At 42.1% G+C, this 144,179-nt stretch overlaps 2 protein-coding genes and 1 long non-coding RNA gene across 17 annotated transcripts; 1 reads left to right on the forward strand and 2 right to left on the reverse strand.

Annotated features, from left to right (window-relative positions):
- Positions 1-669: 669 nt before the first annotated feature.
- On the reverse strand, positions 670-20,989 carry RPP21 (ribonuclease P/MRP subunit p21). 6 transcript variants are annotated; one of them, XM_059179076.1, is made up of 6 exons: positions 20,853-20,989; positions 20,676-20,776; positions 20,499-20,581; positions 19,625-19,750; positions 17,013-17,090; positions 670-5,155 (listed from the first exon to the last, which is right to left on the reverse strand). In XM_059179076.1, the coding sequence occupies exons 1-6, from the start codon at positions 20,907-20,909 to the stop codon at positions 5,013-5,015; spliced, it is 588 nt and encodes a 195-aa protein (XP_059035059.1). In that variant the 5' UTR covers positions 20,910-20,989; the 3' UTR covers positions 670-5,012. The 6 variants fall into 6 exon arrangements, with proteins under 6 accessions (XP_059035059.1, XP_059035060.1, XP_059035061.1 ...); XM_059179078.1 differs by lacking the exon at positions 670-5,155 and adding an exon at positions 14,970-15,242; XM_059179075.1 differs by lacking the exon at positions 670-5,155 and adding an exon at positions 16,400-16,587.
- On the reverse strand, positions 20,859-36,298 carry TRIM39 (tripartite motif containing 39). 7 transcript variants are annotated; one of them, XM_059179071.1, is made up of 9 exons: positions 36,056-36,145; positions 33,421-33,880; positions 32,280-32,375; positions 26,722-26,952; positions 25,524-25,546; positions 24,831-24,946; positions 23,951-24,135; positions 23,585-23,652; positions 20,859-20,994 (listed from the first exon to the last, which is right to left on the reverse strand). In XM_059179071.1, the coding sequence occupies exons 2-9, from the start codon at positions 33,871-33,873 to the stop codon at positions 20,973-20,975; spliced, it is 1,194 nt and encodes a 397-aa protein (XP_059035054.1). In that variant the 5' UTR covers positions 33,874-33,880; positions 36,056-36,145; the 3' UTR covers positions 20,859-20,972. The 7 variants fall into 7 exon arrangements, with proteins under 7 accessions (XP_059035054.1, XP_059035051.1, XP_059035052.1 ...); XM_059179068.1 differs by adding an exon at positions 35,358-35,407 and having other exon boundaries at positions 23,585-24,135; positions 36,056-36,131; XM_059179069.1 differs by adding an exon at positions 35,599-35,667 and having other exon boundaries at positions 23,585-24,135; positions 36,056-36,125.
- On the forward strand, positions 36,140-53,012 carry LOC131834430 (uncharacterized). 4 transcript variants are annotated; one of them, XR_009354868.1, is made up of 4 exons: positions 36,140-36,277; positions 36,574-36,688; positions 37,898-37,999; positions 50,517-53,012. It is a non-coding gene; the product is annotated as an uncharacterized LOC131834430 (long non-coding RNA). The 4 variants fall into 4 exon arrangements; XR_009354865.1 differs by lacking the exon at positions 50,517-53,012 and adding an exon at positions 47,166-48,632; XR_009354869.1 differs by lacking the exon at positions 50,517-53,012 and adding an exon at positions 40,613-46,400.
- Positions 53,013-144,179: the final 91,167 nt, after the last annotated feature.

Genomic DNA, 144,179 nt, shown 5'->3' on the forward strand with positions numbered 1-144,179 from the left:
CTGCTTAGATGATCTGTCCATTGCTGTGAGGGAGGTGTTAAAGTCCCCTACTATTATTGTATTATTGTTGATGTGTTTCTTTGTTATTAATTGGTCAATATAATTGGCTGCTTCTATGTTGAGGGCACAAGTATTTACAATTGTTAGATCTTGTTAGATAGATCCTTTAATTATGATATAATGTCGTTTCTCATTTCCTCTTACAGTCTTTGGTTTAAAATCTAGATAGTCCAATATACGGATTTCTACCCCAGCTTTCTTTTGATGTCCATTAGCATGATAAATAGTTTTCCATCCCCTCTTTATTTTGTTTTTAATTTTTTAATTTAAATTCAGTTAGCCAGGGACACCTGGGTGGCTCACTTGGTTGGACGACTGCCTTTGGCTCAGGTCATGATCCCGGAGTCCTGGGATCGAGTCCCGCATTGGGCTCCCAGCTCCACGGGGAGTCTGCTTCTCTCTCTGACCTCCTCCTTGCTCATGTTCTCTCTCACTGTCTCTCTCTCAAATAAATAAATAAAATCTTAAAAAAAAAGTTAAATTCAGTTAGCCAACATATGCTACATCATTAGTTTTTAAGGTAGTGTTCAGTGATTCATTAGTTGCGTATAACACCCAGGGCTTGTGTGGTGCATAAACAATGAATCTCGGAACACTGAAAAAATAAAATTTTTAAAAAAGATTTTTATTTATTTATTTGACAGACAAAAGTCACAAGTAGGCAGAGAGGCAGGCAGAGAGAGAGAGAGGAGGAAGCAGGCTCCCTGCTGAGCAGAGATCCCAGTGTGGGGCTCTGTCCCAGGCCCCTGGGATCATGACCCAAGCTGAAAGCATAGGCTTTAACCCACTGAACCACCCAGGTTCCCCTGAAAAAATAAAATTAAATGAAAAACAAATAAACACGCAGGGCTCATGAGATCATGTGCCCTCCTTAATGCCCATTACCCAGTTATACCATCCCTACCCCCTTCCCTTCTGCAATCCATAGATTGTTTCTCAGAGTCCAGAGTCTCTCATGATGTGTCTCCCTCTCTGATTTCTTCCCATTCAGTTTTCCCTCCCTTCCCCTGTGGTCCTCTGTGCTATTCCTTATATTCTACATATGAGTGAAACTGTATGATAATTGTCTTTCTCTGCTTATTTCCCTTAGTGTAATTCCCTCCACTTCCATCCATGTCAGTGCAAATAAACAGTAGATGGTCATCCTTTCTGATGGCTGAGTAATATTCCATCGTATATATGAACCACATCTTTATCCATTCATCTGTTGAAAGATATCTTGGACCTACCACAGCTTGGCTATTGTGGACACTGCTGCTATGAACATTGGTCTACCCCCTCACTTTAAATCTGGAGGTGTCTTTGGGTCTAAAATGAGTCTCTTGCAGACAACATATGGATGGGTCTTGCTTTTTTATCCAATCTGATACCCTGTGTCTTTTGATTCGGGTATTTATCCCATACATCTGAATAGCTGTTGAAAGATATGAATTCAGTGCCATCATATTGCCTGTAAATTACAGTGACTTTCTGTATATTGTCTCTGTTCCTTTCTGGTCTGTGTTATTTTGGCTCTCTCTTTGCTTAGAGGACCCTTTTTAATATTTATTGTAGGGCTTATTTGGTAATCACAAATTCTTTTATTTTTTGTTTGTCCTGGCCACTTTTTATCACCCCTTCTATTTTGAATGACATCCTAGCTGGATAAAATATTCTTGGCTGCATATTTTTCTTGTTTAGCACCCTGAATATATCCTACCAGTCCTTTCTGGTCTGCTGGGTCTCTGTCGATAGATCTCTTGCTAATCTAATGTTCCTAGCCTTGTATTGTAGGTTACAGACCTCTTGTCCTGAGCTGCTTTCAGGATTTTCTCTGTGCCTCTAAGATTCTTAAGTTTCAGTATTATGTGTCAGGGTGTTGACCTATTTTTATTGATTTTAAGGGGGGGGTTCTCTGTGCCTCCTAGATTTTGATGCCTGCTTCCTTTCCCAGATTATGGAAGTTCTCTGCTATAATTTGCTCCAATATACCTTACCGCCCTTCTTTTCTTCTGGGATCCAGTTATTCTAATATTGTTTCCTTTTATTGTATCACTTATCTCTGGAATTCTCCCCTTGTGATCCAGTAGTTGTTTATCTTTTTCTAAGCTGCTTTATTTTCTATCATTTGATCTTCTATATCACTAATTTTCTTCTGCCTCATTTATCCTAGCAGTTAGAGCCTCCATTTTTTATTGCCTCTCTTTAATAGCCTTTTTTTATTTCGACTTGGTTACATTTTAGTTCTTTTATTTCTCTGGAAAGGGACTTTCGGGCATCTTTGCTTTTTCAAGCCCAGCTAATATATTTATAATCATTATTTTGAAGTCTAGTTCTGATGTCTTACTTATGCCCATACTGATTAGGTCCCTAGCAGTCAGTACTTCCTCTTGTTCTCTTTTTCAAGGTGAGTATTCTATCTTGTCATTCTGTCCAGGGAAGAATGGATGAATGAAAGAACAAAATACTAAAATGGCAACAATGACTCCAGATTAATATACACTAAACAAATCAGTAGAGACCTGACACCAGGGTGAAAAAAGAGAGAGAGAAAGAAAAAGAGAATATAATCAGACAGGTGAGCAGAATAGAGCAAAATACTGGATTCTGTTTGTATTTTGGTCTGTTTTTTAGAAAATTAGATTCCAAATTATAAAGAAAGAAAAACTTATATATGTACAAAAATAAAATTAAATACAATGAAAGGATAGAATGTAACTATAAAAATGTAAATTAAAAGAAAGAAAAAATGAATGAGAGAAAAGCCACAACAACAGAAAAGGAAGGGATACAAACAGGTGAAAAAAACTAAGCAATACACTATTTCCCAAGTGTATTTTGGTCAGTTTGTTAGAAGAAACTACATCTCAAAATTGTAAAGAAAGAAAAGTTAAAAAATAAAAAACAAGAAAGAAAAAGTTACAAATACAAAAATAAAATTAAATACAATGAAAGGATGGAATGTAATCGTAAAGATGAAAATTTTAAAAGACTTTAACAAAATAAAGCAAGAAGAAAAACAAAAAGAAGAAATAAAAGATTGAATATGATCAGACAGGTTGATAGAACAGAACCATACACTAGATTTTGGAGGTATTTTGGTCTGTTAGAAGAAACTGCATCCCAAAATTATAAAGAAAGAAAAAAAAATATATATATATTTATAATAAGATTATATACAATGAAGGGATAGAACATAACGTAAAAATGAAAATTAAAGAGGATTTAAAAAAGGAGTTGATAAGGTGCATCTGGGTGGCTCAGTCGGTTGAGTGTCTGCCTTTGGCTCAGGTCATGATCTCAGAGTCCTGGGATCAAGCCCTGCATCAGGCTCCCTGCTGTGGGGGAACCAGCTTCTCCCTCTTTCTCTGCCATTCCCCTTGCTTGTTCTCTCTCTCACTCATTCTCTCGCTCTCAAATAAATAAATAAAATCTTAAAAAAATTTAAAAAGAGTTAAAAAAATAAATTGTTTGAAAAAGGAAATAAAAAAAGTAAAGTTGAAAGACTAAAGAATCATGGGGGAAAAAGCCATGAATTCTATGTGCTGTATTCCCCCTAGAGCAGGAGTTTTGTTTTGTTTTTAAAAGATTTTATTTATTTATTTGACAGAAAGAGATTACAAGTAGGTAGAGAAGCAGGCAGAGAGAGAGGGAAGCAGGCTCCCCTCTCAGCAGAGAGCCTGATGCGGGGCTCGATTCAAGGACCCTGAGATAATGACCTAAGCTAAAGGCAGAGGCTCAATCCACCGAGCCACCCAGGAGCTCTAAGCTGGAAGGTTGTTTTGTTTTGTTTTAGTGCTGGAGTTTCGCAGTTCTAACCTTGGTCTAGGCTGGATATTATTCTGGGTCTTATCTTTTTGGGAGGGAACTGTTGCACTGATTCTCAAGTGTCTATGCCCTAGGCAGAATTGTACTGCCCTTGCCAGGGGACTGGGCTAGGTAATCTGCTCTGGTTTGCTCTGTTTGTTTTTGTTTGTTTGTTTATTGTTGTTGTTTGTTTTTAAAGATTTTACTTATTTATTTGACACAGAGAGAGAGCACAAGCTGGGGCAGCGGCAGGCAGAGACAGGGGGAGGAAGAAGCAGGCTTCCCACTGAGCAGGGAACCCAGTGCAGGATTCGATCCCTATACCATGGGATTGATGAAGTTCTAGAACCTTGGTGAGGTTCTGTGGGCAGAGGTCCGGAGCCGATGATCAAGAAAGAATTCTTGAGACATCTTTGGTGCAAAATGGTGGTTTATTAAAGCATAGGGGCAGGACCCTTGGGCAGGAAGAGATGCTGCCACAGGTTGTGAGGGATAGCAGGTTATATACCTTGTGGTTGGGGGAAGGTGAGGGGAAGGGAGGTTTCAACGGAGTTTTCATATGTTAAAGAGGGCCTACAAGGTGCTGGGAGGAGGTCTTGCCCTTGTGGCTTGATCCATGCCATCTTTAGGCCAGCCATTAACATAAAGATAGTTGGGAGATTCTTGGTGGGGTGTTATGATCCTGCTATCATTTACATTCCCTTCTACCTCAGCTTCCTCCAGTTCCATTTATGGTGGGGAGGGAGACATTAGGGCTTCGGGAACTGAGAATTATTTGCCTCTGGAAATTTGTGCTATTGATAAGGTAACCTCCCTGTTTGTAGATCTCTAGGACATCTGTAGAGCAAGGGAGATTCCTGTCCTGCAGGATTGTGATCTCTGCAAGTGAACTATTTATTGTTTTATGGCAGTCAGGGGTGCCTGAGGAATGCTACACATATTATGCAGGGGAGCAGGTGGAGAGGGGGGGTGTGAGGCGCCAGCTTCTGCTCTGTCCTCAGCCAGCCTCCTGCTCCCTCATCAGGATCATGACTTGAACTGAAGACAGATGCTTAACTGACTGAACCATTCGGCACCTTCTATGTGGCTTTTGTTCCCCAAAGTCTTTCCTCACATCTTTAGAGGATGAAAATGAAAATAGTAGCCTCCAGGAGCTCCTGGGGGGCTCAGTGGTTTAAATCCTCTGCCTTGGGCTCCAGTCGTGATCCCACGGTCCTGGGATCCAGCCGCACATCCAGCTCTCTGCTCCACGGGGAGCCTGCTTCCTCCTCTCTCTCTCTCTGCCTTCCTCTCTTCCTACTTGTGATCTCTGTCAAATAAATAAGTAAATTCTTTAAAAAAAAATGAAAATAGTGTTAGGCCCCCCAAAAATGGATGCCCCAATAATGGGTCCATGATTAAAGGAGTGAGACTGATACAAAGCGAAGGTCAAGCAAAGCTTTATTTTGCGCCAAGCATCCAGAATCAAACTGATCGTCAAACAGACTGGTCAGAGCCACCTCTCTGCTTTCCAGGCTACCTTTTATAGAGCAAAGGCCATGTGGTTGGGCCTGGCCATACACAGGCAGCTAATTGAATTACAATTCACCCCACAGTAGCCATGGAAACTAGCCCATCACCTTGGTAGCTAGGAGACAGTATGCGCCTGGCCTGACCTACCCTTGTATTTGAGCTTTGTTACCTGAGGCTGGTTTCCAGGACTTGTTTTTAAGTCCCCTGGGGGACTGCTTAAGGGTTAAACAACAAAGTTATTGTTTAACCTCAATGGAAGCCTCTGGCTAAAATAAAAATATAAAATAGGTCCTTACAATAGTAGCTCCAAATCTCTGGCCTGGAAGACAAAAAGTTGGAGCCCCACTTCTCCGTGTGATTAAGTTTTAGAATATAGGTGAGGTTAAGTGGGGTGGAGTCCGGAGGCAAGATAGAATTCTTGAGACATCTTTGGTGGAAAATTGTGTGGTTTATTAGAGCATGGGGACAGGACCGATGGGCAGGAAGAGCTGCTGCCCCACTATCCTGAGGAGTGGCTGCTTATAGACACAGGAGTTGGGTAGGTGAGGACAAAGGGGGTGTTCAGAAGGGCTGTCATGGTAAAGAAGACGGTCAGGATACTGGAGGCCTGGTTATTGTCAAGCCAAGGCTGTTTTTCCCTCTAATGAGGCACTAACATGAAGACAGCTGGGAGTTTCCTGGTGGAAAGTCACATTCCTCCTATTGATGAGGGAGCAGGAGGCTGGCTGAGGACAAAGCAAAAGCTGGCACCTTGCACCCCCCTCTCCAGCCGCTCCCCTAGGTAATGTGTGTGACATTCCTCAGGCACCCCTGACTGCCATAAGCGGAAAAACAAATAGTTAACTTGCAGAAATCACAATCTTGGTTTACAAATGTCCTAGAGATCTACAAACAAAGAAGTTGCCTTATCAATTAGCACAATTTCCAGAGGCAAATAACTCAGTTCCTCAAGCCCTAAATAAAGTTAAATTTCTTCTAAACCCAAATCTCACTAACAAAGACACTTGATAGCAAAAATGTGAATCGCTTGCCAAAAGACAACACTGATCAAGCTGCAAGACCTCTGTTATCCCGGTACCTTGTAGGCCCTCTTTAGCATATGAAAGCTCCGTTGAAACCTCCCTTCCCCTCACCTTCCCCCAACTGCAAGGTACATAACCTTGCCATCTCTCACAACCCCCGGCAGCAGCATCTCTTCCTGCCCAAGGGTCCTGTCCCTATGCTTTAATAAACCACCATTTTGCACCAAAGATGTCTCAAGAATTCTTTCTTGGTCATCGGCTCCAGACCTCAGCCCACCGAACCTCCCCTAGGTTCTAGAACTTCATCACTATCACACATCCTTGTCAATGAGCTTTAGGTTTAAAAGAAATTTAACTTTATTTACATTTCCTTCTGCCTCAGCCTCCTTCAGTTTTATGGAGGGGAGGGCAATGTTAGGGCTTTAGGAACTGAGTTACTTGTCTCTGGAAGTTAGGCTATTGATAAGGTAGCTTCTTGGTTGTAAATCACTAGGACATTTGTAAACTGAGGGACTCCTGTCTTGCAGGATTGTGGTCTCTACAAGTTAACTATTTTTTTTTCCCCCGGGCAGCCAGGAGTGCCTGATGAATGTCACACAGGTCACTGAGGTGGGGGGGAAGGGGGCATGTAAGGTGCCAGCTTTTGCTTTGTCCTCAGTCAGCCTCCTGCTCCCCCATCATTACTATCTAATAAAACCTTAGTCATGAGAACTTTCAGATAAATATTGGTGAGCTACATGCTTGGGGATGATTGCCAACCCGTATCTTGGAGGGTTTAGAGATAAAAGAAGTTTCCAAAGGAATTTTTATATGTTAAAGTAGACCCACAGGATCCTGGTTGGGGCGGGTTGGTCAGGCTAGGATTGCCTTTTGTCCCTTAGCAAAGTATTAAGGTGGAGGCAGTTGAGTCCCTAGAGGAATGTCACTCTGCCTGTTTCAGGGGTTTGTCAGTGGGTAAGGAAACTTAGTAACTTTTCTTCCGCCTCTGTTTCCCACATCAAGTGCACCCTTGGAGAAAAGCAGTCAGTCACTCCTGTCTCCCTGATCTGGCCACACTCTGTGCTCACCTGGCCTGTGACAGAGCATTTCTTTCTCCAGCACATGGTCCTGTTATGAGTCTTCAAACCCAGCAGATTCCTGTGGCATGCTCCTGTGCTGCTTCTCCCAGGGAAGGAAGGGGAGTCTCTCCCAGTTCTGCTGCTTATTGGGCCCCTGCAGTGAGGGGCCCGACTGTGCTATGGAGCACAGTTTATGGCAACACCGAGCTGAGAGCCCACTCCTGGGCTCCATCTTTGTAGCTTTGTGGCTTCCCCACTCTGATATCTGGGAGCTCTGCCATGCTCAGTCACCCCCTCCTTTCTGTGACCCTGAGGGTTCTGTGGCCACACTGTCCCAGGGAGGGTTCCACTCCAGCAGGGCAGACTTATAAAAGTTCTGATTTTATTCTCCACTGCTCTATCACTTGCTGATAGCCGGTTGATGGAGCCCCACCGTCCCTCCCCCCACTCATATATTGCTGATGAGGGAGCAGAAGCCTAGCTAAAGACAAAATACAAGCTGATTTTCTGTGACACCACCCACCCATAAGTGGGACTTTCTTCCAGGAAGCTCCCAACTATCTTACTATTTTTTAAAGATTTTACTTATTTGAGAGAGAGAGAGAGAGAGACAGAGAGAGTGGAAACATAAGCAGGGGGAGTGGGAGAGGGAGAAGCAGGCTTCTAGCCTAGAAGGGAGCCTGATGTGGGGCTCAATCCCAGGACCTGAGCTGAAGGCAGATACTTAACAACTGAACCTCTTAGTGCCCCTCCCAACTATCTAATGTTAATGTTTTACCAGAGGGAAAAACAACCTTAGGTTGATAATGGGCTAGACTTCCAGTTTCCTGGGGGTCGTCTTCAACATGTGAAAATCCTTTTGAAACCTCCCTTTTTCCTTACTTCCTCCAACCCCATTGTATATGATCAATTTCTGCTCACAACCCTAGTGCAGCTCTTTCAGCCCACCAGTCCTGTGCTTTAATAAAACCATCTTTTTGCACCAAAGATATCTCAAGAGTTCTTTCTTGGTTGTCAGCTCTGGATCCCATCTGAATCTCACCTATATTCCAAAACCACAGCATTGCCTCTGATTCTCTTCTACAAACCTCCTACCTTGCAGGAAGTGGTGGCTTTTCTATTTGTAGAGTTGCAGCTGTTCTTTTATTAGATCTCAGGTTGTTTGCTGGTGTTCAGTCTGGTTTCATAGCTATCTAGCTGAATTCCTGGGACCAGACGAAATTAAGGTCTCCTCCTCTTTCACCATCTTGGACTTGATTCTGTATTCTATATCTTTTACCAGGGAAATTGGAAATCTTGGCTCCTAGTAACCTGGACATACTTGCCTATTTGCTTTATACTAAAATATACATAAAACATATATACATAAAATAGCTTTAAAACTGCAACAATTAGGGACGCCTGGGTGGTTCAGTTGGTTGGACGACTGCCTTTGGCTCAGGTCATGATCCCGGAGTCCTGGGATCGAGTCCTGTATCGGGCTCCCAGCTCCATGGGGAGTCTGCTTCTCCCTCTGACCTTCTTGTTCATGCTCTCTCTCATTCTCTCTCTCTCTCAAATAAATAAAATAAAATATTAAAAAAAACCCTGCAACAATTACTACTCCTAACAATAAAATTACTAAATAAAATTTTATATAAATTTGTTGTTCTCTTACTCCTTAGAATATTTACCATAAAGGATGTACAGAGTTCTATATTCAAAAGTCACCAGAAATAATTATTTTCTTTAATAGGTACCTTAAAATTTGCTAAATAAATAGGTTTTATTTGCTTTAATTTCTAATATTAGACTTTGATTTTTCTTTCAAAATTAATTTCAAAAAAATTAATTTCAATTTTGAGGTGCTTGTGATGAAGTTCTAGAACCTAGGTGAGGTTCAGTGGAGTGAGGACCATTGCTGTGAGGGAGGTGTTAAAGTCCCCTACTATTATTGTATTATTGTTGATGTGTTTGTTATTAATTGGTCAATATAATTGGCTGCTTCCATGTTAAGGGCATTGAAGGACGCCAGGTCAGAACTATACTATAGCCTATAAGTTTTAACATTCTTTTTATAACCAGCTTATGCTAACTAAGAAACTGTGGCCAGCTGACCATAGATAAGGGAGTCAGCAAGCAGCATAACAGGATAACGAATAGCAAAAATCTGTGTTTAACCCAGCTGTTTCTGGCTTCTGTATAATAATGCTTCTAATGCTCTGCTAAGAAATGAAAAATTGCTTAAACCCTCAACTCTAAGGAGCAAGAGGCTGGCTGAGGACAAAGCAAAAGCTGGCGCCTTGCACCCCCCCCCTTCACCCGCTCCCCTCCATATGTGTAGCATTATAAATAGTTAACTTGCAGAAATCACAGTCCTGCAGGGTAGGAGTCTCCCTTGGTTTGCAAATGTCCTTGAGATTTACAACAAAGAAGTTACCTTACGTTTGATAGCAGGAATGTAACATTTCACCAGGAGACTCCCAATTGTCTTTATGTTAGTGCCTCATTAGAGGGAAAATAGCCTTGGCTTGATAGTAACCAGGCCTTCAATATCCTGATAGTGCTTTCATTCGCATGCGTGGGCTAACTACCGGCCAGTTCTGCTTCTGTAAGATTGCTTTGTCTGCTTTCGCACATGGGTCCTCTGATCCACTCCACTGACGCCAAGTATGCCTGTTCAAACTATCAATCAGTCAGGTCAGCCCCTCCCGAAACTTGTTTGTCCATAAAAATCCTGCACTACCCCAGCCTGGTGTGCTCAGCTAGCAGGAGCTGCTGACCACCCGCAGGCGCCTGCGAAACAATAAAGAACGTCTTGCTGTTTGCATCCTGTGGCAGTGTTGAATTCTTGGGTAAGGGGATCCGCAGGTCTTTCAGCATAAGTATTTACAATTGTTAGATCTTCTTGTTGGATAGATCCTTTAATTATGATATAGTGTCTTTTCTCATCTCCTATTACAGTTTGGTTTAAAATCTAGTTTGTCTGATATACGGATTTCTACCCCAGCTTTCTTTTTATGTCCATTAGCATGATAAATGGTTCTTTCCCCCCTCCCTTTTTTTTTTTTTTTTTTTTAGATTTTATTTATTTATTTGACAGAGAGAGATCGCAAGTAGGCAGAGAGGCAGGCAGAGAGAGAGGAAGGGAAGCAGGCTCCCTGCTGAGCAGAGAGCCCAATGCAGGACTCGATCCCAGGACCCTGAGATCATGACCTGAGCCAAAAGCAGCAGCTTAACCCACTGAGCCACCCAGGCGCCCAATCTGGTGGTGTCTTTGTATCCAAAATGAGTCTCTAATAGACATCATATTGATGGATCTTGGTTATTTCTTTTTAAAAATTTTTTACTTATTTGTCAGAGAGAGAGAGAGAGAGAGAGAGAAACAGAGAGTGAGCACAGGCAGGTGAGTGGCAGGTAGAGGGAGAAGCAGGCTCCCACTGAGAGGGAGTCCAATGTAGGACTCAATCCCCAGACCCTGGGATTATGACCTAAGCAGAAGACAGATGCTTAACTGGCTTAGTCACCCAGGCATCCCTGGTCTTGTCTTTTTTTTTTAAAGATTTTATTTATTTATTTGACAGAGAGAGATGACAAGCAGGCAGAGAGGCAGGCAGAGAGAGGAGGAAGCAGGCTCCCTGCCGAGCAGAGAGCCCAATGTGGGGCTCGATCCCAGGACCCTGAGATCATGACCTGAGCTGAAGGCAGCGGCTTAACCCACTGAGCCACCCAGGCGCCCCTGGTCTTGTCTTTTTAAATCCATTGTGATACCCTATGTCTTTTTTTTTTTTTTAAAGATTTTATTTATTTATTTGACAGACAGAGATCACAAGTAGGCAGAGAAGCAGGCAGAGAGAGAGGAAGGGAAGCAGGCTCCCTGCTGAGCGGAGAGCCTGATGCGGGGCTCGATCTCAGGACCCTGAGATCATGACCTGAGCTGAAGGCAGAGGCCTTAACCCTCTGAGCCACCCAGGCGCCCCGACCCTATGTCTTTTGATTGTAGCATTAGGCCATTTACATTCAGGAGTAATTATTGAAAGATATGAATTTAGTGCCATCTATTATCTGTAAAGTCCCTGTTATTGTAGATTGTCTGTTTCTTTCTGATTTTTATTTTTATTTTTATTTTTTTATTTTTTTTTTTTTTTAAAGATTTTATTTATTTATTTGACAGAGAGAAATCACAAGTGGGCAGAGAGGCAGAGAGAGAGAGGAGGAAGCAGGCTTCCCTGCTGAGCAGAGAGAGCCCGATGCGGGACTCGATCCCAGGACCCCGAGATCATGACCTGAGCCGAAGGCAGCGGCTTAACCCACTGAGCCACCCAGGCGCCCCTCTTTCTGATTTTTATTAGTTTTGGCTTTTCTCTCTGCTCAAAGGATCCCTTTACTGTTTCTTTCAGAGCTGTTTTAGTGTTCACAAATTTGTTTTGTTTGTCCTGGAAGCTCTTTATTTCTCCTTCCATTCTGAATAACAGCTTTGCTGGATGAAGTATTTTTGGCTGCTTATCTCTCACATTTAGCACAGTGAGTATATCATGCCAGTCCTTTCTGGCCTGCCAGGTCTCTGCAAATGGGTGTGCTGCCATCCTTATGTTTCTACCCTTGTAGCTTAAGGACATCTTGTCCCAGGGCTTCTTTCAGGAATTTCTCCTTATCTCTGAAATTTGCAAGCTTCACTACTATGTGTGGAGGTATTGACCTATTTTTATTGATTTTGAGGGGCATTCTTTGTGCCTCCTGTACTTGAATACCCATTGCCTTCCCCAGATTAGGAATGTTCACAGGTATAATTTGTTCAAATAAACCTTCAGCCCCCCTCTCTCTTTTCATCTTCTGGGGCCCCTATCATCTGGATATTATTTTGCTTTATGGTATCTCTGATTTCCCAGTGTCTCCCTTGGTGATCCAGTAGTTGTTTTCCCAGGTTCCCTATTTCCCATCATTTTGTCTTCTATATGCTGACTCTCTCCTGCCTCATTTATCCTAGCGGTGAGAGCCTCCATTTTTTACTCCATCTCAGTAATAGTTTTTTTGTTTTGTTTTGTTTTAGTATTAGCATTTTTAAACCTACCTAGTATCTTTATAATCATTGTTTTGAAAACTAGTTCCAACATCTTACTTATCCCTATTGATTAAGTCCCTGTCAGTGAGTACTACCTCCTGTTCTTTTTTTGGGGGTGAGTTCCTCTGTCTCATCAATATATTGAGAACAGAATAGATTAAAGAGAAAAGATGAAAATAATAACAACAGAAAAAAACAAACCAGAACAAAACAAAAACAAAACAAAATAAGAAAAAAATCCAAGAAGAAGTAAACCAGAACAAAACAATAAACTAGATCCTGGGTGTATTTTGGTCTGTGAAAAGAAACTAGATCCCAAAACTGGAAAGAGAAAAATTTATATATATACAAAAATAAAATAAAATAAAATACAATGACAGGAAATGTACAATGAAAAAATATATAATGTATATATGAAAATAAAGATAAAAATGAGTAAAGAAAATAATTGAAAAAATAAGAAAATAGGGGTGCCTGGGTGGCTCGGTGGGTTAAGGCTCTGCCTTCGGCTCAGGTCATAATCTCAGGGTCCTGGGATCAAGTCCCGCAGCAGGCTCTCTGCTTGGCGGGGAGCCTGCTTCTTCCTCTCTCTCTCTGCCTGCCTCTCTGCCTACTTGTGATCTCTGTCTGTCAAATAAATAAATAAATTCTTTAAAAAAAAAATAAGAGGGGCACCTGGGTGGCTCAGTGGGTTAAAGCCTCTGCCTTCCGCTCAGGTCATGATCCCACAGTCCTGGGATCAAGCCCCACATCAGGCTCTCTGCTCAGCAGGGAGCCTACTTCCTCCTCTCTGCCTGCCTCTCTGCCTACTTGTGCTGTCAAATAAATAAATAAAATCTTAAAAAAAATAGCTGGAAAAAATAAAATTGAAAGACTAAGGAATAATTTTAAAAAATCCCACAAATGGTATATACTGTTTTCCCCAAGAGCTGAAGTTGTGCAGTTTTCTATGATCAGTAAACTTCGCTAGTGAATTGTTCCTGCTCATCTTCTGGAGGAGGAGCCGGTTGTGCCGATTTTCAGGTGTCTTTGCCCTGGTGGAAATGTCTCCCTTGCAAAGTGGCCAGGCTTAATGTCAGAAGCTCTGGATTCCACTATGGGGTGATATTTTGCTCCTTGAAGGCTTTCAGCACTGATGGTGAAGCTTCAGAGCTGGGTTCTTGTCTCAAGGAGTCAAAGAATGAATCTCCCAGATAAAGGAGAGTGAGTAAAGTGATAAGAGTTTTAAGCAAGGATACAGGAAAAGCTCCCAGGAGTGAGAGGAGTCCAGACAGGGTTGCAACCGAGGTCTTTTAAGCAGTCCTTTATTGAAAGCTAACCAGGGAACTTAAAATCTTTTTCCATTGATTAAGGACTAGTGATAACATCTTTCATGGCTTACTTCCTTTTAGGGTTTGATTATTTTCTGTTGACCACAGGAAACTGTCATAAATAAGACTCTGCACTTGAACACTAGGGCAGGGTGGTCTGGAGTTTTCCCTTATCTCTGGTTTCCTTCCACTTCTGCATTTTGGGGATTTCTGTGAGCCTGATTGCATAGCCCTCTATCTCTCCCTACCTAGCCCTTCCTGTCCCTTTACGCAGTGGGGAGATGAAAACGGTGGCACCATGATCTCTAGCACTGGAACTGAAAGTTCATGCCCCCTACTCTTTAGTGATCCCTCACAGAAAAGCAGTCAGTCACCCTTGTCTCCCTGGTTTCCATCTGAACTCTGTGTTCACTCCACCTGTGACTGACCATTTTTAGCTCAGGAAAGTGACCCAGTTTCAAGTCTCCAAACTTTATGGGCTCCTGTGACGTGGACTTGAGTCATTCCTGGTGGGGGATTGGTGGAAAGGGAGGGAAGTCTCTCCAGGCTTCTGCCTTGTAATAGGCCCCTACCTGGAGTGCAATTGTGCAAGTGTAAAGCCTTTTGTGGTTTATGGCAAAATTGAGCAGAAAGTTGGCACCTGGACTCCCTGTGTTCAGCCTGCTTCCTTGCTCTGATGTCTGGGAATCCTGTAGCATTCAGGCACCCCTGTTCTTCTTGTGACCCCAGGGATCCTGAGATAATGCTGTCCCATCTGAAATCTTTGCTACCTAAGCACCTTTGAGCCAGGGACATCCTCCACAGCAGCAGACTTTAAGAAGTTCTGATTTTGCATGCCACTGCTTATAAAAATCTGTGGTAGACTCTTTAGGCAGGCCCCCTTCCCTCTGCAGTATCCTCTGACATATATATTGTCCCTGATTCACATCTCCCATCACCTACCTTCCAAAAAGTGGTTTCGTTTCTTTTCTGAAAAGATTTTTATTTCTGAAAGAGCAAGAGAGAGAGAGAGAGAAAGAACACAAGCAGGGGGAGCAGCAGGCAGAGGGAGAACTAGGATCCCTGCTGAGCAAGGAGTCCGACGCTGGACTCAATCTCAGGACCCTGGGATCATGACCTTGATGTGGTTTTGGAATATAGGTGAGGTTTGGTGGGGTGGGGTCCAGAGCCAATAACCAAGAAAGAATTCTTGAGATGTCTTTGGTGCAAAAGGGTGGTTCTTTTATTTTTATTTTTTTTTAAAGATTTTATTTATTTATTTGACAGACAGAGATCACAAGTAGGCAGAGAGGCAGGCAGAGAGAGAGGAGGAAGCACGCTCCCTGCTGAGCAGAGAGCCCGACGTGGGGCTCCGTCCCAGGACCCTGGGATCATGACCGGAGCCGAAGGCAGAGACTTTAACCCACTGAGCCACCCAGGTGCCCCAAGGGTGGTTCTTTTAAAGCACAGGGACCTGTGGGCAGAAAGAGCAGCGATCGGGTCATGAGGAGTGACCCATTATATACTTTCAAGTTGGGAGGGGGTTAGGGATAGTAAATCTCTAAGGAATTTTGGAAGCAAGGTTTCCAGGATTCTGAAGGGGCTAGCTATTACTGGGAAAAGGTCATTTATTATTGTTTAATAAAACCTTAGACATGAAACCCTTCAGATGTATATCGGTGGGCCATATACTTGGGGAATGATTGCCAATATGTATCTTGGGGAGGAGAAATAAAGGAAATTTCCAAAGGAATTTTTATGTTAAAGTAGACTTACAGGATTCTTGGGGGAGCAGGGCTATGATTGTTTTTTGCCCTTAGGAAAGTTTTAACATCCAGGCAGTTGAGTCCCAAGAGGAATGTCACTGCCTATTTTCAAGGACTTGTCAATGGGCTGCAGATAGTAAGGAAATTCAATAATTCTTCTTCCACCTTTGTTTCCCACATCAATTTCTATCATTTAATAATATGTCCTGAGGATTGCTCCATATTACTACATGCAGGTCTTTTTCATTCTTTTTATAGCTGCACAGTGTTGTTGTCTGGATGTACCAGTTTATTTGGTCTCGTACTGATGGACATTGTGTCATTTCCAGTGTTACAACAACTAATGCCAAAATGAATGCACTCATGCATGTTCACTGTGGAAATATATACTGAGTAGATTATTAGAAATGAAGTTTCTGAGTCTAAGGGTGATTAATAGATGTAATTTTCTTAGATGGTACTAAATTCTATTCCACAGGGATTCTATTAAACATTTTGCCCTCCAATCAGCAATGCTATGGTGGGACCATTTCTCTACAACATTACTAACAGCTGCTTTGACAAACTTTGGCACTTTTGTCACTGTGATCAATGTTATGCCAGTAAAATGACATCTCAAATCTCTGGGGGAAAGACAGGCTTTTAATGGTATTAGAACAACTGGATAGCCTCTGGGAAAAGATAAAATTAGAGCCACACTTCACATTACACGCTACACTAAGCCCCAATAAATCAGAAATTTAAACATAATGATACCATATAAGTACTAAAAGAACACATTGATAACATCTACAACTTGTGGGTTGGGAAGACCTTTCTAATTATGATTCATTCAGAACAGAGAATAAAATACTAACAAATGTGATTATAAGATATTAAAAATACATGTGTTTATTTACTTATGAGAGGGAGATAGCACAAGCAGGTGGAGTAGCAGGCAGTGGGGAGGGAGAAGCAGGCTCCCTGCTCGGTTGATCCCAGGAGCCCAGGATCCTGACCTGACCAGAAGGCAGATGTGCAACTGAGTCACCAGGCACCCCAGGAGACTCTTAACTATAGGAAAGAAATTGAGAATTGCTGGGGTGGGAGGAGGTTGGCAGGATATGGGATAACTGGATGATGGGCATTAAGGGGGGCACTTGATATAATGAGCAGTAGGTCTTACATGCAACTGATGAATCACTAAACTCTACCTCTGAAACTAATGATTTGCTATATACTTTGTATTGGTTTGGCTTTTTAAGAACATTTTTATTTAAATTCTAGTTTACGGGCACAATATTGGTTTCAGGAGTAGAATTCAGTTATTTATCACTTATATACAACACCCAGCACAAAGGGTACACATTTTGAATTACTAAATTGTTTAGAAACATTAGGAAAGCCGTTGCATACTAGGATTTGATTTCCTGCTTGTTATGCGGAGTCCATATATTTTGCATATATTAGCAATTTTTATAAGTAAAAATGAGAAGTACCTGGCCTGCTCAACCTGAGCAGCATGTGACTCTTGATCTTGGGGTTGTAAGTTCGAGTCCCATGTTCTGTGTAGATTACTTGAAAATAAAAAAAAAAAATTTTTTTTAAGATTTTGAGAGAGAGCAGAGTCTGAGGAAGAGCATGGGTGTGTGGGTGGGTAGGGAGACGGAGAGGCAGACTCCTCACTGAGCAGGGAATCCAACCCAGGGCTCAAGCCCAGCACCCTGGGATCATGACCTGAGTGAGTCGAAGGCAGATACTTAACCGTTTAACCAACTGTGCTGCCCAGGCAACCCCAAAATAAAAAAATCTAAAAAAAAAAAAAAAAAAAAAAGTAAACATGAAGGACAGAGGTTAAGAAGGAGGAATAGGAATATTCTCTCTAGTTAGAGGAACCTATACTGATAAAAACATAACAGATGAATGAACCCGAAACTCCTAAGTGAACTGTATTCCACATTATTTCATCTATTTTCCGAATTGGGACATTATTCTCATTCTCCCACATGAGAGGTATCACTCTGTGATTCAGCCACAAAACAAAAACTCCCAAGTTCCCCTATTATCATCCCACTGTGGGCATGTTCAATCATGAGCAACCACAGCACACTTAAACTTAGCCAAAAATCAGACCTAGTGTTCAAGAGCCAATGAACTCAGAAATGAGATTCATGGGCGCAGCCAAGGAATATGAGCTGAAAACAAAAAGGGTCCAGGTCTACCCTAAACCAGGTAGACGTTATCTCCAGAAATAAGTGATAAAGTACTCAGAAACATTTAGTTACTTGAGCACTAATTACTATTTTCCCTGCACATAATTTATTAACATATGAAGCAATCAGTGGAGACACTGAATCAGGGATGAAGGCAAAATAAAGATGTAAATTTCCACATTAGTGGACCCCAGGGAATGAATGAAATCTCCCAGTATTCATGTCCCATTGCAGCCCCTTCCCTGTAGAATCTGGGCTTGGGTTACATGGCTTGCTTTGTCAAGGGGACATTAGCAAATGTGAAGAATACAGAGTCTTGATAAGTACTTGTAACTTGGAGCTTGTCCTCTTGAAATGCTCTCTTGTGAAGCCAGAGCATGTAAGAGGTTCAACCACCCTGAGACAGCCATGCTGTGAGGACCTGAAAACCAGCTATGTAGTGAGGCCACACTGAAAAGCAATGAGGTGCCAGACATGCAAAAGAAACTTCTTGGGTCTTCCAGATCAGGTGCCACAACCACTTGCTGAATGCAGCTGAGTGATTCCAGCTGATGCCATATGGAACAGAGTAAACTACCCAGCAAAGCTCTCAGATAGCTTAGTCCACAGAATCATTGTTTTTTGAAGCCACATTATGCAATGACCTTTGTGCAGCAGTAAATTAAGTACAACACAGGATTTATAAGAGAAAGGAAGGGAAAAACCTGCATTCTGGGAAGAGTGAATTTTATTTTTATGTTTGAGGTAAATTGATTAGCTGGAACCTAGCAAATAAGTCAGTCTGAAACTATCTTTGAGTAAGTTCCCTAGGGATAATAAAACAATTTTCTTGTTTACTCATTGTTAAGAAAACCCTGAGGGTTTACCTATGGGGCATACTTGTGTAGTGTCCACCAGTGTCCTTTCATTAGCACCTTTGACCTTGTTAGTTCAAATTTGTACAATTTCTCTTAGTAGGATTTTATAGAAGACGACTGACTGAGATTGGGAAAGGCTGAGTGAGCTGGGAGGATATGAAGCCACTCTGACCCTCTAAATTTTTTTCCTTGTTTAAAAACAACAGCAGGGGCACCTGGGTGGTGCAGTTAAGCATCTGCCCTTAGCTCAAGTCATGATCCCAGAGTCCTGGGATTGAGCCCCAAGTTGGGCTCCCCAGCTCAGCAGGGAGTCTGCTTGTCCCTCTCCCTCTTGCTCCTGTCCCCCACTCCCACTTGTGCTCTCTTGCTAATAAAGAACTTAAAAAAAATAAAAATATCGCCAGTGGCATCAGTAGTCGGTCTAGCCCTTTAGTCAACAGTGAAGGCTACCTCAATAAAAAATGCTCCATGAAGTCTCAAACTCTTACAGACAACCCTGAATCGTGAGTTACAAATGTGGCACTGTACTGAGGAAGCAGGGATGAAGGAGCACTGGAGTCAGGGCCCTGGAAATGGAAGCTGCTTGGTGGGGTCAAGTGGTCTATGGAAATCAGGATCTCCCTGAATGGTAGGAACATGAGCATGAGCATGGTAGGAATATGAGAATAAAGACAGAGACCAGTGACAGAAAAATACAAACTGAAGTAAGAGAAATAGAATGAAGAGCTGAAATACTCACAGAAGCACACAAAGTGAAACAGAACTATTTTTATTTATTTGAAAGATAGGGTGAATCCATTACTGGTGACCAGAGCTCTGAGGCTACACTTTCTCCTCAGGGAGGTGGGCTGGAATGGGGTGGGCTGCGTTTGGCAGGGACTGTGGTGGTTTGAGATCTGGGTAGATGAGAATTTGAATTTTTTCAGATTGTAGCACCTCTCACAGCAATCCAGAATCCACCTGTGTGTCCTTTTAGCTCTATGTCTCCCATCACCCCTATCTTCCTGGGGCATCCCCAATTTTTCTCTACAAACCTCTCACCTGCCTGGCTCCCCAGCTGGGCCTCAGGCCGGTCTCCCCAGAGTAGATGATCAGGATCATTGAGGAAACGCTGGCTGCGTTGGCATGTTAGGCAAGTCTGTACTGTCCAGCGCTGTCCCCTGCAGCCTGGAAGAAAGGGGTGTGTGTGTGTGGCAGGAGTGCCCAGGTTTAGTAGGAGAAGAAAAGATCTCCTGGATCCAGTTTTGCCTCCACTGTTTCTCAGTAGGAATCCGAACACTCCCCAACTTTGAATACAAATTTGAGGTGTGTTAGCCCTGCTTAAAGTCTGTCAGTTTCTTGGTATCCCTTAAGATAAAGTCCAGACTCCTTAATTTGGAAGAGGATCTGCCCTGTTTCCTTCTCCAGCCTTATACGTTGGCCTTGTCTACCTCAAACTCCAGGCTCCTGGACTCTAGTCTCCTTGACAGCACCACAAGCTCTCTTGTCTCAGAGTCCTCAAACTTGCCTGAATTTCCATTTCTCACTTCTTTTGCCTATCAGGAAGGTAATTTAGCATTTTAGTTCCTCAAGCAAAGCATTTTACTACACTATCTTGTTTCTTAGTCCGTCCTATCAGACTGTAACTTCAGTGAGAATAATGGATCAATACTTGACACATCTTAGAAAAATATTTGTTAAATAAATCAGTGAATGGTGATGTGAATCCTGTCCTCCACCATGCAAAAATGGGGAGGGGGGTTACCTCTTACAGCAACATCATTTCCCTACTGCCCAGCCTTTCCTTAGTTGGTCCAAGTGAATTCAGCAATTCAACCCAGAGCTTGAAAAATCCGGCAGCTCTAAATTTCACGCCAGACGCCATCTAAAGCGAGCCCACTGGTGCTCCTCATTCATCCCCATTAGGGGCACTCACGTCTCTGGCGCTGGGTGCAGGTGAGGCCCGGGATGAGGAGGGAAGAGCAGCCACGACAGAGGGTCCTCTTCACCGAGGGGTCCCTGCGGAGGGAGTGGGATGGTGGTCCGAAGGCCCGCGCTCCCTCTCCCATTTTTCCCGCGTCCCGCCCGCAGCTAGATTCCCTGAGCGTCTCACCGCCGCAAGACCAGCCGCTTTGCAATGGTCCTCTCCGTGTAACAATAAAACCTCGCCAGCGCCTGGTTCATGGGGTCCTGTGCAAGGACACAGTGGGCGGCCTGGAGGAAGGAAACCATTACTTCGTGGCCAGCTACACCCGACCGCCTCCCCGTAAGTCACCAGACGCGGACTCACCTGGTACAAGAAGCTGAGCCTTTGGAAGGCCTCGCGGTCCTTAACCGGCCCAGCCATCTGCGCCGCGCGAGGGCCTCACGCACGACTGTCCGCAGGTCCCGCCCTTCCGATAGCCCCGCTTCAGGCGCCCGCGCACGGCCTCCTGGGAAGTGTAGTTCCTGGGCCGGTGAGCCTCTCTCCGCGATCCTTACTTTGGCGCCACCCTGCGGCCTCACCGACCCCAGTTGTTCGTAAAGCCATACCCACCCCTGCAACCCAAGTCCGGGGTCCCTTTCTGAGTTTTGGCTTCCTTCTAGTCTTCCTCAAGCCCATGATCAGTTATCCTAGGTAGGAAAGTCACTGCTCACTAGAACAGGAGAGGACCTTAAACTTCAAAACATTTTTAGGACAGAAGACTGGTTTCTTTATGCAGATAGGTTGGGGAGATGGTTATGTGCAATTTATACCCAGCTAGAACTTCTGCCCTACTCTCCTGAAGCCAAAGGCAGATGCCTTAAAGATCTACAGATTGAAGGAACAGAAGTTAAACATTCAAAGAAAGCACTGGTACCACTGGGAGTGAAATTGGAAAGGATCACCAGGGTGATCAAGAGAGAGAAGCAGAGCTTATTACCATTCTTTTCCACTGAACAACAACAACAACAACTACAACAACAACAACAAAACAAAAAAACTTCCTATTATGCAGTGCTGGAGACACAGTAGGTGATCCTAGTTAACTTCTCATCTTAGGTACTGGAGCACAGAAACTTTTGACATCTCCTGCCCCTGAAACTCTCCCCTCTCCCACCTCCCCTATCCCAATCATATACTTCACATCCCTTATTCTGACCTCTGTCTCCTGTTTGTTCTGTTTGACATCCTGTGTTTACTTCTGCCTCATAATGACCACCAGCTCCTGAAGTCAGAAGTAGAGGGATGTGAGCTGGAGTGGCAGAACATGAATGAACCTTGGGATAGGGAGAGGGCAGCATTAGGCCAGGAGAGTAAGGCCTCTCTCCCTTCTCAAACCCTGTCAGACCACGCAGGAAACCAGGCCTCCAGCTCAGAAAAAATGGCCAAAACCTCCTCTGGGATTAATTTCACAAGGATCCCTAAATTCAAAGGAGGAGTATGTTTAAAATGTAGACATCCAGGCCCACCCCAGACCTTGATCAATCACTGAGGGCAAACCCCAGGATCATGCATTCTTAACACCAGTGATTCTTAAGCATCAACACAAGGCCATTGTCAAATTACCACACAACACAGAGATCACTTCAGTGGATCCTTTGTTCCATATTCTGTTTTACCAACCAAAGCATCTTGCCACAAAGAACCACAGTCAAGGCACAAAGGTAAGAGGAGAGTTTGGACAAAGTCCTGTTGAGGTGGTAGGAGGAACTGAAACACCCTCAATAAACTGCAGTTTCTTGTCCCAATCTTCTGTGAACCCTTCATCACCCAAATAGCAGATATTCCAAATCATTTTAGTTTGGTTTGGCATGCATTGCTTTAACCTTTTTTGACAACATATGTACCCTAGAAGTTGTTTATTTTGGCCTAATGTTAAAATGATTTACATTCTCTGATAGGGGAAATGGCAAAAGGTGAAGGATGGCAACAAATAAGCAAAAGACTGGCTCCTGTGAACACTAGTTCCAGGCCATATGCACACAGACTAAAGGAAGTTGCCTATCTGACCCTTCCCTCTACATACCCTCTCTTCTACCCTTTCCTCAGAGTGAGAAAGACTCCATTTCCTTTCTCCCTTTTTGGCTTGGACACCTTAGCCAAGGAGTAATGTTGACAACTAGGGATCAGCTATACTTAGTAACATTCTTTAAGGCCAGGGCTTTAGATAGAAAAACCTTTCTCTTTCCTCTAATACCTGACTGTTCTTTCCAGGTTCCCTTGGGAAAGCAGTGAAGGGTAGATACGTCTTGAGGGAGATTCCTCATCTCTGCAGGAGAAAGGTGACTGACTGACATTTTGGAGACAACCAACTCTAAGGAGGCAGGCACTAAGCCAGCTTTGCTGAAGGCTGAGGCATGGACCCAAGTTCTCCTCTCCTTTCTTCTCACACTCTCCTCCCCACAGTCCTACCTCTGGCCAATCCTAATGGCAACTTACTCTGGGAATGGAAGACCAAGGAAACCCCTTTCCCCTTCATTAGTTGCTAGGAATCTGTTCCTTTAGCCCCTTTCCCGACTTTCTTTCTAATCTTGATGCTCAATCTCTGCCCTCAAAAAAAACAAAACTCCTTAACTTCTAGACCCATAAGAGCAACTATTATTCATCTTTATTTTAGTCTAGGGGTACACAGACCCCTCTGATCTTCCTCAAGAAAAAGGACCATTCTGGGTCAAACAACCCCCTAAAAGGATGTACAGGGGTTTCTGTTTCCTCTTCTGGTTTTGAGCAAGTCAGACCCTCCCATAGCCTTTCTGTTTCCGGAAACGCCTCTCCTTCCTTCCCAACCTATACATGTGCAATAGAAAACCTGATGGACTTCAGGGAAGTCAACCCCTGGGAACTAGCTCCCCACCCTGCGAGAAGGGAGACGCAACTGTGCTCTCATCCTAGACCAGTCCTATCTACTCCTCCATATAAACCATTCTAGAAACCAAGGTGCTTCTCCTAGACAGTGCAGGACTGGAACCAGGCAGACACAAAGACGTTCCAGCAGGTCACAGGAAGGAAGGCCCATAGCTCTTGACCCTGACTCACCCCAATTATTACCACATCCCTACCTGTCACTCCCAATCTGTTGGGGGCCTGATGGTAAGTGGTGCAGCATTCTTCCGACCAGCCCGGATGCCTGGATAGAAGAGGGGCCAAAGTTTCTCAGTAAAAGTATCAGTAAAAGTGTAGATATGAGAGCGGTCTGTGACATTGTAAAAAGACAGTGTGCCAGCCTCATAGTCTAGGAATATGCCCACCCGCTTGGGTTTCACCTTGATGTGCAAAGGGGTAAAAGGCGTGGTGGTGGCTGCATATTTGTCCCCATTCCACAGCCGCACCCGCCAGTAGCCAGTCTCAGGGAGTGGAGTCAGCTCGCCCTTTCGGCTCACGGAGTCCCGGCACACGCCCACTGCCCAGTGGGTCTTATCACCCACCTCCACCTCCCAGTAGTGTCGGCCTGAGGTGAAGCCCTCAGTAGCCAGGACACAAGGGTAGAAGGTGAACCGCCGTGGTGTGTCAGGGAGATCCCGGAGTCTTGTCTCCACAAACTTGACGCTCTTACGATCTTCTGACAGGACTAGGTTAGGGTGAGCAGTCTCTGGGTCCAGGGTCACATCCGCTGGCGGGAGAAGCCAGAGTGGGGAGCTAGATGAGATGGGAATAGCTAAATGCCCCTGCCTCACTCTTCCAGCCTGCCTTTACAGAGCCTGCTTCCTTAAAGATCCCCAGAACACCTTAGTTTGGTTAACTTTCTCAATCCATGGTGTCACCTAAGGGAGAGGAAGGAACAATGGCTTCCCTTCTCACCCTGGCCCTAAAGTAAACAGTTAATGATCTCTTGATTCTGCAAGGGCTGATTTTAGGTTCCTGCCTGATCCCTTCTCCATCATCCTATGACATCATCTCACTATGTGAAGAAGCACAAATCACAGTCTAAGGGCCAGAAAGAACAGAAAATGTTAAGAAGGATAACAGCAAGACAGCATTATGGTCTAGGGATAGGGTGACCATTTATCTGGAATAGTCCTGGTTCATGACTATTTTCTCTGAGTAAGTATTAATGATACTCCCTTTCACTCTCAAGGGGGGACAAGTTTAGCATATTATTTAACCTCTCTGGGTGCCTATTTAGAAAAGTGTGGGCCTAAGAATAGATGACACCTAACCCTGTTACTCACAGTGAAATTGAAAGCCAGGTGAAGGGATGGGCACAAAAAGTGACAGATGGGATAAGTGAAGCCCAGATAAAGTGGGATCTAAAGACTTTCTTCTCTGCTGATTCACTCTGCTAGTTTACTTTTGGGAACAACTCACCAATTAGCTGTTTAAGGATTTTCCTTAGGGCAAAGTACTGTCGGGGGAAATTGCTGAAGTTCTTTTCCAGCTCTATAGACACTGAAGTCACCTCCATGGTCTTCACCTTCTCACATCTAGGAGGGATAGGGAGATAGGGGAAGAAAGGGCAGGATCAGGGGAAGCTCAATCTGAGTGAGTATGAAGATATTCTCTTTAGGGAGAAACTAAAGTTCTCCATCCTCCCACTTTCTCCCTCCTATCTGAAGACAAGTACTCACTTACTGCTTTCTTTTGCCAATCTATGGAGAACCATATGGCCCCTGGACAAAGCCTTATTTTAAGAATGAGTCTCAGAACTTTCTGGAGGTATGGCTATATTTCATGCAAGTAGTAATCACTCTCTCCACTCTCTCAGCCCCTTCCTTTGTCTGTCCTGTTTGGACACATTTCCACCCACAGGCACAGGGAGAATCTGGTTCTACATTCCCTTGGAATTTTCCTTACCAGGTTAGTCCTGATGTTCAAAAGGGAAAAGGTAATGGACTATTACTCCCAATGATTTCCTCTCTAACTGGCTTCATGGATGCAATGAACCTTCTCCCACATCCTACCCGGACTCTGCGTGACTTTCCTTCTCCCCTAACTTCTTACTGTACTCCTGGTCTCTAAGCCAAGACCTAACTCACTCAAAGAGATGCAAGAATCACTTACTTTTCCAGGGTACTTTTGACATCCTAGAGGGAAGGAGAAAAGAAAGCAATATTGGTCCTGGTAGTCAAGGGTCCTATAGGCAAAAGGTTCCCCCCACTTCCCCAAAGTCCTAGATCTGTACCATAAGAATAGGGCAAACTGAGCATCACAATGCAAGGGGAAGAGCTCCAGAGGGATCTGAGTATATCTCTTGCAACCTGATCCCCATTTTCAACTTTTGGTTAGCATTAAGCTTGGTAATTTATATCACTTCCAAATGGTTTCTTATGTCTTTGTCTTGCTCCTTAAGGACACTGGGAGCTCAATGCAAAGGACAGGGATTGTGTCTGCTCTTTACTCTGTCCCCCAAGTACCAACCACACACCTGTCTCCTTGAGGATCAGTACAGACTGGTGGCATAGGAATGAATCACACTTTCCTGTTGTTGTTTGTTATCCCCATCTGGTACTGATTAATAAACATTAATAACTGTGTGCCAATCCTGATTTGTGAATACTTGGGGTCCAGAAGACAAAGAAGAGAAATCTCTGCCCCCCCGAGGATTTCCCAGTTTAATGTGGAAGGCAGAACACACATACATGAAAGGACACAAGAGTAAGTACCAAGCAATACATAACATGCAGATAAATGTACAACGAGGCCTCACTGATCCAAATGCTGGTAATCTGATCTCTAAAATAAGAGACATTTCCTACAGGCTTGCTAACACCATTCATCTGCTTAAAAGAACAAATTATTTCAAACATTTAGAGGCATTATTTACATTTCAAAAGTAATATATTATTCATACATAATTTCAAGTGTCCTTCAAACTAGGTTTGAAATTTTTTTTTAGTAGTAGGTAAATCAATTTCCAGGACCTTAAAGCAATGGCAGCTACTACATTTACATAATTTTTAATGTGTAGTTTTTTTCACTAATTCAGAACTGATTTCCCTTCTTTCAAAGGGAATTTTTTTCTTTGGTACAAATTAAGCACATAATTGTTCACAAGACATAAGAACACAGAAATGATTAGAAGGGGATGGGAGAAATCAGAGAAGCCTTTCTATAGAAAAAGATCCTTTGAGTATGTCTGGAATAAAGAACTGGATTAGAGAAGCAGAGCAGAAGAGTGAGCATCCCAGGTTGACAGAATGGCCTGTGCAAAGCTATACTGCACTTGACCTGAGGGGCTATGCAGGGGCAAAGGTCGAACCTTAAGCATCTCGAAGCCCGACTGTAAGCACTTGCCCTCCACCTCAGCAGCCAAGTGGGCCAGGTCCCGGCGCTTGTCTCCAAGGTGAGCAGCATTTTCTCTGAGACGCTGTAGAATGTCCTGTTCTTCCTCCTCTAGTCGTGAAAGCAACATCTGTTGCTCTTCATCCAGCCGCCTATGAAGCTCTTCAAATTCCTTTAAGATCTGTTGCCGGCGACACTCCACGAGTCTCTGAGAAAAGAGGGAAGGTGTTATATTTAGCAGGACCAGTGGGGCCTTTCCCTACCCACCATGTGTATGAATTAACACAGACTTCCAGTGTCATTGGAAATAGCTTAACAGGATACACATGTTTCTCTCCATTGAAATCTCCTTCTGGAAGTAATGGCTCCATCCCCATTGTCACCCTTACTGATTATTCGGGAATGAAGACCACTGGGGAAATTTAAAAAAATCAGTGTTTAGGGGCGCCTGGATGGCTCAGTGGGTTAAAGCCTCTGCCCTCGGCTCGGGTCATGATCTCAGGGTTCTGGGATCGAGCCCTGCGTTGGGCTCTCTGCTTGGCGGGGAGCCTGCTTCCCCCGTCTCTCTGCCTGCCTCTGCCTACTTGTGATCTCGCTTGCTATGTCAAATAAATAAATAAAATCTTTTAAAAAAAAAATCAGTGTTTAAAAAATTTTTAATTTTCTTGGGCCACCTGGGCGGCTCAGTGGATTAAGCCTCTGCCTTCAGATCAGGTCATGATCTCAGTGTCTTGGGATCGAGCCCCGAATTGGGCTCTCTGCTGGGTGGGATGCCTGCTTCCCCCTCTTTCTCTGCCTGCCTCTCTGCCTACTTGTGATCTCTCTGTGTGTCAAATAAATAAATAAAATCTTTTTAAAAAATTTAGTTTTTTTTATTAACTTCTAAAAAAGCTGTACTTCTATGGTTTAGTGAAAAGAAAAAGCAAGATGTAAGAACTCAATAATATAATGGCATCTACTATTATGGATACAAGCTATATCTGTTAGTCCCAACTCTAAAGTTCTAGCTAATACAAATTATCAAGAAAAGGGAAGAAATAAGTATTGGAAAGTTAGAGATAAGATGGTCATCATTTGTATATTGCTAGACATCTACCCTCTAAAAACCAGAGAACCAACTGGAAAAGTATCAGAATCAGTAAGATTTTAGTAATGGGTTGTTACAAAATATATACAGTTGATTGTTAAACAAAACAGTCTGTGAAGGTCCATTATATATATACCCGGATTTTTTTTTCCATAAATAGGTTGTATAAAGGTGTTTTTTTCCCTTATGATTTTCTTAATAACATTTCCTTTTTCTAGCTCACTTGATTGTGAGAATACAGTATATAATACAAATAACATATAAAATAGGTGTTAATCACTGTTTATGTCATCTCTAATGCTTCTGGTCAACAGTAAGGTATTAAGAGTTAAGTTTTTCAATGACATGGATGGAACTACAGGGTATTATGCTAAGTGAAATAAGTCAGTCAGAGAAAGACAAATATCATATCATTTCATTCATATGTGGAATTTAAGAAACAAAACAGGAGCATAGGAGAAGGGAAGGAAAAATAAAACAAGATGAAACCAGAGAGGAAGACAAACCATAAGAGACTATTAATCATAGGAAATAAACTGAGGGTTGCTGGAAGGGAGGTGGGTGGGGGGATGGGGTAACTGCGTGATGGGCATTAAGGAGGGCATGTGATGTGAAGAGCACTGGGTGTTATATGCAACTGATGAGTCACTAAATTCTACTTCTGAAACTAAAAAAAAGAGTTAAGTTTTTGGGGAGTTGAAAGTTATATGCAGATTTTCCTCTGCAATGCTAATCTTGTTCAAGGGTCAACTGTATATTGATTTCAGCAACAAACCCTTTTAATAGTTTCAAGTCACTTCAGAGAACTGACAGTTCCCATCCCAGGATTAGGTTCCAGAGTTTGTGAATTAGTTGTTGAAATTTGAAACATGTTTTCTCTCAGCTACCATACAAAATTAAATTTCTAATCTTCCTGAAATTTGATAATATAGGCCTAAAACACCAGCCATAATACTTTCTGAAAGTTATCACTTAGCATGTCCTTCCTTCTGTACTTCCACTGCAACTAATGATCTGCCCAGATGGTAGTCTCCAAGTGTCATATGATTGATGAAGAAAAGTAAACCCAAGAGTGAAGTAAAAGAGGAGCAGAGACAGGGACTCTGGAAATAAAAAGTAGATAGGGACTGAAAGGCAGGGCTGAGGGTGAATAGAGAGGGGCTGCAAAGCCAGTGTGGGTCTTAGAAGCACAGTATTTCTGGATTTCAAGCTAGTTCTCAGCAGAAGTTGGCTAGCTCCAGTTCTGGAGCTGCTGCTGCTTCCCATTTCACTGGCGGCTCCTCAGGTGCACAGTGGAACAAAATATACTCTTAAAACATTTACCCTGTGAAAATTATAAAAGGAAAACTCACTAAAATGTAGGTAGGATGCCAGCAGCGGGAGCTCAACCGCTGGTCAGTTGTAGACCCAACCAGAAGAGATGTACCTTGTAAGTCCATAATATCTTACTACCCCAAGAGGAGGAAGAAAGGTTTGTTTTTTGCAGGGCAACAAGCCCAACCAGTGACAAACTGTCACAACCTAGTCAATGAAAAGTCCCTATACTCTGAACTCCCAGTTTACTTCAAGGACTCTTCATTTATGAGTCCCTCCTAAATACCCCCTTTCCTCTTTAGAAGAGTGGTCCTCTCCTTTGTTCTCTAGACTTGCCTATGGTTTTGCCTTAGCTTGCTTGTCCTGAATTGCAATTCTCTGCTATTACTAAATAATCTCATTGATGCAGGTAAAATAACTGAATTTTATTTCTTAACCCCTAAGTAAAACACAACTTTTTTCTTGGTGTGTATGCACACATGTGTGTGTTAGTATATGTTGAGAGGTGATGTATGGGTAGAATTTAGGATTCATACCTGTGGTAAATAGGAAGCAAAGGGCTGTCTTCTATATAATTCCATAATCCCTTCTCTTTTTTCCCACTCTATATATGTAGGGCACTGGTTCTTAATGAGGATGTTACTTCCCACTAGAGATATTTTGGAAACAAGGGGCATTTTTTTGTTTTCCATAACTGGGGGTACTCTATTAAGGCTGCTAACATGCCAGTATGTGAGATAACTCTGCAACATGCACTGTCCTGCACTATTTTCTATGTTCTGCTATATATTTAAAAACATAAGCCTGGACTTGAATGTCATTTTATACATAAACAGAGTATGTATAATATACCTGAATTTTTTAGAAATGGCTGAATAAAACTAAGACTGTATTTTTTTTTAGAACTTAACCAAAAGTTACTTATTTTGAAAAATTATGTCACGAAGAGCTAAGCTGCTTGTGATGCTTGACAACATTACTATGCAATTATTTCAGTCTGAATTTGTATTTGTGGCATTGTTGATGATGTCACATATAGGTACAAGGATAAAACTACATTGTGGTGTCTTTCAGGGTAGCTGTGCCCAAATACTTATATATCAGATTTTATTCAAATCACTTTCCTTTATGTTGTATGTGTGTGTATGTATTTGGGCATAAGTCTCTTTTAAAAATTACACAGATAAGTTATTTTATCTTTAACTTTCACTTCAGCATCATTAATTACTAATTATTTATGTTTAAAAGGGGCACTGGGCCTGAATCTGGAAGCAGGGATGAGGGAGAGGTAGGAAGGAGAATTCAAATGGTCACAAAAGGAATGTTGGTGGTAGTTTCAGAGACCACTGAATTTTCAAAAACATCACAGTTCCGTTCAAAAAAAATTTTTATTCCCCTCTTTATCCTTTACCTTTAAGAAGGTGATCAACAGGAACAGGAAAGTTAATGACTGGGAATAAGCTTCGTTTTCACATATTTTAAGTTTCTCAGGAGCCCTCCAAAAGAACAAAGAACTTTTTTTTAAAGTTCACCTTTGCAATCAAAATTAGTTAAAATTAAAAAAAATTCAAATGCTTGCTTTATTCAAATATATAAAGGACTAAGGTAATACTTAGTAATACTTAATAATACTTGCTTTCTGTCAAAATGTTGTCATTGTTAAAAAATTAGTGTCTCTACTATTTTCAAACTTGCGTTTAATTTCTGGTGATACCAGAATCTCAATTCCAAAAACTCATTATTTTTTCTGGAAGCTTTTAATGAGGTCAAATTTCTATGTTGTCTTCTTATGAATTTGCAACTGTGCTTTTTGTGCCATGTCATTATATATTTTCTCCACTTGACTATAAGCTTAAGCAGGACAGGGACTGTTTTTGATCATCATTGTTCCCCAGTGTCAGAATTTGGCCTATACTGGAAGCTTAGTACATACTTATTGATTCATGCAGAGCTAGTATCCCTGATTTTGCCACATATTGGCTGTGTGATTTGGACTAAATAGTTATTCAAGTTTTGTTTCCTCCTGTGATAACTGAGGGTAATAATACCTACTTTACTAAGTTCATTTTTGCTAACGATGACCTTCAGGACTCCCTTTCCTTTGTGTTATAGCTCCTCTAAGTCCCACATGTTCATTGGCCTGAACTCTTAAAACTTTAACCTGGGCAGAACCTTAAAATCAAATGCAACCCTGTAAGTTTGGAATGTCATGGCATCCAATGAATTCATATATGGGACTCAATAAATAGTTATTACTGCCATTATTAAGAATTGTTCACTGTCCAATAAAATAAGACAGATAGCAAAATATCATGCTACAAATGTGGTAATGCTATGAAGAAGAAGCAAAATTATATGCAAATTAAGAGAGTTAATTTCTGGGCGCCTGGGTGGCTCAGTGGGTTAAGCCGCTGCCTTCGGCTCAGGTCATGATCTCAGGGTCCTGGGATCAAGTCCCGAATCGGGCTCTCTGCTCAGCAGGGAGTCTGCTTCCTCCTCTCTCTCTTTCTGCCTGCTTCTCTGCCTACTTGTGATCTCTCTCTGTCAAATAAATAAATAAAATCTTAAAAAAAAAAAAAAAGAAAGTTAATTTCTGAAGGGTCAAGGAAGGTTGCATAGGAAGTGGCTTTTATCTTACCTGAAGGATAGATAGGATCCTATAGATGTAGGATGGAGAGAGCAACAGTCTAGGAATGAACTAACATCATCTAACATACCTGAACTTACTTAAGAGAATGTGGTCCTAAAGTCACTGGGTAGTTCTGGGAGCTCTTTGTCTGCTTCTTCCTTCTTTCTCCCCAGAGAACCTTCCAAATTCTTCTCTCCTCAATCCCTCTAAGAAACTCCTATACCCTGTTCTCTCCTTGATTTACAAGAAAAACGGAGACCAATGGGCATGAACTCCCTCAACTTGCCACATGTAAGATGTTCTGTCTGTCCTTCCTTCACTACCTACATCTTTCTCTTCAATACTTAATTCATGAAAAATAATTTCAGTACAATGTATAATGACAAAGAAGCCTAATAAAATACCATTATTTTTGAGAGAACATTGAATGAATCAGACCTGGTGGATTAAATAATGCATGGTTAACTGCCTGCAGAGCAGCCCAAATGGAATCACCTGCCTTTACCTTGAGCTCTCCAGGCTTCTTCTCCTCAGAGGACTTGCAGCGGGTGATCTCCTGCAGCTTCTGCTCTAGGGGCTCCAGGCACTTCTGTAATTTTTCCTGAGGGTGGAAGTGGGAAAGAGGGGACATTTGGGGTTGGCTGGCACATCCTACATTCAGAGGTTAACTCACTTATTTTAAACCCATTTATTTGCTTCCTATCCATCTCATCACCTCTTGATCCCACTTCCTTCCTTGCCTGTCATTTGGGGTGTCGATTTCTGGTCCCTCCTCCTGCCACCAGCTTGTCCCCATCATATTCCTTGCTCACCAAACTTTCCTCTCACTGAATCTCACAGTTGTCCAGCTGTCACCAACTCCGTGTCTTTCCCCAATCCTATCATTTTCTTACTCAAGTGGTTGCCTTTTATGGTCAAAGTGACTTTCTGTATTCTAGCATCCTTCTTTACACTTGTCCTGCTATCCAACTCAAACCACCTACAAATATAATAAAGTCTTTATTACTTATACTGTAAACTACTTTAAATCTTGTGTCCAAGATTTTATTAACATAATTAAAAAAATACTTGGTCAGTGCTAAGATATTAAAATCTTTCGTTCTTATTACATGAACATTTACCCTGTGTCCCAACAGTAATTAAATCAGATACCACATTACCTATTATCTAGGCAGATACAAATGGCAGACAAGTTCAGCTTAGTTTGGTGGGGGATCAGCCTAACGAATGTTATCTATTCCCACTACCAATGGGAATATAAGGAACATTCTGAGTAGGGGGACAGAATGAAGAAATCAAACCACTTTTTATTTCTTCCTAAATTTCATCATCTCCAAGTGGTTTCATTCATTTATAAAAAATGATACATTGTAAGACCACACAAAGCAATATTCCACACAAGACTCAAATGATGTTAGGAAAAGTCAGAAAGCAATTTTGAGGCACTGCTCAAAACTTGTCATGCTTGAGGATAACTGATCAGATGTACTGTGTGCCCTCTGTGTATGTAGCTCTGAGGGGACTAGAGAGTAAGGACCAGATACAGTCTTGCCCTCAGGAGCTTAGGATCCTCTACCCAGGGAGTCTCCCATCCTCTGCACTCCTCCCTCTTGGCCCACATTGGTGTCATGTGTCTGGTTCCCCACCTTGTACTCCTGTGTGGCATCATCCAGTGGCACGACGGTATGGGCCCGGTGGGTGTGGGAAATTGCACATATCAAACATACAGCCTCCTGGTCCTCATAGCAAAAGAGGCTGAGGGCCTCATGGTGCTGGGGGCAGAGGCTTTCATCTCGGATCTTCCGCTTGACAGCCTGGAGCTGCTTGGCTATTTCCACCATACTGCCTAGTTGTCGATTAGGCCGGAGACTGCGGTAGCGGGATGTCTTTCGACAGACAGGACAAGGGAAGTCCCTCTCTAGGTCCTCCCACCAGCGGGTGATGCAAGCTTTGCAGAAGTTGTGCCCACACTCAATGATGACAGGCTCCTTCAGATACTCCAGGCACACAGAGCAACTTGCTTCCACCTGTAAGTTCTCCAGCGCTGCAGCTGTGGAGGCTGCAGAGGCCCCAGCATCTAATAGACTTGTCTCTGCCATTATTTAACTTAGGGATGGAAAGGGGGCAGAGAAAGATAAATATTAGTTGGAAGTTTAGTTTTCTGGTATCCCTGGCCTGACATTTACTCCCATGATAAATCCTAAATCTGGTTAGTCCTATTTTGGTATTTTACTCTTCCCTTCCACTAGATTCAACATTTTTTTTTTTTTTTTAAAGTAGGCTCCATGCTCAGTGTGGAGTCCAACACAGGGCCTGAATGCAGGACCCTGAAACCTGAACCAAGGTCAGGAGTTGGACACCTACCTGACTGAGCTATCCAGGCACCCCTCACCCTCTTTTTTGTTTGTTTCCAAAACCTGTGACTCCCAGCCACCAATCTATTTTTTTTTTTCCTCCTCAATACAGACACCCAACACCCATCTCTTTTGTCTTTACCTCTGCTTTTTCGTTAGAGGCTTCCTTCAACCCTACCCCAGCATACTTCTCCTGATCCAGACTTATCCCACATGTGTCTTAAAACCAGACCAATGTATCCCTGGTTTGACATGTTTTTCTAATAGACGAGAAAGGGGCTTGGGAAACTGAAAGGTGCTATAAAAGTCAAAGTATTACTTAAGATTTCTTAAGTATATTTTAAGGCTTAATATGACAGAAGAATTTTATTACAATAGATCCTTGAAGCATAAGCCACTGTTCTCTCCCTCTTTCAAAGGGTGAAAAAAGGAGTAAGTTAGGCAAGAGTAACAAGCTCTTCTTTTCAGGAAATTTGAAATTATTCTTTATTAGACTAGTCTAGAGAAGGTGTGCCTCTTGGAGTGAAATGATTCACACAACATCCCATATCTTTGTGTGCACTTGGATATTTGGAACTGCTGAAGAGTGATAAATAGGTGGCAACTACACTAAAGAGTATATTAGTACATACTTCTTGAAAAAATATACTTCTTGGAAAGAGGCTGAGGAAGTCTTTTCTAAAATTCAGCAGTGATTGGAGTCTTTTGAAACAGCCACTGAAAACTAATTCCTTGGAGGTACTGTACCTCCAACTAATAGGTTCTAGAGTGGTTGGGAATTAGAGAAAGAAAAGTAAAGAGTCAATCAAAGTCTCCCTCAAGTGAAGGCTCAAAATATTGGAAATGCATCAAAGGGATTTATAAAGCAGAAGGCTGGTCCCCCACTCCTTCCTTGAAAATCACCGCTTTTATCCATGAAATAGTTGATTTCTCTATCTACCACCTCTTCCCCACCAAGAGACCCAACAGAAGAAAGGAAATTTAGTAGGTCTAAGAGCTAAGAGAAAAGTGGTCATGTAATGAGTTGGGTTAACAATGATTATTGTATATACTGATGGCACACATGAAAAGTGTTTTAATTTGGAATAGGAACTGATAACTTATTTGGATCTGAACTCTTCCCTCAACCAGGAGAGAAGTTCAGTCAAATGGTTCTTCTTTACCAAAGGGTAACCAACTTCAACTAGTGAACCTGCCCCCTTCTTCTAGAAATTAGGCGGCCTCCTCACCTGGGGTGAGTTGAACTGTACGCAGAGTTAGGGACCAGGATGGATCTAGACTGGCAAATAAGTGGTGTCAAAGAGAAATGGGGAAAAGGTTAGGAAAGCAGAGAGAGGACTTGGAGTTACAACCCAGAGTGAGGTGTCTCTGGGTTGGTCATTTCTTTCCCTCTCTATTCCTAGAGTCTCAGTAGAAGGGCAAACTTCAGGGACATCCTTATTTTGTTTCTACCACTGTCTGGGGTCCCACCTTGCGACCCTTTTCTGAGCGTCGTCCACAACTCAGTCCCACCCTCGTCTCCATCTTCTCTCGCCAGATCTAGCATAAGGGGATTGGAGAGGGGGAAAGGAAACGTAGTGGTTGACAGGGAAGGAGGAATGCGTGTCCAGGTAAGGAGGAGGTGTGACGTGAAGGTGGGATGCCTGCCGCTATGACGCAGCCGAGGCCCGCGGTGACGGCGTCAGAGTTTCACCCGGGGAAGTGAGCGGCAGCGGGACCGGGGAACGGCGGGGTAGCCAAGCAACGCCGGACGCGCTGACGTCGCCGGGGCGGCAAAACGTCCGCCCGGGCCCGAGGCGGGCGGAGGCAGCTGTGGTTACGTGCGGGGGGCCGGTGACGCAGTCGCGGGGCGCTGGGACGCGGCGTGCGGAGTCGGCCGGCAGGGGCAGGCCCCAAGGCCCGGGCGCGGCGGCGGGACAGCACCTACCTTCCCGGCTTCAGGTCCGGGAGTGCGGGGCGCGGAGCCGCCGGAGCGCAGCCTCCCTCCTTCCTCCTCCCCCCGCCCCCGCCCCACAGCGCGACACACAATACTCGCCGGAAGCGGAAGCCGCGCCGAGAGGCTCGTGTCAGTGGAAGTCGGGGTGTCGGCTGGCCGCGGTGCGAAGGCCTAGCGGTGCCTGCGGGAGGTGGAAAAGGAGGGGGGCCAGAGGTGAGAACCAGCTGGAGGAGTCAGGAACGAGAAGGGACCCGGAGGGGCAGGTATCTGAAATGTGGTCGTCCAGGTGACCGGAGGACTCCTCTGGAGAAAGAGGGCCGCGCATGCGCCTGGTGGAGCGCTGAAGCCCCATTGCCCGCAGGGCGCCGGCGGATCCCGGGACGGTGGCTGTTCGCCAGGCTCCGGGGCCAGGCTCTGGCCACGCTTGCTGGTCCTGGGTAGGGCTGGGAGCCCCTGAGGGCAGGGCAAGGGCGGCTGCGGACTTTGAGCTACACTTATCCTCTTTTCAGGTCAGTCCACAGAGAAGGTGGCGAGCTGAAGCGGCGGCCAGTTACGTGGCGGACCTGCGGGTCTCAGCTGGCACGTCACTTCCGACTGGTTGAGTTTTAGCCTTTCCAGGATTAGGTAAGTTGTCCCTGCCTTGGGCTTCAAATGCTCTTCGCTCTACCCTCTGCAGGCGGGCTTAAAGACATTGTTTAACACCCCCCCGCCCCCCCAGTGGAGTGAAAGTCTTGCCTTTCTGCTGCTCGGGTTTTTATCTTCAACTCGCTCGGCGGCTGACCACAAGCAAGCTTGCAATAAACCGCGGTTAAAGTGGTTGCTGCCTAACGGTCATTCTTTCCACTTTGGAGACTATGACTCCAGATTGTCCCAAAGAGCAGATGATGCTTTGCATTATAGCCTCCCTGCTTTCCTCTTCTACTGGAAGCTTTGCAGGCCTGTGACTTTGGAGGAAGAGCCTGCTGAAAGAAGTATGTTGAAACTAGGGATGAGATGCTGAAAAGAGGTGATGGAGCTGGGGAGGACCTAGTGCAGGGTGGAATAGTGATGAGACTGGAGAGGAGTTGGTGCTAGGAGTGTCTGATATTGTTCATCAGAAAGTCAGCTTGTCCCACCTTCTCTCCCCCAATACGTGGCATGCAGAATAAAAGACATGGGCAAATTTTGGTGTACCCATTTCTAGGAGGAAATGGCTGAAGGGCCCCTCTTGTTCCTGTGTAAGTTGTGATGTTTACAAACACAGTGTAGTATTTAACCTTACATCCTGGGAGCCAGAAACTGTTTACTTGCAGAAAACATCAAATGTGCGAGGTATAGGGGTTTAGGATCAGGCATATAATTGGTCTCCTTGAGCTTTTTTTTCTGGTAGCCAATGATTTGAAGAGGATTAGACTTGGGAAGATTATTTTTCTCATTGTTATTTGACTGTTAGGAATTTTAGCTGTGGTAAAATTCAGTTTATAAAACGCCTCAATCTTTTTTTGGAAATTTTATATAATTATTTGAGAGAATGTGCGAGAGAGAGAGAGAGATCAGGAGCCTGTCAGAGGGAAAGGGAGAAGTGGAGGCCCAGCTGAGCAGGGAGCCTGCTGAGGGACTCATCCCAGGACTCCCAGGTATCATGATCCTGGGGGAAGGCTAACTGACAGCCACCTGGGTGCCCAAAACACCTCAGTTTTAAGATAGGGTAGTTTGAAAGCCACTAACTGAGGGGTCAGCCACTTTAGCTTTGCTTTGGAGGGAGGGTGGTGACGGTGAGGTTCTGGTTTTGATTTGTTCATTTGTAACTTTTTAAAGTGTTGCTAGCATTCCATACTGGCTTTCCGTTTGTAGGTAACCATTCCGAGGAGGAAGAGTATTTCAAAAGTCTGTGAAGAATGTGTTTGCCTGGAGACTGATTATTAACAAGATTTTATGCTGAGTATGGAAGGAAAGGTGAGAGAATGTTTAGATAAAAATATAAAATTACGGCGCGCCTGGGTGGCTCAATGGGTTAAGCCTCTGCCTTTGGGCCAGATCATGATCTCAGGGTCCTGGGATCGAGCCCTGCATCAAGCCCTGCATCTCTGCTCAGCAGGGAGCCTGATTCCCCCTCTCTCTGCCTGCCTTTCTGCCTACTTGTGATCTCTCTCTCTATCACATAAATAAATAAAATCTTAAAAAAAATTATATAGGGCATGTACTAGGATATAGAATAGGGGTTGGCAAATCTTGCCTGTAAAGAACCAAATAAGCTGTATTTTCTGCTTTGAGTCTCATACTTCCTCTGTATTTGTAGTGTGAAAACAGTGTTAGTACTAAATGAATGAGAATTGCTTTGTTCCAATAAAACTTATTGTATGGACACTGAAATTTGAGTTTCATATGTCATAAAATACTTATTTTTCTTTTGATTTAACCCCTAATCATTTAAAAATGTAAAAACCATTTTTTAAAAAAGATTTTATTTATTTATTTGTCAGAGAGAGTGAGCACAGGTAGACAGAGTGGCAGGCAGAGGCAGAGGGAGAAGCAGGCTCCCTGCCGAGCAGGGAGCCCGATGGGGGACTTGATCCCAGGATGCTGGGAGCTGCTTAACCAACTGAGCCACCCAGGTGTCCCTGTAAAAAGCATTTTTAGTTTGTAGGTCGTATAAACACAGGTACCCCTGATATAGAACAATAATGAAGTACCCAGGATGTTTCAAGAGAGAGTAATTGTGAACAAGTAATTGTCACACAATGCTGTGACATCTTATTTCTATCTGTGTGAAATATTACATAAAATAATAATAAAGGAAACCTTAAATCTTTTTTTTTTTTTAAAGATTTTATTTATTTATTTGACAGAGAGAAATCACAAGTAAATGGAGAGGCAGGCAGAGAGAGAGAGAGAGGAGGAAGCAGGCTCCCTGCCAAGCAGAGAGCCCGATGCGGGGCTCCATCCCAGGACCCTGAGATCATGACCTGAGCCGAAGGCAGAGGCTTAACCCACTGAGCCACCCAAGTGCCCCTACAAGAACATTCTTTAAACAAACTGTTTTCCTTGTTCAGAATTGAAAGGAATTGTAGTTCAGGGGACGGAATAATGCTGAGTTATAATGTTGATTTATTTATATCAAGGCATTTCCACCAAAGGAGTATGCAAAAATGCATTGCAGTAATGACATGGAGAATTAAAATAAAAAAATATATACATTGTAATGTATTTTTTTTTTTAAAGATTTTATTTATTTATTTGAGAGAGAGAGACAGTGAGAGAGAGCATGAGCGAGGAGAAGGTCAGAGGGAGAAGCAGACTCCCCATGGAGCTGGGAGCCCGATGTGGGATTCGATCCTGCGATTCCGGGATCATGACCTGAGCCGAAGGCAGTCGTCCAACCAACTGAGCCACCCAGGCATCCCACATTGTAATGTATTTTTAAAAAATTTATACCTAAATTCAATTTAGTTAACATACAGTGTATTGTTAGTTTCAGGGATAGAATTTAGTGATTCATCAGTTGCATGTAAGACCCAGTGCTCATTATATCAAGTGTCCTCAGTTAGCCCATTCTGCACTAATTCCCCTCCAGCAACCCTGAGTTTGTTCCCTGTAGTTTAGAGTCTCTTATGGTTTGTCTTCTCTGTATCTTACTTGTTTTCCTTTCCCTTCCTCTGTGTTCATCTGTTTTGTTTAGAAAATTCCAGATAGGAATGAAATCATAATGGTATTTGTCTTTCTCTGATTGACTTGTTTTGCATAGCCTAATATCCTCTAGTTTCATTCATTTTGTTGCAAATGGCAAGATTTCACTCTTTTTGATGGCAGAGTAATATTCCATATTGTATATAACACACATCTTTTTTTTTCCCTCTATAAGTGAAAAGCCAAATTGGGCTTTTTTTTTTTTTTTTTTAAGATTTTGTTTATTTTTTTGAGAGTGTACACATGAGTGGGTTGAGGGGTGCAGAGGGAGAAGCAGATTCCTACAGAGCCAGGAGCCCAATGTGAACTTGATCCCAGGACCCTGGAATCATGATCTGAATTGAAGGCAGACCCTTAACCAACTGAGCCACCCAGGTACCCTGGGCTTTTTTTTTTTTTAAAGATTTTATTTATTTATTAGACAGAGATCACAAGTAGGCAGAGAGGCAGGCAGAGAGAGAGAGAGAGAGGGAAGCAGGCTCCCTGCTGAGCAGAGAGCCTGATGTGGGAGATCATGACCTGAGCTGAAAGCAGAGGCTTTAACCCACTGAGCCACCCAGGCGCGCCCCCCCCCTTTTTTTTTAACTTAAAACCAATTTAATTAACATATGGTATATTATTATTTCTAGGGGTAGAATTTAGTGATTCATCAGTTGCATATAACGTGCAGGGCTCATTATATCAAATGCCCTCCTAATGCCCATCACCCAGTTACTCTCTGCCCTCATCTACTTCCCCTCCAGCAACTGTGTTTGTTTCCTAGAGTTAAGAGTCTTTAAGGTTTGTCTCCCTCTCTGATTCCATCTTACTTTTTTTTCCTTTCCTTCCCCTATGTTTGCTTTATTTCATAAATTTAAATATTTCCACTAATGTCGGGGGCAGCTATGTACATAGCAGACAACATGGCGCTTGCGCCTGTGGCTAAACAGAGGACCTGCGCACCACCTGAAAGATGATTGGCTGTGCCCAGAACAGGTAGCCCGAGGACACTGCGCGCTTTTTATCATGCTATCAGGCTTCCTTTCACATGTCCAGTCTGCTGATGGGAGGAGAGGGGATACAAATAGGGGTAAAAATCCGGGTAAGGAGAGAACAATAAAGATTCACAAGCTTGTCACTCCGTGTCTCCGGGTCGTTCTTGCTGGCGAGAGCGACACACTAACATGGGTATGAATGAAATCATATATTTGTCTTTTTAATGTCATTCTATTTTATTTTATTTATTTTATTAGTTTAGTTTAGTTTCAGTATTCCAAGATTCATTGTTTATGCACCACACCCAGTGCTCCATGCAATATGTGCCCTCCTTACTACCCAGAACCAGGCTCACCCAATCCCCCCCATCCTCCTCCTCTCCAAAACCCTCAGTTTGTTTCTCAGAATCCACAGTCTCTCATGGTTCATTAACACCTCCGATTTCCCCCAATTCACTTCTCTCCAGCTCCCAGTGTCCTCCATGTTTTTCCTTATGCTCCAGAAGTAAGTGAAACCATATGATAATTGACTCTCTCTGCTTGACTTATTTCACTCAGCATAATCTCCAGTCCCGTCCATGTTGATACAAAAGTTGGGTATTCATCCTTTCTGATGGAAGCGTAATACTCCATTGTATATATGGACCACATCTTTATCTACTCATCTGTTGAAGCGCATCTTGGCTCTTTCCATAGTTTGGCAACTCGCCATTCCTGCTATGAACATTGGGGTACAGGTGGCTCTTCTTTTAACTACATCTATATCTTTGGGGTGAATATCCAGTAGTGTAATTGCAGGGTCATAGGGTAGCTTTTTTTGTTGTTGTTGTTGTTTTAAAAGATTTTATTTATTTATTTGACTGAAATCATGAGCAGGCAGAGAGGCAGGCAGAGAGAGAGAGGGGGAAGCAGGCTCCCCGCTGAGCAGAGAGCCTGACTCGGGGCTTGATCCCAGGACCCTGGGACCATGACCTAAGCCAAAGGCAGAAGCTTTAACCCACTGAGCTACCCTGCCGCCCCAGTAGCTCTATGTTTAATTTCTTTTTAAAAAATTTTTATTTATTTTTTAAATTTCAGTGTTCCAGAATTCATTGTTTACGCACCATACCCAGTGTTCCATGCAATACATGCCCTCCATAATACCGACCACCAGGCTCACCCAACCTTCCACCCCCCACTCCTCCAAAACCCTCAGTTTGTTTTTCAGAGTCCACAGTTTCTCATGGTTCGTCTCCCCCTCCAATTTCCCCCAACTCCCTTCTCTTCTCCATCTCCCCATGTCCTCCATGTTATTTCTTAGGCTCCACAAATAAGTGAAACCATATGATAATTGACTCTCTCTGCTTGACTTATTTCACTCAGCATAATCTCTTCCAGTCCTGTCCATGTTGATACAAACGTGGGGTATTCATCCTTTCTGATGGAGGCGTAATACTCCGTAGTATATATGGACAACATCTTCCTTATCCATTTGTCCGTTGCAGGACATCTTGGTTCTTTCCACAGTTTGGCGACTGTCACCATTGCTGCTATGAACATTGGGGTACAGATGGCCCTTCTTTTCACTACATCTGTATCTTTGGGATAAATACCCAGTAGTGCAATTGCAGGGTCATAGGGAAGCTCTATTTTTAATTTCTTAAGGAATCTCCACACTGTTTTTCAAAGTGGCTGTACTAACTTGCATTCCCACCAACAGTGTAAGAGGGTTCCCCTTTCTCCACATTCTCTCCAACACACGTTGTTTATTGTCTTGTTCATTTTGGCCATTCTAACTGGTGTAAGGTGGTATTTCAGTGTGGTTTTGATTTGAATCTCCGTGATGGCTAATGATGATGAACATTTTTTCACGTGTCTGTTAGCCATTTGTATGTCTTCATTGGAGAAGTGTCTGTTCATGTCTTCTGCCCATTTTTTGATGTGATTATCTGTTTTGTGTGTGTTGAGTTTGGGGAGTTCTTTATTAGATCTTGGATATCAGCCCTTTGTCTGTAGTGTCATTTGCAGATATCTTCTCCCATTCTGTGGGTTGCCTCTTTGTTTTGTTGACTCTTTCCTTAGTTGTGCAGAAGCTTTTGATCTTGATGAAGTCCCAAAGGTTCATTTTCCCTTTGTTTCCTTTGCCTTTGGAGACATATCTTGAAAGAAGTTGCTGTGGTTGATGTCAAAGAGGTTACTGCCTATGTTCTCTAGGATTTTGATAGATTCCTGCTTCACATTGAGGTCTTTTATCCATTTCGAGTTTATCTTTGTGTGTGGTGTAAGAGAATGGTTGAGTTTCATTCTTCTATGCATAGCCGTCCAATTTTCTCAGCACAATTTATTGAGAGACTGTCTTTTTTCCACGGATAGTTTTTCCTGCTTTGCGGAGGATTAGTTGACTCTAGAGTTGCAGGTTCATATCTGGGCTCTCTACTCTCTTCCACTGGTCTATGTGTCTGTTTTTGTGCCAGTACCATGCTGTCTTGGTGATCACAGCTTTGTAGTAAAGCTTGAAATCAGGCAACGTGATGCTCCCAGTTTTGTTTTTCTTTTTCAACATTTCCTTAGCAATTCGGGGTTTCTTCTGATTCCTTACAAATTTTAGGATTGTTTGTTCCAGTTCTTTGAAAAATGCCAGTGGAATTTTGATTGGAATGGCATTGAAATTATAAATTGCTCTAGGCAGTATAGACATTTTAACAATGTTTATTCTTCCAATCCGTGAGCATGGCCTACTTTTCCATCTTTTTGTGTCTTCAGTTTCTTTTTTGAGTGTTCTGTAGTTCCTCGAGTACAGATCCTTTATCTCTTTGGTTAGGTTTATTCCCAGGTATCTTATGGTTTTTGGTGCTACAGTAAATGGAATCGATTCTCTAATTTCCCTTTCTGTATTTTCATTGTTAGTGTATAGGAAAGCACTGATTTCTGTACATTGATTTTGTATACTGCTTCATTACTGAATTGCTGTATGAGTTCTAGTAGTTGGGGGTGGAGTCTTTTGGGTTTTGCATAGAAAGTATCATGTCATTTGCAAAGTGAGAGAGTTTGACTTCTTCATTGCCAATTCAAATACCTTTTATTTCTTTTTGTTGTCTGATTGCTGTTGCTAGGACTTCTAATACTATGTTGAATGAGAGTGATGAAATTGGGCATCCTTGTCGTGTTCCTGATCTCAAAGGGAAGGCTGTCAGCTTTTCTCCATTAAGGATGATACTCGTGGGTTTTTCATAGATTTTATAAAGTTGAGGAATGTTCCCTTGATCCTTATACTTTGAAGTGTTTTAATTAGATAAAGATGCTGTATCTTGTCAAATGCTTTTTCTGCATCAATTGAGAGGACCCGGTGGTTCTACTTTATTCTCTTACTGGTTTATTCTATCACATTGATTGATCTGTGAATGTTGAAGCACCCTTGCATCCCATGGATAAATCCCACCTGGTCATGGTGGATAATCTTTTTAATATACTGTTGGATCCTCTTAGCTAGGATCTTGTTGTGAATCTTGGCTTCTGTATTCATGAGGGATGTTGATCTGAAATTCTCCTTTTTGATGGGGTCTTTGCCTTATTTCCTCTTAGGACCTCTTTTGCTGTATCCCACAGGTTTTGAACTGTCATGTTTTCATTTTCATTTATTTCTGTTCGCTTTTTAAATTCTTCTTTAATTTCCTGGTTGACTCATTTATTTGTTAGTAGGATGCTTCTTAACCTCCATGTATTTGTTCCTTCCAGAATTTCTCTTGTGATTGAATTTTTAAGTGGGTAGTCTGAAAATATGCATGGTATAACCTCATTCTTTTGGTATTGGTTGAGAACAGATTTGTGACCCAGTGTATGATGTATTTTGAAGAAAGTTTCATGTGCACTTGAGAGGAACGTGTAGTCTGTTGCTTTAGGATGAAATACTCTGAATATATCTTTGAAGTCTATCTGGTCTAGTGTGTCATACAAAGCCCTTATTTCTCTTCTGCTTAGATGATCTGTCCATTGCTGTGAGTGGGGTGTTAAAGTCCCCTACTATTACTGTATTAGTATTAATGTGTTTTGTTAAGCTTGTTATTAATTGGTTTATATATTTGGCTGCTCCAAGTTAGGGGCATAAAGATTTATAATTGTTAGATCTTCTTGGTGGATAGACCCTTTTATTTTGATACTGTGTCCTCCTTCATCTCTTTACACTCTTTGTTTTAAAGTCTGATTTCTCCAATGTGAGGATTGCTACCACTGCTTTCTTTTGATGTCCGTTAGCATGAGAAATTGTTCTCCAACCCTCACTTTCAATCTGGAGGTGTCTTTGGGTCTAAAATGAGTCTCTTGTAAACAGCATATTGATGGTATCCAGTCTGATATCCTATGTCTTTTGATTGGAGCATTTAGTCCATTTACATTGAGTAATTATTGAAAGATACCAGTTTAGTGGCATTGTATTACCTGTAAAGTCACTGTTAACTGTAGATTGTCTCTGTTCTTTTTTGAGCTTTGTTTCTTTTGGATGCTCTCTTTCTCAGGAAATCCCCTTTAATATTTCTTACAGGGCTGATTTAGTGTTTACAAATTCCTTTAGTTTTTGTTTATCCTAGAAACTATCCCTCCTTCTGTTCTGAATGACGGCCTTGTTAGATAAAGTATTCTTGGCTGCATATTTTCCGTACTTTGCACAGTGAGTATATGAGGCCAGTCCTTTCTGGCCTGCCAGGTCTCTGTGGATGGGTCTCCTGTTGGTCTGATGTTTCTACCCTTGTAGGTTATGGACCTCTTGTCCCTAGCAGCTTTCAGGATTTTCTCTGAATTTGCAAGCTTCACTATAATATGTGGAGGTGTTGACCTATTTTTATTGATTTTGAGGAGGGTTCTCTGTGCCTCCCAGACTTGATTCGCTGTTTCCCACCCCAGGTTAGGGAATTTCTCAGCCACTATCTGTTCGGATAAACCTCTTGTCCCTCTCCTTTTTTTCCTGAGACGCCTATTATTTTAATACTATTTTGCTTCATGGTATCGCTGATTTCTTGAATCTTTCCTTCATGAGCCAGTATGTTTCTCTCTCTTTTCCTCAGCCTCCTTAATCTCCATCATTTTGCCTTCTATAATTATCTCTTCTGCCTTGTTTAATCCTAGCTGTTAGGGCCTCCCTTTTTTTACTGTATCTCAGTAATAGAATTTTTAATTTCAGCCTGATTAGATTTTAGGTCTTTTTTTTTTTTTCCTCCAGTAAGGGATTCTCTAGTGTCTTATATGCTTTTTAAAACCCAGCTAATATCTTTTATAATTGTTTTGAAAACTAGTTCTGACATCTTACTCAGATCCATATTGATTAAATCTCTGGCAGTGAGTACTACCTCCTGTTCTTTCTTTTGGGGTGTGTTTTTCTGTCTCATGTCCAGAAAAGAATAAATGAAAGAGAGAAAAAATAGAAAAATAACAACAACACCAGAAAAATACAAACTAAACAAACTAGAAGAAAAGCAGAAAGAAAACAAAGTAAGAAAAAAATCAAACAAGAAATAAAATGGAACAGAACAATAAACTAGATCCTGGGTGTATTTTGGTCTTTGTGTTAAGGCAATCTAGATCCCAAAAGAGGAAAGAAAGAAAAACTTTTATATATACTAAAATAAAATGAAAAGAAACTAAAAGTAGGAAACATACATTTTATATATATTATATATATTTATAAACATAAATGTTACATATGTATATAAAATAAGAAATATTTTATATATATATATAAATTGAATAAACATAAAATATATGTTTCTCTCTTTCTTTCTTTATACATATATATGCATATATATATATATATATATATATATATATATATATATATATAGAATTAGGGGTGCCTGGGTGGCTCAGTCGGTTAGACAACTGTCTTTGTCTCAGGTCATGATCCCTGGGATAGAGTACTGGGATGGAGCCCTACATTGGGTTCCCTGTTCAGCAGAGACCCTGCATCCCCCCTCCCTCTGCCTGCTGTCATACCTACTTGTGTCCTCTCTTTGTGCCAAATAAATAAAATCTAAAAAAAGAATAAAAAAATTAATAAATAAAGAAAATTACTTAAGAAAAAACTAAGAGATTACAGAGTAATAAAAAAGCCACTAATGCTACATACTGTTTTTCCCGCTAGCTGAATTTTTGCAGTTCTCTGTGATCTGTAAATTTGGTGTTAGCCAGATGTTCCTGCTTGTCTTCTGGGGGTGGGGCCTGTGTTGTTGCCCTAGTGAAGTGTCGGCCCCTTTGTCAGGGGTTCCCAGCTCAGTGTAAGCAGCTCCAGATTGCACTGTATGGCACTGTTTTGCTCCCTGAAGGCTTTCAGGACCATTTCGGATGAAAATGGAAGCACCCCAATCTCTAGCCCAAGCTGAAAGTTCACATCCCCACTCTCAGTGAGCCCTCACAGAAAAGCACTCAATCACTCTTATCTCCCTGGTTTCTGTGTTGTGTTCACCCAGCCTCTGACTGAACGTTTTTTATCTCAGGCACACGACCAAGTTTCCAATCTCCTAACCTCACGGACTCCTGTGGTGTGTACTTGTGCCATTCCTCCCGGCTGAGGGAGGAGGGACTTGCCAGGCTACTGCGTTTTACAAGGCCCTTGCTTGGAGAGTGGTTGTACCATTGTGCAGCAGTTCATGGTTTATGGCAACATGGAACAAAAAACATTCCTAGACTGGTGTTTCGGCCAGCTTCCCTGAAACGACTGCATTCAGACATCCTGGCTTTTTCTGACCCCTGGTATCTTTTTTTTTTTTTTTTTCAAAGATTTTATTTATTAATTTGACAGAGAGAAATCACAAGTAGATGGAGAGGCAGGCAGAGAGAGAGGGAAGCAGGCTCCCTGCTGAGCAGAGAGCCCGATATGGGACTCGATCCCAGGACCCTGAGATCATGACCCGAGCCGAAGGCAGCGGCTTAACCCACTGAGCCACCCAGGCGCCCCGACCCCTGGTATCTTGTAACAACGTTGTCCCACCTGGAATCCACCCCACTTTGCTACCAGAGCAACTTAAAGCCAGGGATGTCTCCAAGTGTAGCAGACTTCTAAAACTTGGGATTTTGTACTCCACTGCCTGTAATACTTTCTGGTAGACCCCTTAAGCTCCCTCCTTTCCCTGGTTTATCTCTCCCTGGATGCACATCTCTGCACTTTCTACCTTGTAAAAAGTGGTTGCTTTTTCTATTTGTAGAATTGCAGTAATTCTTTTCTCAGATCTCCAAGTGATTTCATAGGTGTTCAGAATGATTTGCAACGATCTAGCTGAAATCCAGGGACCAGACAAAATTAGGATCCCATACTCCTCTGCCATCTTAAATCCTCCTGACCCATTTATTCTTTTTTTTTTTTTTTTAAGATTTTTTATTTATTTGACAGGTCACAAGTAGGCAGAGAGGCAGGCAGAGAGAGAGAGGAAGTGAAGCAGGCTCCCTGCCAAGCAGAGAGCCCCATGCGGGGCTCGATCCCAGGATCCCGGGATCATGACCTAAGTTGAAGGCAGAGGCCTTAACCCACTGAGCCACCCAGGCGCCCCCCATTTATTCTTTAGTAGGGTACTCTTTATCATCCATGTATTTGTGGTCCTTCCAAATTTTTTCTTGTGATTGAATTGGAGTTTTAAAGCATTGTGGTCTGAAAATATGCATGGTATAGCCTTTTTAAAATTCAAATTCAATTTGCTACATTATAGTAGTTGTTTTTTTTTAAGATTTTATTTATTTATTTGACAGAGAGAGATCACAAGTAGATGGAGAGGCAGGCAGAGAGTAGTTTTTGATATAATGTTCAATGAATCATTAGTTGCCATAATCTTAATCTTTTTGTACTGGTTGAAGACCTGATTTGTGACCCAGTGTGTAATCTGTTCTGGGGAATGTTCCATGTGCGCTTGAGAGGAATGTGTATTCTGTTGCTTTAAGATGAAATACTCTGAATATATATTTGAAGTCCATCTGGTCCAGTGTGTCATTCAAAGCCTTTATTTCCTTGTTAATCTGCTTAGATGATCTGTCCTTTGCTGTGAGTGGGGTGTTAAAGTCCCCTACTATGACTGTATTAGAATCAATGTATTTCTTTTCTTTTTTCTTAAGATTTTATTTATTTACTTGACACAGAGATCACAAGTAGGCAGAGAGGCAGGCAGAGAGAGAGGGGGAAGCAGGCTCCCCACCGGGCAGAGAGCCCAGTGCGGGGCTGGATCCCAGGACCCTGAGATCATGACCTGAGCTGAAGGCTTAACCCACTTAACACATAGCCCCATCAATGTGTTTCTTTAAGTTTGTTATTAATTGGTTTCTATATTTGGGTGCCCCATGTTAGGGACATAAATATTTACAGTTGTTAGATCTTTTTGTTGGATAGACCCCTTTAATATGATGGTGTCCTTCTTTGTCTCTTCTTATAGTCTTTGGTTTAAAACCTTGTTTGTGGGGCATCTGGGTGGCTCAGTCGTTGGGCATCTGCCTTCAGCTCCGGTTGTGATCCGGGGGTCCTGGGATCGAGGCTGCTTGGCGGGAGGCCTGCTTCTCCCTCTCCCACTTCCCCTGCTCGTGTTCCTTCTCTTGCTGTGTCTCTCTGTCAAATAAATAAATAAAATCTTCAAAAAAAAAATGCTGCCCCTCCTCCACACCTCATCTTCTGGGACCCCATTTACATGGATATTATTTCACTTTATGGAATTGCTGAGTTTTCTGAATCTCCTTTTGTGATCTAATAGTTTCCTTTCTCTCTTTTCAGCTTTCTTATTTTTCATCATTTGATCTTATAACTGATTTGCTCTTCTGCTTCATTCATCCTTTTTTAAATTTTTTTATTTTTATTTTTTATTTTTTTATTTTTTTAAAGATTTTATTTATTAATTTGACAGAGAGAAATCACAAGTAGATGGAGAGGCAGCCAGAGAGAGAGAGAGAGGGAAGCAGGCTCTCTGCTGAGCAGAGAGCCCGATGCGGGACTCGATCCCAGAACTCTGAGATCATGACCTGAGCCGAAGGCAGTGGCTTAACCCACTGAGCCACCCAGGCGCCCTCATCCTTTTTTTTATAGTTTCCACTTGAGACTGCATCTTGGTAATAGCATTTTAAATTTAAATCTGGCTAGATTTTAGTTCTTTTATTTCTGCAGTAGGAGATTCTCTAGTGTATTCTATGCTTTTTTCAAACCCAGCTAGTATCTTTATACTCATTGTTTTAAATTCTAGTTCAGTTATCTTAGTTACTTACATCTGTATTGATTATATGTGCTGCCGAAGCAAGCACTCCTCTGTATTGATTAAATCCCTGACAGCAAGTACTACCTCCTGTTCTTTCTCTGGGGGTGAGTTTTTCCACCTTGCCATTTGGAAAAGAAAAGAAGAAAGAAAGAAAAAACAATAAGAACAACAATGACAATGAAAAAAAAAAAACAACAAAATCCAAACCAAACTGAAACAAAAGAAAAACCAACAAAAAACAAAACAAAACAAAAAATTAGATCCCGGGTTGTTTTGTTTTACTCATTAAAATAAACGAGATTCCAAGATAGGAAAGTAGAAACACCTCTATATACATAAAAATGAAGTAAAATAAAATTCAATAAAAGGAAATAAAAACTGAATATATATATATATCATGTGATATAAAAATTTAAAAAGAACAAAAAATTGGAAAAAATAGTAACATAACTGAAAAAATAATACTGAAAGCCTAAAGGCTAGAAAAACAATGCTATACAACTGTTTTCCCCAAGAGTTGAATCTTTGTAGCCTTCTACGATCCGTAAACATGGTGCAAGCCAGTTGTGTGGCGCTGATTCTTAGATGTACTTGCCCTATTGCAAATGTGCTTCTTTTTGCCAGGAGGCTGGGCTCAGTCTGAGTGGCTCCGGATTCCACTAGGTGGCACTGTTTTGCTCCCTGAAGGCTTTTGGCCCCCATGTGCAGGATGAAACTGGCGGGAGGCCTGCTTCTCCCTCTCCCACTCCCCCTGCTTGTGTTCCCTCTCTCACTGTGTCTCTCTCTGTCAAATAAGTAAATAAATAAAATCTTAAAAACAAACAAACCCAAAACCTTGTTTGATACAAGTGTTGCTATTTCAGCTGCCCCTTCCTCCCACACCTCATCTTCTGGGACCCAATTTGCATGGATATTATTTTGCTTTATGGAATTTCCCTAGCCCTTGAGCTGAGTTGTGTCCCCCACTCTTCAGTGAGCCTTAACAGAAAAGCAAGCAATCACTCCTGTCTCCCTGGTTTCTGTCAGAACTCTGTATTCACCCAGCATGTGACAGAGTGTTTTTATCTCAGGCATGCTGTTTCAAGTCACTAAATTTACAGACTCCTGCTACATGGACTTGCACTGTTCCTTCCTGCGGGGGACGGGAGGGGATCTCGCCATGTTTCTGCCTTTTGCTGGGCCCCTGCCCAGAGAGTGGATGCATGATGGTGTTGCAGTTCACAGTTTACGGCAACACAGAGCAGAAAACTGGCACCTAGACTTGTTTTCGGCCGGCTTCCCCATTCTTATTCCTGGGAACCTGCCACACTCAGGCACCTCCATTCTTCTTGTGACCTCAGGGATCCTGAGACACCCTGTCACACCTGGGATTCTGTCCCTCCCACCTTGCCACCTGAGCAGCTTTAAGTCAGGGACTTAGACCACTGTAGCAGACTTCTAAAAGTTACAGTTTTGCACCCTGCAAAGTCATGCACATTCTTTGCACCCTGCAATTCTTCCAACTGACTTCCTGATTGTACCTGTTCTCCAAGGTGAGAAGTGAGGCAAAGCTTAGCCTCTTTCTTGCTCATGGCACATCCTCTCACCCTGCCTTTGCTCCCTCCTGGAGTCTCCCTGATGGAGTGAGAGGAAAGCAAGTAGGATGGTAGGAACTTGACTTTCATGTTGTAAAGAGAAAATAAAACAGACAGACAAAGGAAAGGGAAGGAAAAATAAGATAAAAATGCAGAGGGAGCAAACCATAAGAGATTCTTAACTATAGGAAACAAACTGAGGGTAGCTGGAGGGAAGGTGGATGGGGGGATGGGATAACTGGTTAATGGGCTTTAAGGAGGGCACTTGAAGTAATGAGCACTGCGTTTTATATGCCACTAATGAATCACTAAGTTCTACCCCTGAGACTAATAATACACTGTATGTTAACTAAATGGAATTTGTATGGATAAAAAGAAAAAAAAAAAAGGATGTCTGTCCTCAAAAAAGAGAAGGACTGCCTTATGGGGAGGACTGAGTACCTTGTGAGTTGGCAGACTGGAGGCTCGGTGTCTTGCTAGATGTAGGCAGGAGGCTGGCTTAGTTTCTGGTCTTTCCAACACAGCTACTTGCTTTAGCAAAGCCTGCAAGTAGAGAAGATAGTAGAAAGTCAGCTGGCAAAATGGAAGTCATGATTATATATATTCCAAGATCACCACTGCCACATTTTATTGGTTGGAATATATTCCGGGTCCTGCCCACACTCAGTAGGAGGAGATTCCACAAGGCCATGTGGATCAGGAATTGGGGACCATTGGCCTTACTATAGAATCTGTCTGCGCAGGGATGTTCCAGGTGACAGATGACAGGAATGGAGGGTAGCAAGGTCTCTGCACTGCACATGCTCATACACAGGGTGCACAATCACCGAACAAGATAATTATCAACTCTCGGTTTGATTTTGGACCAGATGATTTGCAGAACTAAGCTGTGTTATCCAAGCAGGGTCCTAGATACAAGAATCATGGCTGTTACTTGGAAAGGTCTGTCTCAGCTTTATGGAGAGATCGCCCTCCCTGAGTATTTCCACCTTCCCTTGTCAGACCTTCTAAATCTCTAGGAAAGCACCATAACTAGTTCAGTGTGGAACCATTTTTTTTTTTTTTTTTTTTTGCTTTTCTGTGTCCTGTTGCCAGGGAAATCCTGATCTCCCATTATTTCTACCAGTTCCTCAATATCCTGCAGTCCCTTCTTGTGATTCTACTTTGTTGGTTTCTTTCCTTTCATCCAGATTCTTTCTTTCTTTCTTTTTTTTTTTTTAAAGATTTTATTTATTTATTTGACAGAGAGAGATCACAAGTAGGCAGAGAGGCAGGCAGAGAGAGAGAGGAGGAAGCAGGCTCCCTGCTGAGCAGAGAGCCCAATGCGGGACTCGATCCCAGGACCCTGAGATCATGACCTGAGCCGAAGGCAGCGGCTTAACCCACTGAGCCACCCAGGCACCCTCAGCCAGGTTATTTCTTAGTGATTTTTCTTTTATATTGATGAGTCAGTTACATTAAAAAGTCACTGTCCTCTAACTTAACCTTTCCACTAATTTTTGGACCAAATGGGCAAAGGTTCTCTTTCCAATCTCAGCTTCTTCCCACACAGGGACAAGACAGTAGTAGGATTCCTGTAGAGTCAGGAGTTGGTATAGAACCTCATCGCATGAGACAGGTAGGTCACATAGGTGTATACTTGTATCTTCTTATGTCCCTAGCATTTGTTAAAGCACCTGGCCCACAGTAGGCACTCAGTTAGCTTCTGTGTGGAGGCTGTTTCCCCAAAACTCATTATAATAGTTGCATTTACCAGGTTATATACCTGACTCTGAATCCCTTCATGTTTCTCTCACTGAGCCTAGCAGGGAGCTAACATCTATTACTGCCCAATATGTGTCTGCTAAATGGAAGTGGCAATTCAAAGTTTTTTAAAAATTTAAGTTTTTTTAAAGTTAAGTTAAGTGACAATTTCTTTGGCAATTCAAAGTTTTTTTCAACTAATTATGCACAATGTTTGAAAAATTCACATAACATGAAAGTATAGAGTGAAAAGTAAATTTCATCCTCTGTCCCATCCATAATTCTTCCAAACTTCCTGGACATAACAGCTGTTAACCAGTTTCAACAGTATTAAAGGGAGAGATTTCCATTTTAGCAGGTTTTTCTTTTTTAAAAAATATTTTATTTATTGAGAGAGAGCTAGAGCATGATTGGGGCAGGGGAAAGGGAGAAGTAAGCTCCCTGGAGCAGGGAGCCAGATGTGGGGCTTGATCCCAGGACCCTAGGATCATGACCTCAGCTGAAGGCCGATGCCCAACCAACTGCAGCAGGTGGTATTTTACCAAGTATTCTATCTGTATTTTTGTTCTCAATTAATATTATATTGTGAGACTATCTCACTATTTACATGAAATCTGGCTCAAGATTTGATAATGACTGTTCTGTTGCTGGTAATTTTTAAAACTTTAAGTGAAGCAAAAATCATAGTCATTCCATAGTGACAGAGTTTCATGGAGCATATTGTCACTCAGATTAAAAATAGCCTGATTCATTCACCAGCCTCCCCTGAGGCTACTTTTGTTTGTGTGACTACATTCCAGCTATGGTGACGCAGAATGAGGTAGTAGGTGTTGTCATAAAAGGATGGAAACTTCCTGTTCTTCTGCTCTCCCTGCCCTGCTCACAGACCACGGACTATGGTCCTAGGTGTCCTAGTTCTAATAAGGAAACTTCCCAGGTTCATTGTCACCAGCGTGTCTGGACAGCCCCGTGGTGCAGAGTGACCCTATAGCCCCGGACGTCTCACCTCACTCATGGGACACACGCAAGCTGCTGTCTGGTCAACACCACTGTTAGCTGGGTTTCTATTGTGCACGACTGAACTAATGTATATGGAGAGGGGAGGGCTTCCTGGAGGGGGTGGCAGTGGTGGTCTCTTCTGGAGATGAGCAGAGACGGATACACGGGGGGCAGCACTGGGGGCTCCCTGGGACACTGTCCGTGTTGAAGGGAGAACTAGGCCCCAGGGGCAGCACAGGGAGACTGAAAACTGTTTTCTTCTCATCTTTGTAGCCATAGGGCTGCCCTGGAGGCATGTGTGGACTCATCAGCTGTTACATTTGGAGGGCTGTGTTTCTTCTCTTCTCTTCCTGTACTTTTTACAGAATTCCTTTGTTGACTGCAGCCAGGATGAGAATCCCTGGTGGTGACCTTTACTCCTCCCCCTCCTGTCTGAGGGCAGTGGCTGTGGGGGCTGAGATCTAGGGAAGAAACCCCCTCAGAGGGAAAAGGAACACAGGGTCATTTGTCATTGGATTCTGTCATTGGATTCTGCACTTATTCAGGCTGGCTTTGGTGGCCCACCTTGAGCCTGTGGACCCCAGGCCCCTCATATCTTGTGTCCTGGTGATTCCAGATACTCACTGAATGACTTCACTCTATTCTGTGTGTCACCAGCAGGTCACTATGTCCAACTTCTGTTCCCAGAGTGGGTATTATTACACAAGGGCATGATACGGGAGGATGGGAACACTGGGGCCATCTTGGGATCTGCCTACAGCAGGGGTGACTTTGGGAACCACCTGAATGTGTGGCCTTTCACAGGCCCGTGGCTAGGAATGCAGAGACTAGACCAAAAGAAGAGCTCAAGTCCGAGGATGTTGGTGATCACTCCCCAGGAATCCAGATCAGAGTCGGGTTGTCACACATAGTTGCAGGGGGCCAGGGCCTGAGGCTCCACCAGTTAGCAGACCACGTGTCAGACTCTGACTCAGGATGGAGATGGAGAAGACGGGACAGTGCTGCAGGCATTTGGCACAGGTGGTGTGAGTGGCCGTCGTGTCATCCTGCTGCCAGGAGCAGCAGTGACAGCAGTCCTAGCCTCAAGGTGCGGTGGTGTGAACCGTGGGACCTGTGCCCAGCAGTGAGGCAGTGGTTCCTCTTTGGGCCTTGACCTGGGGTGCGATGGTGGATTCTGTTCCTGCCTGTGCAGCCTTGGGCCTCTTCTGTGGCTTTCCCTGAAATAAAATGAGGCCCAGTACTCTCTATCTATAGTACATATTTTCCTATTTATATAATTTATATATTTCATGTATTTTAAGTTATGCTTTAATATATTATGCATACTTTATATTTTTGTATTATGTATTTATAATATATAAGATATATGTTTCTCTATAAATATATGTAGTTTCAGTTAAAGCAACTTGGAATCTGTTCAAAACAAGGAACAAGAAATCCATGAAGGAATATTTTCAGGAGAGCAGGGATTCAGTTTTTTTTTTCCAGTTTTATTGAGAAATAATTGACATGTAACATAGGTTTAAGTGTACAACCTGTTGATTCATTTATGTACTGCAAATGATAGCCTTGGCTAACACCTGCATTATGATACCCAGTAACTTTTATATCTTCTTCTTTTTGGGGGGGGTGGGTGGGAACATTTAAGGTCTACTCTTAGGGATGAATGAGTTTTTCTTTATGTTGAGCTGATAACTGCTTCCTAAATCTTTCATCTGGTTTTGCTCCATGGGAGAGAAAACATGTTTCTCACAACATATCTTGCATTTTTCTTCCTATGAAAAAACTGTTTAAATGTGTATGTAAGGGGTGCCTGGGTGGCTCAGTCGGTTAAGCGTCTGCCTTCGGCTCAGGTCATGATCTCATGGTCCTGGAATCAAGCCCCGCATCCGGCTCTCTGCTCAGCAGGGAGCCTGCTCCCCCCGCACTCTCTGTCTGCCTCTCTGTCCACTTGTGATCTCCCTCTCTGTCAAATAAATAGATAAATAAAATCTTTTAAAAAAATGCATATGTAATACCCTTCCCCACACTGAGTGCTCCATCAAGGACTTCAGTGCTTCTTCCCTCTCTGGCAAAGCCCCAGAATTGCTTGTGTTTTTGTTACAAAATACTCAGGCCTCTCCCCAGACCTACCGTCTTGGAATGTTGGGTATGGGCTCAGGAATCACTTACTTAAGCAGCCTTACAGGGGAGGCTGATACACAGCCATGTAGGAATCCTGCTTCATGTGATCACTACTCAATGTGGGATCTGAAGAATAGCAGGAGCAGCACCAGCCTTGTTATAAATTTTAGAATCTCATACTCTACCCCAGCCTGTCTAGCTCTTCATAGTCCAGGAAATTCTTGTGTGCACTAAAGGTTGGGCCTCCTTGGTCTTTTCTAGGTGCAGAACCAAACTATGCAGTACAACTCTGGGTGTGCACTCTCATCAGCTTGTTTAACCCTGAGGAGTTTAGGGTTCTGTACTGTTCCTCTTTTTTCCTGTGGCCATCACCCCTTTAAGGATGTCATCTCTGGTAAAGGCTTTAAATGTGGTTTATATGGCATGACCTCTCACATCTATTTCTCCAACCCAGATACTTCTCCTACCCTGAACTCTATATCCACCTGTCAATCTCACTTGCATTTTTTTTTTAAAGATTTATTTATTTTAGAGACAGAGGGGAGGGGCAGATGGAAAGGGAGAGAGAATCCCAAGTGACTCCCTACTGAGCCGGGAGAGGGTGTCTGATGCAGGCCTTAATGGCATGACCTCAAGATCATGACTTGAGTCAAAATCAAGAGTCGGATGCTTAACCAACTGAGCCACCCAGGTGCTCCATGCTTGCATTTCTAGTAGACATCTCAGATTAATCATTTCATAAATTGGATGCTTGTGATGCTGCTTACTCAAATGTGCTACTTCCAGAAACTTCCCCCTTTCCACTGAAGGCACTGCAGTGTGAAATATTGGATGCTGTCCTTAATTCCTCATTCTCTTTCTCCCTAGAATTAATCCATGAGGAAATGTTGCAAAGTCCATCTTTAAATATATCCAGAGCCCAGTCATTTCTACTATCTTCCCTCCTAACACCCCAGATATACAGCTAACATCCCCCTCCTGGGACACTGCACCAGTTTCCTACAGATTATATACTGGTTGCTTGCCCTTGTACCTCTCAATTCTACACAGCAGCAAGCAGAGGCTTCTAAGGAGAGGTGGTACTAGGTGGGTCGTCTTTTTAAAACCATCTTGTAACTGCACGTTATGCAGAGAAAACTGAAACCCTTCTAATACACTAAGGCCTGGACATCTGATGTTATTTCAGCTGCTCTCTGTTCCAGCCACAGTGGCCTCCTTGCCCTTCCTTAACACAGGACATGCTCCTGCCCTAGTGCCTGTGCACTGGCGGTTCCCTGCCTGAAAAGAACTCCCCCCAGATACCCTCTTACACAGTTCCTTCATGTCCTTCAGATCTCTCAAAGGCACCTTGGTGAGGCTCATTCTGATCACTGTAGTAAAGTAGCCATCTTCCCATTCCCATCATAGGTGTCTCTCTGGATCGCCTTCTACACTTACTTCCCAATACCTAACATACACATTTCCCTTGTTTACTAGCATATAGTCTGCCCCTTACTCCAGAACATATGCCCCACAAGGTGGGCAAATTTTTTCTGTTTTTCACTGAGGTGTCCTAGATGTTAAAATGTTCCTGTATCTGACAGTTATCAGTTGAATGAATGATCTGCATGGAGTACCTCTCTCTTCTAGATGAGCCTCAGGCCACAGCTATTCATGGCAGCTACCACTTTTCTCCCCATTGTTGGTCTCCCTGCTCCACCAGCATTGCCTCTATTCCACACCATCCCTCCTGTACAGCACAGGAAACAATTACAGTTCTCCATTCAGAAAAGTTGTACTTAGAGGCACCTGGGTGGCTCAGTAGGTTAAAGTCTCTGCCTTCGGCTCAAGTCATGGTCCCAGGGTCCTGGGATCGAGCCCCACATTGGGTTCTCTGCTTGGCAGGGAGCCTGCTTCCCTCACCCCCACTGCCTGCCTCTCTGACTACTTGTGATCTCTGTCAAATAAATAAAATCTTCAAAAAAAATTGTACTTAGGCTTATGGGTTATATATTCCAGAGAAATGTGAATTCAAATCAGACACTGCTTTATAACTTTATAAATAGGATTGGAAACAGAATGAAGATCACTAGATCTAAGGGGCAGGGGGTTAGGTAGCTGAGCAGAGAAGACAAACTGAAATTTAATAAGGATGCGAAATGATCAGATCCTATCTCTAACTCCAGAATCTGCTTTTTTAAAAAAGATGGTGGAAGATGCAGAATGATCCAGAATAGCTGTAGAAGAAGAAGAGATGGATGGGTCTGAAAATTCATCTTGCAATACCACAGAGACTCCTGTGTGTAAGGGCTCACTGGGCCTTGTGGAAACAATGAGAGGCCATAGGACCCCTGTGATGGTCACAGACTGGGGATACCAGAGGAATATGAGACCAGAACTTGTACACAAGAATAAGAAGAGGCTCAATTCTTTATATAAACAAATAAAAAAAAACAACACCCAAAAACTGGGGGGTGAGGATCTAATCCAAGCTGGAGCCTAGCCTGACCTGGTCAAGGCAGCTTTTGATGCCCGTAGTCCTAGAGACAGGTGATGTCTGAGTCCCTGTGATCATAGGTCCTGGTGGAATAAGTTTCCACTGAAGGGACCAGGGAATAGCAAAGATGACTTAGCTAAGGAGTGACCATGTTAAAGCCCGCAATGCACTGAGTACTAACCAGGCACGGTTCTGTCCACAGTTGGCTACTCAGCCTCTCCTGTCCCACCTACAACAGACAGCACAGCAATCAGGCATCTGGAAGTTTCTCTGCTTCCATATATTTCTTGTCTCAACTTTAGGAGTCTTCTTTATTACCATATCAGTTCTATATGACAAGAATAGAAAACAAATTCATATCCAGATTTTCTTTTTCTTAATCTTTAAAAAAAAGATTTTATTTATTTATTTGACAGACAGCAAGAGCAGGAACACAAGCAAGGGGAGTGGGAGAGGGAGAAGCAGGCTTCCTGCCAAGCAAAGATCCTGATGAGAGGCTCAATCCTAGGATCCTGGGATCATGACGTGAGCCAAAGGCAGATGCCTAATGACTGAGCCACCCAGGTGCCCCTGTATCTAGATTTTCAATAGAGAAGTAAAATATTACTTCTCAGCCAAACATGAAGTAAAGACAGGGATGGAGATGACCCAGTCCCATCTCTGCTAGAGCAGGAAAGCAGATCAGGGAAGAGAGCACAGGTCAATTTGTCATTGGGACAGAACAAACAGGATGTGGTCAGAGCCCACAGAAGATGAGACTAAAGGAGGAGCTATGGGGTAGGTGAGCTCCCTGTGGGGTCCTGTCTACACTATCCCAGGGTCTCAAGAATCACTCCTTCCATACTTCCAGTCAGCTGTGAGTAGCTCCCTTCTTTTCCACATCAGGTCAGAGGCCAGGAAGAAGACTGGTTATGGTATCCAGAGAAATATCCTAGTACTGTACCAAAATGAACTGTTAACTGAAGAACTGTTAACTGAAGACATGGCTGTATTGGAAAACAAAGAAAGGATATGTAGGGGCAGTGGACCAAACTTCTGGAGGTCTATCTACATCAGGGAATTGCCCCTGACTTTCAACTGCTGGGGATCAGGTCCCCAATGGAGGAATGTAAAGGTGAAATAATTTATATCATTTAATATAATATTATTTAATATAAAGGTGAAAAATTTGTCCTTCATTTGCACAGGTCTTTACTAAAGAGTTAATGTTAGCAATTGGCTCCAGAGTGGGCAAGTACAGGTACGTGGATGGTACCTCTCATTAACAAGGCAGGACAAATTTCTACCTGGGGCTTGAAACCTCTCAGTGGGACAAGAAAACTCAAATTCCCCTCCCACTCCCTTCCCTACTTGAGTGCTTCCTCCTCCACATCACAGTTCCCACCACTACAGCTCCAGTGACCACAAGAACCAGGGCAGCAATGGTGCCCATGATGGGGATGGTAGGCTCAGTTGGCGGCTCTGGGAAGGGAAAGTGAGGGACCCAGACCTCAGGTTTGAGTCATGACCTCGAAGATGTTTTGCAGAAGAGCTACTTTCTTGGAGAAGATGTTCCAACCCCAAATCCCTCCTCACCCCATCTCAAGGTGATGGGCTGGGGCAGCCCCTTGTGCTGCACATGGCAGATGTATCTCTGCTCCTCTCCAGAAGGCACCACTACAGCCGCCTGTAAGGGCCTACTTAATCAGAGGGAGCCATTTTGTTGTTTATGCAGTAAACTTAAATTGACCCTATGCAGTAAACTTAGATTGACCCTGCCCCTCCCATAGGAACTTACTTGCAAAGCCCAGATACAAGGGCGGGTCAGGCCAGATAGAGACAGCCAATCAGTGGGGCGTGCATACTGTCTCCCTAGCTACCAGCCCCAGGTAGCTAAGCCTAGATATAAGGGCAGGTCAGGCCAGGTAGAGGCATCCAATCAGTGGGGCACGCATATATCTAGGGTGAATTGTAATTCAATTGGCCGCCTGTGTGTGACCTAACATGACCATGCAGTTTTCTCTGTGCATTGCAGTCTCATTGGCCACCTATGTATAGCCTGGCTAAACTACTTCTATAGTTTAGAAGGGAGGGGTCGCCTCTTTGCAAGAGATGGCCCTGACAGGTCAGTTTGATTCTCGATGCTTGGCGCAAAATAAAGCTTTGCTTGACCTTCGTTTTGTATCAGTCTCGCTCCTTTGATTACGGACCCTAACACCGCCCACTTCTGGAAGGTTCCATCCCCTGCAGGCCTGGTCTCTACAAGCTCTGTGTCCTGGGTCAGATCCTCCTCAGCATGCTGCCAGGTCAGAGTGATCTCCACAGGGTAGAAGCCCAGGGCTCAGCACCTCAGGGCGACATCATGGTCCGAGATGGGGTGGCGGGTCACATGTGTGTTGGGGGGTTCTGGGGAAGAAGAATCAGAAAATCTACACTTTGGGTTACCTTCATGGGTCACAAAACAGCACTTGTCACCAATCTGAGGATGGAAAAGACAATTGGTTTAGGGATCTGAAATAATGTTTTAGAAGCAAGGAGAGATTCCAGGACAGGAGAGTGGAGGTCTAAAGTGGGGAATACTAATGGTCCTGACTGTGGGGGACCATCAGTGACTCAGAAAACCTGGAGTCAGACCTCCAAGGATGTTCTCAGATGGAGTACAAGTCTTGAGAGGGAAAGTCATGGATTACAAGGTGATTGCCAGGATGGAGGGGACCATTTCAGGGATGTTCTCCAATTGCCCCCCAGGAGAGACTGGATTCCTCAATTGTCCTTTAGAGAAAAGTGGTCCTCTGGGTGAGTCACTCTTTAGTAGGAAAATGAACACACAAGTGGATCTCGCTCTCCTCACCTGTGGGAGGGCAGTGTTCTGATATTGAGTCCATTTCCCTTCCTGGTGGAAAGCCAGCCCCAGAGGAGGGGAGATCAGGGAGGCCCTAGTACCTGTGCGCAGCAGCATCTCCTTCCCCTTCTCCAGGTGCCTGTGGAGCCACTCCACGCATCTGTGCTCCACGTAGTTCCTGTACTGCTCTGTCACACCAGTCGCCTCCCACTTCTGACCAGTGATCTGTGCGGTGGAGTCTGCCTTGGTCCAGGAGCACAGGTCCTTATTCAGGGCGATGTGATCCATGCCATCATAGGCATCATGAAGGTACCCGCGCAGAAAGCGCCCATCAGGCCCCACGTCGCAGCCTATCACTCTCTGGAAGGTGTGAAACCCTGACCCCGGCCCATTGTCATTAAATCCAATTGTCATTAAATCCAAAACCAGTAGAGTACCCAGGGTTCTTCCCAGCTGGGGGGATGGCGGTGCCCCGCAGCATCGGGGTGTCGCTCCAACACGGAGACTTGGAGCTACCCCGGCCGGCCATCCGGCGGTGTCGCTCCAACACGGAGACTTGGAGCTACCCCGGCCGGCCATCCGGCGGTCCCTGGGAATGGAGGTCATGGTCTGTCTCCTGCCCGTGTCGCTCACCGGCCTCGCTCGGGTTGCAGTAGCTGCCCACTTCTCGCAGCCTCCCTCAGAGTGTCTGTGTGCACGTCCTGGAGTCCCGGGTCTGCTGGGCCCAATACTCCAGCCCCTCCTGCTCCACCCAGGGCGCCCCCGGCTCCATCCTCAGACTGGCAGAGTCGCTGTCAAACAGCGGGAACTGCATGTCGTCCACATAGCCCCACCGGGGCTCCCTGCGGCCAGGCTGGGACACCACAGTGAACAAATACCTCAGGGAGTGGGAGCCTGCCGGTGCGGGGAGGCTGAGACCTCGCCCGACCCCTCCCCCTGTCGGGGTCGCGCCCCTAAGATGGCCCCGACTACATAGCCCGAGCAGCACCGACAGCCTGAAAAACATTCACCCTGGCCACACGTGATCTCGAGCTCCTCACATGAACACCGCATGCCACCACTGCCTACGATCCCCAGATACCTCCTGTTCACGTGAACACCTCTGTGATTGGCTGTTATGCCCTATATAAGGCAAGGGAACTTCCCCGCAGGGGAGGGAGAAAGATGACCAGGGAATAAACAAGAGCTTGTGCATTGACCTGTGTGTGTGTTGGTGTTGTCATCTCTGCAGGCAGGGAGAGCACGACACTTGGTGCCGAAACCCGGGAATTGTGAGTATATTTAAAAATAGCAAAGATACAGTGAAGGTAGAAATTCTGATACTGGTTGAGATATGTTCTGATTTACTGATAATATTGAGGTATATTTAACTTTTTAATTTTATGTGCATTGATCTCACATTTAACAGTTTTGTCAGAGTGAAATACAATGTTTCCATTTTGTTTACTTGATTTTTAGAAGTGGTAGTTCTAACAGGAAGATTTGCAGCTTTTTAAACTTAGCATTTTAGGGAGAAGGTGAGAGAAGGCAATACATGAGTACCTTTTCCCCCTCATCATATTGCACGTTCATCACTAGGACGACCACAAAGGAAAGGTTAGAAGTTTGCTGAAGAGTAACCACAAAGGGACAGCAGCTGTATGTTCACGGATCGCGACTGTAAAGGTAAAGCTAATGGGGTCGGAAATTTTTAGACTCCGAATGGAGAGCCCCTTGCGGGCACTTTTGAAAGCTAACGGAACCCCTCTTGAGAGTTATTTAAGAAGTTGTTTTTCAGGAGGCGGGAATTTGAATAGTAAACCTGCGTCATCTCTGTGAAACCTTAAGATGATGAAATAGAACCTTTCTTTGTTCCTATTTCTTTAGTTATCACTGTCTTATCTAACACTTTGAACCAGTTAACTCAGTTGGAGCATGGTGCTAATGTGGCTAAGGATGGGAGTTCAATCCTTTTATAGGTCCCTTAACTTTACACACTTACACAGAACTCTTCATAGCTACAGATTGCCACTTCTTGTAGGTATATATCTTGCAATTCAGCTCTTAGTCAAAGGGAAGGTGAGGAGTATAGCTTAGCATAAGCCTTTCATCTCAAATGGAAAGACAGCTTAAATAATTGGTATATGTGATACTATAGACTTTTAATCTAATATTTAAATTAAACATAATAATGTAATATCTAAAATATGTGTCACTATAATTTTCTCTGGGTAAGACTATTTTCTAAATAGTATCTTTTAAAAATTAAATTTCAATAAATTAAGTTTCAGTAAAAATTAGGTACAAATACAAATAAAACATAGTAAGAAAAGGTGAAATCCTGTTAACACTGAGTTCTTGTGCCTAAGTTTGGGTTTATTAAAGGAAAGTATACTTGGTGCTATACAAGGCAGCAGAGTCTTCAGTTCACATATACTATTCAGTATCACACAACTCCTAATTTCTGTTCTTGGCCTTTGCAGTTTATGTTAGTACCAGTTCATGTTAGTACTTTTCTCAGTTATGAGTTATGATTAGTATTATTTTTAGTACAATTTTTTGGTAAAAGATGTTAGATAAGTAAATATTGTTAAACACTTCAGTTGCTCTTAAGCTCCTCACATGCTGTTTAATCAGAAGAGTGTTGATTTGATCTCCAGAAAGAACCAAAGAAAGAGTTTACAAAGTATTTTGGCTGTTGTACTGACCTAGATTAGGATAGTTGCTGTCTGTCATTGCTCATTTGATATTGCTCTGCTAAACAGTATCCAGAACTGAGGGACTACCCAACATCTCTATGCCTTTTTACCTCTTCTACCGTCTTAGGTATTCTGTACTTGACTTTGCTAACTTTGCAGGTCTAGGGATGAGAAGTTTATTGAGGTAATGGAGGGTTATAATCAAGTAATTTGCTTCTGCTAGAGATAAAGTGAATGGATTTTGTAATGAGTGGTCATGATCAGAATAAAGGTTAAAAGGAAGCAAGCATTATCATATGGTTTTTAAAACTAATCTTTTGGCAGTAATTTCAAAAGTAATTGACACAGATTATTTACTTGAATCCTGAGATGTGAGGATTTGGATCTAAATCCTGTATCCACTTTGGGGAATCATTAATATCAGGACTAAACTCTAAGGACTACTGAGGAATTAAATCTAAATGACCTTGAACATTCTTGATACATGTTATGTCCTAATCTTAAAAATGGTCATTTAGATTCAGAGCTACATTTGTGGCCTTTGAAATAGGCCAACTTAGAACATTTCTGTATTTGGCAAGTTGTGCCCCTCTTATCCCAGCACCCTCCTTTGGAGTAAACCCACGTGGAATACTACCCAATCATGTGTGGCAAATGGATATTACACACATCCCTGAATTCTGCAACTTAAAATATGTACATGTCTCAGTAGACACATACTCGGGGGTCATTATGGCCTCCTTACATACAGGAGAAAAGGTCAGAGATGTCATTCAACATTGTTTGACAAACTTTGCCTCTTGGGGCATCCCAAAACAAATCAAAACTGACAACGGGCCTGCTTACACATCACACAGCTTTAAAAATTTTGCTGATACATTTCACATACATCTAGTCACAGGCATACCCTACAACCCTCAAGGGCAAGGAATCGTCGAACGTGCACACTTGACCCTGAAAAATCAATTAATAAAACAAAAAGGGGGGGCGCCTGGGTGGCTCAGTGGGTTAAGCCGCTGCCTTCGGCTCAGGTCATGATCTCAGGGTCCTGGGATCAAGTCCCGCATAGGGCTCTCTGCTCAGCGGGGAGCCTGCTTCCTCCTCTCTCTCTCTGCCTGCCTCTCTGCCTACTTGTGATCTCTCTCTGTCAAATAAATAAATAAATAAAATAAAATCTTAAAAAAAAATAAAACAAAAAGGGGGAATAGGGGCCACCTACAAGTCCCCTAAGGACAAACTCAATACCGCTCTCTTTACTTTACATTTTTTGGTCATGGATGCAATAGGACGATCGGCAGCAGATCGCCACTCAGGAGGTCAATCTCAATGATTGGGTAAAATGGAAAGACATTCTGACAGGTCTATGGAAGGGTCCGGACCCGGTCCTACGATGGGTCCGTGGTTCCGTTTGTGTTTTCCCTCAGGACCAGCTGACTCCTGTTTGGGTTCCAGAACACCTGCAGTACATCCAAATTCTCTCCACCAGTTGTATCCAGCCCTTATCAGGCATATGCATCACATCTAACTTGTATTCTAATCTCTCCCGAGCAGCGAACCTCTCCCGAGAATGATCTCAGATGCTCAACGGCACCTGGTCAGCCAAATTCCACAATCTGACAGCCTCCCTCCAGATGGAGATTCTGCAGATCAATGCCATGAGAGTCAACCCTCTCACGGCCTCCCAATTCCTACAAACTATGCAGGCAGTGGTGGCTTTTGGGAAATCCTGGTTTGGGACTATTGCACTCGGCTGTATTGTGCTCTTCGTCCTCCTCCTGGCGCTGCGTTGGATAAGGGCCCTCCAACACACATTAGCCAGAGACCGGCAGGCTGTACATCAAGCCTTGGTAGCCATAGAGCATGAGCTCACCCCAAGTATGGCTTAGCATGCTGGACCGGTAGTCAATGATGGGTAATGAGGACCATAACGGTGTACCAACCTAAGACAGAAGCTGCAGCATGCTCTGCAGTATTTGATGATGGGTAAGGGCGCAAGTTGATCATCCCAACCTAAGACAGGCACGGTCCCTTATCCATACAAATAAATAAAGAAGGGGGAGCTGTCGGGGTCGTGCCCCTAATATGGCCCCGGCTACATAGCCCGAGCAGCACGGACAGCCTGAAAAACATTTGCCCTGGCCACACGTGACCTCGTGCTCGTCACATGAACACCGCATGCCACCACTGCCTGCGATCCCCAGATACCTCCTGTTCACATGAACACCTCTGTGATTGGCTGTTATGCCCTATATAAGGAAAGGGAACTTCCCCGCGGGGTGGGGGAGAAAGATCTACCAGAGAATAAACAAGAGCTTGTGCATCGACCTGTGTGTGTGTTGGTGTTGCATCATCTGCAGGCAGGGGGAGCGCGACATCCCCCCAACCCGGGTCCGATCCAGGTGGATGCGGCAGGAGGGGCAGAGGGCGAGGGGTTCACGTGTCGGAAAGGGGGCGGTGGGTAGGGCAAAACATCTGTGAGGTCATGTGGTAAGGTCTCCGAGTGCCAGGCGGCGGAGCAGTGCTTGGGTCTGGCAGCCGCCTCCCTCCTCCCACGCTGAGGCGGTTTCTCCCTCACTCACCCGTCCTGGTCTTGGTCAGGGCCAGGGGCACCCCCGACAGCAGCAGCAGGAGGAGAGCTGGGGGACGCATCACTGGCAACCACCTGTTCTGGGGAGAAGCCGAGTTGCCTGGCCGGCAATGAAAATACCAGGAACACTGATTGCCTTCTCTAGAAACCCAATAGGCAATGAGAGTGCGAACTGGGGTCGTCTCATGAGTATCCAGGCAGGAGGACCTGACACAGGTTTGGAGAGGAAGTGAAACCAGGGGAGATGCAGACTCCGTTAATAAGGGGCTTTCTGGCCCAAGACACCGCCCTCCTGCCGGACCCTCAGAGACAGGCCTAGGGATTTGTGACTTTGTCCTGATCCCTCTTCTCCTGCAGTGAGTGGTCTTGTCATACTGTCTCACTGAATCAGTGACTCAAGCATTTTGTTTTCAGGATATCTATACGATTTTACAATTTAGTGAGTACTAATATCCAAGGATAATTTTGTTTATGTGGGTTATACCTATCAATACATAACTGGGGCGCCTGGATGGTGCAGTGGGTTAAGCCTCTGTCTTTGGCTCAGGTCATGATCTCGTGGTCCTGGGATGAATCCCGCATCAGGCTCTCTGTTCAGCAGGGAGCCTGCTTCCCCCTCTCTCTCTGCCTGCCTCTCTGCCTATTTGTGATCTCTGTCACATAAGTAAATAAAATTTTTATAAATTTTTTAAAAAATTTTATTTATTTATTTGACAGAGAGAGATGACAAGCAGGCAGAGAGAGAGGAGGAAGCAGGCTCCCCGCTGAGCAGAGAGCCCGATGCGGGACCCGATCCCAGGACCCTGAGATCATGACCTGAGCCGAAGGCAGTGGCTCAACCCACTGAGCCACCCAGGCGCCCCAGTAAATAAAATTTTTAAAAGAAATACATAACAGTACTAAGAATAAAAGAGGTTTAAAAATTTTTTCAAGAGATCATTTTGAATGATGTTAATAAGCCATTGCATGTTAACAAAAATTTGGTGAAAAATAACTATTTCCCGAAATACACAGGGAAGTGAGAATATTGATCTTTGTACAATTGCATTGTTGCAAGTCTATCACATAAGAAGCCTGCTGGATGTTCACATTTGCAATCTTTTTTATTTAAATTCAATTAGCCAACGTATAGTACATCATTAGATTTTGATAGAATGCTCAGTGATTCAGTAATTGTGAATAACATCCAGTGCTCACCACATCACCCATTTCCCCTATTCCCCCACTCCCCCACTTTTTGCAATCCTCAGGTTTTTTCCCCTGGTGTCCAGAATCTCTCATGGTTTGTTTCCCTCTCTGATTTCTTCCCAATTTTCCTTCCCTTCCTCTATGGTCTTCTTCTTCTTTTTTTTAATTTAATTTTTTTTCAGTGTTCCAAGATTCATTGTTTATGCATCACACCCAGTGCTCCATGCAATACATGCCCTCCTTAATACCCACCACCAGGCTCACCCAACCCTCCACCCGCCTCCCCTCCCAAACCCTCAGTTTGTTTCTCAGAGTCCACAGTCTCTCATGGTTCGTCTCCCCCTCTGATTTCCCCCAACTCACTTTTCCTCCCCTTCACCCAATGTGCTCCATGTTATTTCCTATTCCTTTCCCACAAATAAGTGAAACTATATGATAATTGACTCTCTGATTGACTTATTACACTCAGTATAATCTCTTCAGTCCCATTCATGTTGATACAAACATTGGGTATTCATCCTTTCTGATGGAGACGTCATACTCCATAGTATATATGGACAACATCTTCCCCTTATCCATTCGTCCAGTGAAGGGCATCTTGGTTCTTTCCACAGTTTGGCTACCGTGGCCATTGCTTCTATGAACATTGGGGTACAGATGGCCCTTCTTTTCACTACATCTGTATCTTTGGGATAAATACCCAGTAGTGCAATCGCAGGGACATAGGGAAGCTCTATTTTTAATTTCTTTTTAAAAAATATTTTAATTTTTTATTTGACAGACAGAGATCACAAGTAGGCAGAGAGGCAGGCAGAGAGAGAGAGGAGGAAGCAGGCTCCCTGGTAAGCAGAGAGCCCGATGCGGGGCTTGATCCCAGGACCCTGGGATCATGACCTGAGCCGAAGGCAGAGGCTTTAACCCACTGAGCCACCCAGGCGCCCCTATTTTTAATTTCTTTAGGAATCTCCACACTGTTTTCCAAGTGGCTGCACCAACTTGCACTCCCACCAACAGTGTAAGAGGCTTCCCCTTTCTCCACATCCTCTCCAACACACGTTGTTTATTGTCTTGTTCATTTTGGTCATTCTAACTGGTTTAAGGTGGTATCTCAATGTGGTTTTGATTTGAATCTCCATGATGGCTAATGATGATGAACATTTTTTTCATGTGTATGATAGCCACTTGTATATATTCATTGGAGAAGTGTCTGTTCATGTCTTCTGCCCATTTTTTGATGTGATTATCTGTTTTGTGTGTGTTGAGTTTGAGAAGTGTTTTATATATCCTGGATAAGAGCGTTTTGTCTGTACTGTCATTTGCAAATATCTTCTCCCATTCTGTGGGTTGCCTCTTTGTTTTGTTGACTGTTTCCTTTGCTGTGCAGAAGCTTTTGATCTTGATGAAGTCCCAAAAGTTCATTTTTGCTTTTGTTTCCTTTGCCTTTGGAGACATATCTTGAAAGAAGTTGCTGTGGCTGATATCAAAGAGGTTACTGCCTATGTTCTCCTCTATGATTCTGATGGATTCCTGTCGCACATTGAGGTCTTTTATTCATTTGGAGTTTATCTTTGTGTATGGTGTAAGAAAATGGTGGAGTTTCATTCTATGCATAGCTTCCCAATTTTCCCAGCATAGTTTATTGAAGACACTGTCTTTTTTCCACTGTATATTCTTTCCTGCTTTGTTGAAGATTATTTGACCATAGAGTTGAGAATCCATATCTGGGTTCTCTACTCTGTTCCACTGGTCTATGTGTCTGTTTTTGTGCCAGTACCATGCTGTCTTGGTGATCACAGCTTTGTAGTAAAGCTTGAAATCAGGCAACGTGATGCTCCCAGTTTTGTTTTTCTTTTTCAACATTTCCTTAGCAATTTGGGGTCCCTTCTGATTCCATACAAATTTTAGGATTGTTTCAGCTCTTTGAAAAATGCCAGTGGAATTTTGATTGGAATGGCATTGAAAGTATAGATTGCTCTAGGCAGTATAGACATTTTAACAATGTTTATTCTTCTAATCCATGAGCATGGAATGGTCTTCCATCTTTTTGTGTCTTCTTCAATTTCTTTCATGAGTGTTCTGTAGTTCCTTGAGTACAGATCCTTTACCTCTTTGGTTAGGTTTATTCCCAGGTATCTTATGGTTTTTGGTGCTACAGTAAATGGAATCGGTTCTCTCATTTCCCTTTCTGTATTTTCATTGTTAATGTATAGGAAAGCAACTGATTTCTGTACATTGATTTTGTATACTACTTCATTACTGAATTGCTGTATGAGTTCTAGTAGTTGGGGGTGGAGTCTTTTGGGTTTTGCATAGAAAGTATCATGTCATTTGCAAAGCGAGAGAGTTTGAGTTTGACTTCTTCATTGCCAATTTGGATACCTTTTATTTCTCTTTGCTGTCCGATTACTGTTGCTAGGACTTCTAATACTATGTTGAATGAGAGTGATGAAATTGGGCATCCTTGTTGTATTCCTGATCTCAAAGGGAAGGCAGTCAGCTTTTCCCCCTTGAGGATGATACTTGTTGTGGGTTTTTCATAGATAGATTTTATGAAGTTAAGGAATGTTATCTATCCTTATACTTCGAAGTATAAGGATATACTATCCTTATACTTTGAAGGTTTTAATTAGATAAGGATGCTGTATCTTGTCATATGCTTCTTCTGCATCAATTTGTGAGGACCAGGTGGTTCTTCTCTCTTCTCTTATTGATTTGTTTTATCATGTTGATTGATTTGCAAATGTTGAACCACACTTGCAACCCAGGGATGAATCCCACCTGGTCGAGGTGGATAATCTTTTTAATGTGTTGTTAGATCCTATTTTCTAGGATCTTGTTGAGAATTTTAGCATCCGTATTCATCAGGGATATTGGTCTGAAATTCTCCTTTTTGGTGGGGTCTTTGCCTGGTTTGGGGATCAGGGTAATGCTGGCTTCATAAAAAGAATCTGGAAGTTTTCCTTTTGCTTCAATTTTTTGAAACAGCTTCAGGAGAATAGGTATTATTTCTTCTTTGAAAGTTTGGTAGAATTATCCAGGGAATCTGTCAGGTCCTGGGCTCTTGTGTTTTGGGAGGTTTTTGATCACTTCTTCAGTCTCGTTACTAGATATCAGTCTATTCAGGTTGTCAATTTCTTCCTGGTTCAATTTTAGAAGTTTATAGTTTTCCAGGAATGTATCCATTTTTCTGCTGCCCCTCGGAACAATTTGTTACTTAAACTGTAACCCCTGGAGGATTTTACTAGTTGCCAAGCACATTTAGACATGGCCTTAAAAAATACTGATACTGACAACAGGTCTTTGGGGAGAAGGACGATGTACGACCATGAAGCTGGGCAGCTGGGGATGCCCAGCTCGCTCAGGGTGGAACACCGCCCCTTCACTGAAGCCGGGCAGCCAGAAATGCCTTGCCCGCCCAGGGCGGAACGCCGCCTGCTTCAGGGAAGCCAAGCACCCGGGAATGCCCGGTCAGCTCAGGGTGGAACGAAAACCGCCTGCTTCCCTTTTTCGTTGTCACTCCTTTCTCTTCCCAGAAGTGCTCGTTGTTAGTTAGATGAGTCCTTTGGATGTGCTTGGTTAACTATAAACCTTACCCTCCTCCTAGCTTGCCTGCAAGACGTGACTAACGTTTGACCTTCATCAATCCTTCTGTTGGCTATTGTTTTCTATCTAATAAAAGTGAGACTGTGGAGTTGCTCGTGGCAGCAGTCCTTTTCGACTGTTGTCCCCTGCTCCCAGTCTTTTGCAGCTGACTTGTTTGTGCCTAATTGTTCTCTCGTCGCCGACTGGAAGCGGCATCCATTTCATCTAGGTTGCTTAACTTCTTGGCATATAAGTGTTGATAATAATTTCTGATGATTGTTTCTATTTCCTTGGTGTTAGTTGTGATCTTTCCCTTTTCATTCATAATTTTATTAATTTGCACCTTCTCTTCTTTCTTTTGGATTAGTTTGGCCAATTGAGCTTACTAATTCTTTCAAAAAAACAGATTCTAGTTTCATTGATGTGTTCTACTGTATCTATAGTTTCTATCTCATTGATCTCTGCTCTAACCTTGATCATTTCCCTTGATGTGTGTGGAGTTGGCTTAATTTGCTGTTGATTCTCCAGTTCTTTAAGGTGTAGAGACAGCTGGTATATTCTGGATTTTTCCATTTTTTTGAGGGAGGCTTGAATGGCTATGTATTTCCCCCTTAGGACAGCCTTTGCTGTATCCCATAGGTTTTGGACTGAAGTGTCCTCATTCTCATTGATTTCCATGAATTGTTTAAGTTCTTCTTTGATCGCCTGGTTGATCCAAGCATTCTTAAGCAAGGTGGTCTTTAGCTTCCAGGTGTTTGAATTCCTTCCAAACTTTTCCTTGTGGTTGAGCTCCAGCTTCAAAGCATTGTGATCTGAGAATATGCAGAGAATAATATCAGTCTTTTGGTATTGGTTGAGCCCTGATTTGTGACCCAGTATGTGGCCTATTCTGGAGAAGGTTCCATGTGCACTCGAGAAGAACGAGTATTCTGTTGTTTTAGGGTGGAATGTTCTGTATATCTCTGGTTCAATATGTCATTCAATGCTCTTGTTTCTTTATTGATTTTCTGCTTGGATGATCTGTCTATTACTGAGAGTGGCGTGTTAAGATCTCCTACTATTAATGTATTCATATCGATGACTCTTTATCTTGATTAACAGTTTTCTTATGTAATTGGCTTCTCCCAGATTGAGGGCATAAATATTTATAATTGTTAGATCTTCTTGGTGGATATTCCTTTTAAGAATTATGTAGTGTCCTTCTGTACCTCTGACAACAGTCTTTAGCTTAAAATCTAATTGATCTGATAAGAGAATCACTACCGCAGCCTTCTTTTGAGGCCCACTGGCATGAAAGATGGTTCTATATCCCTTCACTTTCAGTCTGGGTGTATCCTTAGGTTGGAAATGGGTCTCTTGTAGACCACATATGGATGGGTCCTGTCGTTTTATCCAGTCTGCAACCCTGTGTCATTTAATGGGTGCATTTAGGCCATTCATGGTGAGAGTGATTATTGAGAGATACGTTTTTTTTTTTTAAAGATTTTATTTATTTGACAGACAGAGATCTCAAGTAGGCAGAGAGGCAGGCAGAGAGAGAGGGGGGAAGCAGGCTCCCTGCTGAGCAAAGAGCCCGATGCAGGGTTTGATCCCAGGACCCTGGGATCATGACCCGAGCCAAAGGCAGAGGCTTAACCCACTGAGCCACCCAGGTGCCCTGAGAGATACGTTTTTATTGACATCGTGTTACCTGTGAAGTCTTTGCTTCTATAGATTGTCTCCATATATTTCTGTTCAATGATATTCCTAGGATTTTTCCTTTTTAGAACTCCCCATAATATTTCCTGCAGTGTCAGTTTGGTGGTCGCATACTCTTTGAAACCTTGCTGGTCTTGGGAGCTCTTTATCTCTCCATCCATTTTGAATGTCAGTCTTGCTGGATAAAGTATTCTTGGTTGCATGTTCTTCTCATTTAGTGCCCTGAATACATCTTGCCAGCCCTTTCTGGTTACCAGGTTTCTGTGGACTGGTCTGACATTATTCTGATGAGGGTTCCTCTGTATATAAGGAATCTCTTCCCCCTAGCTGCTTCAAGAGCTCCTGTCTAAAATTACGAATCATTATTTTCACAATCAGCTATCTCGAGGTCTTTCTAGATTCTATGACCTTAGGGGCAGACCTTTCTGCTTCTAGGACACAAATTCTGATTCCATTAGACAGATTGGGATAATTTTCATGGAGAATTTGCTCAGCTATATCTTCTGGTCTTCATTCTTTCTCCTCCCCCTCAGGGATTCCAATAATTCTGATGTTGGAACATTTCATGGCATCATTTATTTCCCTAATTCTGTTTTCATAGCTTCTAAGTTGTTTGTTCCAGGATTCCTTCTGATCCTTTTTCTCTATCAGTTTGTCCTCTAGATCACTAATTCTATCTTCTGCCTCAGTGACCCTAGTTGTTAGAGAATTTAGATTAGATTGAAACTCATTGAGAGCATTGTTAATATCATCCCTGGTGGCTTTCTCTTCTGCCCTAATAAATTCCATTTTGTCATTAAAGGCTTTCTCCAACCTACCCATTGCCTGGATAATTATTAGCCTGAATTCATTCCCTTTCAGATGTACTGTTTATGTCCATATTCAGTAGCTCTGATGGAGAGGGCACAGTCTCTGAATTTTTCCACTGTTGGGAATTCCTCCTTCTAGTCATTTTGGTGAGAGACGGCTGAAGGGATTTGTAGCTGAATGTATCAACTGTGATGCAGGCAAGGTGCACTCTGTAATGCTTCTCAGCAATTGGAGGTCCCCACCAAAAAGGAAAAAAAAAAAGAAAGAAAAATAGAGAGAGAGAGAGAGAGACAATAGGGGGAAAAAAAAAGAAAAAATAAAAGAGAAGACCCAGCGTGAATGGGCCCCAAAGGTAAGATTTATAAAGTATACAAACAAAAACAAACAAAAAGACCAAAGACTAAAAAAAGTAAATAACAAGAAGAAAAAAAAAAAGAACCCAGCCAAAATGAACCCCAAGTATAAGGTTTAGATACTACCAGAACAAAAACAAATACACAGAAACACTGACAGGAGAAAAAGATGGCAGGGGGGGTTATAAATTCTTAGTGTGGGTGAAGAAGGTTATTTTGATTCTTCCTGGATGTATCTTGATATCTTTGTTAAAGGACTCAACTTTTGTGAGATAAAGGGAGATTAAAACTAGGTTATATATAGGCATAGCATTGATTGGGGAAAGGGGATTACCTTGAAGCTTATCTCTATATGAATATTTAGAAAAAATAAAAAAATTAAAAAGTAGAAAAGCAAAAGGAAAACACAGGATACATATCAAAAAAGTTCAAGTTAAAAGGTTATTATGGAATTTGTTGTACTGAACTTCTCATTGTGATGGTAAATTAAAAAATTATAAAACAAATTGTAAAGAACAAGAATAGTGGGAAGGAATTAAAAATAAAACTTATATCTATGAAGTAGTGGTGGTTGTCCTCTTGTTTTTGTTTTTGTTTTCTGGGCTGTCTTTCTCGTGGAGGGGCCTGCCACATAGTTTTTCAGGCAGTCTTGCTGGAGTTGAGTCTTCCTGCCCCCTGTCAAGGGGCTGGGCTCTGAAGAAACAGGTTTTTGAGGTTTTTGTTCTCTGGAGGTGGTTTTTTTAAAATTTTTAATTTCTTTTCAGCATAACAGTATTCATTGTTTCTGCACCACACCCCGTGCTCCATGCAATCCATGCCCTCCCTAACACACACCATCTGGTTTCCCCCAACCTCCCACCCCCTGCCCCTTCAAAACCCTCAGGTTGTTTTTCAGAGCCCATAGTCTCTCATGGTTCACCTTCCCTTCCAATTTCCCTCAACTCTCTTCTCCTCTCCATCTCCCCTTGTCCTCCATGTTATTTGTTATGTTCGGCCATGGTTGCCAAACTGGGGAAAGAACTAAGATGCCCTTCAATGGACGAATGGATAAGGAAGATGTGGTCCATATACATTATGGAGTATTATGCCTCCATCAGAAAGGATGAATACCCAACTTTTGTAGCAACATGGACGGGACTGGAAGAGATTATGGAGGTGTTTTTTTTTTTTTCCCCTCCCCTTAACGGTGTTTGGCAGTTCTTTGGAGGTTTAGAGGAAAGCAAACTACACCTAGTCCTTCGTCTCAGAGAGAAACCTCAGTCTGTTCCCCTCTGTTTTCTCTGGAGTCCATAAATTCCCCCTCTGCTGCAGGCAGAGTACGCCCCCAGTCACGATCTCAGGGGTTGCAGGGGCTCCTGCTTGATCCCCAGTGTTACCAAAACCATGAGAAATCCAGTGAGCTGGCTTCCAGCAGCTGCCTCCACTGCAGTTGTCTGGGCACATCCAGACTGCCAGAGAGGTCCCAACTAGAGATAGCATACTGAGTTTTTCACACTGGCCTGGGCTGTGAGTGTTCACTCTCCCTGTCCTAGAGAGCACTGGCTAGCACTGCATGGACCTCTTTCAGGGGAGGGTGTGGAGCCAGACTCAGACTGCGGTCATGCAGCGCACGTGTAGAGTGCAAAAGCTTGTGGTTCTAGAGAGCACCAGCTGGCTTCCACACCAGACTCTCATGCACGCTGCCACCCAGACAGACACTCTCACATGAACCGGCAGCTCAGGGACCAAGGCCTGGCTTCTTCACTGCACTCTGTCTGGCTCATTGCCAGTGGTGGCTGTCCTAGGTCTGTGGGCTTAAGTCACTGTCCCTAACCACCCAATTCCACCAATTTCCCTTAAGATTTTTTGCTCTTTTTGAGTGCTTTCAACCAGACTCCAAATTAATGCTGGTCCCCAATCATAGGGAACTCTCCTATTGGGGTATTACTTTCCAATGCGTCGCTTCTGGTGGCTCCCTCCCCCTTTGTTTATCTTCCGATATCAGTCTGATGTTCCCACTCCACTTTACTTGTCCACTGGCATCTTCTACCACTGTAGAGATCCAGAGGTGTATAATTCTAATCTCAGGCTGATTTTATGGGTGCTTGGAGTTCTTTGAAGTTCTTTTGATAATCAACTCACTTTAGGGGACCGGTTGAAAAAATGCCAACTACTTCTCCACCATTTGTCACCCACTTTCCCCTGCCCACATCCATCCCTGTACCCTGCCCTCCCCTGCCAGAACTAACATTTGATTCAAAGACACAGGCCTTTTGTCAATTATGTATGCAGAACCTGAAGGCAATTGCCATGGAGTGGTCTCAAGGAAACAACCCTGGGGAGAAATCGTCCTTCAGCATCTCTTCCTCAGACACACGGAAGTGTGTGTCTGAGGTTTAGCTGGAGGGACCCAGTGCCTAGGGAGGGTTGTACTTGAATGACTATGTGGTCTCACCAGGATAGAGGCGTTGTCAAGGCTTCAATGTGGAAGTGTAAGAAAAGCACCCTAGCAGGGTCTCTGAGTGAGAAACAATACAGAAGAAAGTGGAATTTCAGTGCACCTCTTCCCTCCTGGACTTGGATGCATGTCCACACGTCTGGGTTGTGCAAGTGTAAAGATCTGTGAGGTGGACTTACCACAACAAGTCGGAGTAGAGTGCGCCTTCCACTAACAGGTTGTTTACTGAAGCTCAAAGGGACTCCATACATAGGTGTCGAAGCCCAAGCCACGCAGTGTATATTTCACTCTAAGAAACAGCTCTGGAGGAAAAGAAAATAAAAACAAAATGATTCCATGCACCTCTTCTTTCCTGAGGATGGACGCCCATGGCAGAGCTTGTGTGATAGCAGAGGGAAAGCACAGTGTCCCTCCACTTGGTGAGGCACCCTTGTCGTGAAACCATCTTTCCACTAACATTGTTCAGGAACATGGGAGTGTTCCCCAATTTTGTGTGTGACAGCCCAAGGAATGTGTCCTAGCCTTGACTCTGAGAAACATGTTCATGTAGAATAGAGCTTTCCACAGCATCGTGTAACATCAAGAAAGAGGCGTTTTCCAACATAGGTGAGGAAGTGTAACTATGGGACATTCACTTAACTCTAAGGAGCAAGACAGTAGTGGAAACCGGGTTTCCCCTATCATCATTGTTGCTGAGGACAGAAGCATTCTCCAATGTCTGTGTGAAGAAAGTAATGTACACCCAAGTCTGAGGGAGAATGATGTCTGTTTGGCATGTATCATTCTGCACCCATCCCAGTTCATGAAGAAAGATAGGTTAGAAGTTGTGTGTGTGTGTGTGTGTGTGTGTGTGTGTGTGTATGTCTGTAGAAAGTCCGAGTGTTCTCCACTTAGCTCTAAGAACACTGTAGGGAAACGGTCGTCCAACCATCATCTCCTCTCCAGAAGCTAGAAGATGGCTAGAAGGTTCAAAATGGTTGTGGGTGCTTTAGGGAACTGGCCCTACACCTAAGCCCGAGGCAGGTGCCTGTACAGTAGAAGGCATCTATCTTCTCAGAGAAGGCATGGAGCAAGGTAGGGCCACAGGACACTGATAATCCTCCAGACGTACATGTGCACTCACTCCCAGGGTGGGGTTTGTTGTGAAATTTGGAGGCAACCCTAACCCTGCTCCCCCACAGTGGGCCTAGCCTACACCAGAGCTCAAAACCTCATCCTGGCCTCACGCCAAAGCTACCCTGTGCTCTGGCCTCAGGGATGGTCTGCACTCTGCCCTCAGACAGAATCCTACTGTCCCCTGGCTTGTAACCCTCACCCTAGCCCTGACTATGGGACAAACTGTGCCCGAACCCTTGTTCCGAGGGTGGAACGGATTTGGCTCAAAGGCTGACAATTGATGACTCAGTAATGAGCCCAGAAGGTACCCATGCCAATGGCGATCCCCGGGTGTTCCTGGAGAGAGAGGGGTGAGCCACAAACCTGAAAGTCAGGACACTCTGAGCATTCCCCTGAGGCCCAAGCCAAAGGCTGAGCCTCATGCAAATGCTGGCTGGCCACTCAGCCCTCAAGATAGGGTTCCATGCTGCCATCGGCTTGGCCCTGAACGTCCTCAGAACTGTAAGCTAAACCCCAGCCCTCGAGATGGGTCTCACCAATAGCACCCATTCCTTGTTGGGCTACAATAGGTTTTAGACACCAGGGCCATACCATGCTCAAAGAAAGAAGCAAGAGCAAGGCAGGTGGCCACGCAACTTGCAACCACTGGGGATGCTGCTGGAGATGAAGATTCCAGGGAGAACCCAGAAGCGCAGGAACACCAGGGACATCTCCCTGAGGCCAAATGTTTTTCTAGGTGCTCTCCCTTGGCCACTGGGGTACATCTTTGCACCGCCCTACAAAGGCATGTTTCAGGGAGAGAGAGTCGTTTCACCCAGGGGCCTGGAAGCCAAACGAGCCAGTGGGGCGCTGACCTCAACGAAACTCCATTCTCGGGGAAAGGCCTCATCCCCAGAACAACGTCCATGAGGAGAGAAGCGTGGGGGAGCGCCCGGGCTGAGGGGCCTGCCTGTCCCACGCCACCGCCTTGTGCCTTCATGGGGGAAGCAGTTGTCTGAGGGGATGTGTGAGGACGCCTGAGGTGAAGTCCCTCTGTCTCCCTGTGAAGAAGAAGTCCGTGGGCGAAGCAAGCACCGTCCTCCGCACAACCTCGCTCCACCGGGAAGGGTGCCTTCTCAAACCTTAGCCTGGAGAACTCAAGAGAGAGGCACGGCCTTACCTCGCAGAAGCAGGCCTGAAGTCGAGCTGCCTTTAGCCAGCAGGGATCCTTCGCAAGGAGGGAAGGCTTTGCCGGGGCGAGTCAGTGCGGACGCCTCAGGAAGGTTCCCGCCCCCGGCGTCAGAGGTCATTGGAGAAGGCGCCTGTCACTTGGCCTCACAGAAGCCCCACCCAGGGTGTCGAACCCGGCTCCTGCTGCCACCACTACCGCCCGAGTCACACCGCAACACAAAGTCCAGTTCTGAGGGCGCGGGAGGGCTTCTGAATGTAGCCCCGCTTCTCTCAGCGTGACGCTCTCAGTCGGTGGGTCCCCACCGGAGCAAGCGTTTGGAAAGTTCCCGTGCCACACACCTGCCTCATGGAGAGGAGGCGATTGTGAGCCCCTCCATCAGGCCAATATCTTGGAGGTGCCCTGAGCAGAGCAGCCTACCTGGAAAGTTCGGTCGCAGCAGGACCATAGTGCCAAAGGACGACAGAGCAGGGCCTTTGCACCACAAGCCACACTCAGGCCCGTGAAGAGAGAAGCAGTTCTGACACCTAGAAGCATTGATCGAGGAAGAACCACTCAGCTCCACGAACGAGCTTAACGGAGGGGACCCTTTTGGTTCCCGTTTCCCCCAAAGCCAAAAGCCCTCTCTCAGACCCCAGCCCAAGGACACACATCCTCAGGGCTTTGGACTACACACCAGGACCCACTGGGGTGCTGACAGCACCCCTGGTATGACGGTGTGTTTCAGGGAGACAGTCATTTCACCCAGGGGTCTGGAAGCCAAACGAGCCAGTGGGCCCTGACCTCAAAGAAACACCATTCTCGGGGAAAAGCCTCTTCCATGGATTGACGTCCATGAAGAGAGAAGCATGGAGGAGTGAGCAATCAGCCAGCTGACTGTCGGGGGAGCGCCTGGGTTGAGGGGCCTGCCTGTCATACGCCAGCTCCTTGCACTGTTAAGGGTGAAGCAGTTGTCTGAGGGGATGTGTGAGGACGCCTGAGGTGAAGTCTCTCTGCCTCCCTGTAAGGAACCGTGGGTAAGGCGTGCGCCAACCCCCGCACAACCTCGCTCCACGGAGAAGGATGCCTTCTCAAACCTTTGCCTGGAGAACTCAAGAGAGAGGCACGGCCTTACCTCGCAGAAGCAGGCCTACATCGAGCTGCCTTTAGCCAGCAGGGCTCCTTTGCAATGAGGGAAGGCTTTACCCCGGTGAGTCGGTGCGGACGCCTCAGGAAGGTTCCCGGCCCTCAGTGTCATAGGTCATTGGAGAAGATGCCCATCACTCAGCCTCACAGAAGCCCCACACATGGTGTCGAACCCGGCTCCTGCTGCCACCACGACCGCCCGAGCCATACCTCAACACAAAGTCCAGTTCGGAGGGTGCGGGAGGGCTTCTGAAAGCAGCTGCGCTACTCTCAGCCTGATGCTCGCAGTCGGTGTGCCCCAACCGGAGCAAGCGTTTGGAAAGTACCCGTGCTGCACACCCATCTCATGGAGAGGAGGCGATTGCGAGCCCCTCCATCAGGCCAACATCTTGGAGGTGCCCTGAGCAGAGCGGCGTGCTGGAAATGGTTGGTGGCAGTGCGACCACGGTGCCACAGGATTACATCAGGACAGGGCCTTTGTACTGCAAGCCACACTCAGGCCCTTGAAGAGAGAAGCAGTTCTGACACCTAGAAGCATTGATCGAGGCGAGAACCCCTCAGCTCTACGAAAGAGCTAAAGAGAGGGGACCCTGTCAGTTCCCGTTTTCCCCAAAGTCAAAAGCCTTCTCTCACACCCCGGCACACAGACACACATCCTCAGGGCTTTGGCCTCTGTGCCAGGACCCACTGGATTGCCATGGGATAGCTTCAGGAGGACGCATTTGCCCAACAAGCCCCACTCTGTCCTGTGACGAGAGAAGCGGTGGTGATACCTTGATGCACAGAGCATGGCGCCATCCCCTCAGCTCCCCGAACGAGTTGAAGGCAGGGGGCCCTGTCAGCTCTGCATTCCCCTAAAGCCCAAAGACTTCTCTCAGACGCGGATGAAAGTGCACACACCCTGCCGGCTTGGGCCTCCACTGCAGGGACCTGTAGGTGCTGCCAGCACCTGCGGGGCGACAGCAGGCTTCAGGGAGACACGGTTGAACCATGCAGGGGCCTGGAAGCGGAACGAGACAGCGCGGTCCTGAATCCAAAGCAACACTGTGCTAACAGAAGAAGGCCTCGCCCCAAGCGACCTGCATGACTAGAGAAGCGTGGATGAGAGAGGAAGCGGCCCGCTTCCTGAGGCGGGAATGCCGAGCCTGTGGCGCCGGCCTCTCCTGGGGCAGCGCCTCGCCTCGTATGCCGGGGAAGTGGTTTGCTGACCAGGAGTGTGTGGGAACGCCAGAGGTCAAGGCCCTCGACCTCTCTGTGAGAAACAAGTCAGGGTGGAATGCCAATACCATCCCCTCACACGTCGATCCACGGAGAAGGATGCCTTCACAAAGCTTAGCCTGAAACCTCGAGTGAGCACCACAGCCTTACCTCCAAGAAACAAGTGTGAAGCTGAGTTTCCTTTCACGTGCAGGCCTTGCCTCATACTCCGGGGAAGCGGTTTGCTGACCAGGAGTGTGTGGACCTGAGGTTGAGGCCCTCGACATCCCTGTGAGAAACAAGTCAGGGTGGAATGCCAACACTGTCCCCGCACATGTCGCTCCACAGAGAAGGATACCTTCACAAAGCTTAGCCTAGAAACCTCGACTGAGCACCACAGCCTTACCTCCGAGAAACAAGCGAGAAGCCGAGCTGCCTTTTGCGTCCAGGCCTCTTTCGCGAAGAGAGAAAGAGTTGGCCCAGCGGGTTGGGGCTGAAGCCAAAGGAAGGTGCCTGCTGGGCCTCGGATCGGGGGCCATCGGGAAAGGCGGCTCCTTGCCTCTGCCTCACCGAAGCCCCACACAAGGGTGTTGAGAGGGGCTTCTGCTGTGACGGTGATGCTGGATCCGCAGTTCTAAGGGCGCGGGTGGACTTCTGACAGCAGCCCTGCTTCCCTCATCCTGACGTATTCTGTAATTGGCCTCACTGTGGCGAGAGTTAGGAGAGCACCGTGCTGCACACCCGGTTCGCAGAGAGGACAGGACGGCGATGCTGTCCTTTAGGCAAACCTCTCTGCAGGCACCCTGTGCAGGGATGCCTACCCGGAAAGAGCAGCGGAAGTGCAGAGCCACTGCTACAGGATGGCTTCAGGAGAACGCATTTGCACAGCAAGCCCCACTCTGTGCCGTGAAGAGAGAAGCAGTGGAGATACCTAGAAGCACAGAGCAGGGTGCCAATCCCTCAGCTCCTTGAAGGAGCTTAACCAAGGGGGCCCTGTCAACTCTGCATTCTGCTAAAGCCCAAAGCCTTCTCTCAGATGCATACGAAAGTGTTCACACCTTGACTGCTTGGCCTCCAAGCAGGGGCAAGTGGGTGTCGCCAGCATCTCTGATGAGACAGCATGCTTCAAGGAGGATACACAGTCGTTTCACCCAGGGGCCTGGAGGGCAAAAGGGACAGCGCGGCCCTGAATTCAAAGCAACACCATGCTCTGGTAAAAACGTCCTCCCTGAACGATGTGTGTGAAGAGAGAAGTGTGAATGTGACAGGGATGGGCTTGCTTCCTGAGGATGGAGCGCCCGGGTTGTGGGGCCGGCCTCTCCAGGGGCAGCGTCTCACATCGTACGCCGGCGAAGCGGTTTGCTGCCCTGGAGTGTGTGGGAATGCCCGAGGTGAAGCCCGTAGACCTCTCTGTGAGAAACAAGTCAGGATGGAATGCCAACACCGTCCCCGCACACTTCGCTCCATGGAGAAGGATACCTTCGCAAAGCTTAGCCTGGAAACCTCAAGTGAGCACCACAGCCTTACCTCAGAGAAACAACTGTGAAGCCATGCTGCCTTTTGCGTGCAGTCATCTTTCTTGAAGAGAGAAAGAGATGGCCCAGCGGGTTGGGCAGAAGCCTAAGGAAAGCTGCCTGCCAGGCCTCGGGTCCGGGGCCGTCCCAGAAGGCGACCCTTTCCCTCAGCCTCACGGACGCTCCGCACAAGGGTGTTGAACGCAGCTCCTGCTGCCACCGTGACGCAGGACCCACAGCAGAACAAACACTCTAGTTCTGAGGGCACAGGCAGGCTTCTGACAGGAGCCCCGCTTTCCTCAGCCTGACACCCTTTGTCGATTGGCCCCACCGGAGCAGGCATTGGAAAAGCACCGTGCTGCACACCTGCCTCACGCAGAGGACATGATGGTGATGCCAGCCTTCAGGCAAACCTCTCTGGGGATGCCCTGATCTGGGAGGTCTGCCGAAATGGGCGGTGGAAGCACAGAGTCAGTGCCATGGGATGGCTTCAGGACGATGCATTTGCCCGACAGGCCCCACTCTGTCCTGTGATGAGAGAAGCACTGGTGACACCTAGACTCACAGAGCATGGTGCCAACCCCTCAGGGACCCCTGCCTTCAACTCGTTCAAGGAGTTGAAGGCAGGGGTCCCTGTCAACTCCGCATTCCACTAAAGCCCAAAGCCTTCTCTCAGACGAGGATGAAAGTGCACACACCCTGCTGGCTTGGGCCTCCACCCCAGGGACATGTGGGTGCCACAAGTACCTGCGGGGTGACAGCGGGCTTCAGGGAGACACAGTCCTACCACTCAGGGGCCTGGAAGCCGAATGAGACAGCGTGGCCCTGAATCGAAAGCAACACTGTGCTAACAGAAAAAAGGCATCTCCTGGAGCGACCTGTGTGATGAGAGAAGCGTGGATGAGAGAGGAAGCTGCCCACTTCCTGAGGCAGCAGTGCCGGGCCTGTGGTGGTGGCCTCTCCTGGGGCAGCACATCGCGTTGTAAGCTGGAGAAGAGGTTTGGTGACCTGGAGTGTGTGGGAACGCCCGAGGTCGTGGCCCTCAACCTCCCTGTGAGAAACAAGTCAGGGTGGAATGCCAACACTGTCCCTGCACATGTTGCTCCACAGAGAAGGATGCCTTCTCAAAGCTTAGCCTGGAAACCTCGAGTGAGCACAACAGTCTTACCTCTGAGAAACAAGCGTGAAGCTGAGCTGCCTTTCACATGCAGGCCTTTTTTGGGAAGAAAGAGTCAGCCCAGCGGGTTGGTGCGGAAGCCTAAGGAAGGCTGCCTGCTGGGCCTCAGGTCGGGGGCCATCCGAGAAGGTGGCCCCTTCCCTTGGCCTCACGGAATCCCTGGACAAGGGCGTCGAAAGCAGCTCCTGCTGCCATCGTGACACAGGACCCACAGCAGAACAAACACTCTAGTTCTGAGGGCACGGGCGGACTTTGGACAGCAGCCCTGCTTTCCTCATCCTGACGCCAGGTCTGAGTTCCCTCATCTCCAGGAACAAGCTCTACGGAGGAGGCCCAGTTAGCCCCTGTTTCCCCTAAAGCCAAAAAGCCTTCTCTCAGACATGGCAAACCTATGCACACCCCAAGGGCTTTGGCCTCCACCCCAGGGACCTGTGGGTGCCACCAGCACCTCAGGTGTGACAGCGTGTTTCAGGGATATAGAGTCATTTCGCACAGTGGCCCGGAATCCGATAAAGCCAGCAGGGACCTGAAATTAGAGCAACAGTGTTCTCCAGGAAAATCGTCCTCCCCCAAATAGAGTCCGGGAAGAGATACTCGTGGATGAGAGAGGAAGCGGCCCGCCTGAGGTCGTGCAAAGGGAAGTGGTCTGCTAACTCAGAGTGTGTGTGAACGCCTGAGGTAAAGTCCCTCTTCCTCCCTCTGAGATGTCAGTGTGGGATGTCTACATCATGCCTGCACACGTCGCTCTACGTTAAAGGATGCCTTCTCAAACCTGAGCCTGCACAACGCGAGAGAGAACCAGAGCCTTACCTTCAAGAAACCCACCTGAAGACAAGCTGCCTTTCATGTGCAGGCCTCTCTTGCCAAGAGAGAAAGAGCGGCGCCCACGTGTTGGTGCGGAATCCTGAGGAAGTTTCCGGGCCCTTGGGTTGGAGGACATCTGAGAGGGTATCCTTTCATTCGCCGCACAGAAGCCCCACAGAAGGACACACAAACTGGCTCTTGCTCCTTCCATGACTGCAGGACCTACAGCAGAACGCACACTCTAGGTCTGAGTGCACGGGAGTACTTCTGACAGGAGCCCCGCTTCTCTACGCCTGACCCTCGCCATCGGTCAGCCCCACTGGAGCAAGCATTAAGAAAGCACCGTGCTGCATACCCGTCTCGCGAGGAGGACAGGACAGCAACACTCTCCTTCAGGCACACCTCCTTGGAGGTGCCCTGTGCAGGGAGGCCTGTCCGAAATGGGGGTGGAGTGGGGCGGGCTGAGGGGGGGTGGTAGAGCGCAAAGCAAGTGACCCAGAAGACACCCAGAAGTACAGAGCAAGGTGTGAACGCCTTAGCTCCATGATCCAGCTTCTCAGAGGGGTCCCAATCAGCTCCAGTTTCCCCTAATGCCAAAAAGCCTTCTGTCAGATGCTGGCAAACACACACACCTGGAGGGCTTTGTCCCCCCACCCTAAGACCCTGTCGGGGCTGCCAGCACCTCTGGTCTGAAAGCGTGATTCAGGGAGACAGAGTCTGTTTACACAGGGGCCTGGAAGCAGAACTAGCCAGCGGGACCCTCAATTCTGAAAACCATCGTTCCCGGGATTCAAGAACATCGAGGGGAAGGAGGTGCTGTTTCAACCTGTAACCTAAAGCTAGCTGATTACCTATCGAAGAACTCTGATCATCCCTGAAATTAGGCTGAGATTAGAATTATGCATTTCTGGATCTCTAAGGGGTCAGGAGAAGCCAGTGGGCAGGTAAAGTGGAGTGGGAACATCAGACTGATATTGGAAGATAAACAAAAGATGGAGGGAGCCACCAGAAGGGACCCATTGGAGAGTAATACCCCAATACGAGAGTGCCCTGCGACTGAGGACCATCATTAACTTGGTGTCTGGATGAAAGCACTCAAAAAGTGCAAAGGATATAGGTGGAAATTGTGGGAATTGGGGTGGTTAGGGACAGGGGCTTAAGTCCCTGGACCCCGGACAGCCACTCCTGTCACTGATCCAGATAGTGTGGCAAGGCAGCCAGGTCTTGGTCCCTGAGCCACCAGCAGGCCTGAGAGCATCTGGATGGCGGCTCCCATAAGGGTGAGGAATCCTTGCCAGCCAACAGAACCACAGCCTTTTGCACTCTCTACACGCACCCCCATGCACTCTCTACGTGCACCCCCCATCTGAGTCACATCCCACATGGCCCCCTTGAGGGAGGTGGGTGCAGGCGCCAGCTGGCGCTCTCTCAGACCCCAGAGAGTCTGAGCACTCCCAGGCTGGGCCAGTGGGAGAATCTCAGCGTGCTATTCCTGCTTGGACCTCTCTGGTGGTCTGGAACTGCCCAGGGAGCCACAGCTATTGTGGTTTTGGGTACAAGCGGGAATTCCTGTGACCCCAGAGACCATGACTGGGAACGTGCCCTGCCAGTGACCAAAGGGGAATTTATGTGCTCTGGAGCACCCAGAGGGGAACAGACTGAGGCTTCTCTCTGAAAGGGAGGTCTGGATGCAGTTTACTTTCATCTAAACCTCCAAAAACCATCAAAAGCTGCCAAGGGGAGAGAAAACAAATGAACAAACAAAAAAACCTCCAGAGAACAAAAGCTTGAAAAATGGGTTTCCTCAGAGCTCACCCCCTTGCTGGGGGCAGGAGGACTTAACTCTAGGGACACTACCTGAAAACCCACGCAGTAGGCTTCTCCCCCAGAAAACCAACCAAAAAAAAAAAAAAAAAAGACAAGAGGACAACCAACACTACTTCATACATATAACTTTTATTTTTAATTCGTTCTCACAATTCTGGACCATTTTTTAAATCTATATATAACTTTCTAACTTATTTACCATCACAGTGAGATATCCAGTACATCAAATTCCATAATAACCTTTTAACCTGAACTTTTTGATACATATACCTGTGTTCTTCTTTTTTTTTATTTATTTATTTTCAGCATAACAGTATCATTATTTTTTCACCACACCCAGTGCTCCATGCAATCCGTGCCCTCTATAATACCCACCACCTGGTACCCCAACCTCCCACCCCCCACCACTTCAAACCCCTCAGATTGTTTTTCAGAGTCCATAGTCTCTCATGATTCACCCCCCTTCCAATTTACCCCAACCCCCTTCTCTCTAACTCCCCATGTCTTCCATGCTTTCTGTTATGCTCCACAAATAAGTGAAACCATATGATAATTGACTCTCTCTGCTTGACTTATTTCACTCAGCAGAATCTCTTCCAGTCCCGTCCACGTTGCTACAAAAGTTGGGTATTCGTCCTTTCTGATGGAGGCATAATACTCCATAGTGTATATGGACCACATCTTCCTTATCCATTCATCCGTTGAAGGGCATCTTGGTTCTTTCCACAGTTTGGTGACTGTGGTCATTGCTGCTATAAACACTGGGGTACAGATGGCCCTTCTTTTCATGACATCTGTATGTTTGGGATAAATACCTAGGAGTGCAATGGCAGGGTCAAAGGGAAGTTCTATTTTTAATTTCTTGAGGAATCTCCACACTGTTCTCCAAAGAGGCTGCACCAACTTGCATTCCCACCAACAGTGTAAGAGGGTTCCTCTTTTTCCACCTCCTCTCCAACACATGATTCTTTATATGGAAAACCCAAAGACTCCACCCCCAAACTACTAGAACTCATACAGCAATTCAGCAACTTAGCAGGATACAAAGTCAATGTACAGAAATCAATGGCTTTCTTATACACTAACAATAAAAATACAGAAATGGAAATTAGAGAATCGATTCCATTTACTATAGCACCAAGAACCATAAGATACCTGGGAATAAACCTAACCAAAGAGGTAAAGGATCTGTACTTAAGGAACTACAGAACATTCATGAAAGAAATTGAAGAAGACACAAAAAGATGGAAGACCATTCCATGCTCTTGGATCAGAAGAATAAACATTGTTAAAATGTCTATACTGCCTAGAGCAATCTATACTTTTAATGCTATTCCAATCAAAATTCCACTGGCATTCTTCAAAGAGCTGGAGCAAATAATCCAGAAATTTGTATGGAATCAGAAGAGACCCCGAATCACTAAGGAAATGTTGAAAAACAAAAATAAAACTGGGGCATCACGTTACCTGATTTTAAGCTTATTACAAAGCTGTGATCACCAAGACAGCATGGTACTGGCATAAAAACAGACACAGAGACCAGTGGAACAGAGTAGAGCGCCCAGATATGGACCCTCAACTCTATGGTCAAATAATCTTCGACAAAACAGGAAAAAATGGTGGAAAAAAGACAGTCTCTTCAATTCAAAACAGTGGAAAAAAGACAGTCTCTTCAATAAGTGGTGCTGGGAAAACTGGGCAGCTATATATAGAAGAATGAAACTCGACCATTCTCTTACACTGTACACAAAGATAAGCTCAAAATGGATAAAAGACCTCAATGTGAGACAGGAATCCATCAGAATCCTAGAGGAGAACATAGGCAGTAATCTCTTCGATATCAGCCACAGCAACTGCTTTCAAAAAGTCCAAAGACAAAGGAAACAAAAGCGAAGATGAACTTCTGGGACTTCATCAAAATCAAAAGCTTCTGCACAGCAAAGGAAGCAGTCAAGAAAACAAAGAGGCAACCCACGGAATGGGAAAAGATATTTGCAAATGACAGTACAGACAAAAGGTTGATATCCAGGATCTATAATGAACTCCTCAAACTCAACACACACAAAACAGACAATCATATAAAAAAATGGGCAGAAGATATGAACAGACACTTCTCCAATGAAGACATACAAATGGCTATCAGATACATGAAAAAAGGTTCATCATCACTAGCCATCAGGGAGATTCTAAATAAAACTACATTGAGATATCACCTTACACCAGTAAGAATGGCCAAAATAAGCAAGACAGGAAACAACATGTGTTGGAGAGGATGTGGAGAAAGGGGAACCCTCTTACACTGTTGGTGGGAATGCAAGTTGGTGCAGCCTCTTTGGAGAACAGTGTGGAGATTCCTCAAGAAATTAAAAATAGAACTTCCCTTTGACCCTGCCATTGCACTCCTGGGTATTTACCCAAAAGATACAGATGTCGTGAAAAGAAGGGCCATCTGTACCCCAGTGTTTATAGCAGCAATGGCCACGGTCGCCAAACTGTGGAAAGAACCAAGATGCCCTTCAACGGATGAATGGATAAGGAAGATGTGGTCCATATACACTATGGAGTATTATGCCTCCATCAGAAAGGACGAATACCCAACTTTTGTAGCAACATGGACGGGACTGGAAGAGATTCTGCTGAGTGAAATAAGTCAAGCAGAGAGAGTCAATTATCATATGGTTTCACTTATTTGTGGAGCATAACAGAAAGCATGGAAGACATGGGGAGTTAGAGAGAAGGGGGTTGGGGTAAATTGGAAGGGGAGGTGAATCATGAGAGACTATGGACTCTGAAAAACAATCTGAGGGGTTTGAAGTGGTGGGGGGGGGTGGGAGGTTGGGGTACCAGGTGGTGGGTATTATAGAGGGCATGGATTGCATGGAGCACTGGGTGTGGTGAAAAAATAATGATACTGTTATGCTGAAAATAAATAAATGAAAAAAAAATGTGTCTCAAAACAGAAGAAAAAGAAAACACAATATCCCCAAACATATGGTATACAGCAAAAGTAGATGTTAGCGTGAAATTTATGGTATAAGTGCTTATATTAAGATAAAGTTTCAAACAAACTATTTAACATTACATCACAAGGAACTAGAAAAAGAAGAAATTAGCTGAAATATACTAGAAGAAGGAAATAACAAAGAAAAATCAGAAATAAATAAAATAGAGACCAGAATAAATAACATAACATTGAAGTGATGACAAATTAAAAAAAAAAAAGCCAGTAGCAATGTTTTAGCTATATTAACTAAGAAAAAGAAGACTTAAAAATAAAAATTACAAATGGAAGAGAAAAAAAACAGATAACCACAAAAATATTTAATGTGATAACAGATTACTTACAAACTATTACATACTAAGAAATCAGATAACTTGGGCAGGGGGGGAGATAATTCCTAGTAACGCACAGCTTACCATGAGTGAATCATGAATGTTGAGTCCAAGAAATAGGAAATCTTAGACCAGTACCAAGAATGAAAGTTGAATTAGGAATCAAAAATCTCCCAGCACAGAAAAGTTCAAGACCACATCATTTCACTGGTGAATTTTACCAAACATTAAAAAAAAATTAATGATAGTCCTTATCAAAATCTTGCAAATAATGAAATTGAGAGAAATCACTCAAAATCCTTCCATGAAGCTAGTACCCCCCTGATACCAAAGCAGGATAAAAACAGCACGAGAACATAAGTCTAGTTTGTCCAATTTAAGTATTCCATCTCTTTCTTTTGACATCCCCTTGTTTCTCACCCCCTCACTTTTAAGCTGAGGGTGTCTTTAAGTGTAACATGAATCTCTTGTAGGCAGCATATAGGTGGTTCTTGTGTTTCTAATCCATTTTGATGCCCTATGTCTCTTGATTTGAGTATTTAGTCCATTTACAACATCAATCTCTTGTAGGCAGCATATAGGTGGTTCTTGTGTTTCTAATCCATTTTGATGCCCTATGTCTCTTGATTTGAGTATTTAGTCCATTTACATTTAAAATAATTATTGATAGTTATGTATATATTTATTTATTGCCATTTTATTACTTGTCTTGTCATTGTCATTGTTCCTGGAGAGTTTCTCTGATCCTTTCTTGTCTTTGTCACTTTTGGTCTCTCCTTTGCACTCAAAGAGTCCCCTTTAATATTTCTTGCAGGGCTAGTTTGGTGGTCACAAACTCCTTTAGTTTTTGTTTGTCTAGGAAACTCTTTATCTCTCCTTTTCTGAATGATAGCCTTGCTGGATAGAATATTCTTGGCTGCAGATTTTTCCCATTCAGCACTCTGAATATACTATGCCCTTCTTTCTAGCTTGCCAAGTTTCTATTGAGAAATCTCCAGCTAGCCTTAGGGGTTTTCCCTTATAAGTTAAGGACTTCTTTTGCTTTTAGGATTTTTCCTTTATAACTGTATTATGTAAATTTAATTACACTATATCTTGCTGTTGGCCTGCTTCTGTTCTCTGTGTTTTCTGCATTTGGAGATCTTTTTCCTTCCCCAAGTTAGAACAGTTTTCTGCTATTATTTTTTGAAATTAAGTTTCTGCCCCCTTTATTCTCTCTTCCTCTTCCTGGATTCCTATAATATGAAAAAGTACATTTGATGGAATCACTGAGTTCCCTAAGTTCCCTATTCTCATGTTACATAACTCTTCTTTCTCTCTTTTGTTCTGCTTCATTATTTTCCATTATTCTGTCTTCTAGGTCACTAATTTGTTCTTCTGCTTCTCCCAGTCTGCTGTTTATTGCATCAAGCCAGTTCCCAATCTTCTTTATTGAATTATTCATCTCTACTTGATTCCTTCTTAACTCTTTTACCTCAGTTGTAAGAGTGTCACTGAGTATCAAGCCCAGTGAGTATCCCTATGAATGTTGCTTTAAATTCTCCATCAGGCATGTTACTCATATCTGTTTTGCTTAGATCTCTGGCTATGACTTTATCTTATTCTTTCATTTGGGATGAATTCTACCACCTTGGCATTTTGTCTAAGTCTCTTCTGTCCCCAAACTGGGGCTGAGGCAAGCTTGACCAAGAAGAGCAGTCCTGCCAGGACACAGGGTGGTGGGGCTTGGTATAAGCAAATTAGGCAGCCAGTGTTAGCATTATGTTGCCTTCTGCCAATAGCCTTGTGTTCATGCTGAGGGGCAGGGGAGGAAAATGGTGCAGGCCAGGTCTCCTGTTCCCAGAGAGGCTTCTATATGAATGCTGCCTCCCAGGGATACTCTCCCAGAAGAGAGAATAATCTTCGCCTTGTGTACCCCAGGCATTCTTCAAATCATTGTCCCCATTCTATCTGCCCCTAGGTTGTTTGTCTGCTTTTTCTCCTTGAGCAGGGCAATGCTGTCATGGATATATTTTAGCTAAGCCCACTGACCTTTAAAACTCCAGACTTTAAGCCCCACTGGTTGCAAGGACTCACGAAATTCAGCCCCTCTCATTTTCAATGCCAGTGACTTTTAGGAAACATTCTCCTTGTGTATTCCCCTATGGGTTCCCCCCTCCACCTTCCTCAAGACCATGGCTCCCTCCCCTCCACAGCACCAGATCCATTTCTCCCCTAAACTACATTTCTGCATTTTCAAACTCCTTTAATGTGGCCCCTTCTCTCCCTTTAGTGTGAAATTTGTTCTGTCAGTCTTCAGGCAAGTTTCTGGGGTATTTAGGATGACTTGATAGTTAATCTAGCTGTGTTCACAAGATGAGAGAAGCCTAGGGTCCCCTTATTCCATTACCATCTTTGATCTCCAATCCTTATAACTATTTTTAGAAGTCATTTGAAATAAGGATGCACATTCACCAGTATCTGGAATGAACCTTGCCTTAAATGTATTCACTAAAGAAAATAAGAAGGGCACCATCACAATTAGCAAGACTTTAAAAAATATTGTTGACTTCATTTCATCCAGTTGAGTTTCTATTCTGTGTTGTTTTATATAAAATAAAGCTCTCCCTTCATCTTTTAGATTTGAGAAGAAATTGAGTTTTTTTCTGTGAGAGGTTATTTGATAATAATAATAGTAATAAATTTGTAATAAACTCTAAAGGTTTCAGAATTCTTTTTTTTAAAGATTTTTATTTATTTATTTGACAGAGAGAGAGAGATCACAAGTAGGCAGAAAGTCAGGCAGAGAGAGAGGAGGAAGCAGGCTCCCCGCCATGCAGAGAGCCCAATGCGGGGCTCGATCCCAGGACCCTGGGATCATGACCTGAGCCGAAGGCAGAGGCTCAATCCACTGAGCCACCCAGGTGCCCCAAGGTTTCAGAATTCTATCACCTACTAAATTCTCTCTAAAACTTCCATGATACACAACCATGCATTTTTTAAAGATTTTATTTATTGAGAAAGAGAGAGAGCACACAAACAGGGAGAGGGGCAAAGGGAGAGATAGAAACTGACTCCCCACTAAATAGGGAGCCTGACACACAGAGTTGGATCCCAGGACTCCAAGATCATGACCTGAGCTGAAGGCAGCCACTTAACTGACTAACCCACCCAAGAGCCCTGCCATGCATTTTTTATATGAAAATTTGCTATATTGGGCATCCCCATTGTGAGATAGCTCAAAATTATTGGAAAATTCTTTTAACAAATTGATTGCTATGTCCTTACAACTTCTTTTTCTACTTCCCAGTCAGTCAGATATTTTCCAGTTCCTCCTGTAACCTGGTTTCTTGTTTTGGGTTTTTTGTTTGTTTGTTTGTTTTCTTTTTTTACACACTTTGCTCTTTGTTTTTCATCTCTGGATGGATTTTATTTTGTCCCTCTCTCATTCTAAGAACTCACGTGGACATCCTTGCTACCAATACATTGCTACCAATGTAGCAGTAAAATAATTTTCTTTCTTATATATTTATTCCATAAATATTAAATATGAAACTATTATGTGCCAAGCACTTTTCAAGACACAGGAGGTACACTGATAAAAAGATAGATAAATTCCTGTTCTTATAGAGCTTAGACTCCAATGAGGTTGCCACAGACAATTAGCTAGCAATAAATAATGAAACAAACAAACAAGAAATGTGACGTGAACATAAGAGCCAGACAGTGAAGTACAATATGGAGATAGGGAAGAGATTAGTAACCTAGTGGCCAATTTGAAATAGGTGATTCAGAATAGCCTTGCTGGGGAAGGTTAGATTTATGCTAAAATTGGAAAAAAAGAACTTGCCAGGCAGAGGCACAGCTTATGGAAAGACACGGAGGAAATAGTTTAACATTGAAGAACTGAAGCAAGTTGAGCAGGGCTGGAGTAGAGGGAAGAAGAGAGAACAGTACAAAATAAATTTGGAGAAGCAAACAGGGACAAACAATGAAGGACCTTGCATGACATGCTAAGAATATGTATTTTGTGCTGATTACATACTAAAGATCCTTAAAGATGTCAAATACTATCAGATCTCTCACTTCCTCCAATTCACATTCCTTAACTATTTATTGCTGGGTTCCTAATCAGCCATCCACTGATATAAGTCCTAGGATATGCCATCTCTAGTTACAGTATTTTTCTCTTCTCTACAAAGTATATGACCATTGTCACATGGAGGCAGGCAAGTTATTCCTTCGTGATCCAAAAAATCTGTTGATTCCTGACAACATAGCAGGCCATCACATGGCATTGTCTTATTCAATGCGTGGACAAAATAATATTTCTAAAGGTCTTCAATTAAAATTATAGGCTCTTCCTGGAAGTGGCAAAATAAAAAAAGTCTAAGCAATATCTAATATTCTGTTATTTGGAATTCTTTAGTGTCAAATACAAAAAGAATAACAGGAAAAAATAAAACCAAGTGGCATCAATATTAGGATAGGAATTTAAATTTTATGGTATGAGTGGTACAATAAGCATACTAAAATGAGTTTTGTTTGAAATGTCACTTGAGAATTTCAAATCCCTCGTAAGTCTCTCTCAAAAACCTCACTTTCAGAAATAAAATGCTCAAGTTTTCATGACTTGCAATCCTATAGCCACAAAAACAAAAATTTTTTTTTGCTTGAATGTCTCACAGAGGAACTTGCTGGCCTATTTTCTTGTAATTACTGAGCACTTATTCTTTGATTAATGATTTATATGTTGACACATAATTTCATAGATGTTTTATACTTCTAAATCATTATCTACTCTAAATAAAGGATTTGTGTCAAATCAGCTTAGAATCTTATTTTGAAGTGATTATTAGAACAAAGCTAGGTTCACTGGTTAAAAACTGGTGAATCACAGATGAACCTCCTTGAACTCTATATTTTGGATTGATACCCCTTTTCCCTAAAATTATTATGCAAACTGATATTTTTGGGGAAAAATATAGTTTTTAAACTGTCAATGATTCTATAAACACTGTCCCACCTGCTATTACATGAGAATACTTGCCCTCAAGAAAGTACTTTTACTTTTTGGCCATTTATTGGCACACATCTTATGCAAGTCTAATGACTGTTTTTAACACTAACCAGTATAACAATGTGGTTATTAAAATTTAATATTAATTTAATATTAAAACTAAATTAATTTAATATTAATAAATTTTCATTTAAACCAAAACCCCAAAATTTTAATATTAAATTAATATTAGTATTAAATTAATTTAATATTGAAATTTTTGGTTCTTAAAATTTCTGACCTTAAGTTTATACATCCTCATACACTAACTCTTTTGTGGGGTATTCCATCTGCACTGGTTGTTGTGAAATGAACTGTGTCTCTCCAAAAAGATTCATGTAAAGTCCTAGCTCCCAGTACCTTTGAGTGTGACTGTATTTGGAAACAGTGGCTTTACAGAAGTGATGAAGTTAAAATAAAGTCATTAAGATGAGCCTTAATCCGGGATGCCTGGGTGGCTCAGTTGGTTAAGCAGCTGCCTTCAGCTCAGGTCATGATCCCAGTGTCCTGGGATCGAGTCCCACATCGGGCTCCTTGCTCAGCAGGGAGCCTGCTTCTCCCTCTGTCTCTGCCTGCCATTCTGTCTGTCTGTGCTCGCTCTCACTCCCTCTCTCTCTCTGACAAATAAATAAAATCTTAAAAAAAAAAAAAGATGAGCCTTAATCCACTATGACTGATGTTCTCATAAGAATAGGTTATTTGGACACAGACATCTACAGAGGGGAGATGATGCAAAGATTCATGGAGAATATGGCCATCTATAAGCCAAGGAGGAGAAGCCTGGAACAGATCCTTCTCTAACAGCCCTCATAAGGAACCAAACTTTTCAACACCTTGATTTCAGACTCATAGCCTTCAGTACAGTGAGAAAATACATTTCTGTTGTTTAAGCCACCCAGTCTGTGATGCCTCATGATAGCAGCCCAGAGGACTAACACACTGATTTCAGATAATAATTATAGCTCATATAATTTTATGTCTTATGAAAGTAATTTTCTGGCTACATATCTTTAAGAGTACATAAAGCAAATACCATAAGGTGACATAAAGAAACTGAAATTGGGGCACCTGGGTGGCTCAGTGGGTTAAAGCCTCTGCCTTCAGCTTGGGCCATGATCCTGGGTTCCTGGGATCAAGCTCCACATTGGGCTCTCTGCTCAGCAGGGAGACTGCTTCCACTTCTCCCTCTGCCTGCTTCTCTGCCTACTTGTTATCTCTGTCTGTCAAATAAATAAATAAAATTTCTTTTTTAAAAAAAGTTAAAAAAAAAGAAATCAAACCTAAAGTAAATCTCTTACTATTCTGTATACTGAATTTACTTTCACCAAATCACATGACACTGACTTGGGATATATTCATTTTACCTCATATTGGTATCTCTCCCAAAGGTACACAGACTACTAAAAAAAGTTCTTAGTCTTTCCTATGCATCAGTTACCACTAAAATATTAATTATATCCCTGCTCTCCTTTATTACACCTTCTCTTGGAGTCAAACACTGCATGAACAGACCATCTTCACTGCAAAAAGGCTGAACAGAACTATTGATCTGGTGCTTTCCTTTCTTTTTCATTGTCAACAATAATTAATGTTCCTATTACAGTAATATGGTTTTAATTCTGGTTTGGGTTGTTAAGGACTAAGGATAACACAAAATCAATAGAACATTAAAGAACTACAATTCCACAAGCCATAATCTGAGATAAACACCATATGACTCAATAAATCTAAGAAAATGTCTTAAAATTCTAATGCCAATTTGCAGTGCCAAGCAAATGCTAGCAGCTTCAGACTCATAAGCAGAGAAAAATGAGAAGTCTGTGAAACTCAGGAGAAGTCATTATCTTATCAGGAAACTCTCTTAATTTATGTTTGTTAATAACATTGACTAAAATTTATGATCCTTCTTCCAAAAGGAAACAAGAAATGTTTATTTTTAGTCTTTGTGAAACCACCTAAAGTATGAACATAAAGTTACATTAGGATTTTTATCCAGGAGAAAGTAAACTACGGGAATTTTGAATGCCAGGGTGAAGGAGCTCATTCTGTCCATCAAATATCCCATCATCTTAGAAAGAGCATAAAATCTGCTATTTGACACAATTCTAAAGAATCACTTCTCTCCATAAAACATAAGTCACATGCTTCCATTCCTATCTAAAATAGATGATATGAGAACAAGGACAAAAACAAAGATGTGGGAACTGTTTGCTGCTGACATCCAAGGGAAATATAATCTAATAAGAGGAAGGTGGCTGTAGTGGTTTCCCAGCATTGATCTTACTCACAGTCAGGGTCTGGTGCCAGTGCCATTACCATTCCAAGTTAGTGGTCTATTTTGTATCAGTCTCCTAACAAGGTTAAGAGAGTAGTTTGACTATTTGAGATCTATAGACTCCAGAAAAGGACTCCAGATAGAGCTGAGGAGACTATCAAGTCCATGGCTCAGTGGGCTAGAATCTGGAAGAGAGGACTAACAACACTTAACCAGGAACCTGTCTAACCAGAAAGTCAGACATGCTAACTGAACAAACAAGGTGCCGTATGGGCTGTCTGCACCTGGGACACTCAGACTGACCCATGATTCAATGTGACTACACCAAGCACCAAAGAGGCCAGCTATAGACCACACACACTGTGGCTGGTCTGGGCTTCTCTTGTATTAAGCAGAACAAACTCATAGATGCCAGGGCTCAGCTTAACTGGAGAGGAAAAGCAGGGTCTAACCAGTTCTGTCTGGTAAGTGGATAGATTATATCTACCATATTATGGTTTATTATTAAAATGGCCCTTAGCTTTTTACAAATCCACTTACTAAGCCATTCACTTACTTTACTGAAATCAGCTGAAAAAGAGTGACATCACCACTGAGCTCTGGCTATGCATCAGTTGAAAATGGTAAGAGAAGTTTGATTGGAAAGCAAGTTCTTTTGCACAGCTATCTTGTTTTGAGAATAGGCGTATTTCAGGAAAAGAATTATTCTTTGTTGGCAATTCCAGTTGAGTTGGCAATTCCAGAAGAGAGTGGCTCTTAACAGATACTTGTGGGACTCATATTAAAACAAGCTCAGCAATAAAAACAAACTTTTTGGAAAATTTTTGAAAATATTATTAACATGTAGAAACCCTAAAATTATTCTAGTCTGATTCACTTGTTTTGCTTAAGAGAAAACTGAGGTTCAAAGGTTTTTTTCCTATGACCTTATTTGTCAAATATAATTATACTATAATTATTAATTTTTTAAAAAACAAAAAATCATATGAAGCTTATTTTTCAAAGATTTATTTATTTAATTGAAAAAGAGAGTGCAGCACAAGTGGGGGGAGGAGAAGAAGGAGATGGAGAAGAAAAGAAGCAGACTCCCTGCTAAGGGCACAGCCCACCAATGTGGGGCTTGATCTCAGGACCCTGAGATCTTGACTTAAGCTGAAATCAAGAGTCAGAGGCTTAACCAACTGAGCCATCCAGGCACCTTTGAAAATATCACATAAATTTTAAAATGCTATACAAATAAAAGGTATTATTATTATTATTATTACTCCTTATAATTAGAAATAAACCTACAAATAGCTTAAGAGTTTTCAAACTGAAAGAGTAACATGAAAAAACAATGAAAAGATTTCCACTTCCAGGTGAGATAGAATAATAGGAACCAATCTATTCTCACCTGAAACAACCAAAAACAGAAAAAAATATGTGATTTTTTAAGAACTAGATATCAGGCAATAGGAAATGAAAGATAAAAAACAATTTTCCAGATTGCTGCCTGGAGAAATTTTTCTAGATCACCGTTCAGCAAGCCAGAACATATTCAAAGACCACAAATTCCCTGGGTTGAGGACACAGCTAAGCGTCTCAGAAAACAAAGAAGCTATTTCATAGGACAAGGTACTAGGGGCAACTAACAACATTTAACTAGATATTATGGATGCAAAAAATGGTACAATTAAAGCCATATCAATAGAAACTATCTAATGTAAAATACAGAAAAAGGAATCTTCAGGGGACCTAGGTAGCACAGTCGGTTGAGCATCCAATTCTTGATTTTGGTTCAGGTCATGATCTCAGGATCATGAGATCAGGCCCTGTATTGAGCTCTGTGCTCAGTGCAGAGTCTGCTTGAGATTCTCCCTCTGCCACCCCTGCTCATGTTCTCTCTCTCTAAAATAAATAAATAAATAAATAAATAAATAAATAAATAAATATTAAAAAAGAAAGAAAGAAAGAGAGAGGGAGAGATAAAGGAAGGAAGGAAGGGAGAGAGAAAGAAAGAAAGGAAGAATCAATCCAAAGAAAATAAAAATGGGGGCGCCTGGGTGGCTCAGTCGTTAAGTGGCTGCCTTAGACTCAGGTCATGATCCTGGCCGGGGTCCTGTGATTAAACTCCACACTAGGCCCCCTGCTCAGCAGGGAGCCTGCTTCTCCCTTTCCCTCTGCCTGCTGCCTGCTGCTCTGTGCTCTCTATCTCTGTGTCAAATAAATAAAGCCTTATATAAAAAAGAAAGATAAAAAATAAAGAAAAATGAACAATGAGCATCAATGAGCTTCAAGCAGCCAAATATATGTGAAATTTGACAGTCAAAAATAAAGTAGAGAAAAGGGAGAAGAGAAAAAATATTTAAAGAATGAATAGCCAATTTTTTTCCAAATTTGCAAAATCTATAAGCTGACAGATGCTAAACAAACCTCAACCACAAAGAAATCTACACTAAGGCATGCTGTACTCACATTACTCAAAACCAGAGATACAAAAAAAATTCTTTTTGAAAAGCAACCAGAGAAAAAGAAATACTACATATTTCTTTCATATAGAAGAACCAGAATAAGAATGATGGCATATTTCTCTTCAGATGTAAAAAGAGTGAAGCAAATCACCTTCACAGCACTGAAAGAAAAAAAATGTAAACTACAATTTTATACCTAGCAAAAATATCTTTCAAAAATGGTGGCTAAAGGAAGATTTATTCTGACATACAGAAGTTTGACTAATTCCTCACCAGGAGACCCACACTAAAAGAAATGTTAAGAGGAGTTCTTCAGGTATATAGAAAATGATACCAGAAGGACATATGGATAAATGAAGACCAGAAGTGTAACTATAAGTATAAATATATCCATTGCATATATATATATATATTCATCTATGTCAGATGAATAAATAAAATCTTTAAATATATATATATATTTAAAGATTTTATTTATTCATATATATATATATTTAAAGATTTTATTTATTCATATATATATATTTAAAGATTTTATTTATTCATCTGACAGAGAGAGATCACAAGTAGACAGAGAGGCAGGCAGAGAGAGAGGGAAGCAGGCTCCCTGCCGAGCAGAGAGCCTGACACGGGCCTCGATCCCAGGACCCTGAGATCATGACCTGAGCCAAAGGCAGCGGCCTAACCCACCGAGCCACCCAGGCGCCCAATTGCACATATATTTTAAGAGCAATAGTTCATAACAGCATTTTAATATAAAAGCTGAAAAATTTTGTCAGTATCAAATCTGCACTAAGAGAAATGTTAAAGGACACTCTTCAAGCTGCAGGGAGAAAGTGTGCCATCAGACAGAAACTCAACTCTACAAGAATCGAAAAACAACAGATGGTAAATAAGTATGTAAATATAAAAACCTTTTTGTTTTCATAATTTCTTTAAAAAGACAACTGCTCATTTAAAACAAAAATACTAGCATTCAAAGGTGGAGTTTTTACTTTAGAAGAAAAAGGTGCCACAAAATATTACAAAGGATGGTGGAAATAGAATTATTCTAAGTTTATTGCATTGAGAAGTGGTAAGTGTTAACTGGGATCCATGAAGTGTAAAGTAGCCCAACACTGATTCTAAATAAACTGTTACATGTGAGCCCTAGAACAACTACTAAAATTTAACAAAAAGAAATACAGCTAAAAAGCCAATGGGATAAATAAATTAGATACTAAAAATTTTTGATAATTCACTGTTAAGAGAATAGTAAGGAAGCCATAGACTGGAAGCAAATATCTGTAATACTCATATTCGAACAAAAGAGTTATATCATAATAAAAGAACCATTGAAAGCTTAATAACAATAAATAATGCAATAAAAATAGGCTAAAGATTTGAACAAACAAAAGAAGAAATACAAATGTCCAATAGGCAAGTGAAAGAAGCGCAAGATCATTATTTATCAGGGAAAAAAGGCAGTGGTAGTTGAGGTGATGGATATGTGAACTAGCCTGAATGTGATGATTACTTGACAATATATATGTATATCAAATTGTACACTTTAATTATATGCAGTTCTTAATTGTCAGGTATATCTCAATTTTAAAAAACACTATGATATACCACTTCAAACCTACTCATATACATAATATGGGTTCCAACAATTCTACTGCGAAGCACTTAATCAATGAAAATATGTAATTCACAGAAACACTTGTATATGAATGTCAATAGCATCTTTATTCATAATAACTAGAAACTACAAACAATTCAAGTGTACATTAAGATGTGAATGGATAAGTCAATTATAGTAGATTCATTTCATAAAATACTGCTCAACAATAAAAAGAAGCCAAATCCCAAAATGTGCAGCAACACAATCAATCTCAATAACATTATGATCAACAAAAGAAGTCAAGCACAAAAGAGCACATATTGTATGATTCCATTCATTAGAGATTCCAAAATGAGCAAAATTTATCTATAATGACAGAAATCTGAGTAGTGGTTGTCTGGGGCTGGGGATGTAGGGATTGACTACAAAGAGACAGGAGGAAAATTTCCAGGGTTATGGGAAATGTTATGTATTTTGATTAAGATGGTGGTTACACAGGGATTCCTGGGTGGCTCAGTTGGTTAAGCTGCTGCCTTCAGCTCAGGTCATGATCCCAGGGTCCTGGGATAGAGTCCTGCATCAGGCTCCTTGCTCGGTGGGGAGCCTGCTTCTCTCTCTGCCTCTGCCTGCAGCTCTGCCTGCTTGTGTTCTCCCGCTCGCGCGCTCTCTCTCATTCCCTGACAAATAAATAAATAAATAAATAAATAAATAAATAAAATCTTAAAAAAAAAAGATGGTAGAGGACATGAACAGACATTTCTGCAAAGAAGACATCCAGATGGCCAACAGATACATGAAAATGTGCTCCATATCACTCGGCATCAGGGAAATACAAATCAAAACCACAATGAGATATCACCTCACACCAGTCAGAATGGCTAAAATCAACAAGTCAGGAAATGACAGATGCTGGCGAGGTTGCGGAGATAGGGGAACCCTCCTCCACTGTTGGTGGGAATGCAAGCTGGTGCAGCCACTCTGGAAAACAGCATGGAGGTTCCTCAAAATGTTGAAAATAGAACTGCCCTATGACCCAGCAATTGCACTATTGGGTATTTACCCTAAAGATACAAACATAGTGATCCGAAGGGGCACGTGCACCCGAATGTTTATAGCAGCAATGTCCACAATAGCCAAACTATGGAAAGAACCTAGATGTCCACCAACAAATGAATGGATCAAGAAGATGTGGTATATATACACAATGGAATACTATGCAGCCATCAAAAGAAATGAAATCTTGCCATTTGCGACAACATGGATGGAACTAGAGCGTATCATGCTTAGCGAAATAAGTCAAGCAGAGAAAGACAACTATCATATGATCTCCCTGATATGAGGAAGTGGTGATGCAACATGGGGGCTTAAGTGGGTAGAAGAAGAATCAATGAAACAAGATGGAATTGGGAGGGAGACAAACCATAAGTGACTCTTAATCCCACAAAACAAACTGAGGGTTGCTGGGGGGAGGGGGTTTGGGAGAAGGGGGTGGGATTATGGACATTGGGGAGGGTATGTGCTTTGGTGAGTGCTGTGAAGTGTGTAAACCTGGTGATTCACAGACCTGTACCCCTGGGGATAAAAATATATGTTTATAAAAAATAAAAAATTAAAAAAAAAATAAAATAAAAAGGCAACCTACAGAATGGGAGAAAATTAAAAAAAAAAGAAAATCATAAAAGCATCTTAATCTCTCAGAAGCTGAAAGATTTTGACAGGGGAACTTTATTAAAATAAGTAAAATTTAACCAATAATAATTTTACTAAAAGGCTGCATGCCTGGCTATGGCAATTTATTCCCATCTTGAATTTTTAGTTCATAATCCATATACAGTTTTTATTGTGAAAATTGGAAGGAGATCTTTATCTTTTTAGAAAGATAGCACCTGTTAGCCATTCAGTGCAGTAAGAAATTCTGTAAGCACTGTGATTTCTTTTGATTATAACACAGCATCTCTTCTTACTAAGATTCATCGAGGAAAATGCATTTTTATTTATACTTTTTAGTTATTTATTTAAGAGAGAGCATGAGCCAGGTCCGGGACTAAGGGAGGGGGCGGAGGGAGGGGGAGGGGCGGACACCCCGCTGAGCAGGGAGCCCCCAGGTGGGGCTAGATACCACCAGGACCCCGGGAACATGACCTGAGCCGAAGGCAAATGCCTAGCTGCTGAGCCACCAGGGTGCCCAGAAAAAAAAAATGCATTTTTACATTATAAGAATAGTTTCATTTGGGGCGCCTGGGTGGCTCAGTTGGTTGAGCGGCTGCCTTCGGCTCTGGTCCTGGAGTCCTGGAATTGAGTCCCACAGTGGGCTCCCTGCTCGGCAGGGCATCTGCTTCTCCCTCTCACCCTGCCCCCTGCTCTCACGCTCTCGCTCTCATTCTCTCTCTTTCAGATAAATAAATAAAATCTTTTTTTTAAAGTTTCATTTATGAAGTGCTAAGTATTAGACATTGTGTTAGGCTCTCTGTTTTAATCTTAATAATGAATTTGCAAAGTAGGTTGTTTTGTTCTGATTTTACAAATTAAAAAATTGAGTCCTGGTTCTCAAGAAAAAAAAAAAAGATGGTGGTTACACAAGTGCATACATTTGTCAAAACTCACTGAGTGTGTGTGTATTTTATGACATGTAAATTATACTTTGATAAAGTGGGTTGATTTTTTTAAAGATTTAATTTATTTATTTGACAGAGAGAAATCACAAGTAGGCAGAGAGGCAGGCAGAGAGAGAGAGAGAGAGGAGGAAGCAGGCTCTCTGCTCAGGACTTGATCCGGGGACCCTGAGATCATGACCTGAGCCGAAGGCAGCGGCTCAACCCACTGAGCCACCCAGGTGCCCCAAAGTGGGTTGATTATAAAGAAAATTAAAATGTGATCTGAATAAAGCATTTTTAGTAGTGGTTCTTATTCATGCTCCTACAATAGCTATCATTTTAGTTTTCCCAAGTGTCCATGTCCTGATGAGTAAAACAAAGCATTTGCAGTAAGCTCCCTTCCATTTAGTTTTGAACAATTTTGAATGCTAAAGTTAACTTAAGTACAATTAACAAACTTCCTGGACCTGATGTTATTTTTGTTCCTATACAAGTACAGACATATGCATATGTATGTACAAATATAGCATGTATGAAGAAACACATATGCATGTACATGTACATGTACATATACATATATGTATACCTGTATACAGAATACAAAAAGCTAATCACCTTTTTCTCTGACAGGCTGACTTGGTGGTACCTATATTCAAAAATACTCAGAATCTAGGCTTCTTAATTTCATGGTTGCAAGGCAGATATATTAATATTTTCAATCCTTGTGAGTTAAGAATGTTTCTTGTTACTGTGTTATTATAAACAAGAAGAGTTTTGGTTTCTTTGGTATTCTTATGAGCCCAGATGGGATCCTAGTTTCTGAAGAACAGTCTTCTTGAACAGCTCTGCTGCTCAGAACAAGTGAGCATCCTGTATCTTGTGTCATACTGATGTTTTCAGGATCACAAGAAGCACTGAGCATACTTCACCCCTGTACTTCAGTGTCAAGTGTGCTCACCACATCACTTAACCATCATTCACCGAACATGCATTATCAATGACATAGCAGAATGAAATAAATCCTACAACATTGAAGCTGTGATCCCTAAACTTGCCTTCCATAAGCATCTCTTACCCCCACTCCAAGAGACCTAGTGATTGGAAATCACTGGAAAGAAGGCCCAGGGTCCTTATACTCCAAGTACATGATGGCATTCAGGATGAGGCCAGTCTAGGAAACCCTGGCCTGATGTGAGAAACCATAGAATTTACTTCAATATCTCAGGCAAATAGATCACTTCTCAGAGAGATTTTGGCACATTTTAATGTATTCAGATTTGGACTGACTCTTTCTCTGAAGTCTTACTGATAATTAGAGGGTAAAATCTAGGTGGTAAATTACAGACACCCAGATTTGAGGCCAAGGGTGAAGTCACCGTGGTATTGTCCATCAAGTAATCACCTCTTCGTCAGGCAGACATTTCAACCTGGGTCCTGAAAATCAAAACAAATCATAGCATTTCTCATCCAAAATATCCAGAATGTGGGGCACCTGGGTGGCTCAGTGGTTTAAGCCTCTGCCTTCGGCTCAGGTCATGATCCCAGGGTCCTGGGATCGAGCCCCACATCGGGCTCTCTGCTCTGCAGGGAGCCTGCTTCCTCCTCTCTCTCTGCTTGCCTCTCTGCCTACTTGTGATCTCTGTCAGATAAAAAAAAAAAAAAAAAATCCAAAATATCCAGAATGTGAATTTCCAAACAAGGGTCTCACATTTGGAAGCAAATGTGTTGGTGGACATTGGGTATGTATCTGATAGTCAAATATTTGAGCTATGCAGAGTAGCCATGAGAGTCCCCTGCAGGCTGGATGACAGGTCCAAAGACAGCTCATTTAAAACAACATTTTTTACCAAGAGAGAATAAATGTTTTTCTCATTCATTAATTTTTTTTTTAAAAAACCACACATTTTTTAAACCTACATTCTTGAATCCTGAAAGACAAGACTCACATCTGATCCAGAATAACCACAGCCACCATCTCTAATTAAGAGGCAGGTGATAATCTAATTTTCCAGTCCTTCTGTCATTGAAGGTTGTTTATCTTTCTGTAAATCAGTGACCTATCAGCATTCAGGTTTCCTCAGGAGTCTAAAAGGTTTGTAGTGAGCAGATAAACCAGATGGGGGGGATCGTTGGGGGGGGGTGTCAAAGGACAAACTTAGTCCCCCAGCCCAGTGCCTAGTCTCCTCAAAATCCCCTGTTCTCAGTTTCCTATGTCAATTTACCAGTGACTTAGGAAGCAGGAAATCACTAGAAAGTAGTAATTCTCTCTAAAGAAAATATGTGTGCCACTCTGACAATGTCAGTGGGGTCAGAGTGAAGAAGGAGATTTAAATATTCTGAAATTGACATAAATCCAAACTCCCCCTCTTCCTGGTTTACAGATGGACTGTTTCAGAGGGGCCAGCTGGTCAAATACCAGGGAAATTTCAAAAACATCATACTGGGAAATGTAGACAATATCCAAAATATTATCTGTGGAGTCGGCTTAGCCTTTTTCATTATAAAATTCCTTGAAATTCTCTAGTAAATAAATATGTTAGTAATATTTTTTAAAAGATCTGAACCTGCTGAATTCTTCCTCCTTCTGTAACTGTTGGGTAGTCAGTCAGAATTCTTTAATTAAATAATTTCCTACCATAGCTAATAACTAAATCTTTTTAAAAGTACACATTCAAAGCCTCACCCTAATTCAGTGGGATGAAGGCAGGCACTTAATCACCTGACCCACTCAGGCATCCCATAAGTTCTTGATGAACAGCAAAAACTAGAGCTTCAGTGTTGCAGCACTGAATTTCAATTTTCAGTTTAAAATGGATATTCTTTCTCTCCCATTTTATAAGTTTATTGAAAACATTAAATAATTTCTTTAAAGCAGAAGAGTTTATTAACCCATCATTCTCAATCATGGTATAAGAGCTTTTGATTTTTTTCCAACTATTCTGGGGACTAAATTTTCTGTCTTGTAGAAAGAAGTTTTAGGGTGAGGACCAGAAGGCCTTTTCATTTTCTACTGATGTCAACAATTCCCTTTTTCTGTACCCACAGCAAAATAAAAATTGAACTATTCGCTCTTGTAGGTTTGGGCTTACAGGGAAGGTAATTATATTTATAGAAAATTCATCAGGATACCTTCTTCTAATTCTCTCTTCCAACACTAGCTGTGCAGTTTGGACTAAGCCAGTGAACAGTAGCTAAGACAAAGCCAAAATCAGTGATTACTTGACAGCAAATATCTCCTTCATGAATCATCATCAGAAAGGCAGCAGGGGAGTCTGACAGAGGAATAAGGAAGAAAAATAGAAGAAGCTCTAACAGGTTTTCTCTTGCTGTGGTGGTTTATTTCAATTGTCAGTGGGTCACAAAAGAAATTTTTAATCAGAGTCCCATTTTCTTTCATTGATGTGGCTCCTACCATGACTGATACTTGATTTGAGCCATCTTTTGCAGCCCACAGCATTATTCCAACACTCACAACCAAACTATAGCAATGATACACTCACATATGGGATGGGATTATGGTGATGGATATTGTTATCAAGCAGCATTTATTCCACCTGGCCTGAAACAAACAAACAAACAAACAAAACAAAAAACAAGTGTGAATCAACTACAGGGAGAGAAAGGTCGGTCTCTACCAGAGCGAGGAGAGCCAGCCCTCGATTGTCAAAAATCCTCCTAGCATCAGGGTATGGAACCCTGCCAGCAGCCTACAAGTCAGGGCACTCAATGTCTCATCTTTCATGGACATCATTCACTATTGAGAATCCACATCTGGACTTTTGACTCCTACTTAGTGGAAAATGTTACTGGAAAAGCACAAAGCAATTCTCTTCAGAATCCCAGCAAGCTCTTCAGGGAACAGAAGAGACAGAACAGGAAAGCCACTAAGTAGGCTGCTGCTGGTTAAGTGAAGCATGACTATCATGCCCATATTCCCATGTGTTTTAAAAATATCCACACATTTGGGAGGAGTCAAGATGGCAGAGAAGTAGCAGGCTGAGACTACTTCAGCTAGCAGGAGATCAGCTAGATAGCTTATCTAAAGATTGCAAACACCTACAAATCCAATGGCAGATCAAAGAGAAGAAGAACAGGAATTCTAGAAACAGAAAATCAACCACTTTCTGAAAGGAAGGACTGGTGGAGAAGTGAATCCAAAGAAACGGGAAGATAGACCCCGGGGGGAGGGGCCGGCTCCCAGCAAGCGGCGGAGCAACAGAGCACAAAATCAGGACTTTAAAAAGTTTGTTCCACTGAGGGAAATCAACCCAGAGGCTAAACCAGGGTGAATTCCACATGGGGTTAGCATGGCCTCAGGTCCTGCAGGGTCACAGAAGGATCGGGGGTGTCTGAGTGCCGCAGAGCTTACAGGTATTAGAACAGGGAAGCTGGCTACAGAGACAGAGCCGAGGAGTGAGCTCCCAGCTCGGGGTTACCTTGAACCAGTCACAGGCTTGATGAGCTCAGAGCTTGGCCAGAGGCCAGGGAGACAGGAGTAATTGGGTGCAGTTCTCTAAGGGCGCACTGAGGAGTGGGGCCCCGGGCTCTAGGCTCCTCTGGGCTGGAGACCAGGAGGCCGCCATTTTCATTCCCGTCCTCCGGAACTCTACGGAAAGCGCTCAGGGAACAAAAGCTCCCAAAAGCAAACCTAACGGATTACTCAGCCCAGCGCCTGGTAAGGGTGGTGCAATTCCGCCTGGGGCAAAGACGCTTGAGAATCACTACAACAGGCCCTTCCCCCAGAAGATCAACAAGAAATCCAGCCAGGACCAAATTTACCTACCAAGGAGTGCAGTTTCAATACCAAGGAGAGCAGCGGAATTCCAGAGGAGGAGAAAGCAAAGCACGGAACTCATGGCTTTTTCCCCATGATTCTTTAGTCTTGCAGTTAATTTAATTTTTTTTCTTTTTCAATTTTTTTCCCTTCTTCTGCTATTTTTTTTAACTTTTATGCTTTTCTTCTTTAACGTTTTTTAACTAGTTTATCTAGTATATATATAGTTTTCTTTTTTATACTTTTAAAATTCATTTTCTTTTTTAATTGTTTCTTTTCTTTGATTTTTTTTTCTTTCTGAACCTCTTTTTATCCCCTTTCTCCCCCCTCAAGATTTGGGATCTCTTCTGATTTGGTTAAAGCATATTTTTTCCGGGGTTGTTGCCACCTTTTTAGTATTTTACTTGCTCCTCCATATACTCTTATCTGGAAAAAATGACAAGGTGGAAAAATTCACCACAAAAAAAAGAATAAGAGGCAGTACCAAAGGCTAGGGACCTAATCAATACAGACATTGGTAATATGTCAGATCTAGAGTTCAGAATGACGATTCTCAAGGTTCTAGCTGGGCTTGAAAAAGGCATGGAAGATATTAGAGAAACCCTCTTGGGAGATATAAAAGCCCTTTCTGGAGAAATAAAAGAACTAAAATCTAACCAAGTTGAAATAAAAAAAGCTATTAATGAGGTGCTATAAAAAATGGAGGCTCTCACTGCTAGGACAAATGAGGCAGAAGAAAGAATTAGTGATATAGAAGACCAAATGACAGAGAATAAAGAAGCTGAGCAAAAGAGGGACAAACAGCTACTGGACCATGAGGGGAGAATTAGAGAGATAAGTGACACCATAAGACGAAACAACATTAGAATAATTGGGATTCCAGAAGAAGAAGAAAGAGAGAGGGGAGCAGAAGGTATACTAGAGAGAATTATTGGAGAGAATTTCCACAATATGGCAAAGGGAACAAATAGAAGTCTGTAACATATAATAGTAAAAATATTAGATTGGCAGCAGACTTATCCACAGAGACCTGGCAGGCCAGAAAGAGCTGGCATGATATATTCAGAGCACTAAACGAGAAAAACATGCAGCCAAGAATACTATATCCAGATAGGCTATCATTGCAAATAGAAGGAGAGATTAAAAGCTTCCAGGACAAACAAAAACTGAAAGAATTTGCAAACACCAAACCAGCTCTACAGGAAATATTGAAAGGGGTCCTTTAAGCAAAGAGAGAGCCTAAAAGTAGTAGATCAGAAAGGAACAGAGACAATATACAGGAACAGTCACCTTACAGGCAATACGATGGCACTAAATTCATATCTCTCAATAGTTACCCTGAATGTTAATGGGCCAAATGCCCCAATCAAAAGACACAGGGTATCAGAATGGATAAAAAAACAAAACCCATCTATATGTTGCCTAGAAGAAACTCATTTTAAACCTGAACACACCTTCAGATTTAAAGTGAGGGGGTAGAAAAAGAATTTACCATGCTCGGGGCGCCTGGGTGGCTCAGTGGGTTAAGCCACTGCCTTCAGCTCAGGTCGTGATCTCAGGGTCCTGGGATCGAGTCCTGCATCAGGTTCTCTGCTCAGCAGGGATCCTGTTTCCCTCTCTCTCTCTCTCTGCCTGCCTCTCCATCTACTTGTGATTTCTCTTTGTCAAATAAATAAATAAAATCTTAAAAAAAAAAAGAATTTACCATGCTAATGGACATCAGAAGAAGCAGGAGTGGCAATTCTTATATCAGATCATTAGATTTTAAAGCCAAAGACTATAATAAGAGATGAGGAAGACACTATATCATACTCAAAGGATCTGTTCAACAAGAGGATCTAACAATTTTAAATATCTATGCCCCCAACGTGGGAGCAGCCAACTATATAAACCAATTAATAACAAAATCGAAGAAACACGTCAACAATAATACAATAATAGTAGGGGACTTTAACACTCCCCTCACTGAAATGGACAGATCATCCAAGCAAAAGATCAGCAAGGAAATAAAGGCCTTAAATGACACACTGGACCATATGGACATCACAGATATATTCAGAACATTTCACCCCAAAGCAACAGAATACACATTCTTCTCTAGTGCACATGGAACATTCTACAGAATAGATCACATCCTTGGTCCTAAATCAGGTCTCAACCGGTACCAAAAGATTGGAATCATTCCCTGCATATTTTCAGACCACAATGCTCTGAAGCTAGAACTCAATCACAAGAGGAAATTTGGAAAGAACCCAAAAACATGCAGACTAAACAGCATCCTTCTAAAGAATGAATGGGTCAACCAGGAAATTAAAGAAGAATTGAAAAAAATTCATGGAAACAAATGATAATGAAAACATAATGGTTCAAAATCTGTGGGACACAACAAAGGCAGTCCTGAGAGGAAAATATGTAGCAGTACAAGCCTTTCTCAAGAAGTAAGAAAGGTCTCAGGTACACAACCTAACCCTAAACTTAAAGGAGCTGGAGAAAGAACAAGAAAGAAACCCTAAACCCAGCAGGAGAAGAGAAATCATAAAGATCAGAGCAAAAATCAATGAAATAGAAACAAACAAACAAAAAAATAGAACAAATCAACGAAACTAGGAGCTGGTTCTTTGAAAGAATTAATAAGATTGATAAACCCCTGGCGAGACTTATCAAAAAGAAAAGAGAAAGGACCCAAATAAATAAAATCATGAATGAAAGAGGAGAGATCACAACTCACACCAAAGAAATACAGACCATTATAAGAACATACTATGAGCTACCCTACACCGACAAATTTGACAATCTAGAAGAAATGGATGCATTCCTAGAGACATATAAACTACCACAACTGAACCAGGAAGAAATAGAAAGCCTGAACAGGCCCATAACCAGTAAGGAGATTGAAACAGTCATCAAAAATCTCCAAACAAACAAAAGCCCAGGGCCAGATGGCTTCCCAGGGGAATTCTACCAAACATTTAAAGAAGAACTAATTCCTATTCTCCTGAAACTGTTCCAAAAAATAGAAATGGAAGGAAAACTTCCAAACTCATTTTACGAGGCCAGCATCACCTTGATCCCCAAACCAGACAAGGATCCCATCAAAAAAGAGAACTACAGACCAATATCCTTGATGAACACAGATGTGAAAATTCTCACCAAAATACTAGCCAATAGGATTCAACAGTACATTAAAAAGATTATTCACCATGACCAAGTGGGATTTATTCCAGGGCTGCAAGGTTTGTTCAACATCTGCAAATCAATCAATGTGATACAACACAACAATAAAAGAAAGAACAAGAACCATATGATACTCTCAATAGAAAAAGCATTTGACAAAGTACAGCATCCCTTCCTGATCAAAACTCTTCAAAGTGTAGGGATAGAGGGGACGTACCTCAATATTACCAAAGCCATCTATGAAAAACCTACCGCAAATATCATTCTCAATGGAGAAAAACTGAAAGCTTTTCCACTAAGGTCAGGAACACAGCAGGGATGTCAATTATCACCACTGCTATTCAGCATAGTACTAGAAGTCCTAGCCTAAGTAATCAGACAACAAAAGGAAATTAAAGGCATCCAAATCAGCAAAGAAGAAGTCAAACTATCACTCTTCGCAGATGATATGATACTGTATGTGGAAAACCCAAAAGACTCCACTCCAAAACTGCTAGAACTTGTACAGGAATTCAGTAAAGTGTCAGGATATAAAATCAATGCACAGAAATCAGCTGCATTTCTCTACACCAACAACAAGACAGAAGAAAGAGAAATGAAGGAGTCAATCCCATTTACAATTGCTCCCCAAACCATAAGATACCTAGGAATAAACCTAACCAAAGAGACACAGAATCTATACTCAGAAAACTATAAAGTACTCATGAAAGAAATTGAGGAAGACACAAAGAAATGGAAAAACATTCCATGATCCTGGATTGGGAGAATAAAGCAATCTACACATTTAAGGCAATTTCTATCAAAGTACCAGCCATCTTTTTCAAAGAAATGGAACAAATAATCCTAAAATTTATATGGAACCAGAAAAGACCTCGAATAGCCAAAGGAATATTGAAAAAGAAAGCCAAAGTTGGTGGCATCACAATTCCAGAGTTCAAGCTCTATTACAAAGCTGTCATCATCAAGACAGCATGGCACTGGCACAAAAACAGACACATAGATCAATGGAACAGAATAGAGAGCCCAAAAATAGACCCTCAACTCTATGGTCAACTAATCTTTGACAAAGAAGGAAAGAATGTCCAATGGAAAAAAGACAGCCTCTTCAATAAATGGTGTTGGGAAAATTGGACAGCCACATGCAGAAAAATGAAACTGGACCATTCCCTTACACCACACATGAAAATAGACTCAAAATGGATGAAGGACCTCAATGTGAGAACGGAATCCATCAAAATCCTTGAGGAGAACACAAGCAGCAACCTCTTCGACCTCAGCCTCAGCAACATCTTCCTAGGAACATCGCCGTAGACAAGGGAAGCAAGGGCAAAAATGAACTATTGGGATTTCATCAAGATCAAAAGCTTTTGCACAGCAAAGGAAACACTTAACAAAACCAAAAGACAACTGAGAGAATGGTAGAAGATATTTGCAAGTGACATATCAGATAAAGGGCTAGTGTCCAAAATCTATAAAGAACTTTTCAAACTCAACATCCAAAGAACAAACAATCCAATCAAGAAATGGGCAGAGGACATGAACAGATATTTCTGCAAAGAAGACATCCAGATGGCCAGCAGACACATGAAAAAGTGCTCCATATCACTCAGCATCAGGGAAATACAAATTAAAACCACAATGAGATATCACCTCACACCAGTCAGAATTAAATTAAATTAAATTAACACCAGTCAGGCTAAAGTTAACAAATCAGGAAATAACAGATGCTGGCAAGGATGTGGAGAGCAGGGAACCCTCCTACACTGTTGGTGGGAATGCAAGCTGGTGCAACCATTCTGGAAAACAGCATGGAGGTTCCTCAAAATGTTGAAAATAGAACTACCCTATGACACAGCAATTGCACTATTGGGTATTTACCCTAAAGATACAAACGTAGTGATCCGAAGGGGCACGTGCACCCGAATGTTTATAGCAGCAATGTCCATAATAGTCAAACTATGGAAAGAACCTAGATGTCCATCAACAGATGAATGGATAAAGAAGAAGTGGTATATATACACTATGCAGCCATCAAAAGAAATGAAATCTTGCCATTTGCGATGACGTGCCTGGAACTAGAGGGTATCATGCTTAGCGAAATAAGTCAAGCAGAGAAAGACAACTATCATATGATCTCCCTGATATGAGGAAGTGGAGATGCAACATGGGGGGTTAAGGGGGTAGGAGAAGAATAAATGAAACAAGATGGGATTGGGAGGGAGACAAACCATAAGTGACTCTTAATCTCACAAAACAAACTGAGGGTTGCTGGGGGGAGGGGAGTTGAGGGAAGGGGGGTGGGGTTATGGACATTGGGGAGGGTATGTGCTATGGTGAGTGCTGTGAAGTGTGTAAACCTGGCAATTCATGTACCTGTACCCCGGGGGATAAAAATATATTACATGTTTATAAAAAAAATATCCACACATGGGAGGCACCTGGGTGGCTCAGTTCAGTTAAATGACTGCCTCTCGATTTTGGCTCAGGTCATGCATGATCTCAGAGATCGAACCCCACGTTGTCAAGGTCTGTGCTCACTGAGGAGTCTGCTGGAGATTCCTTCTCCCTCTGTCCCTCCCCTTTTTTCTCTCTCTCTCCTTCTCTCTCTCTCAAATAAACAAATAAATCTTTTAAAAAATATATAACCACACATGAGAACTTTGAGACTTTACATTGAGAGAGCAAGATGCTGCTTGCAACAGATCCTGCTACTTATAACCAGTGGTCCAGCTTTTAAAATTCTACTTCATGATAGCATGCCACAGAAATTTCTTTGTGATCTCTTAACTGTATCAGAAACATGGTTCTAATATTTTAGATGCCAGAGACCCCTTAAGACTATGATGGCCATCTGTGAGCCACTTTCCCAAGACACAAAAACAACCTTTTGCATACAACTTCCAGGATTCCTAAGATGACCTAAAGATTTTCTTTTTCTATATGGCTACCAAGAAACAAATTGACATTCTAATAAAATATGGATATTCTCTGAACCTTTCAAAAAAAGTGCTGTATGTACTAAACATTGTAAATTCTGGGTAAGAAGCCCAGCAACTTCTGTCCCATTCAGAAAACTATCTGCTGTCAGCACCTCCACTAAAGCCACCAGCTTCCTGTGCTGGGGTCAATGGAACGGACTTCAGTTATGTAAGATTATTCATTTGGCGCCAGCTACAGTACCCGTTTGATTGTTCGGGATTTTCACATTCGGGAACTGCTCTCAATGACTGCCTGTGGCGTCACTGCCATTCTGAATCATGCAAATGAGGATGTCCTATCCTCTGACTTGGAAGGCTTTATTTCATTGAAAATTATTTTAAGGACTGCAAGCAGAAAGTTGGTCTTTGCTTACATCTGACTTCCCAAATAACATCACTTTTCCTTTTCTCACAGGGATCCAAGCTGCTGCAGAGGGAAACTGGGAAGTGGAAGGGGGTGGTGGATGGGATCCTGTGGATCTCAGCTTGAGAAAAGTGCCCCTCTTCAGGCAGTGAGGTGCTCCTCTCAGAGAATCTGAGCTCCACCACCCTTGCCAAATTTGGTGCAGCAGCTAATAGTACATTTCCATGTACGTACTTTTCTCCTTATTTTCCCCAAGGAAAGGGCGAGTCAGGATATACACACACCGCATGAAGGACTGAAATATCCTTGTTTAAGTAGTTCAGCAGCTATTAAGTGAAGTTACTTGGTTGTGTCCATTGTGGGCACAAGACTCTATTCTGCACTGGTCAGGCAGCATCCTCCAAGGCCAACCATCTTTGTCTCCTTGTACTCTATGCGGAAAACCTATGAAGTCATGAAAACAGACATTAAAAGTAGGATTTGAGTCCCCCCCAAAATAAAATAAAATAAAATAAAATAAAATAAAATAAAATAAAATAAAAGTAGAATTTGCATCCCAATGGCTTATTTACGTGACTTACTAGCTGTGTGAACATTAGCAATACAACTGAACCTCTTTGAGCCTCAATTTATTCAGCTATAAAATGGTGTGAAAATGGTACCTATCTTAGGATTGTTGTGAGGATTAAATCAATAAATACAGTTACATGTAAAGTTCCTAGATCAGTGTGCAGCATACATTAAATACTGTGTGAAGGTTAGTTATGATTATTATTATGTAAGTTATCATTGAAACATTTCTGTAAATGTTAAAGAGAGGAGAGTTAAAGCCAGAAGAAATACATTGTTTTTAGTTTACAGGACAAAAGGCAATACAGCATAGACTCCAGAGTCTGGTAGCTCATCACAGTGGAAAATGCTGCAGGAGGTCAAAGCCTGCTGATCTCAAAAATCATGCCTTAGCTGAGCCACTTTGTAGCTGTGTCTGCAGTTAGCAGGGGATAATAATAGATTCTTTCTTCTGGAATCTTACAGGCACTTAAGTCACACCACGCAGATAAAGCACTTAGCCCACAAGGAGTAGTGTGCAATTAATGTTAGCCATCATTATAACTAAAAATTAATGTATCCAATACATGTATACAAACTATACAATATAGGCAGTAGACATCCATTCATTTAAAAACCATCGTTGTTGCACATATTATGTGCCATAAGAAAAGAGTTCCCTTATTCAGTCCTCATTAACAACCTCAGGAGGCAGATGCCTCACAGTACTTTAAATATGAAGAAGTAGGCCACATCTTTACCAAACTGTAGAACCCAGGACTCCATCCTGCTGGTCCAGCCAGAGAACAACACCTGAAAGTAGGGCTGGGAGATTTAAGGAAAATAGAGAGAGAGAGAGACAGACAGCGGGCTCAGGAGGACTACCCCACCTCAGGCTAGTAGCAACTTTATTTCTTCAGGTAACCACTTTTATACAGCTTCAGCACAATGCTGGTATCAATACTCAATCATATACATCAGTGAAAAATGAATCAGGCAGGATGTTAACAGGCTATAACCTCCAAAATTTGTGATAATCTTAAGGTTCCAAGAATGTGTTTTTTCTCAAGACAAGTCATAAGTGAATCACATAAAACCACACAAATGTTATTTTCACCCTGAATAGCCTTTCAGAGTCAAGCCATGCGAGCGTCCCCGCTGGACTTGCTCCAAGTTCCCTTGGCACACAAGGGCGTCCCCAAGTGTGTCCAAGTTCACTTCTTATCCAGGCTTCCAGAGCCATAACAATGCAAACAGTTCCTAACATCTCCCCCTCTTTTGTTTTGTTTAAATAAAATCCTTATCTTTTTCTTGTATTAATTTTATCCTTTTTAGCTCAATAGCTAATTGTGTCATTTGTCTTACAAACAGATTAATCATTAAGGGAAGACTCAATAATAATATAATCATGCATCCGGCGATTAGAACAATATCTAGCAGATGCCACACAAAATCTTGAACTGATGGAAAATGAAAACTTAATTGTTTTAGAAAAGACTCTGCTTGCTTAGCTATATCAATAGATAGCGGTGGGAAATTACAAATGGCTTGAATTTCATTATGTAAAGAAATAAGATCCAAGGAAACATTAGTAGTATGCCATAGCCCTGCCAAATGCTTTTTTACGTTTTCCCAAGTATGTTCTGAGGAATTATATTTCTTCAGAGTAACACATATATAAACATAAGCTGGGTGACATTTCAGAGTATTCTTTAACTCTAAACTGACAATTTCATCCCCCAATATTTGAACAATATCATATAGGGCATTGACTCTTTGTTCTATTTTTATATCGAAATCCTGCTGTGTCTGTAAAGCTCTACTGATATTAAAAGCAAGCTCATTAACATAAGATGCTGTCTGTACTGTCTGAGAAAGTGAGATAGCTGAGGCTGTAGCACTAGTGATTAGGGTAATTAAAGCAGTTATACTTGCAGCTAATAAAACTACAAATCTTTTAGTCCTAGATAAAGCCTGTTCAACCTTCTGCAAAACAGCAATACCAGTATCCCCATACCAATTACCAGAAATATTAACAGGCAAGAATACAAATACAGGTTGTTGTAAGATAACAACTGTAGATACAGAAGAGTTAATACAATTACTAAGACTATACAATTAATATAGGAAATATTATATATCTGAGCTTCATTGCCTAAATCAATAGTAATGTTCCCTATCAGCAAGGCATAAGGATCTGGAACACAAGTAGTTACAGAAACATTCCAAGAGGATCCACTTCCACTGAGGATACTGTTCTTTATAGTGGCATTAGTCTTAGAAACAGTAAAATAGTCCATGGACGCCATAAGCTTCCACAAATCTGTTTGAAAGGTTCTATTATTACGAGTCCAGAGTCTAGCTACTTGATTGATGGGTCTCCAGGTGGTATTATTCAGCTTAGTTCAATCACATATTCCATGTTGAGACAGATGAAAGCCACTCCTCTATAAGTCTCTCCTAATCTTGCGATCTGGAGCATGTTTCACACATCTCTCAGGGATCCATCGTGGATTGTCAGTATCTGTAGGATAAACACAAACATAACCTCCTCCCCACATAAGGACTGGATCTGGACCATGCCATTGATTGGTTAAAGGATCTCTCCATAACACCTCAGGGTGTCGAGAGTGGCTCTGAGGGTTCCAGAAACCATCGGCGGCCGAACAACTCTTAGAGTCTAGTGTCAAAAAATTTAAAACAAAGAGTGTGTGGTTTAGCAAATTTCTAGGTGTGCGGGGATACCAACTCCCCATTTTTATTTTATTTAAATGATTTTTGAGAATGGCATTGGTCCATTCTACTATACCTAAAATTCCTTTTCTGAAGATTTCCCTTCACAAACCCTTCTATGACTTGCTTTTGCATTCAGGTTTTGTCCCAAGCCATTTCCGTCCAAGTAGCCATCTCATTTAGGACAAAATTACCTTCTCTTACCTTTAACAAAATGTATTCTCATTCCTTACATCTTTTTTTTTTTTTTTACATATTTCCTACTTTCCTACATACAGGGTTGCTTTCCTCATTTCCATCAGCCTTACAGTTAGTAGAATTTTGTATTCTTAGAAACATCTTAATCTCTAGTGAAAACTAAATATAAACCAATTGTGAACAGTTATAATAGAATTCTTTAGATGGCAAATTTATGAATCAGTTAAACACAAAACATGTTTACCAACAGATTTAAATATTCTTAGTTTCTTTGCAGTAAAAAGTCAAAAGCACAAACCTAAATCAAGTACTTAATGCTTTAGTATTTTATCCTTTGGTTAAGACCTAGATATCCATAACTTAATTTCATTTGTCTTCCAACCAGAACTTTAAAGTTTCAGGTTACCAAAGACTTTGAAAGTTACTTTAACAATTACCCAGTAAAACTTTGAGACAGACAATTAACCATCAGTTCAGTCATCTCTTTGCTAACAGATTTTAACAAATAACAGCTTATCTGACCTTTTCAGGGCAGAGAGTTAGGGCTTGCAAGATACTTTGTAAAACCTCTATAAATAGTCCTTTACTAGAATTATGGCCCATTTTTACTCCTGATTAAAAAACTCAATCCGGGGGCGCCTGGGTGGCTCAGTGGGTTAAGCCTCTGCCTTCGGCTCAGGTCATGATCTCAGGGTCCTGGGATCGAGTCCCACATCGGGCTCTTTGCTCAGCGGGGAGCCTGCTTCCTCCTCTCTCTCTCTCTGCCTGCCTCTCTGTCTACTTGTGATCTCTCTCTGTCAAATAAATAAATAAAATCTTTAAAAAAAAAAAAAAAACTCAATCCGCCGCACCTTTTACTTTCTGTTTCTAACCGTGACTGCAGTCCCGTGGTGATCTTCCCAGATTGTCCCAGTATTTTCAGGGTCCCTGTTCGGGCGCCACTTGCCAGTCCAGCCGGAGAACAACACCTGAAAGCAGGGCTGGGAGATTTAAGGAAAATAGAGAGAGAGAGACAGCGGGTTCAGGAGGACTACCCCATCTCAGGCGAGTAGCAACTTCTTCAGGTAACCACTTTTATACAGCTTCAGCACAATGCTGGTATCAATACTCAATCATATACGTCAGTGAAAAATGAATCAGGCAGGATGTTAACAGGCTATTAACTTCCAAAATTTGTGATAATCTTAAGGTTCCAAGAATGTGTTTTTTCTCAAGACAAGTCATAAGTGAATCACATAAAACCACACAAATGTTATTTTCACCCTGAATAGCCTTTCAGAGTCAAGCCATGCGAGCGTCCCCGCTGGACTTGCTCCAAGTTCCCTTGGCACACAAGGGCATCCCCAGTGTGTCCAAGTTCACTTCTTATCCAGGCTTCCAGAGCCATAACAATGCAAACAGTTCCCAACACCATCCCAGACTCCGAAGACAATGCTCTTCCAGTGCTTCCCAGTGGAACTTTCCACAGTAATTTCACCGTCAGTCTGTGTCATCCAATATGGTGGCTTCTGGGTACATGTAGCAACTGAGGTTAGATGTGGTGAATGTGCCTAAAGGAGAGAATTTTTTACTTGATCTAATTTCTTTTCTTTTTTTAATTTTTTTTAAAGTTTATTTTTTATTTTCAGCATAACAGTATTCATTATTTTTGCACCACACCCAGTGCTCCATGCAATCTGTGCCCTCTATAATACCCACCACCTGGTACCCTGACCTCCCACCCCCCGCCCCTTCAAAACCCTCAGATTGGTTTTTTTTTTTTTTTTGGATTTCACTAGTTTTTCTTTTTTTTTTAATTTTTTATTTTTTATAAACATATATTTTTATCCCCAGGGGTACAGGTCTGTGAATCACCAGGTTTACACACTTCACAGCACTCACCAAAGCACATACCCTCCCCAATGTCCATAATCCCACCCCCTTCTCCCAAAGCCCCTCCCCCCAGCAACCCTCAGTTTGTTTTGTGAGATTAAGAGTCACTTATGGTGGGGGAGGAGTCAAGATGGCGGAGAAGTAGCAAGCTGAGACTGCTTCAGCTAGCCCGAGATCAGCTAGATAGCTTATCTAAAGATTGCAAACACCTGAAAATCCATCGGCAGATCGAAGAGAAGAAGAACAGCAATTCTGGAAACAGAAAAACAACCACTTTCTGAAAGGTAGGACCGGCGGAGAAATGAATCCAAAGCGACGGGAAGATAGACCCCGGGGGGAGGGGCCGGCTCCCGGCAAGCGGCGGAGCAACCGCGCACAAAATCAGGACTTTTAAAAGTCTGTTCCGCTGAGGGACATCGCTCCAGAGGCTAAACCGGGGCGAAGCCCACGCGGGGTCAGCGTGGCCTCAGGTCCCGCAGGGTCACAGAAGGATCGGGGGTGTCTGAGTGTCGCAGAGCTTGCGGGTATTGGAACGGGAAAGCCGGCTACAGAGACAGAGCTGACAGTAAGCTCGCAGCTCCGTGTTACCTTGAACCGGTCGCAGGCTCGGTGAGCTCGGAGCGCGGCCGGAGGTCAGGCAGACGGGAGTAACTGGGCGCGGTTCTCTGAGGGCGCACTGAGGAGTGGGGCCCTGGGCTCTCGGCTCCTCCGGGCCGGAGAGCAGGAGGCCGCCATTTGTATTCCCGTCCTCTGGAACTCTACGGAAAGCGCTCAGGGAACAAAAGCTCCTGAAAGCAAACCCGAGCGGATTACTCACCCCGGCCCCGGGTAAGGGCGGTGTAATTCCGCCTGGGGCAAAGACACTTGAGAATCACTACAACAGGCCCCTCCCCCAGAAGATCAACAAGAAATCCAGCCGAGACCAAGTTCACCTACCAAGGAGTGCGGTTTCAATACCAAGGAGAGCAGCAGAATTCCAGAGGAGGAGAAAGCCAAGCACGGAACTCATGGCTTTTTTCCTGTGATTTTTTTTAGTCTTGCAGTTAATTTAATTTTTTCTTTTTCTTTTTTTTTTTTTTCTCGCCTTCGGGTAAAATTTTTTTTTAACTGTTACCTTTTTCTTTTTTTTAACGATTTTTTACTAGTTTATCTAATATATATATATATATTTTTACATTTTTCTTAGGTGTTTTCTTTTTTTAAAAATTCTTTTCTTTTCTTTTCTTTTTTTTTTTCTTTTCTTTTTGTTTTTGTTTTTCTTTCTTCCTTTTTGAACCTCTTTTTATCCCCTTCCTCCCCACTCACGATTTTGGATCTCTTCTAATTTGGTTAAAGCATATTTTCCTGGGGTTGTTGCCACCCTTTTAGTATTTTACTTGCCCCTTCATTTACTCTTATCTGGACAAAATGACAAGACGTAAAAATTCAACACAAAAAAAAGAACAAGAGGCAGTACCGAAGGCTAGGGACCTAATCAATACAGACATCGGTAATATGTCAGATCTAGAGTTCAGAATGACAATTCTCAAGGTTCTAGCCGGGCTCGAAAAAGGCATGGAAGATATTAGAGAAACCCTCTCGAGAGATATAAAAGCCCTTTCTGGAGAAATAAAAGAACTAAAATCTAACCAAGGTGAAATCAAAAAAGCTATTAATGAGGTGCAATCAAAAATGGAGGCTCTAACTGCTAGGATAAATGAGGCAGAAGAAAGAATTAGTGATATAGAAGACCAAATGACAGAGAATAAAGAAGCTGAGCAAAAGAGGGACAAACAGCTACTGGACCACGAGGGGAGAATTCGAGAGATAAGTGACACCATAAGACGAAACAACATTAGAATAATTGGGATTCCAGAAGAAGAAGAAAGTGAGAGGGGAGCAGAAGGTATACTGGAGAGAATTATTGGGGAGAATTTCCCCAATATGGCAAAGGGAACGAGCATCAAAATTCAGGAGGTTCAGAGAATGCCCCTCAAAATCAATAAGAATAGGCCCACACCCCGTCACCTAATAGTAAAATTTACAAGTCTCAATGACAAAGAGAAAATCCTGAAAGCAGCCCGGGAAAAGAAGTCTGTAACATACAATGGTAAAAATATTAGATTGGCAGCTGACTTATCCACAGAGACCTGGCAGGCCAGAAAGAGCTGGCATGATATTTTCAGAGCACTAAACGAGAAAAACATGCAGCCCAGAATACTATATCCAGCTAGGCTATCATTGAAAATAGAAGGAGAGATTAAAAGCTTCCAGGACAAACAACAACTGAAAGAATTTGCAAATACCAAACCAGCTCTACAGGAAATATTGAAAGGGATCCTCTAAGCAAAGAGAGAGCCTACAAGTGGTAGATCAGAAAGGAACAGAGACCATATACAGTAACAGTCACCTTACAGGCAATACAATGGCACTAAATTCATATCTCTCAATAGTTACCCTGAATGTGAATGGGCTAAATGCCCCTGTCAAAAGACACAGGGTATCAGAATGGACACAAAAACAAAACACATCTATATGTTGCCTCCAAGAAACACATTTTAAGCCCGAAGACACCTCCAGATTTAAAGTGAGGGGGTGGAAAAGAATTTACCATGCTAATGGACATCAGAAGAAAGCAGGGGTGGCAATCCTTATATCAGATCAATTAGATTTTAAGCCAAAGACTATAATAAGAGATGAGGAAGGACACTATATCATACTCAAAGGGTCTGTCCAACAAGAAGATTTAACAATTTTAAATATCTATGCCCCCAACGTGGGAGCAGCCAACTATATAAACCAATTAATAACAAAATCAAAGAAACACATCAACAATAATACAATAATAGTAGGGGACTTTAACACTCCCCTCACTGAAATGGACAGGTCATCCAAGCAAAAGATCAGCAAGGAAATAAAGGCCTTAAATGACACACTGGACCAGATGGACATCACAGATATATTCAGAATATTTCATCCCAAAGCAACAGAATACACATTCTTCTCTAGTGCACATGGAACATTCTCCAGAATAGATCACATCCTCGGTCCTAAATCAGGACTCAACCGATATCAAAAGATTGGGATCATTCCCTGCATATTTTCAGACCACAATGCTCTAAAGCTAGAACTCAACCACAAAAGGAAGTTTGGAAAGAACCCAAATACATGGAGACTAAACAGTATCCTTCTAAAGAATGAATGGGTCAACAGGGAAATTAAAGAAGAATTGAAAAAAATCATGGAAACAAATGATAATGAAAATACAACGGTTCAAAATCTGTGGGACACAACAAAGGCAGTCTTGAGAGGAAAATATATAGCGGTACAAGCCTTTCTCAAGAAACAAGAAAGGTCTCAGGTACACAACCTAACCCTACACCTAAAGGAGCTGGAGAAAGAACAAGAAAGAAACCCTAAGCCCAGCAGGAGAAGAGAAATCATAAAGATCAGAGCAGAAATCAATGAAATAGAAACCAAAAAAACAATAGAACAAATCAACGAAACTAGGTGCTGGTTCTTTGAAAGAATTAATAAAATTGATAAACCCCTGGCCCGACTTATCAAAAAGAAAAGAGAAAGGACCCAAATAAATAAAATCATGAATGAAAGAGGAGAGATCACAACTAACACCAAAGAAATACAAACTATTATAAGAACATACTATGAGCAACTCTACAGCAATAAATTTGACAATCTGGAAGAAATGGATGCATTCCTAGAAACACAATAACTACCACAACTGAACCAGGAAGAAATAGAAAGCCTGAACAGACCCATAACCAGTAAGGAGATTGAAACAGTCATTAAAAATCTCCAAACAAACAAAAGCCCAGGGCCAGACGGCTTCCCGGGGGAATTCTACCAAACATTTAAAGAAGAACTAATTCCTATTCTCCTGAAACTGTTCCAAAAAATAGAAATGGAAGGAAAACTTCCAAACTCATTTTATGAGGCCAGCATCACCTTGATCCCCAAACCAGACAAGGATCCCACCAAAAAAGAGAGCTATAGACCGATATCCTTGATGAACACAGATGCGAAAATACTCAACAAAATACTAGCCAATAGGATTCAACAGTACATTAAAAAGATTATTCACCACGACCAAGTGGGATTTATTCCAGGGCTGCAAGGTTGGTTCAACATCCGCAAATCAGTCAATGTGATACAACACATCAATAAAAGAAAGAACAAGAACCATATGATACTCTCAATAGATGCTGAAAAAGCATTTGACAAAGTACAACATCCCTTCCTGATCAAAACTCTTCAAAGTGTAGGGATAGAGGGCACATACCTCAATATCATCAAAGCCATCTATGAAAAACCCACCGCAAATATCATTCTCAATGGAGAAAAACTGAAAGCTTTTCCGCTAAGGTCAGGAACACGGCAGGGATGTCCATTATCACCACTGCTATTCAACATCGTACTAGAGGTCCTAGCCTCAGCAATCAGACAACAAAAGGAAATTAAAGGCATCCAAATCGGCAAAGAAGAAGTCAAATTATCACTCTTCGCAGATGATATGATACTATATGTGGAAAACCCAAAAGACTCCACTCCAAAACTGCTAGAACTTATACAGGAATTCAGTAAAGTGTCAGGATATAAAATCAATGCACAGAAATCAGTTGCATTTCTCTACACCAACAGCAAGACAGAAGAAAGAGATATTAAGGAGTCAATCCCATTTACAATTGCATCCAAAACCATAAGATACCTAGGAATAAACCTAACCAAAGAGACACAGAATCTATACTCAGAAAACTATAAAGTACTCATGAAAGAAATTGAGGAAGACACAAAGAAATGGAAAAATGTTCCATGCTCCTGGATTGGAAGAATAAATATTGTGAAAATGTCTATGCTACCTAAAGCAATCTACACATTTAATGCAATTCCTATCAAAGTACCATCCATCTTTTTCAAAGAAATGGAACAAATAATTCTAAAATTTATATGGAACCAGAAAAGACCTCGAATAGCCAAAGGGATATTGAAAAAGAAAGCCAACGTTGGTGGCATCACAATTCCGGACTTCAAGCTCTATTACAAAGCTGTCATCATCAAGACAGCATGGTACTGGCACAAAAACAGACACATAGATCAATGGAACAGAATAGAGAGCCCAGAAATAGACCCTCAAATCTATGGTCAACTAATCTTCGACAGAGCAGGAAAGAATGTCCAATGGAAAAAAGACAGCCTTTTCAATAAATGGTGCTGGGAAAATTGGACAGCCACATGCAGAAAAATGAAATTGGACCATTTCCTTACACCACACACAAAAATAGACTCAAAATGGATGAAGGATCTCAATGTACGAAAGGAATCCATCAAAATCCTTGAGGAGAACACGGGCAGCAACCTCTTCGACCTCTGCCGCAGCAACATCTTCCTAGGAACAACGCAAAAGGCAAGGGAAGCAAGGGAAAAAATGAACTACTGGGATTTCATCAAGATCAAAAGCTTTTGCACAGCAAAGGAAACAGTTAACAAAATCAAAAGACAACTGACAGAATGGGAGAAGATATTTGCAAACGACATATCAGATAAAGGACTAGTGTCCAGAATCTATAAAGAACTTAGCAAACTCAACACCCAAAGAACAAATAATCCAATCAAGAAATGGGCAGAAGACATGAACAGACATTTCTGCAAAGAAGACATCCAGATGGCCAACAGACACATGAAAAAGTGCTCCATATCACTCGGCATCAGGGAAATACAAATCAAAACCACAATGAGATATCACCTCACACCAGTCAGAATGGCTAAAATCAACAAGTCAGGAAATGACAGATGCTGGCGAGGATGCGGAGAAAGGGGAACCCTCCTACACTGTTGGTGGGAATGCAAGCTGGTGCAGCCACTCTGGAAAACAGCATGGAAGTTCCTCAAAATGTTGAAAATAGAACTGCCCTATGACCCAGCAATTGCACTATTGGGTATTTACCCTAAAGATACAAATGTAGTGATCCAAAGGGACACATGCACCCGAATGTTTATAGCAGCAATGTCCACAATAGCCAAACTATGGAAAGAACCTAGATGTCCATCAACAGATGAATGGATCAAGAAGATGTGGTATATATACACAATGGAATACTATGCAGCCATCAAAAGAAATGAAATCTTGCCATTTGCAACAACATGGATGGAACTAGAGCGTATCATGCTTAGCGAAATAAGTCAAGCAGAGAAAGACAACTATCATATGATCTCCCTGATATGAGGAAGTGGTGATGCAACATGGAGGCTTAAGTGGGTAGAAGAAGAATAAATGAAACAAGATGGGATTGGGAGGGAGACAAACCATAAGTGACTCAATCTCACAAAACAAACTGAGGGTTGCCGGGGGGAGGGGGTTTGGGAGAAGGGGGTGGGATTATGGACATTGGGGAGGGTATGTGCTTTGGTGAGTGCTGTGAAGTGTGTAAACCTGGTGATTCACAGACCTGTACCCCTGGGGATAAAAATATATGTTTATAAAAAATAAAAAATTAAAAAAAAAAAAAGAGTCACTTACCCCAACTCCCTTCTTCTCTCTAACTCCCCATGTCCTCCATGCTTTTTGTTATGCTCCACAAATAAGTTAAACCATATGATAATTGACTCTGCTTTACTTATTTCACTCAGCATAATCTCTTCCAGTCCCGTCCATGTTGCTACAAAAGTTGGGTCAAAGGGAAGTTCTATTTTTAATTTTTTGAGGAATCTCCACACTGTTCTCCAAAAAGGTTGCACCAACTTGCGTTCCCACCAACAGTGGAAGAGGGTTCCCCTTTCTCCACATCCCCTCCAACACATGTTGTTTCCTGTCTTGCTAATTTCGGCTATCAGACACATGAAAAAATGTTCATCATCACTAGCCATCAGGGAGATTCAAATTAAAGCTTCCCTATGACCCTGCCATTGCACTCCTGGGTATTTACCCCAAAGATACAGATGTCGTGAAATGAAGGGCCATCTGTACCCCAATGTTTATAGCAGCAATGGCCACCATTGCCAAACTGTGGAAAGAACCAAGATGCCCTTCAACGGATGAATGGATAAGGAAGATGTGGTCCATATACACTATGGAATATTACGGCTCCATTAGAAAGGACGAATACCCAACTTTTGTAGCACTGGGTGTGGTGCAAAAATAATGATACTGTTATGCTGAAAATAAATAAATAAATAAATAAGCTACATTGAGATATCAGCTTACACCAGTTAGAATGGCCATAATAACCTAACCTGAACTTTTTGATACATGTGTGTTTTTTTTTTTTTTTTGCATTTTATTTTTTTAAATTTTAGTTTAGTTTAGTCTAATTTATTCCTTTTTTACTTTTATTTTCTAATATTCATATAGAGTTAAACTTCAAGGTAATCCCCTTTCCCCAGTCAATGCTACCCCTATAGGTAAACCAATTTTTAATCCCCCTTTATCTTAGGAAAGTTGAGTCCTTTCAAAGATATCAAGATACATCCAGGAAGAATCAAAACAACCTTCCTCACCCACACTGAGAATTTATAACCACTCTTCCATCTTTTTCTTCCACCAGTGTTTCTGTGTTTTTGTGTTTGTCCTGATAGTATATAAATCTTACACTTGGTTTGTTTTTTTTTTTTTTAAAGATTTTATTTATTTATTTGACAGAGAGAAATCACAAGTAGATGGAGAGGCAGGCAGAGAGAGAGGAAGGGAAGCAGGCTCCCCGCTGAGCAGAGAGCCTGATGCGGGACTCGATCCCAGGACCCTGAGATCATGACCTGAGCCGAAGGCAGTGGCTTAACCCACTGAGCCATCCAGGCGCCCCACACTTGGGGTTCTTTTTGACAAGGTTCTTCCTTTATTTACATACATATATATATTTTTTCTCTTGTCATATACTTTTATCAGTCTTTTTGTTTGTCTGTTTTTGTTTTTATACTTCATAAATCTTACCTTGGGGCCCATTTGGGCTGAACCTTCTCTTTTATCTTCCCATTCTTTCCTGTCTCTCTCTCTCTTTTTTTCTTTTTTCTCTCATTTGGGTGGGGAATCCTGATTGCTCAGAAACATTCCAGGGTGCACCTTGACTGCACCATGGTCAATACATCCAGCTACATCTGTTCAGCCATCTCTCACCAAAATGACTAGGAGGAGGAATGACCAACAGAAGAAAAATACAGAGGATGGGCCTTCTGTAACAGAGCTAATGGCTGTCAACATAGACAATATGTTGGAAAGAGAATTCAGGTTAACAATTATCCAGGCAATAGCTAGGTTGGAGAAAGCCATGGATGACCAAACGGAATTGATTAGGGCCAAACTGAAAGCGACCAGAGTTGATGTTCACAATGTTAGGGCAGAGCTGAAAGCTACCAGGGATGAGGTTCACAATGCTCTCAATGAGTTCCAAACTAATCTAAATTCTCTCAAAGCTAGGGTAACTGAGACAGAAGATAGAATTAGTGATCTGGAGGACAAACAGATAGAGAGAAAGGATCAGGAGGAAGCCTGGAACAAACAGCTTAGAAGCCACGAAAACAGAATCAGGGAAATAAATGATGCCATGAAATGTTCCAACGTCAGAATTATTGGAATCCCTGAAGGGGAGGAGAAAGAAAGAAGTCTAAAAGATATAGTGGAACAAGTTCTTCATGAAAAATTTCCCAATCTCGCGAATGGAACCAGCATTCATGTACTAGAGGCCGACAGTCTCCACCCAAGATTAGAGATTCCAGAAAAACATCAAAGCACCTGATAGTCAAATTGAGGAATCGTAATTGTAGATATAATCTCTTGAAAGCCGCTAGGACAAAGAAGCTCCTTACTTACTGAGGAAAGCCCATCAGAATAACATCAGACCTGTCCACAGAGACCTGGCAAGCCAGAAAGGGCTGGCAAGATATATTCAGGGCACTAAATGAGAAGAACATGCAGCCAAGAATACTTTATCCAGCAAGACTGATATTCAAAATGGATGGAGAGATAAAGAGTTTCTAAGACACGCAAGGCTTAAAAGACTATGCAACCACCAAGCTTACACTGCAGGAAATATTAAGGGGGGTTCTATAAAAGAGGAAAAAATCCCAAGAATAGCATTGAGCAGAAATATAGAGACAATCTACAGAAAGAAAGACTTCAAAGGTAACACAATGTCAATAAAAACGTATCTATCAATAATCACTCTCAATGTTAATGGCCTAAATGCGCCCATAAAACGGCACAGGGTTGCAAATTGGATAAAACGACAGGACCCATTGATATGTTGTCTACAAGAGACCCATTTTGAACCTAAAGATACACCCGGACTGAAAGTGAAGGGATGGAGAAGCATCTTTCAGGCCAATGGGCCTCAAAAGAAGGCTAGGGTAGCGATTCTCATATCAGATAAATTAGATTTTAAACTAAAGACTGTAGTCAGAGATACAGAAGGACACTACATCATTCTTAAAGGGATTATCCACCAAGATGATCTAACAATTGTAAATACCTATGCCCCCAATATGGGAGAGGCCAATTACATAAGAAAACTGTTATTCAAGATAAAGAGTCATATTGATATGAGTACATTAATAGTAGGAGATCTTAACATGCCTCTCTCAGAAATAGGCAGATCATCAAAGCAGAAAATCAATAAAGAAACAAGAGCATTGAATGACACATTGGACCAGATGGACCTCATAGATATATAAAGAACATTCCACCCTAAAACAACAGAATACTCATTCTTCTCAAGGGCACATGGAACCTTTTCAAGAATAGACCACATACTGGGTCACAAATCAGGACTCAACTGATACCAAAAGACTGAGATTATTCCCTGCACATTCTCAGATCACAGTGCTTTGAAACTGGAGCTCAATCACAAGGAAAAGTTTGGAAGGAACTCAAACACCTGGAAGCTAAAGACCACCTTGCTTAAGAATGCTTGGATCAACCAGGAGATCAAAGAAGAACTGAAACAATTCATGGAAACCAATGAGAATGAAGACACTTCATGGGATGCAGCAAAGGCGGTCCTAAGGGGAAAATACATAGCCATCCAATCCTTCCTCAAAAATATAGAAAAACTCAGAACACAGCAGCTGTCTCTACACCTTAAAGATCTGGAGAATCAACAACAAATCAAACCAACTCCACACATAAGAAGGGAGATAATCGAGATTAGAGCTGAGATCAATGAGGTAGAAACCAGAGATACAGCAGAACGTATCAATGAAACTAGAAGCTGTTTTTTTGAAAGAATCAATAAGATCGATAAACCATTGGCCTCACTAATCCAAAAGAAAAGAGAGAAAGCCCAAATTTATAAAATTATGAATGAAAAGGGAGAGACCACAACTAACACCAAGGAAGTAGAAACAATCATCAGAAGTTATTATCAACAGGGACGCCTGGGTGGCTCAGTTGGTTAAGCAGCTGCCTTCGGCTCAGGTCATGATCCCAGCGTCCTGGGATCGAGTCCCACATCGGGCTCCTTGCTCGGCAGGGAGCCTGCTTCTCCCTCTGACTCTGCCTTCCACTCTGTCTGCCTGTGCTTGCTCTCGCTTGCTCTCTCTCTGACAAATAAATAAATAAAATTAAAAAAAATAAAAAAAGAAGTTATTATCAACAGTTATATGCCAATAAGCTAAGCAACCTAGATGAAATGGATGCATTCCTGGAAAACTATAAACTCCCAAAATTGAACCAGGAAGAAATCGACAACCTGAATAGACCGATATCTAGTAACGAGATTGAAGCAGTGATCAAAAAACAAGAGCCCAGGACCTTATGGATTCCCTGGGGAATTCTACTAAACTTTCTTTCTTCCTTTTTTTTTTTTTAAAGATTTTATTTATTTGACAGAGAGAGATCACAAGTAGGCAGAGAGGCAAGCAGAGAGAGAGAGAGGAGGAGGAAGCAGGCTCCCTGTCAAGCAGAGAGCCCGATGTGGGACTCTATCCCAGAACCCTGAGATCATGACCTGAGCTGAAGGCAGAGGCTTAACCCACTGAGCCACCCAGGCGCCCTCTACCAAACTTTCAAAGAAGAAATAAGACCTATTCTCCTGAAGCTGTTTCAAAAAATTGAAGCAGAAGGAAAATTTCCAGACTCTTTCTATGAAGCCAGCATTACCTTGGTCCCCAAACCATGCAAAGACCATACCAAAAAGGAGAAATTCAGACCAATATCACTCATGAATGTGGATGCTAAGATTCTCAACAAGATCCTAGCAAACAGGACCCAACAGCACATTGAAAAGATTATCCGGGGGCACCTGGGTGGCTCAGTAGGTTAGGCTTCTGCCTTCGGCTCGGGTCATGATCCCAGGGTCCTGGGATTGAGCCCCACATTGGGCTTTCTGCTCTGCAGGGAGCCTGCTTCCTCCTCTCCCTCTGCCTGCCTCTCTGCCTATTTGTGATCTCTGTCAGATAAATAAAGAAAAAATCTTAAAAAAAAAAAAAAAAAACAAAGATTATCCAACATGACCAGGTGGGATTCATTCCTGGGCTACAAGGATGGTTCAACACTCGCAAATCAATCAATGTGATAGAACAAATCAATAAGAGAAGCGAGAAGAACCACATGGTCCTCTCAATTGATGCAGAAAAAGCATTTGACAAAATCCAGCATCCATTCCTGATTAAAATGCTTCAAAGTATAGGGATAGAGGGAACATTCCTGAACTTCTAAAATCTATCTATGAAAGACCCACAGCAAATATCATCCTCAATGGGAAAAAGCTTGCAGCCTTCCCGTTGAGATCAGGAACAAGACAAGGATGCCCACTCTCACCACTCTTGTTCAACATAGTATTAGAAGTTCTAGCAACAGCAATCAGACAACAAAGAGAAATAAAAGGTATCCAAATTGGCAATGAAGAAGTCAAACTCTCTCTCTTCGCAGATGACATGATTCTTTATAGGGAAAACCCGAAAGACTCCACCCCCAAACTACTAGAACTCATACAACAATTCAGCAACGTGGCAGGATACAAAGTCAATGTACAGAAATCAGTGGCTTTCTTATAAACTAACAATGAAAATACAGAAAGGGAAATTTGAGAATCGATTCCATTTACTATAGCACCAAGAACCATAAGATACCTGGGAATAAACCTAACCAAAGAGGTAAAGGATCTGTACTCAAGGAACTACAGAACACTCATGAAAGAAATTGAAGAAAAGATGGAAGACCATTCCATGCTCTTGGATCGGAAGAATAAACATTGTTAAAATGTCTATACTGCCTAGAGCAACCTGTACTTTTAATGCCATTCCAATCAAAATTCCACCTGTATTCTTCAAAGAGCTGAAGCAAATAATCCAGAAATTTGTATGGAATCAGAAGAGACCCCAAATCGCTAAGGAAATATTGAAAAAGAAAAATAAAACCGGGGGCATCATGTTACCTGATTTCAAGCTTTACTACAAAGCTGTGATCACCAGGACGGCATGGTACTGGCATAAGAACAGGCACATAGACCAGTGGAACAGAGTAGAGAGCCCAGATATGGACCCTCAACTCTATGGGCAATTAATCTTCGACAAAACAGGAAAAATATACAGTGGAAAAAAGAAAAAAGACAGTCTCTTCAATAAATGGTGCTGGGAAAACTGGGCAGCTATATGTAGAAGAATGAAACTCGACCATTCTCTCACACCATACACAAAGATAAACTCAAAATGCATAAAAGACCTGAGACAGGAATCCATCAGAATCCTAGAGGAGAACATAGGCAGTAATCTCTTCTATCAGCCACAGCAACTGCTTTCAAGATATGTCTCCAAAGGCAAAGGAAACAAAAGCGAAGATGAACTTTTGGGACTTCATCAAAATCAAAAGCTTCTGCACAGCAAAGGAAACAGTCAAGAAAACAAAGAGGCAACCCACGGAATAGGAAAAGATATTTGCAAATGACAGTACAGACAAAAGGTTGATATCCAGGATCTATAAAGAGCTCCTGAAACTCAACACACACAAAACAGACAATCATATTAAAAAATGGGCAGAAGATATGAACAGACACTTCTCCAATGAAGACATACAAATGGCTATCAGACACATGAAAAAATGTTCATCATCACTAGCCCTCAGGCAGATTCAAATTAAAACCACATTGAGATATCACCTTACACCAGTTAGAATGGCCATGGGTATATATTTCTTTTAGAGAACCTTACAAGGGATAAAGCAGTTCTTTCAGCTTCATAGTGTATTACTTAGGCTAAGTTTTATTGCACTTCGTCACTCATTCAAATGTTAGTTTTTAGCTATTTGGTTTATTACTACTGTGAAAGCCCTTTTTATTGTATATGATACCAAGACTTCTGTATCTGTGATTTCAAAACAAGGAAGATATCAACATCAATTTCAATAAAGTTCACCCATATATTTAATTTAGTTAAAACACCTCTAGTAATTGCATGTTATCAGGGATAGGTCTGAAATTGAAACTGGCAGGCATATAACATTCTCCCACCTCTTCAGAATCCCATGTGGAAGCAAAATACAAAGGCTCAAATTAACTAAACATGTATAGAGAAGTAACACAAAGTCTATAAAGAACTTACCAAACTCAACACCCCAAACCAAAATATCCACTCAAGAAATGGGCAGAAGACATGAACAGACATTTCCCCAAAGAAGACATCCAAATGGCCAACAGACACATGAAAACCTGCTCAATATCACTTGGCATCAGGGAAATACAAATCAAAACCACAATGAGATACCACCTCATACCAGTCAGAATGACTAAAATTAACAACTCCAGAAACAATAGGGGTTGGCAAGGATGCAGAGTAAGAGGATCCCTCTTTCACAGCTGGTGGGAATGCAAACTGGTGCAGCCACTCTGGAAAACAATATAGAGGTTCTTCAAAAGGTTAAAAATAGAGCTACCCTATAACCCAGCAATTGCACTACTAAGTATTTATCCAAAGGATACAAGAATAGGGATACAAAGGGGCACATGCATCCCAAAATTTATAGCAGCAACACTGTGCTTGCTTCGGCAGCACATATACATATAGCAGCAACACCCACAATAGCTGAACTACAGAAAGAGCCTAGATGTCCATCAACAGATGAATGAATAAAGAAGATGTGGTATATACATGTACAGACACATCACAGAATATTACTCAGCCCTCAAAAAGAATGAAATCTTGTCATTTGCAATGATGTGGATAGAACTAGAAGGTATTATGCTAAGTGAAGTAAGTAAGACAGAGAAAGGCAAACACCATATGAGTTCACTCATATGTGGAATTTAAGGGAAAAAAAAGAGATGAAATCAGGGAAAGGGAAGGAACAATAAAATCAGATGAAAACAGAGAGGGAGGCAAATCATAAGAGACTCTTAACTGTAGAGAACAAATTGAGAGTTTCTGGAGGGGAAGTGTGTGGGGGCATGGGAAAACTGGGTGATTGGCAATAAGGAGGGCACTTGATGGAATGAGCACTGGATGTTATTTAAGACAGATGAATCACCATATTTTTATGGTTTAATAAATGTGGTGTATGTTAACTATATATATATATATGTTATGGTGTATGTTAACTATATATATGTATATATGCACACATATATGTATATATACATATATAACTATATGTATGTTAAAATATACCATATAAAAATATGGTGTATGTTAACCATAACTATATGGTGTATGTTAACTATATAAGTTAATAGTTAAATTAACTATGCAGAATTTAAATATGCATTTTTTAAAAAAAGAAGTAATCCATTGTCTCCTTCTGGATAATCAATTAAAAACAAAGAATAAGCAATTATTGGATGGGCAGAAAGCAATGGTGATGGAGTCTAGTGCATGTGCAGCAAGCTACGTCTTGTCATTATTTTTAGAATGAATTATTTATTATTTGTGGATATTTACCAGTTTAGGGTGAAAGAATATCCTAAGATCAAGCTTTATGCAGAGAACTTAAATACATTAACTGAGAAATCATGTGTCTTTAACATTTGTTTATTTTTTTTCTAAGTGTGACAATATATTTAATTTTTGTCTCTAAAAGACACATTTATGAACTAAATCATTTTATATTAATTTGAAGTTTGGTGAAAACTTATTTTCTGTGCTTGAAGGTTGTTTTTTATTACTTCAATTATTATTTTGACAAATATAAGTGCCAAAGATTTTGAGACAAGCACTTTTGCACAATCCATTAGGAAAAAAAAATAATCCACTAACACATAAAGCAAATTCTAAACTTTGTGTTTTCAAGTATCTCCATAAATGTGTGCCTTGATTTGTGTTTTCCTCTTCAGAATACTGATAATGATCTCTGCCTGCCATCCTCATGAAGCTGTTCTAAGACTCAGTTGAGAGGGGTATGAAAACAATTTGAAAAATCTAAGAGTTCTGAAATTAAGAACTTTCATACTGAAGAGTACCCTATTTGTCTCTTGAGAGTTTATATAATTAAACCAAGTGCTTAGTTTTCTAAGCTATGGAGATACTCACTGGAGATTAAGCACAATGGGTAACTTCCAGTGCTGAGTTTCTACAGGGCGACTAGAATAAGAAGTGGCCATTTTGTAGGATACTCTAAATGCTTCCATTTCATTCTAACTGATGTGTTAAAATAATTTGATAACCATATGTCATGTTTCACTTGGGTCTTTTCTTTGGGATTTCATTGGTGTAGGGAAGTTTCTGTCTTGTCAGCCAGTAGTATTTGTTTTTATAATTTGTGAAATGCCTCTTAATCAACCTTGGGAATACTTTAGGAAGCATATATATTTTTCCTTGATCAATTATAATCCACTTACTAAGTAATACCTGCTTTTAAAAGTGCACTTTGGTTAAGTTATCTCAAAAAAATCCACAAAAAATATTTAATAACTACTGTTCTAAGAGTCAGAATGTTAATTCAGGCAATATTTATTAACAACACATCAGGCATACAAACATATATGTTTACATACCATGTGGATAGATAAACAGGTACAAATTATGCACATATGTGTCCATAGACAAATATGTACATGCATGAACACATAGATGTCTGATAGTTTTTAAATTTTCCCAGCCGAAATATATTGTTAAAACTACATTGATCACTCATGGCCAAAAACAAACTCAAGTGAGTTTCTCTCATCATATCACAGAGCCTTAGAGATATTGTCCTCACATGTCCTTTCCATTTAGCTGAGTCTTTATTCACTGATCTGTCACTTTGTGGCATGAATTGTTTAATGTGCCTTTTTTTCTTCTGAGTTAAGTCTTTGAAATCACATTACTGGGAACCAGGTACACGTTAATGGTGTTCAATATAGGTCACTCTCGGAATGTTAACAGAAACTCCATGGCTTATGGCAAAAATACTCCATATACTTTCTCCTTTCTATTTCTTAATAGTGTATGAGTAACATGGTGCTGTGGAAGGAGCATGAAGGCATATACCTATAAATTTGAATGCTCCTCATTATTTCATCATTTATCTTTTTAAAAATTTCATTATTTATCTTTTTAGAGATTATAATACCAATATAGAGATGACAAGCAGTAAAATGGGTCCAGAATCCCTATATACTTTCTTTCTGTCCCTCTCCCTCCCTCCCTTCCTTCCTTTCTTTTTCTTTCTCTCTTTCTCTTTCTTTCTCTTTCACCACCCCTCCCTCCCTAACTCCCTCCCTATCTCCTATTTTCCCTTTCTCCCTTCCTTCCTTCCTTTCTGCTCCAATGCAGGGGCTTGAACTCAGCATCCTGAGATCAAGGCCTGACCTGAAATCAAAAGTCAGACACTTAACCACCTGGGCCACACAGGTATCCTCAGAATCTCTATGTTTGACATAGTCGTTATTATGTTATTTTCTGGAAAGCAATGATATTGGCTTGATGAATTTAGGGTGCAGCGACTTATCATTCATCTCTTGGCTAAATAGGTTAATTCATGATATTTCATTTCAAAATGTATGCTGGCCATCTGCTTTTGAATACCTGAGATTCCACCATGGTAGTAGGGAGCCTCATGAGGTTTTAGACCTTTAAACCCTCTCCAACACCTCTCACTCACTTTAGTTTTATAAATTCCTATGGGATTTTGTTATGAATCATTTAAACTTTAATGAAAATTCACTTAATACTCATCTAATGGATAACTCTTATATTCCAGACACAAGGTGAGACAGTCAGTATCATGGAAATAGATTGAAAAATTCTTCCAAATTTTATTGCTTAGAAACAGACCTTAAAAGGAGGAAAGAGAATAAGAAAATTTGGTCCAGATCATTTACGCAGTACTGTCCACCTTCCCACCACTGTTGGGAAGCAGATAAACTTTAAGTTTATGGACAAGTTTCTCAACCATCAAAACTCCTATACTCTGCAAGTCTTCTAGTCTCTCATGTCTTATCCACAAATTCTTCCACTATTTTCTCCCTTTAAAGCCATACTTCATAGGGAAGCTCTATTTTTAATTTCTCGAGGAATCTCCACAATGTTCTCCAAAGTGGTTGCACCAACTTGCATTCCCACCAACAGTGTAAGAGGGTTCCCCTTTCTCCACATCCTCTCCAACACATGTTGTTTCCTGTCTTGCTAATTTTGGCCATTCTAAGTGGTTTAAGGTAGTATCTCAATGTGGTTTTAATTTGAATCTCCCTGATGGCTAGTGATGATGAACATTTTTTCATGTGTCTGATAGCCATTTGTATGTCTTCATTGGAGAAGTGTCTGTTCACCAAAGATACAGATGTAGTGAAAAGAAGGGCCATCTGTACCCCAATGTTTATAGCAGCAATGGCCACGGTTGCTAAACTGTGGAAAGAGCCAAGATACCCTTCAATGGACAAATGGATAAGGAAGATGTGGTCCATATACACTATAGAGTATTATGCCTCCATCAGAAAGGATGAATACCCAACTTTTGCAGCAACATGGACGGGCCTGGAAGAGATGATGCTGAGTGAAATAAGTCAAGCAGAGAGAGTCAATTATCATATGGTTTCACTTATTTGTGGAGCATAACAAATAGCATGGAGGACAAGGGGAGATGGAGAGGAGAAGGGAGTTGAGGGAAATTGGAATGGGAGGTGAACCATGAGAGACTATGGATTCAGAAAAACAATCTGAGGGTTTTGAAGGGGTGGGGGGTGGGAGGTTGGGGGAACCAGGTGGTGGGTATTGGAGAGGGCACGGATTGCATGGAGCACTGGGTGTGGTGCAAAAACAGTGAATACTGTTACGCTGAAAATAAATTTTTAAAAAATAAAAAAAATTAAACCACTCCAAGTACATTGATAGTAGTAAAATGTAGCAAAATAATTAGGAAATTATGAATTTTTAGTTTCTATCACTTTTGTTTTTGATACCTTATTCAACTGTGAGCTTCAATTTACTTTTTTAATAATGGCTATATTTAATAACCTGCTCCCCAAATTTCTGAGAATTTAACGATCATCTCTCATAAGCTGAATTGGCTCCAGTAAGCTAAAGGAGTTAATCATGAGTGTTTTTGCTCTATCTGTAGTTTTTAGGTGTAAAAAATACTTCTAAATTGCCTTTGTTTTTCCAAATACACAATACATTGCTTAATCTTTTTATTTTTCAAGGTTGGAATTGCTCTTTAGCTTTCTTTCTTTCTTTCTTTCAATTTCTTCTTTTGAGGTATGTTGGGTTACTTTGCTATTCCTTAAAGCAAGAACCATTGTAGTGGGGCGCCTGGGTGGCTCAGTGGATTAAGCCGCCATCTTAGGCTCAGGTCATGATCTAAGTGTCCTTGGATTGAGCCCCGCATTGGGCTTTCTGCTCAGCAGGGAGCCTGCTTCCCCTTCTCTCTCTGCCTGACTCTCTGCCTACTTGTGATCTCTCTCTCCGTCAAATAAATAAATAAAATCTTTTAAAAAATAGAACCATTTTTTGTGTAGTACATTACACAGTATAGTAAATTAATGATACGTGTTATGTATGATAGCATATACATATGTGCATACATATACATGAAAAGGGCATCTCTGATCTACATGCATGTGGTCATATTGAGACACAGAAAACAATAAACTTGGGATAAGTTAAAATTAAAAAATAATAGTTCAAAGAGTATTCTTAGAACTTGAAGGTTTTGCATTTATGATACTGTATGGATCAGAATTAACTAAAGGGTGAAATCTGATTTGCTCAAATTTAAATCTGACTCCTCATCCATGGAAAGTTTAGCAGTGACCGTAGACAAAATATGGTCTCTAGCTGAAGCCTCTACTAAGAACATTCCTCTTTCAGACACAGAATTCAAGACAAGGTCATTAATTGTGTTCCATAAACATCTTTTTCTATTATGTATGGCTTCTGCATTTTTGCCTTGAGATTTTTTTCATTCATGCTAGTACTTATCATTCATCCATCTTTCTATAGAATAGAATATCTTATATAATGTCTATAGTATATCTTATTTTACCATTGAACAGTTCATGCTAAATGGCTGCTTTGCTAGAAGGTAAATAAGACTCTTGAATTTTTTTTTTGATTGAAGAAATTATTATTTGGTTCAAAGATATTAAATTTTGTGACATTGTAATGCAAGGAAAGAACCTTAGCTATAGCCCCAAATCTCTATTGATGCTATTAACTTCTTAAATCATTTGATTAAATATATATGTATATATATACATATATATATATAAAATCATATATTTCAAGGCTATCATGGAAACTGATAAAGTACCTAATACAATTGCCATACTTTACAGTGGAAAAGTTGAAAAAGATCATTTTAATTCATTTTTTGGCTTTGCATGTTTCATCCTATAGGATAGGAAATTCTTCGTGTTTATATTATACATTTTTTTCCGTTATAGAAAGAGTAAATTAATCTAAACATCAAGTGGTTATCATCACTTCCCCCTCTAATCTAGAAGTATTTTTTCTTCAAGGAAAGAATTTGAAAGGAAATTGGTTTGGGTTAAGTCAAATGAAATGCATGCCTATGAAACAGTATATTCTCCATCACCAAATGAATTCAAGTATGATTTGGATGACTACATATTAATTATATAACGGAATGATATTGATAGGATTTATTGAGGGGAGTTAAGTATCAGAAGAAAAGAAAATAAAGGATGAGGGACCTAAGTGATATAAGTTGTCTTTAATATCTGTTACTGCCCATCACTGGAACTGCCTCCTCTTCTTCCTCATTTTCATAAAATAAAACATCTTAATCATTCAGTACTCCTCTCTCACGTTGTGCCATTTCCCCCCATTGATCTTTATATTTGTTGATTTTTTTTTACATCTGCTTTGATTATTTTAGATCAGGTTCTGTAAGAAAAGAGCTTGATGTAGTAGAAAACACATAAAACCTGCAGTTGGAATGCCTGAGTGGTCCCAACTACTATTAGAAACTCTCTGATGCTAAGAAAGCTATCAGGCTGCAGTGTCCTCAGTATTGAGAGGACTGGTCTTGTGGTTCTAAGTTTCCTAGGAGCTCTAGAAGTATATGATGATAATATCTGCCTTCCATCTCATTAATTCCAAGTAAAGACGAATTATACTTTCTCAACTCTACTCTCACCTCTTAGTCTTAAAACTGTACTCTCAACTTACTTGAAGTAAAGTATTCCTATTCCCCAAATTTGCTAAATTTGGGGTTGAAGTGAAAAGTCTTTGTTTATTGTTTTGGTGCACAAGATTTGAATACTTGAATTTGAGTACTAGGATCAGCCTTCTAGAAAAGATTGTCAAGAAAAGCTTAAAAGCAAGTGTGTTCTATTCTGGAATGGGAGAAGATATTTGCAAATGACAGTACAGACAAAAGGTTGATATCCAGGATCTATAAAGAGCCCCTGAAACTCAACACACACAAAACAGACAATCATATCAAAAAATGGGCTGAAGATATGGACAGACACTTCTCCAATGAAGACATACAAATGGCTATCAGACACATGAAAAAATGTTCATCTTCACTAGCCATCAGGGAGATTCAAATTAAAACTACATTGGGATATTACCTTACACCAGTTAGAATGGCCAAAATTAGCAAGACAGGAAACAACATGTGTTGGAGGGGATGTGGAGAAAGGGGAACCCTCTTACACTGTTGGTGGGAATGCAAGTTGGTGCAGCCTCTTTGGAGAACAGTGTGGAGATTCCTCAAGAAATTAAAAATAGAACTTCCCTATGACCCTGCCATTGCACTCTTGGGTATTTACCCCAAAGATACAGATGGAGTGAAAAGAAGGGCCATTTGTACCCCAATGTTTATAGCAGCTATGGCCACGGTCGCCAAACTATGGAAAGAACCAAGATACCCTTCAACGGACGAATGGATAAGGAAGATGTGGTCCATATACACTATGGAGTATTATGCCTCCATCAGAAAGGATGAATACCCAACTTTTGTAGCAACATGGACGGGCCTGGAAGAGATTATGCTGAGTGAAATAAGTCAAGCAGAGAGAGTCAATTATCATATGGTTTCACTTATTTGTGAAGCATAACAAATAGCATGGAGGACATGGGGAGATAGAGAGGAGAAGGGAGTTGGGGTAAATTGGAATGGGAGGTGAACCATGAGAGACTATGGACTCTGAAAAACAATCTGAGGGTTTTGAAGGGGCGGGGGGTGGGAGGTCGGGGTACCAGGTGGTGGGTATTATAGAGGGCACGGATTGCATGGAGCAGTGGGTGTGGTGCAAAAATAATGAATACTGTTATGCTGAAAATAAAAAATAAATTAAAAAAAAGCAAGTGTGTTCTGCTCATTTGTTTTCCAAAGTATCAAAATGTAGTTTCAAGGATAATGTTTTGTGAATTGTGTTATACATCCTCTCTATTTTGCTGATGTTACACTGAGGTGTCAATTTAGGATGATTTGTGCAAATAATTTAAAGCCCTAAAGAGGAAAAGGAAAAGGTTACAAATATAAGGTCATACCCAGGCTATTAAAGAAGTAATAAATGGAAATTATAAACGGCAGGCAAACCAAGGCCATAAGAAATAGTATGAGCTTTAAATCTCAGAGACTGTTTCAGGAGGCTCTGTGTATCCTGGCCCTCATATGGAACATGCCATAAATTGAACAGTGTCTTTTAGAAACACAGGTGTTAGATTGTGTGTAAGTTTCCTGCCGTACTATTTGGTGTTGATCAAATTTATCAGACTAGAAGTATTATTTTCAAGAATTATTGAAAAAAATAAGAGCCTCTGCTATTTAGAGTTTTTCTTGAAAAAAAAATCAAGCATATGGTATGCAAGGTATTAGTAAATGCAAATGCATACTTCTTTAAATAGACAATTATGTGCTCATATATGACACTGCACTCCTCTGTGCTATAATATTGATATGAAAACCCAATATCAATATTATCTGTTAAAACAAATAGTATTGAAATATAAATTCATGCTGCTTCAGAGGGTAAACTTATCAGAGGGTAAAACCAAATATTTTAAGGTTTATTTATTGGATTCTCTCTCTCTCCTGATATTTACATATGAAAAAGAGACTCATGTAAAGTATCATATGAGCTATTTTCATAGAGCCAGAGGACAATCAGAATATAGATCCTTCAACCCTGCTGAATTTTACATTGTTATCAGCAGCTTTAATGTAGTGTTTGCCAGAGTACAGTGAGATGATCCTGACAACATCATGATTTGTGTGTGATGACTTTCTCACTAGACTCATCTCTGCCCCCAACACAGTGTGGTACCCTGAGGGGTTTGGAGCAGTAGAGCAGCACAGAGGTTGGTAGTGCTTGTTAACATAGTGGTAAGGTAACATTTGCCTTCATTGCAATTTAACAAGCCAGTAAGACCTTCAAAGCAGGCATCACCTAAGGGAATCAGAGCAGAACAGAATTTCATAGTGGGTATGTTGAAAGCTATATGTTTGAGGGAGGTTTAAGTGGTTTTTTGGTTTTTATGCATAGTTTTTATTTATTTTTTTTTTTTAGAATTTTTCCTGTGCTTGGAACACGTGTCCCCTTAATTCTTCATAGGTCATCTTTCTATTCCCAGCTTCCATGTCATTTTGGGAACTCTTCAGACTCTTTATTATATTATATATGTTATTAATTATTATATGTTAATTATATATGTGTATAATTTGCAAATGTATATAATTTAGTTCTCTTCTATAATTACTGTGGCTGGCTTTTGTTAGAGTTTAGAATGCTGAATTTATAACTTCATTATTGACATTCAGTTTTATAAGCCACTTTGAACCTAGGAAGGTACTCAAGAATTGGCTTCTATCATATGTTAGGAAAGAAATATGCTCAGAGATTCCAGTTGGGTCATAATGTCATAGCTACACTAAACAATTTACCAAATTATTTTAAATACTTTCAAAACAAAATTCCCTTTAAGCAGAATTTTTTCCCCTCAGTACCTTTCTGCTTACCAAAGTGACCCAATGTGAGATGGACAGAGTT

This window comes from Mustela lutreola, chromosome 6 (assembly GCF_030435805.1).
Source record: "Mustela lutreola isolate mMusLut2 chromosome 6, mMusLut2.pri, whole genome shotgun sequence".
NCBI lineage: Eukaryota > Metazoa > Chordata > Mammalia > Carnivora > Mustelidae > Mustela > Mustela lutreola.

Bases quoted from the DNA above. Each gene is read 5' to 3' on its own strand.
- RPP21 (XM_059179075.1), bottom strand. From the start codon at position 20,909: ATGGCTGGGCCGGTTAAGGACCGCGAGGCCTTCCAAAGGCTCAGCTTC. The intron at 20,777-20,852 runs GTGAGTCCGCGT...TCCTTCCTCCAG, and splicing joins GGCTCAGCTTCTTGTACCAG to GCCGCCCACTGTGTCCTTGC. The intron at 19,751-20,498 runs GTGAGTGCCCCT...CCTTTCTTCCAG, and splicing joins CTGCACCCAGCGCCAGAGAC to GCTGCAGGGGACAGCGCTGG.
- TRIM39 (XM_059179070.1), bottom strand. From the start codon at position 33,873: ATGGCAGAGACAAGTCTATTAGATGCTGGGGCCTCTGCAGCCTCCACA. The intron at 26,953-32,279 runs GTAAAGGCAGGT...CTCTTTTCTCAG, and splicing joins AGAAGCCTGGAGAGCTCAAG to AGACTCGTGGAGTGTCGCCG. The intron at 25,547-26,721 runs GTTCGACCTTTG...CCTTCCCTCTAG, and splicing joins CGGGCTTCGAGATGCTTAAG to GATGTCAAAAGTACCCTGGA.